This window comes from Bombina bombina, chromosome 3 (assembly GCF_027579735.1).
Source record: "Bombina bombina isolate aBomBom1 chromosome 3, aBomBom1.pri, whole genome shotgun sequence".
NCBI lineage: Eukaryota > Metazoa > Chordata > Amphibia > Anura > Bombinatoridae > Bombina > Bombina bombina.
This window is the reverse complement of record NC_069501.1, coordinates 1,268,172,867-1,268,308,021: the sequence shown is the minus strand read 5'-3', so window position 1 is coordinate 1,268,308,021 and position 135,155 is coordinate 1,268,172,867. Positions and strand designations below refer to the sequence as shown.

The following is a 135,155-nucleotide window of genomic DNA, read 5'->3' as shown; positions in this document are numbered from 1 at the left end:
TTTTGTATATGTCTAGGGTGGTTACATATTCCTGTGCACCCTTCCCTTGTTTTCAGTTTGTTTGGATTTGAAAGCTTGCATTGTGTGGCTGTTTTAGGGTCCCAGGTGTTGGAAAGGACCTTGACGAGGTACCTGGGCTTGTCCCATTTGGCCAGATGCGGTAACTAACCTTTCCATTTTCGCTTTTAAATCTTAGCTGAGAGCTTGTAAGTGAGTGCTGGGTTTTCTCTGTGTGTTGTATTAATTTGTTTTGTAATTTTCCCTATGGTACTTGCACCCAGACCTGTCTGGGGTTAACTGCTTGTGGCTCTGGGGACAGCACAGCTTCCTGTGAGTGCCAGTGGCACCCAGGGCTGAGCATGTTGCAGGGTCATGGGATGTGTACCCGGTCCGGTATGAGAGTGCAGTTCCCTTCCGTGTTTTATATATATATATATATATATTAGTAGCAGGTGTCCCAGCACTCCAGCCTAGGCAATGCATCAACCACCTGGGTGCAATCCTCAAAGATCATATGCAGATATGTTTGGAAGTGAAGGGCACTCTCAGTTTTTTTTGAAGAAACACAAAATGTTTTTAATTAGAACCACAACAAGTCATCAAGGACAAAGTTGATATTTCGGCTCACATCAGAGTCTTCTTCAAGACAAAGAAAATCTCAAGTCGGCATGTAGCCGTGCTCCCCAAGTCGGCTACGTGCCGACTTGAGATTTCTTTGTCTTAAAGAAGGCTCTGATGTGTGCCGAAACGTCGACTTTGTCCTTGATGACTTGTTGTGGTTCTAAATAAAAACATTTTGTGTTTCTTCAAAAAAAAAAAAATGAGAGTGCCCTTCACTTCCAAATATATATATATATATATATATATATATATATATATATATATATATATATATATATTGTACATACACTAATCCTCTGAAGAAGGCTAAAATAAGCTGTAAAAAGGCGTGAGGAGTAATCCAGTGAGGTTTTACATGCCACCTGGCCTATCACTGATCCCTCACATACATTTGCACACCAGGCTGTTTTTAATATTTGGATAAACTGCTTGACTGGTTTCACAAGATGTGTTATTGTCACCTCATATGTTAATTAAGGTTTGAAAGTGTAAGCGAGTTTTACCAATGTGGTTTTAATAATAAAAATTGAGTTATTTTTTCCAAGCGCTGTTGAACTATCCTGTGTGTATTTATTTTTTTCTCCCCATACCTATCCTTTGGAGCTGAATGACGTGGGGAGAGAGAGGGGAGTGGATCTGCACCAGGGAGCGTTCAGATAGCGGAACACAATCCAGCTGGGGAGCTCACTGTTCATCTATTCATGCAGCACTTACCTCATTTGATTGAGGCATATTTCTGTAAGTAGGGATTGTACTTATTATCACTGGTTTTGAGCACACCAACTGGTCTGGATATTGGAAAAAAGTTTTCTCTTCACCTGGAAACCTTAGGATTGATCACTTTGGCTCCTATTCACTTATTTGAGTGGAAATTTTTATCATCATCTGCATTTATTTTCCTCCTTGAACTGATATTTATGACATCACTATATTTGCACTGTATATATTCGGACTGTTAATGAATTGTAGCTTTATAAGAGGGGATTAATTCACTATAACCCCCACTTGAATACATTGCATGTTATTCTATGACATTTTTATGTTCTTCTAATATAGAAGTTTTTACATTTTAGTGATCATTATTGCATGGTATATACAGTAAAGTGTTCACAGACTTGTATTAAACTGGTACATTCATTGTCTGCTGAATCATATACTTCTAAATTACTAATGTATTTATTTTTATTTCATTGATACCATTCACTCATTTGATATTCATTTTTCTTGATCTGTATATATATTATCCCTCAGTTTTAGACTTTGAAGTAGTCCTAATCCTTTCCTGCGCCTACTGCCATCTTTGTACCCATTTTTTTTTTTTTTTTTTAAATCAAAGTTTTTTATTAAAGGTATTTAGAAATACATCAAACTTGTCATGTTAACAGAAATAACCATTTCAATATTACATAATCAATCCTTTGTACAGAATGACTGATAAAAAAATGCTTAGGAAATCTCTAGGATCACCCAAATATAAAGATGGCACTCCAGGAAATAACCCTAAAATTAGTTAGCTGATCTTTCATATAACGATCATAGTAAAAGGAGAACCTTATGACAGTCTTTCTTAGTGAAAGTGTGGCATTCTAAATAGATACCTTATTTTTTATTATACTCAATGAGATAGCTATGGTACCTCTTTGTCAAAATACAATGCCTAATAAGATGATATTTTCAAGTGACATATTTTAGTCTAATGACGTGTAGTAAGAGAAGCACATTTCTATGAAAACAAGCAGCGGGTTAATACCGCTGAATAGTTCACAAAACTATCGCCTAGATTTAGAGTTTGGCGTTAGCCGTCAAAACCAGCGTTAGAGGCTCCTAACGCTGGTTTTGGGCTACCGCTGGTATTTAGAGTCATGTAGGTAAGGGTCTAACGCTCACTTTCCAGCCGCGACTTTTCCATACCGCAGATCCCCCTACGCCATTTGCGTATCCTATCTTTTCAATGGGATCTTTCTAACGCTGGTATTTAGAGTCTTGGCTGAAGTGAGCATTAGAAATCTAACGACAAAACTCCAGCCGCAGAGAAAAGCCAGGAGTTAAGAGCTTTCTGGGCTAACGCCGGTTCATAAAGCTCTTAACTACTGTGCTCTAAAGCAGTGATTTTTAACCTTTTTTTGCCGTGGCACACTTTTTTACATTAAAAAATCCTGTGGCACACCACCATCCCAAAATTTTAAAAAAATCACACATTGTAGCCTAATACAGCATATATATATATACACATACACACAAACACACACATACTGTATGTATTGTGCTGTTATGCCATGCCTCCTACAAACTACCCCTGCACTGGGAGTAAAAAACAAGTTTAAAAAATATGTCACACTATTGTCAGTCTTCCGTGGCACACCTGAGGATCTCTCATGGCACACTGGTTGAAAAACACTGCACTAAAGTACACTAACACCCATAAACTACCTATGTACCCCTAAACCGAGGTCCCCCCACATCCCCGCCACTTTATTAAAATTTTTTAACCCCTAATCTGCCGACCGCCGCCACCTACGTTATCCCTATGTACCCCTAATCTGCTGCCCCTAACACCGCCGACCCCTATATTATATTTATTAACCCCTAATCTGCCGCCCCCAACATCGCTGCTACCTTACCTACAATTATTAACCCCCAATCTGCCGACCGGACCTAACCCCTACTATAATAAAGTTATTAACCCCTAATCTGCCTCACTAACCCTATAATAAATAGTATTAACCCCTAATCTGCCCTCCCTAACATCACCGACACCTATCTTCAAGTATTAACCCCTAATCAGCCGACCGGACCTCACCGCTACTCTATTAAATTTATTAACCCCTAAAGCTAAGTCTAACCCTAACACTAACACCCCCCTAAGTTAAATATAATTTTTTATCTTACGAAATAAATTAACTCTTATTAAATAAATTAATCCTAATTCAAGATAAATACTTACCTAATATAGCTACAATATAAATTATAATTATATTGTAGCTATTTTAGGATTAATATTTATTTTACAGGAAACTTTGTATTTATTTTAACCAGGTACAATAGCTATTAAATAGTTAATAACTATTTAATAGCTACCTAGTTAAAATAATTACAAAATTACCTGTAAAATAAATCCTAACCTAAGTTACAATTAAACCTAACACTACACTATCAATAAATAAATTAAATAAAATACCTACAATTACTTACAATTAAACCTAACACTACACTATCAATAAATTAATTACATAAAATACCTACAAATAAATACAATTAAATAAACTAACTAAAGTACAAAAAATAAAAAAAGAACTAAGTTACAAAAAATAAAAAAATTATTTACAAACATTAGAAAAAGATTACAACAATTTTAAGCTAATTACACCTACTCTAAGCCCCCTAATAAAATAGCAAAGCCCCCCAAAATAAAAAAAATGCCCTACCCTATTCTAAAATTAAAATAGAAAAGCTCTTTTACCTTACCAGCCCTTAAAAGGGCCTTTTGTGGGGCATGCCCCAAAGAAAACAGCTCTTTTGCCTGTAAAAAATAACATACAATACCCCCCCCAACATAACAACCCACCACCCACATACCCCTAATATAACCCAAACCCCCCTTAAATAAACCTAACACTAAGCCCCTGAAGATCATCCTACCTTATCTTCACCACGCCGGGTATCACCGATCGGTCCAGGCTCCGAAGTCATCATCCAAGCCCAAGCAGGGGCTGAAGAGGTCCATGATCCGGCTGAAGTCTTGGCCCAAGCGGGAGCTGAAGAGGTCCATGATCCGGCTGAATTCGTCTATCAAGCGGCATCTTCAATCTTCTTTCTTCCGGATTCATCTTCATCCCAGCGATGCGGAACATCCTTCTTCACCGACGACTTCCCAATGAATGCCCGTTCTTTTAAGGGACGTCATCCAAGATGGCGTCCCTCGAATTCCGATTGGCTGATAGGATTCTATCAGCCAATCGGAATTAAGGTAGGAAAATTCTGATTGGCTGATTGAATCAGCCAATCAGATTCAAGTTCAATCCGATTGGCTGATTGGATCAGCCAATCAGATTGAGCTCGCATTCTATTGGCTGATCTATTTTAATTTTATAATAGGGTAGGGCATTTTTTTATTTTGGGGGGCTTTGTTTTTTTATTAAGGGGCTTAGAGTAGGTGTAATTAGCTTAAAATTGTTGTAATCTTTTTCTAATGTTTGTAAATTATTTTTTGTAACTTAGTTCTTTTTTATTTTTTGTACTTTAGTTAGTTTATTTAATTGTATTTATTTGTAGGTATTTTATGTAATTAATTTATTGATAGTGTAGTCTTAGGTTTAATTGTAGACAATTGTAGGTATTTTATGTAATTAATTTATTGATAGTGTAGTGTTAGGTTTAATTGTAACTTAGGTTAGGATTTATTTTACAGGAATAATTTATTTAATAAGAGTTAATTTATTTTGTTAGATTTAAATTATATTTAACTTAGGGGGGTGTTAGTGTTAGGGTTAGACTTAGCTTTAGGGGTAAATACATTTATTAGAGTAGCAGTGAGGTCCAGTCCGCAGATTAGGGGTTAATACTTGAAGTTAGGTGTCAGCGATGTTAGGGAGGGCAGATTAGGGGTTAATACTATTTATTATAGGGTTATTGAGGCGGGAGTGAGGCGGATTAGTGGTTAATACATTTATTATAGTAGCGGTGAGGTCCGGTCGGCAGATTAGGGGTTAATTATTGTAGGTAGATGGCGGCGACGTTGTGGGGGGCAGATTAGGGGTTAATAAATATAATATAGGGGTCGGTGGTGTTATGGGCAGCAGATTAGGGGTACATAGGGATAATGTAGGTTGCGGCGGTGTAGGGAGCGGCAGATTAGGGGTTAAAAAAAATATGCAGGTGTCAGCGATAGCGGGGGCGGCAGATTAGGGGTTAATAAGTGTAAGGTTAGGGGTGTTTAGACTCGGGGTACATGTTAGGGTGTTAGGTGCAGACTTAGAGAGTGTTTCCCCATAGGAAACAATGGGGCTGCGTTAGGAGCTGAACGCTGCTTTTTTGCAGGTGTTAGGTTTTTTTTCATCCCAAACTGCCCCATTGTTTCCTATGGGGGAATCGTGCACGAGCACGTTTTTGAAGCTGGCCGCGTCCGTAAGTACCGCTGGTATTGAGAGTTGCAGTGGCGGTAAATTATGCTTTACGCTCCTTTTTTGGAGCCTAACGCAGCCATTCTGTGAACTCTAAATACCAGCGGTATTTAAAAGGTGAGGGGGAAAAAAAAGCCAGCGTTAGCTACGCTGGTCGTTACCGACAAAACTCTAAATCTAGCCGTTTGTGAATATAGGAGTAAATACTAGTAATTCTAAGAACCTTCTAGATGTCGCTGAATGGTGAAAATATAATGAGAAAAGGCTCAGCTACTGGTACTGCTGATATTAGTATTGAGGAATGGTATTATTCTCATAATATACAAGCGTGGAAATGTAAAATGAGAATATTGGAAGGGAGGAGTATAAAACTAAAGTGTTTAACCTACAAAGTGTAAGTTACAATTATTATGTTGACAATGTTAGAGAATGAATTGAACAGTATCAGGCATCTCACTTGAAATAGTTAAATTAGTTACTATATCTAAAGATTGACTGAACCTGGGCTAAGAAATCTAAATATTATATAAAGTTGGATAATATCCACCATATACCACTCACTGTTAAATCAAGCTAGGAAGCAACCGATATGCATTATTATAGGTAAAGCCGCCTGGCTTGTACTGTTGTAAGCTATCGGAGACTCAAAATGGAAAAAGGCATCTTTCAAGTGAGGGTCACAACTCAGAATATGAAAACTATAATGCACATCATGTCCCAACAAAACTACTAAAAAACCACAGGCAATTAATACAATGCTTTAGGGATAATATATATATATATATAGGTTTCAAGAGTAGGTTCTGACTCAGTTATATAATGTATAGTAATTTGCTAGTTTCAATATCCTAACCATAAGGAAAAAGTCCCAGTCTATGCTTACTATGATAAATCTCTAAACTGTGTAAATTAAAAAGTCAAATGGTATCGTTGCACCAAGCTAATTACACAATAAAAAGCAAAAATAAAAAAAGAGATAACCAGTTAGGCCACATCAGATGAGGTAATACATACAAACTTAAGACCAACTTGAGTGCATCAGGCATTATTAATGAATATAACTTGTCTTTGTCTCTGTAATGTGAGCAAAAGGTGTCTCTTGAAAACTTGGACCTAATATGTTCATCATAGTGTAGTCCTGAATGTTACTACCGACGTTAGCCCTCTCTTAGCCGATTCCAGCACGATTCATAACTGTTAGAACCTGGAGTGTCTTAAAGTCCTTCCTTAACTGTGATATAGCCAACTCCTCCAGCCAGGTAGTTGTATCTCTCCATGAAACCAGAAGACGACCCTGTCTTGGCACCGACCAAACAAAACCTCCAAATGAATAAGTGCTAAATTCATAATCCCGCACCCAGCAGCAGGAGCCGGCCGCACTCCCACAACCAGAAGCTGCATGTAAAAAGACATCCACTGATCCTACCCTGAGATTTTCTCCCAAAACTGAGGTAGGTAGATTGATTCGAGCTGTACCTTCTGTAATGTCGTCTCTCAATCTCTGACTTTCGGCTGTCGATACAAAGCACGAGGTTGTAGAATGTGGTGCCAGGATCTGACTTGTAAGCGGAGAGTTTGATGATGGCGTATCAGCCTACTGCTGTTTCAAATTGTTATCTCTGACTGCCGTGCGGCCATATTTAATAATGGTCATGAGGGGGGGGATGAAAGATAATTTAGTATGGCCTCCGTCTGTGATCTCTGACAGCCTGTTTTTTAGGGCTCGATTCGGAGCAAGCGACATAAAGTTAGTTCGGATCAGCTAGTTAGATGTTCATACCTATGATACGCTTGTCCTTCACTTTTACAGACTGACTAGAGCAAAAATAACTGGTCATTAGCCGGTTGATTAGTTGGAGCCTCGGGATCTGCGACCGACCATGGCCGCTTCTTGGACACACACACCCCATTTTTTTTTTTTATTCTTATTATTGACAGTGGACTTGCAGGGGTGGGGGCTAGTACACTGTTTGGTTTTGGGCAGCATCTCAGGATTCTTTAAGGTCTAATATTGGATTTTAGGGGTATTCTACCACGGCGCTGTGTTTCTGTTCTCTTTTTACATATATATATATATCAATCAATCGTTATAGCAATGTCTGCATTTCCTCTTGATTAACAGCAGATTAACAGTGCACATTGCAGGGTGTCAGTTCTTGGGAGCAATATCAGATCACGACTATTACTTTCTGACCAGGACGTTTTGAAAAGGTGAGTCCCAGGAGTGTTTTTTGGCCTAAACTATGTCTGTGCAGCAGAGACATCAAATATTATAAAACAGCCTGGTTTCATGATGCCAACCTCATGCTCTACAAGGGGGTATACGTGTTTTTTTTTAATCTAAAGCTGCCTCACTTAAGGGATAATCACTGCTGCATGCTTGTCTGTGTGTCTGGAAGGAAAGAGGGAATAATTAACTGATCATTATGTTTGTGAGAATAATGTATATGGAAAACCTAAGCTAAAATGAGGGGGTGTACGGGGTTCCTCCCTAGCACTAAACCTATGTACACTCCTGAGTCATTTCCTCCCTAAAGAGAAGGGCAGTGAGTCAGCCTCTGAGCACTTCTACTTATTCAGTCTGTGGGATGGTGGTGTCTGCTGCGGCTCACTGATCGGACGTCTGGTGTAAGTTGTATTGTGTTTACTGATAACTTATAATGTGTACGGTTATTTTTCTGACCTGCTGAAGCCATAAGATAGCATTGTAATTTGTGAACAGACTTTTAAATGAACTGTTATAGTGAGGCTTTGAATGTATTTTAGTCAGGTTTGCAGCATTTTTTTTAACTAGCTTTTTTCTTCAGATTGTTTTTTGGGTGCAGCCAATACATTTTCATTTCAGATGATGTTGTTGCAACGAATATTCAGGGAAATTCCTTTCCCCTAATATTTTATTTAGGAAGAAACGAAAACTGAATATTCATTAAAAAGTTCACCTGTTGCTTTTATACTTACTTTTTGTGCGCTGGAGAGCACGCTAACGCGATCCCCAGCCAAGCTAACAGCAGGCTTAAAGGGACATTCCAGTGAAAATTGGACTCCACATGGATGCATTTCACTCTTGAACAGAAGCATTTTTGTAATATACATGCATTAGCGAAAATGCTTCTAAGAAAATGTATAGCTGTTTCAAAGTTGTATTTAAATATGCACCGTGCACAATATTTTAAACATATATAACTTTCTCAGAGAACCTAAAGTGATTGTACCATGTGGTAATTACTCAATTGCTGACATGATGCAAGCCCCACTGGTGCTCTGAGCAGCTGCATTATTTAACATGCTGGTGCACTGAGAATATCTAGCTGTGTCACATGCACAAACAGAGTAAAATGTTTGCACTTAAACAGAGAAATATTTTATTAGAAGCATTTTTGCTAATACATGTATATTACAAATATGTTTTTATGCAAAGATGCTATTAATCTTTGTGCATTTACATTTTGACCGGAATGTCCCTTTAACTTTCTTGGCTCCCAGGACCTGCACTAACTCCTGTTAATACGGTCGGCACTTTTGCAAGAAGAGGATTGAGTTTAGCGTGTTATCCAGCACACAAACGCCCTTAAACAGGTGAATGAATACTGAGGAATTTGTTTTCTTTCATTTTCGATTAACAAAACAAATATCTGATTTTCGTTAGGAATGTGCGTTTGTACACAAACTAATGCATATCTCTATTTAGTGCTAAATATGATTTCAGGTGTAGAAATAAAGTATATTATGGTGAAATAACAACTTAAAGTTCTCAGTAAGTTCTTCAGAACAGTCACATTTTTGTCGTTTTAACGTCACCTGCATTGTAGTCATTTCATTCAGATCAGTTCCAGTAGAGGTCTTACAATAGTGAGACTGGAGCTGGATTTGGTTTACATAAAAAGTAAAAAAAAAAAAAAGAATGATGTTTAGTAATTATTGTACCAGCAAAACTGGGGGGAAAGTATCAATGTTAAATAAAATATTTATATGCCACTTGGAGTTAAAGGGACAGTCTACACCTTAGTTATCTTAAAGTCTTACCTTAGATTAAGCTACAAATAGCCTCATGCACCCTTTCTATATCATGCAGCAGGAACAGTAAAAAAGTTATTTTAAAATTAATGTTTCTGGCCACTTTGAAATGGTTTCCAAACTCTGCCCACATCATGACCTGGACTCCCTATGGCATCCAATCGCAAAAAGCTCACTAATTGGATTCAACAGACTGTTAATGTTATTCAACAGAGTGCCTAGATGCAGTCCAGATCGTGATGTCATCAGGGGGTGGAGCTTGGCAGCCATTTCAAAGACGCCAGAAACAATATTAATTTTAAATTAACTTTTTTACTATTCCTGTTGCATGATATAGAAATTGTGCAAGAGGCTGTTTGCAACTTAATCTAAGGTAAGACTTTATAATGACTAAGGAGTAGACTGTCCCTTTAATGGAATTCAAATTAAAATTGCTGGCTGTACATATATGCCTTTTGTCATTGGCTCACTACACTCCCAGCATTGTTATTCTAGAGGGGGGTTAAACCCACAGTTTATTGCAATAATTTATAAAAGGGAAGAAAACAGAGGTACCACCAAAACAAGTAGCAATATAAATGAGACAAATGGTGCTATTGAGACCCCCTATGGAAGATTTGCATTAGTGCATTTCTTTCATTTTTTTCTTCTTAAAGGGACATGAAACCCAAAAAAATTATTTTGTGATTCAGATAGAGAATACAATTTTAAAAAACTTTCGAATTTACTTCTATGATCTAATTTGTTTCATTCTCTTGGTATGCTTTGTTGAAGGAGCAGCAATGCACTTCTGGTTTCTAACGGAACACACGGGTGAGCCAATGACAATCAGTGCATGCAGTCACCAATTAGCAGCTAGAACCTAGGTTCTCTGCTGCTCCTGAACTTGCTTGGATAAACCTTTCAGCAAAGGATAAGTAATTAAGCAAATTAAATAATAAAAGTAAATTGGAAAGTTGTTTAAAATTAAATGCTCCGTCTAAATCATGAAAGAAAAAATTTGGGTTTCATGTCCCTTTAATATTGCAATATTTATATACTCTTGCACATTACCGCATTTTCAGCTAGATTACGAGTTCAGCGTTAGCTTTAAAAAGCAGCGTTAAGGGGTCCTAACGCTGCTTTTTAACACCCGCTGGTATTACAAGTTTGGCAGGTACAGGTGTACCGCTCACTTTTTTTCCGCGACTTTTCCATACCGCAAATCCCCTTACGTCAATTGCGTATCCTATCTTTTTAATGGGATTTGCCTAATGCCGGTATTACGAGTCTTGGAGAAAGTGAGCGGTACAGCCTCTACCTCCAAGACTCCTACCGCATATAAAAGTCAGTAGTTAAGAGTTTTATGGGCTAACGCCGGAACATAAAGCTCTTAACTAAAGGGCTACAAAATACACTAACACCCATAAACTACCTATGAACCCCTAAACCGAGGCCCCCCCACATCGCAAACACTATAATAAAATTATTTAACCCCTAATCTGCCGACCGGACATCGCCGCCACCTACATTATACCTATGAACCCCTAATCTGCTGACCCTAACATCGCCAACACCTACATTATATTTATTAACCCCTAATCTGCCACCCCCCAACTTCGCCGTCACCTAACTACAATTATTACGCCGTCACCTAACTAAACTTATTAACCCCTAATCTGCCGACCAGACATCGCGGCCACTATAATAAATGTATTAACCCCTAAACCGCCGCACTCACGCCTCGCAAACACTAGTTACATTTTATTAACCCCTAATCTGCCCCCCCAATGTCGCCGACACCTACCTACAATTATTAACCCCTAATCTGCCGCCCACAACGTCGCCGCTACTATATTAAATGTATTAACCCCTAAACCTAAGTCTAACCCTAACACCCCCCTAACTTAAATCTATTTTTAATAAATCTAAATAAAATTACTACAATTCACTAAATTATTCCTATTTAAAAGTAAATACTTACCTATAAAATAAACCCTAATATAGCTACAATATAAATAATAATTACATTGTAGCTATTTTAGGATTTATATTTATTTTACAGGCAACTTTGTATTTATTTTAACCAGGTACAATAGCTATTAAATAGTTAATAACTATTTAATAGCTACCTAGTTAAAATAATTACAAAATTACCTGTAAAATAAATCCTAACCTAAGTTACAAAAACACCTAACACTACACTATCAATAAATTAATTAAATTAATTAATTACAATTAGCTAAAATAAAATACAATTAAATAAACTAAACTATAGTACAAAAACAAACAAACACTAAATTACAAAAAACTAAAAATTATTACAAGAAGTTTAATCTAATTACACCTAATCCCCCTAATACAATAAAAAAGCCCCCCAAAATAATAAAATTCCCTATCCTAAACTAAATTACAAATATCCCCTAAAAGGGCCTTTTGCGGGGCATTGCCCCAAAGTAATCAGCTCTTTTACCAGCCCTTAAAAGGGACTTTTGCGGGGCATTGCCCCAAACTAATCAGCTCTTTTACCTGTAAAAAAAGAAATACAATACCCCCCAACATTACAACCCACCACCCACACAAAAAACCTTACACTACCCCATTGAAGATCACCCTACCTTGAGCCGCATTCAGCCAGCCGGGCACCGATGGGGCAGAAGAGGACATTCGGACTGGCACAAGTCTTCATCCGATCCAGCCAGAAGTCTTCATCGAATCCGGGCAGAAGAGGTCCTCCAAGCGGCAGAAGTCTTCATCCAAGCGGCATCTTCTATTTTCAATCAATCAGAACGGAGCGGGTCCATCTTCAATCCAGCCGACGCAGAGCCATCCTCATCTTCCGATGTCCTAACACTGAATGAAGGTTCCTTTAAATGATGTCATCCAAGATGGCGTCCCTCAAATTCCGATTGGCTGATAGGATTCTATCAGCCAATCGGAATTAAGGTAGGAAAAATCTGATTGGTTGATTTAATCAGCCAATCGGATCCGATTGGCTGATTGGATCAGCCAATAAAATTGACCTCGCATTCTATTGGCTGATCCAATCAGCCAATCGGATTGAACTTCAATCCGATTGGCTGATTAAATCAACCTATCGGATTTTTCCTACCTTAATTCCGATTGGCTGATAGAATCCTATCAGCCAATCGGAATTCAAGGGATGCCATCTTGGATGATGTAATTTAAAGGAACCTTCATTCAGTGTTAGGACATCGGAAGAAGAGGATGGCTCCGCGTTGGCTGGATTGAAGATGGACCCGCTCCGATTGATTGAAGATAGAAGATGCCGCTTGGATGAAGACTTCTGCCGCTTGGAGGACCTCTTCTGCCCGGATTCGATGAAGACTTCTGGCCAGATCGGATGAAGACTTGTGCTGGTCTGGATGTCCTCTTCTGCCCCATCGGTGCCCGGCTGACGGCTCAAGGTAGGGTGATCTTCAATGGGGTAGTGTTAGTTTTTTTTAAGGGAGGATCGGGTGGGTTTTAGATTTGGGGTGTGTGGGTGGTGGGTTGTAATGTTGGGGGGTATTGTATTTCTTTTTTTTACAGGTATTTAATAGCTATTGTACCTAGTTAAAATAAATACAAAGTTGCCTGTAAAATAAATATAAATCCTAAAATAGCTACAATGTAATTATTAATTATATTGTGGCTATCTTATGGTTTATTTTATAGGTAAGTATTTATTTTTAAATAGGAATAATTTATTTAATTATAGCAATTTTATTTAGATTTATTAAAAATAGATGTAAGTTAGGGGGGTGTTAGGGGTAGGGTTAGACTTAGGTTTAGAGGTTAATACATTTAATATAGTAGCGGCGATGTTGGGGGCGGCAGATTAGGGGTTAATAATTGTAGTTAGGTGACGGCGAAGTTGGGGGGCGGCAGATTAGGGGTTAATAAATATAATGTAGGTGTCGGTGATGTTAGGGGCAGCAGATTAGGGGTTCATAGGTATAATGTAGGTGGCGGCGGTGTCCGGAGCGGCAGATTAGGGGTTAATAATATAATGCAGGTGGCGAGGATGTCGGGGAAGGCAGATTAGGGGTTAATAAGTGTATGGTTAGGGGTGTTTAGACTCGGGGTTCATGTTAGGGTGTTAGATGTAGACTTAGAAAGTGTTTTCTCATAGGAAACAATGGGGCTGCGATAGGAGCTGAACGCTGCTTTTTTGCAGGTGTTAGGTTTTTTTCCAGCCAGCTCAGCCCCATTGTATCCTATGGGGAAATCGTGCACTAGCACGTTTTTTCAGTTTACCGCTACCGTAAGAAACGCTGGTATTACAGGTAGAAGTGGCGCTAAATTTGCTCAACGCTCACTTTTCTGAGGCTAACGCAGCCATTCAGAAAACTTGTAATACCAGCATTGTTTAAAGTGAGCGCTGGAAAAAAAAGGAGCGTTAGCAACGCTAATCTTTACCGACAAAACTCGTAATCTAGCCGTTTCTTTTTTAGACTTTTATTTCCCTTTAGCACAAAATCAATATCCCCAATAATTTCAGGTTATTATCTATATGCAGAAATTTAAATTTTGAACACAGTTTTTATATTTTGTATTTTATTACTGAGATCTGTTGTTGAAGTATAAACCAAAGTTTCACTTTATGGTCTTGTTGCAGATATTAATACCATCTAATTTTTTTTTTAAGCTGTATAAAACCTTTTTATTGAAAATGAATGTCGTGATGAAGATCGTTTCCATTGCCTGCTTCTTCCTGTTGCACGTACACGCTCAGGTAATCACAATCTGTATCAGCAATCACAATCTGTGTCAGTAATCACAATCAGTTCAGACTGCTACTGACCTCCAAGATTTCTTTAAACGACTGACACTATCCTATGGGCGACTATGAAAGCGTTCCTTAGAGGGACCTTCTTAAAAAGGGCAGCACAATTTAGACAAGAGAGGGGGGCAACCCTGGCACAGCTCTTTGGGGAACTCAGACCCCTCGAACAGCAGAATAAGTTACATCCTCACCCCGTACTAGCACTGCATATAGGGCAGATCCGTGCTGAAATCACAGTGAAAGAGACAGAGTATAAGAATCTCTACTAAAATTCCGGAAACAGTTTTATTATCAGGGCAATAGGGCATACAGACTACTGGCCACTAAGTTGAGGGCCAGAACAAAGTCCACGCAAATCCAAAAAATCTTTCATTCAGACAATGGCCTCTAGTTATCAATGTCTGTCGGACCTGATCCGACAGTGCGGATCAGGTCCGACAGACATCACTGAATAACATAGTGTAGTGTTAGGTGTATTTGTAACTTAGGTTAGGTTTTATTTTACAGGTAATTTTGTAATTATTTTAACTAGGTAGCTATTAAATAGTTATTAACTATTTAATAGCTATTGTACCTAGTTAAATTAAATACAAAGTTGCCTGTAAAATAAAAATAAATACTAAAATTGCTACAGTATAATTATTAGTTATATTGTAGCTATTTTAGGGTTTATTTTACAGGTAAGTATTTAGTTTTAAATAGGAATAATTTAGTTAATAATTGTAATATGTATTTAGATTTATTTAAATAATATTTAAGTTAGGGGGGTGTTAGTGTTAGACTTAGGTTTAGGGGTTAATAAGTTTAATATAGGTGGCGGTGGGTTCCGGGAGTGGCAGTTTAGGGGTTAAACATTTAATTTAGTTGCGGCGGGGTCCGGGAGCGGCGGTTTAGGGGTTAAACAATATATTTAGTTTCGGCAGGGTCCGGGATCCGCAGGATAGGGGTTAATAACTTTATGTAGGTGGCGGCGGTATAGGGGGCGGCAGATTAGGGGTTTATAGGTATATTGTAGGTGGCGGCGGGGTCCGGGGGCGGTGGTTTAGAGGTTAATAACTATTATATAGGTGGCGGCGGTGTAGGGGGGGCAGATTAGGGGTGTTTAGACTCAGGGTACATGTTAGGGTGTTAGGTGCAGACATCTCCCATAGAAATCAATGGGATATCAGGCAGCAGCGAACATGAGCTTTTGCTGCTGTCAGACTCCCATTGATTCCTATGGGATCCGCCGCCTCCAGGGCGGCAGATATAAAACCAGGTACGCTGGGCCGGAATAGTGCCGAGCGTACCTGCTAGTTATTTGATAACTAGCAAAAGTAGTCAGATTGTGCCGAACTTGCGTTCGGCACATCTGGAGTAACGTAAGAATCGATCTGTGTTGGACTGAGACCGGCGGATCGTAGCTTACGTCCCTAGATTCTACTTTTGCCGGTCTCTAGCCTTTGATTACTATGGCGATTCAGCCTCGCCACAAATACGCTGCGGAATTCCAGCGTATTTGCGGTTGATGGCTTGATAACTAGAGGCCATGGTGTTATAAACCAGCATAAATAATGTATAAACATACTGCATGTACAAGAGAGATTCTAAACTGGTGAATGTAATATAAATAACCTTAGATACATCACTAGTTTAGGTATTTCCAGCATTATGAAGAAAGCATAGAATATTTGTTATATTCAACACATATCAGTATGCAATAGGACTTGCTGATGAAATAGATAGCTCAGAACATGCATTACAGAACGAAGTAATAATATGAAAGATCAAAAATATGGTAGAAAACAACTTCACAACATTAATCATACAACTAATTAGTCTTAATTGTGTCTTATGAAAAACCAACATAGTTAGCTGGCGACACAGATGTGATAACACTTGTAGGGCTTTATTTATTGGCAAGGCAGTCATCCAATTCCAACAGCTAAATGATTCCATAAGCCTAAAGGGTTCACCATCAGCTTGGCCATCTTCATAATTTTGCTTAGGAGAATGTCTTGAGAGCTCACTCTGTGGTAACAATGGGGCCCCTTACCCAGAATGATACCTTTGGTAGGCTTTTGTAGTATGACATACTGACTCTTGAAATAGTGGCTAGCTGTCTGTAGTGCCCCTCCACCTTGGGTATACAAGCTTTTCGCTGCCTTATGTAGTGTGCCATTATCTTGACAAGTCATCTTCCGATCATCCACTGAATCTGCTTCTTGTCTCTGGGGGCCGGCCGCAACCCCCCGGTTGACATTGACATTGACTTGCGGATGAAAGGGATCCTCCCCGGCACTTAAGTTAGAGATGCATGTGGCTGTTATAGTGGTCTGATCGGATAGTAACGCTGGAGGCAAGCTTCGATCTGATGATATATTGACAGTCTCCATTGCTTGCACCGATGAATTATGCTGTGTTGTAGTAGCTCTTACGATGTGGGACAAGTTTTCAAAACAACTTTCCATTTTCAGCTCAAACTCCTTTAAACTTGTAAGGATAGTAAGGTATACTTCCTCCTTGTTCACAGCCATTCCAGTGCTGTATACCCTGGTTCACCGGGGGGGGGGGGGGGGGGGTGTTAATACTCTGAAGAGTAGGCCACCATTCAGAGTTATAACGGTCCGGATCTGGACTAAACAGTCATAAATACAGCAAAAATAATATATCGATATTCCATATGAGATGCTTAAGTGGAATGTCAGCTTGGTTATATGAGATGCTGTTGATATCTTTGTTCCAGCCTCAGATAGTGCGACTTAGCAGGATCACAGCCCGGGCATGGCCCCCCCCCTGCCTTTTTTATTTTAATAAGGTATTAGATTAGGAATACAAATAACCAAACAAAGGAATTTCATTAAGTGCTTCTGGATAGTGCTCTAGTTGTAATCCTGGAGCTAAAGTATAATAAAAGGAACCAGTGCAGGGTGCTGTTGCTCACATCAGGCATCAGTGTGCAGTCCAACAATGATAAAAGGAACAGCAGCAAAATAATGTAAAACATAGCTTTTATTCCTACAAAAACATAAAAACAAAGCTGTCACAAATCAAGGGTCCTCTGGCTGGCTTGCTTACGTGTTTCGGCATGGAGCCGTAGTCATAGCTGTAGAAAGCCAGTCACAGGTGAAGCATAAATACACATTTACATGAATTGTCATTGGCTTAAAACAAAATTGCCAATTAAAAAAATCACTCCCAGAGTTTTACGAACCTTGGTAAACTGAAGTTAACCTGTTCATGAAAAATTACGAAGATGTTATTATATATAATATTGCAGTTAGCAAATAAGTACATAACACCCCAAGTAATGATGTTTTCATTTAGGGAAGGGGAAAACACTCATGTCCAAAAAGCGGCTCAAATTGGGGTGTAGTTACTATTAAACCATCTATTGACTGCAAAATATATATATATATATATATATATATATATATATATATATAAAACATAAAACTAGCAATAGGTCCAGCACAAGTCAACAGTTCATATATAAATAGCAAAGTGCACGGCAGCCAGAGGGTCCTGCTCACCTCCAATATGTAAATCCAAAGGAAAAAGACAAATGGCTCAAGCACTGTTTCATAAAAGTGGAAAAACCTTTATTGAGGTGTCATCATGAAAAGACAGCAACATTTTGGGTAACGCAGACCCTTAATCATGCGCATGGATATTTTCAAATTGAATAATTTTGCAGATCAGCCACACATTGTCCAATAAGTAACACTTTATATGTTTGGGACTTGTCCATTAAAAACCCATACTCTGCAGTAAAAATTGACCTTAAATTTTTCCTTGTATTAATAGTAAAATATTTATACATGGCAATATAGGCATTTGTAATTAAATCATTTATATATATTGCACTGTTATCAAATATATATATATGTTTTACATAAACCACTTAAACATAAGCAAAGGTCAGCAAACGTGATAAATGGAGGAAGATAACAAGCCCTAGGCCTCCAAATTAGGGTATAAATTTCCGGGAGGAAGAACATACCAGTAGCACTGATACGCTGTGAAGAAGCCGCACCGGAAGTCCCTAGCGTCGAAACACGTGTTGCGTGTTTGTACGTGTCTTGGGAAGGGCCGCCCGAGTAAACGGAGGAGGTTGCTGCTCTACACGTGGCCTGGTAATTACTACAGCAGACCAATAGAGGATTGGGACAGTCCGTCAGCATCTGGATTTCGGAGGAGTTCGTTACACACGGTGGAGTGGTGAGACTTCCAAGAAAAGGCCCCTTAGATGAGAGTATATCTCTCTGTAGGACATCGCCTAATACTGTTGATCCGCCGCTCCTAGTGTGCAAAGTAATACTATCTCCTCAATAGGATATACTACTATTGTCAAGAACCCAAACAACTGCTGACATATTCTGCATATGCATTACTTCATGCTGCTGAGCGCTAACATTGAATACGCTTTATTGCTGTTGCTGCTGTATGTTTGGTGATCACAACTGGCATATTATTATATCTTTGAGCATTAACACTGCATGGATAACACTGCTGGATTGCATCTATCTTCAATGCCTGCTTAATAACTGTTGCTATTGTGTGTTGTGTGACCACTATCTGCATTATCATAAACTGCTGAGCATTAACATTGCATGGACATAACTGCTGCTGGATCGCATTCATTCTTTATGCCTGCTTTATCTATGTGAATTTCTACAGTTTTGTTTGCTTGAATGGCACCCTACCATTTGTTACTACAATTCATTGTTTCATTCTATGCATTGACCATCTGACATAACACAGCTAATATTTACTATATCCTAACATTGCTGAAGGGCTGACCTTATCTTAATGATTCATTATTGCTATATTATGCAGTCTTTTTTTCATGAGTTTAATATGTAATCTTGACTGATTTAGAATTTTTGGTCCGCTGTTGAATTTTATTACCATGGCCATGGTTCATGTTTTTATAAATATTGTGGTTGTTATAGTTATATTTATATAGTCAATAAATGGTTCACTTCATTGTGATTGATATAGTGCATTCTGATTTTTTGGTGTTTGGTTCCTTTTGATTACTGGATGCTCTTAGCCTGATATTATTTTATGGAGTATTATATGAGATGTGCTGGCTAAGGAATCCTTTTTTTCTCTAATACTTTTACCTTTATTCTATTTTTCTTCAGTATATTATTAATATATATATAGTGAAGCAAATCTTAATATTTGAGATAAGTTAAATTATACTGCAAATTAGTGGAAGCAGAGATAGAAACCACATGATAAGATATTGGCATCACAACTGATTACGCAAACAGGTGATATACAGTATTTTACATTATACAAGGAGAGCGGAAACATATATAATGGTTATTGTTAATCTCTAGTGATGTCGCGAATAGTTCGCCGGCGAATAGTTCCCGGCGAACATAGCATGTTCGCGTTCACTGTGGACAGCGAACATATGCGATGTTCTGTCGCCCCCTATTCCTCATCATTGAGTAAACTTTGACCCTGTACCTCACAGTCAGAAGACACATCCCAGCCAATCAGCAGCAGGCCCTCCCTCCCAGACCCTCCCACCTCCTGGACAGCATCCATTTTAGATTCATTCGGAAGCTGCATTCTTAGTGAGAGGAGGGACAGTGTAGCTGCTGCTGATTTAATAGGCAAATTGATAGCTAGGCTAGTGTATTCAGTGTCCACTACAGTTCTGAAGGACTCATCTGATATCTGCTGTAAGGACAGCACCCCAAAAAAGCCCTTTTTAGGGCTAGAATATCAGTCTCCTTTTTTTTTTCTGTGTAATCTAATTGCAGTTGCCTGCCTGCCAGCATGTGTGTCAGGCTCACAGCGTATACTGTGCCCACTTGCCCAGTGCCACCACTCATATCTGGTGTAACAGTAGTGTACATTTAAAAAAAACAACACTTTTTGACTGTGAAATAATAGCAGACAGCTGCCAGTACCCAAAATGGCCACCAATAAGGCAGATGGGGAGGGTTAGAGAGCTGTTTTGGGGGATCAGGGAGGTTGGGGGCTAAGGGGGGATGCTACACCACAGCATATGTAAATATGCTAAAAAAAAAAAAAAAAAAAATAAAGCCCTTTTATTTTAGTACTGGCAGACTTTCTGCCAGTACTTAAGATGGCAGGGACAATCGTGGGGTGGGGGAGGGAAGGGAGCTGTTTGGGAGGGATCAGGGAGTCTGATGTGTCAGGTGGGAAGCTGATCTCTACACTAAAGCTAAAATTAACCCTGCAAGCTCCCTACAAACTACCTAATTAACCCCTTCACTGCTAGCCATAATACACGTGTGATGGGCAGCAGCATTTAGCGGCCTTCTAATTACCAGAAAGCAACGCCAAAGCCATATAAGTCTGCTATTTCTGAACAAAGGGGATCCCAGAAAAGCATTTACAACCATTTGTGCCATAATTGCAGAAGCTGTTGTAAATAATTTCAGTGAGAAACCTAAAATTGCAAAAAAATTTAAGTTTTTTTTTATTTGATCGCATTGGCGGTGAAATGGTGGCATGAAATATTCCAAAATGGGCCTAGATCAATACTTTGCGTTGTCTACTACACTACACTTAAGCTAAAATTAACTCTACAAGCTCCCTACATGCTCCCTAATTAACCCCTTCACTGCTGGGCATAAAACACGTGTGGTGCGCAGTGGCATTTAGCAGCCTTCTAATTACCAAAAAGCAACGCCAAAGCCATATAAGTCTGCTATTTCTGAACAAAGGGGATCCCAGAGAAGCATTTACAACCATTTATGCCATAATTGCATAAGTTGTTTGTAAATAATTTCTGTGAGAAACCTAAAGTTTGTGAAAAAGTGAACAATTTTTTTTTATTTGATCGCATTTGGCGGTGAAATGGTGGCATTAAATATACCAAAATGGGCCTAGATCAATACTTTGGGTTGTCTACTACACTATACTTAAGCTAAAATTAACTCTACAAGCTCCCTACATGCTCCCTAATTAACCCCTTCACTGCTGGGCATAAAACACGTGTGGTGCGCAGTGGCATTTAGCAGCCTTCTAATTACCAAAAAGCAACGCCAAAGCCATATAAGTCTGTTATAATGGCATGTCTGGCACACAGTGTTGGGGCAAGGGTCCATCTGATCACTGATAATTGGTCTGCAAAGCATGGTCAGGGCAGGTATATCACCTACACTGCGCACTGTGAAGCGGGCGTAACCCTTACACTACCTGATCGATACAACATCATACCTGATGTTTTAAAGCACGTTATTCCAAACAATTTAGGAATGTTAGGTGATTTATGCACTTTATGGATTAACTCTGCATCAACTATGCAATTTTCCATGGGAGTTTTGCCATGGATCCCCCTCCGGCATGCCACAGTCCAGGTGTTAGTCCCCTTGAAACAACTTTTCCATCACTATTGTGGCCAGAAAGAGTCCTTGTGGGTTTTAAAATTCGCCTGCCTATTGAAGTCTATGGCGGTTCGCCCGTTCGCGAAAATTTGCGGAAGTTCGCGTTCGCCGTCCGCAAACCCAAATTTTTATGTTCGCGACATCACTATTAATCTCATAATTATATATTTCTAAGACACACACTCCTAGAGAGACCACAGATGAGGTGCTTTGGGGGATTATTTATATACCATAGTTAGTATGATTACAAAAGGGTAGGTAACACATCCAGCTTCAGTGGGGGAACAACTGTGAACAATAATATTATTATAGTGTAAATGTATTACACAGATGTAATGTGTAATCTCTCTTCAGACAGTTTAACTTCTGATTAAAGGGACAGTCTACACCAGAATTATTATTGTTTTAAAAGATAGATAATCCCTTTATTACCCATTCCCCAGTTTTGCATAACCAACACAGTTATATTAATATATGTTTTACCTCTGTGATTACCTTGTATCTGGGCCTCTGCAGACTGCCCCCTTATCTCAGTGCTTTTGACTGGCATGCAGTTTAGCCAATCAGTGCAGACTCCTAAATAACTCCATTGAGCACAATGTTATCTATATGACACACATGAACTAGTACTGTCTAACTGTGAAAAAAACTTTCAAAATGCTCTGCGCTAAGAGGCAGTTTTCAACGGTTTAGAAATCAGTTTGGGCCTACCTAGGTTTAGCTTTTCAAAAATACCACCAAGTGAACAAAGCAAATGTAATGACTAAAGTCAATTGGAAAGTTGTTCAAAATGTCATGCCCTATCTGAATTATGAAAGTTTAATTTTGACTAGACTGTCCCTTTAAATTAAACTCCTAGAACTAGGTCTGGGTTTTGCCCCTACCACACAATTCAAACTATTTCAAACCATGCTTGATATAAACCATTTCATCAGAAATGTGACCCTTAAAAAACATTTTGCCTCCTCCTCAGTCTCATACACAGAGCATTAAGGACACTCCACTACTCATCTACCAGAGTTCCAGACTTTTGAGGAAGTTTGTTATACTGTAACCCTACTAGACATACACTGTGTGCAGAATTATTAGGCAAATGAGTATTTTGACCACATCATCCTTTTTATGCATGTTGTCTTACTCCAAGCTGTATAGGCTCGAAAGCCTGCTACCAATTAAGCATATTAGGTGATGTGCATCTCTGTAATGAGAAGGGGTGTGGTCTAATGACATCAACACCCTATATCAGGTGTGCATAATTATTAGGCAACTTCCTTTCCTTTGGCAAAATGGGTCAAAAGAAGGACTTGACAGGCTCAGAAAAGTCAAAAATAGTGAGATATCTTGCAGTGGGATGCAGCACTCTTAAAATTGCAAAGCTTCTGAAGCGTGATCATCGAACAATCAAGCGTTTCATTCAAAATAGTCAACAGGGTCGCAAGAAGCATGTGGAAAAACCAAGGCGCAAAATAACTGCCCATGAACTGAGAAAAGTCTAGCGTGCAGCTGCCAAGATGCCACTTGCCACCAGTTTGGCCATATTTCAGAGCTGCAACATCACTGGAGTGCCCAAAAGCACAAGGTGTGCAATACTCACACTGAACAAGACACACAAGCTGAAACGTCAAGACTGGGCCAAGAAATATCTCAAGACTGATTTTTCTAAGGTTTTATGGACTGATGAAATGAGAGTGAGTCTTGATGGGCCAGATGGATGGGCCCGTGGCTGGATTGGTAAAGGGCAGAGAGCTCCAGTCCGACTCAGACGCCAGCAAGGTGGAGGTGGAGTACTAGTTTGGGCTGGTATCATCAAAGATGAGCTTGTGGGGCCTTTTCGGGTTGAGGATGGAGTCAAGCTCAACTCCCAGTCCTACTGCCAGTTTCTGGAAGACACCTTCTTCAAGCAGTGGTACAGGAAGAAGTCTGCATCCTTCAAGAAAAACATGATTTTCATGCAGGACAATGCTCCATCACACGCGTCCAAGTACTCCACAGCGTGGCTGGCAAGAAAGGGTATAAAAGAAGAAAATCTAATGACATGGCCTCCTTGTTCACCTGATCTGAACCCCATTGAGAACCTGTGGTCCATCATCAAATGTGAGATTTACAAGGAGGGAAAACAGTACACCTCTCTGAACAGTGTCTGGGAGGCTGTGGTTGCTGCTGCACGCAATGTTGATGGTGAACAGATCAAAACACTGACAGAATCCATGGATGGCAGGCTTTTGAGTGTCCTTGCAAAGAAAGGTGGCTATATTGGTCACTGATTTGTTTTTGTTTTGTTTTTGAATGTCACAAATGTATATTTGTGAATGTTGAGATGTTATATTGGTTTCACTGGTAAAAATAAATAATTGAAATGGGTATATATTTGTTTTTTGTTAAGTTGCCTAATAATTATGCACAGTAATAGTCACCTGCACACACAGATATCCCCCTAAAATAGCTATAACTAAAAACAAACTAAAAACTACTTCCAAAACTATTCAGCTTTGATATTAATGAGTTTTTTGGGTTCATTGAGAACATGGTTGTTGTTCAATAATAAAATTAATCCTCAAAAATACAACTTGCCTAATAATTCTGCACTCCCTGTAGCTCTGGAAACAGACTACACACAGGATCAGCTGAATAGTGGGGTGTCCTTTAAAGAGAAATCTAAATTCTACAAACAAGAAAAAGGCTGCAAAGCAGGTCCAAAATGGCGCTTAATCATAGACTCAGTAACAATGCAAAACATTCATCTTTAAATAGGGCTATAATTGCCCTCACATTTGCCAGTACATTACATCATTAAAGATACAAACAAACCAATTAAACAAAAAGTGATACATGTAATTAACAGTTATCATATACCAGTTTATCACATTACCTGAAGCTAAAAAGTATGTTGGAGATAATAACCCAAGATTATATTAAACTTAACAATATTGTGCATACTGCAGTAAATGTGGTTCCTGCTGGTATGGAATTTGAAGGAAAAACCTGAACCCTAACTTTAGCTATACAAATGTACCTAAATTATATGTTAATATTAACATTGGTATCAGAGTATCCCACATCAGATATTGAGATTAAAGGAGTAATTAAAGATATAGCTCTCCATACTAAATTAGAACACCTATCATAATGCTCTATTATACACTACGTGTGACATTTATGCACCATATATTGCTGCAATAAGATAAAGGTGGTCTATCATTATAGCACTTCAAAAAAGTTAGTGTGAACACACATACCCCTACAAAGTGATTAATAATGAACAAAGTTAGAGCTCATACTCCCAACTCACATTGTCATAATTGGTTGTAACAAGATTTCATACAAAATAGCTGATATCCCATTCTTTATTAAGGCCTAGTGGGACTCTAGTTTTTAATTTATAGATCCAATTAAGTTCTTTTTTTATCTAAGATCTTAGACTTGTTACCCCATCTGACTGGCATCCTAGCCAGATCTCTGGCTTTAACAGAGAAATTACCAACATTGGTTAAATGCACACTGTTGAAGTGTTGCTCTACAGTGGAGTCTTTATTATAATTTTTGACATCATTAAAATGTTCACGTGCTCTCGTGCCCATTTGCCTCATGGTTTTACCAACATATTGGCAGTGGCAAATCAAACACTCCAACAGATACACCACGGATGTGGTTCTACAATTTGCATAGAAGTCTATACTGTATAGACAATTGTCTACTGTTGACTTAAAATCACCACTAGTGTCTAGCATGCCACACGTAAAGCATCCCCTGCCTCCACACTTAAATTTGCCCTTTGCATTTAGCCAGCTCATACTTGGTGATAATTTAGTAGCTAAAGTAACAGGTTTTTTAGAGACAAACTTGCATGACCCTATAGTATCTTTTAATATATCATCGCTAGATAATATAGACAAATTATTTTTCATTATTTGTACAATTTCATTGAACTATTTAGTATACTCAGTGGTGAATAGTAAATATCCATTTAAAAAGCTCCTTTCTAGCTTCAGCGTCATATAATGAACTGGATAGCACTGCATTGTCTATGTCCATGTCTGTCATACTTAAAGGGACACTGAACAAAAAAATGTTCTTTCGTGATTCAGATAGAGCATGCAGTTTTAAACAACTTTCTAATTTACTCCTATTATCAATTTTTCTTCGTTCTCTAGCTTTCTTTATTTGAAAAACAGGCATCTAAGCTATTTTTTTGGTTCAGGACCATAGAAAGCACTTTTTTATTGGTAGGTGAATTTACCCACTAATCAGCAAGAACAACACAGTGTGTTCACCAAAAATGGGCCGGCATCTAAACTTACATTCTTGCATTTCAAATAAAGATACCAAGAGAATGAAAAGAATTTGATAATATGAGTAAATTAGAAAGTGGCTTAAAATTGCATGCTCTATCTGAATCACAAAAGAAAAAATTTGGGTTCAGTGTCCCTTTAATGGGGATAGGACCCGTACCTGCTACAATTAGTGGTTTTAAGTTGCGTGATTCTTGCGTGAACCACAATAATATAAACAGATGGGCTGCGTGATTTAAATAACAGCAACACTTTGTGGACAAGCTACAATTTAGAACAAACAGTCCCCAAGTGACAATGATCAGTGTCTCTTAACACATTACGGTAATTTACTGCAGACGTTCCTTTCTATAACCAAAAAGGATCCTCATGTTACTTCATTGAGACAATCCGATAAATGATGCAAATCCCTCAGGTAGGAATATAGACCCTTGACCAATGGCTGAAGAATATCATCCATCAATTCGAACATCAGCTCTAAAAGGGAGTCAATGCCCAAAACAATGGGCCTACCGAGGGATTCAAAGGGTCCTTGTGGATCTTGGGCAAATAATGAAAGAGGGGCACCACAGGGTGGTCAGGGACCAGATTTCATGTGTCTTCTTCACTGAATACACCCAATCCAACCCCCTCATCCAATATGCTCATCAACTCTTTCTTAAAGGTATTTGTGGGATTCCTTGCCATGTTTGTAAACATTTGAATCCTGTAGTTGACGTTGTGCCTCTGCAAAATAATCAATATTATTCATCACTATGATATTGCCTCCCTTATCTGAGTTCCTAATTACAATATCGTTATTATTCTGTAACAGATTCAACGCCAAACTCTCTGAGGGGGTCAAATTTGATGCATGTTTTTTAGAGTTTTTCACACTAATCCTCTCAGCCAACTGTATTATCTGTCTCTCAACATTTTTCTGGAAAGATTCAATGCTTGCCCTCTCAGCTGAATGGGATAACATTCTGATTTACTCCTTTTCGGTTTCTGAGGTCTAGTGTTCTGTGATAAAGAATCGCTACTTACATTCAATTCTACTAAAGTATTCAATGTACAAGCATCCTCAAATGATACACAATCACTATCTCCCTTGGTGAACAAATGTACATTACTTTCCTCCAACTGAGGGTCTGGATTGAGACTAAAAAATCTCTTTAAGGTTAGTTTCCTAACAAATCTATTTACATCCAGTAATGTAGTAAATGGTGAAAAATTCCTGGAAGGGGCAAATCCTAAGCCTTTACTCAATACCTTGGTCTGATCAACACTCAATACATAAGAAGAACTAGTAATGACACTGAGATCTAATGTCCCATTGCTGCTTAGGTCTTCTTTTTTCTTGTGTTTTTCCTTTTGGATCTCCTAATTCTCCTAAAGGGATCTTCTGTTCCCTTCTTGCAACCTTTGGGCATACCACTGGTTCCTTACCCTCAGTATCCTCTGCTGACGTCATCTGCAGAGACTGGGAACAAGAAGAAGAGACAGAAGAGACAGAGGAGGTGGGGGAGAGAGAAGAGGCTTCTGATGATTTTAGAGATTCTTGATCAGTGGTCTCTGCTTCCGTAGATGAGAACACCACTTTCTTGTTCTTTTTGTTCTTACAATTTTTCAGAATGGGTTTGGGAAAAGAGTCAGCCCCCTTATCTACTTCATTCACATCTTTCTTGTTGTTGGATTTTTTTCTTCTATGAAATTTGTAGCCTTTATTCCCTTGTTGGAAACTGCGCCAGGTATACACTCTGTTGAACTCATTATCCATCCTATCCCGGCTAAATGTAATTCCTTTTCTTTCTGCTAAGATGTTATCCAACTTGTCAATGTGTTCCTGCATAGTTTTCTTATGCTCTAGGAATTACTCATGTTCTTCAAACTTCTTTAACTCCAATTCAATTTCACTGATGCTGTCTTTCAAATTAATTCTCTGCATGTGCTTACATTTAATCAATATGCTCATGAGCTTTATAGAGCACTCAGTTAAAACCTCATTCCACTCTGAGATTATATCATTGTCATCCATCTCAAAGGTCAGAAATTTGTTTAATCTGAAATGCGGTGTTGCACAATGATGACATCATCAGTATACAGCCGTCACGTAGCCTCAGAGTAGATGCAAGGTGCAAAGCCAAAGGAAGTGGAAACAAAATGCTCAATGCGATACAAACAAGAAAAAGGTTGCACAGCAGGTACAACATTTATTGTGAAAATAAAACCTTGAAAGACATGGACAGGTAGATAGTCTGATGCTTTTTCTATGATTAAGCGCCCCCTAGTGGCGCTTAATCATAGACTCAGTTACAATGCAAAACATTAATCTTTAAATAGGGCTATAATTGCCTTCACATTTGCCAGTACATTACATCATTAAAGATACAAACAAACCAATTTAAAAACAAAAAGTGATGCATGTAATTAACAGTTATCCTTTACCAGTTCATCACATTACCTGAAGCTAAAAAGTATATTGGCGATAGTAAACCGAGATTAACTTTAAACAATATTGTGCATACTGCAGTAAATCTTGTTCCTGCTGGTATGGAATTTGAAGGAAATACCTGAACCCTAACTTTAGCTATACAAATCTAAATTCTACCCAATTCACAGCAGGGGTCTCATTATAGATACTTTCTATAAATGTGTTGAGACTGACCTTCAAACTTTGAAGGACACTCCTGTACCCAGAGTGAATAATCTCTCTCTTAAATAAAAAGAGGCTTTGAATTCTTTGAAGCAAAATTGTAATATAGTCATACGCCCTGCCGACAAGGGGGTAGTATTGTGGTAATGAATAGGGCCGACTATGTGACTGAGGCCTTACGACAGGTCACTGACACACATGACTATCAGGCCCTGGATACAAACCCCACTGTCAGATTTAAAACTGCACTCACACTTATTTTGGACGATGGGCTAGAATATGGATTTATTGAAAAACAGACAGCCTTATATCTAGATGTCAAATTCCCTAAGCTACCAATGTCCCACCTGTTTCCTAAAGTCCACAAGTCCCTCACACGACCTATTGGGAGTAGCATAGACTCACTTCTAGAAAGGCTCTCTCAGTGGCTTGATGCCATTCTTCAACACATAGTCATTTCACTACCATCTTACACAAGGGACTCTAAACATATTTTAAACCTTGTAAATAATTTGCAATGGGAAGAGTCTTTTACTTGGGTGATGGTAGACGTTGTCTAACTTTACTCCTCCATTCCACATACTAAGGGTATAGAGGCTGTTGCATACTTTCTTAGCACATATACCAACTATACATCTGATTTTCAAGTATATATCATTAGAGTGCTTACTTTTCTTTTGACACAAAACTTTTTTCAGTTTGAGGGTAATTACTATCTCCAGAGATGTGCCACAGCCATGGGGGCGAAATTCACCCCATCGTATGCTAATCTCTATCTTGGCAGATGGTAACTGGCCCACATCTTTGGAGATAGCAATCCCTTTAGGTCCTATGTCCACTTTTATAAGCGGTATATAGATGACCTACTGTTCGTTTGGTTGGATCCTCAAGATATGATTTCCCCATTCATTGAATAGGTTAATGATAATAATGTGGAGCTCAGGTTTACCTTTTCTACTGACCCTTGTAACATTAATTACCTGGACCTTTGTTTGTCCAGTAATAAGGAAGGTTATGTGGATACCAAGGTCTACAGCAAGCCTATCTCCGGAAACACCTTACTGCACACTTCCAGCTGCCATCCTATGAATGTTTCTTATGCAGTAGCCAAGGGGAAATTTACCCGGCTTAAAAGAAACTGCAGTAGACAGCAGGACTACATGCAGGAGGCTAGATCCCTTGAGAGGAGACTCACACAAAGAAACTATGCCCATACGCATATTCAATAAGCCAAAAAGCAAGTATCTCTACTACTAAGGGAAACCCTTTTACTGGACAAACCCAAAAATAGGGGTAGCAAATTTAAGGGTGTACATTTTGTCACCACGTACAGTGCACAATATTCCAAAATTTGTGGAATAATTAAAAAGCATTTTCCACTTTTAGCTGCAGATGACAAATTGACTGATTTGGTTCGGGAAGGAGCGAGGTGCTCATACAAAAAGTGTGCAACTTTGGCATCTATCTTATCTCTCAAACAGCTAAAACAGGACATTGGTCCTCAAAGCTCTTGGCTTAGGCATCTAGGCATGTTCCGATGTGGACACAGAAAGTGTAAACCCTGTGAATATGTGCAGACATCTGACACTTTTTCATTGGCAGCTAGTGGACAAACATATCCCATAAAGGCATGTCTCAATTGTACTAGCACGTATGTGATCTATCTCATTACCTGCACAGTCTGTAATATTCAGTATGTTGGGCTCACATCCAGAAACATCAACTCACGGATTAGAGAACACATATCCACTTTATCTAGAGGGAGATCTACTACCCCCCTAGTACAACATTTCGCCACTAAACACAATAGTGAACTTAATTCTTTTAGATGGGCAGCCATCAAAAGGTTATGGTACCCAAGAGAGGAGCGGATCTTGAGACCCTGTTAGCCAAACGTGAGGTATTCTGGATCTTCACTTTGAGAACAGAATACCTCAGGGTTTAAACTCCAAATATGATCTCATTAATTTTTGGGAATAACATCCATTACCTTCACATTCTTATACTATACATGTAATATATGTAGCTTAACATCTTCCATAATTTGGCCCAATGACTATATAGTAATTGTTCATTAGTCTAAACTGCTCTCTCTTGATTGTTCACGGTACATGATATTATAATGTATTTGCATTTACATTATTCTATCTGCTTGTATGAACATCAGCTTTATCCTATGTGCACATTTTCAGAACTCTTAATAGATATATGTAAAGTGTACCCAATGTTTTCAGCACACAGTGCAATTTATTCATTGTGCGCATCTTATGTTATGTGTGTTTTTTGAACTTTGAAAATGTGTTGATGACACTTTATTATTTTTATCCTAGCGTTATCCCTTTGCTTAGCCACTTTTTCAAATGTCAAATCATTTCTCTTCTATTGTTCTCAATCTCCAGCAGTGCATGGGGTTAATGTTTGCTTTATCTAGTGTTTGAGGGCGTTACATTTCATTAAGCGATTTAACCAATTAGAATGTAAGATACCCCCTTGTTATACACCTTGTAAGGTGTAGCACCTTCGGTTATGATTACGGCTTAGCGACAAAACATGACAACCATTTGGTGCTACGCCCTCTCACGCACCCTGTATCTGTGACTGTTCCAGATATTTTTTATATTTGTGATGCTGAATAAAGAAATATTTTTTACTCCAGTGAGACTTTTTCTACATTTTTTCATATGTGTAATGAACTGTCATATTATCTTTTATGGAACAAAAGCTATGTGTTACATTAGATTAGGAAGATCTTTTTTTATTTTGGATAATTTTGTTTGTTATTTTCTGTAATGTTAGCTTTTGTTATTTTCTGTAATTTTACAGTTTGTTATTTTCTGTAATGTTAGATTTTGTTATTTTGTTTAATTTTAGAGTTTGTTTTTAACTTTTTAATTTAAAGTTAGGGGGTGTTAGGTTTAGGGGTTAATAGTTTAATATATTTTGTCGTGATGTGGAGGGATGGTGGTTTAGGGGTTAATATGTTAATTTTAGTAGTAGCGATGTGGGGGGTCGGCGGTTTAGGAGTTAATAGTTTAATTTATTTTATCATGATGTGGGGGGACAGTGCTTAAGGGGTTAATATGTTGATTCGGTGTTAGCGATGTGGGGGATTGGGAATTAGGGGTTAATAGGTTGATTAGGCGATGCGGGATGGTGGATTATGGGTTAATACTTTAATTTAGGTAGTCCTGATGTGGTTGGCGGTTTAGGGGTTAATAGGTTTATTATAGTACTTAAAATGTTGGGGGATGGGGGTTTATGGGTTAATAGTGTAGCTTATTGGTGTTAGTGTACTTTGTAACATATTTTTTATGAGTTTTGTAACGCTAGCTTTTTAGCCTCACCGCAAAACTTGTAATACCGGCGCTATAGAAGTCCCATGAAAAAACATAATTTTTATGAGTGTGGGACTGACGTTGTGTTACAAGCTAAAAGGATTGCGGTACAGCTATACTGACAAGACTTGTAATGGCTGCAGTGCTGTTTTAACGCTGAAATGACAATTTTTTCAGGGTTAAAAGACAAACGCACAACTCGTAATCTACCTGAAAGTTATTAACCTCTAAACCCCCATCCCCCACAATGCAATCTAGCTATTTAAACTATTAACCTCTAATCCGCCATTAAACCACATCCCAATTAACCTAATACATCTATTAACCTCTAAATTGCCAAACCCCCACAACGCAATTAAGCTAATTAAGCTATTAACTCCTAAACTACCAACCCCCCACAACGCAAAATAACAAATTAAATTATTTAGCCCCCTAACCTAACACCACCTAAATTAACAAATACTAAATTACAATTAAAATAAAAAAGTCTAACATTACTTTAAAAATAAATAAATATAAGTTTAAATTAATCTAAAATTACAAAAAATAAAAAAAATCTAACATTACATAAAATAATAAACCCAATTATCCAAAATAAAAAATTAAACCTAATCCCTATGAAAATAAAAAGCCCCCCAAAATAAAAACACCCCCTAATCTAATCTAAACTATCAATAGCCCTTAAAAGGGCCTTTTGTAGGGCATTGCCCTAAGTTAAACAGCTCTTTTACTTTAAAAATACTAAGTCCCCCCTCTAGTAGTAAAAACCCCACCCACCAAACCCCCCAAAATAAAAAAAACCTAACACTAAAAAATCTACTACCCATTGCCCCTAAAGGCTCGCCAGATACACCAGTTTCATAACCGCTGCTTCATAACCTGTCCGCCTGCTCTGAGAAGGAGGACAGACATCGCCGCAATTGAATCCGTTCAAGTACGATTGGGTTGATTGACACCCCCCTGCTAGCGGCCGCAAATAGTGCTGAATACGGAGAGCGTATTGCTCTCTGCATTCAGCAAGGTCTGTCGGACCTGATCCGCACTGTCGGTCCGACAGACCTTTGTTAAATAGGGGCCTTAGAGTTAGTTGTTTTGTTTTTTCATTTATTTTTTTATAGATTAGGGATTTTGGGCACTGAAAAAGAGCTGAATGCCCTTTTAAGGGCTATGCTTAGGATTTTTTGGTGTTAGGTTCTTTTTTTATTTTGGAGGATTTGGTGGGTGGGAGGTTTTACTGTTAGAAGGGGGGACTTAGTATTTTTTAAGGTAAAAGAGCTGTTTAACTTTTTAAGGGCTATTGATAGTTTAGTTTATAGTAGGGGATGTTTTTATTTTGGGGGGCTTTTTTATTTTCATAGGATTAATTTTTTTATTTTGGATAATTTGGTTTATTTTTTCTGTAATTTTAGCCTTTTTTATTTTTTTGTAATTTTAGATGTAATTGTAATGTTAGGATTTTTGTTTTTATTGTAATTTAGGATTTTTTAAATTAATGTAATGGGGTTAATTAGGGGATGTTAGGTTTGGGGGCTTAGTGATTAGTTATTTGCGTATATGGCAGATTAGGGGTTAATGGTTTTAATAGTTTGCATTGTGGGCAAGATGGATTAGGGGTTAATATATTTTATAGCAAGTTTGCATTGTGGGGGCATTGAGGATTAGGGGTTAATAGTTTTAATAGATAGTTTGCGTTGTGGGACATGGCGGTTTAGAGGTTAATTTATTATAAGTTGCGATGTGGGGGGGATGGTGGATAGAGGGGTTTTGACGTGCCGAGCTAGATTTCAATGAAAAATAAGGTCTCATAAAGCACCTTTTTCCTATTTTACACCTAGTTGAGCTGGGTGTAATTTTTGTTAATGTATCGGCAGCCTCCAACAGTGTATTAATGGTTTGTGCGGGCATTGGAAACCATGTATAATTTAAAGATTAGCGGCTTCTGAAACGTTGTACGGGACAAAATAATGTTTTCGGCAACGATAGTCCGGGTGCCTAAATTAAGTTATAACAAGCCGTTAGAAGCAGTCGGTGAACGCTATTGCATCTGACAGCTTATTTAACGGTTTGCAATGTACTACTGAGCGAGGGCTGCTTATTGGTGGCTGCACATACTGTATATGCATCAGGCCAGCTCACCTGAGGTGTGCAGCAAGTAATGCACTACTACTCTTTCAACAAAGATACCAAACAAATGTGATAATGGAATGGAAGAAATTGGAAATGTGTTTAAAATGATCTGCGCTACCTGAATCATATAAGGAAAATAGAAGGATCTTACCAGCCCAGAGACTTTTTTAGAATCGGGCCCTTAGTGAGCAATCTGTATGATGTAGGGATGAAATGTGCACAAACATTTACTTCCTGCTTCAAATTCTTTTTAAATAGTGTTAACTTTACCTTTTTCCCCTGTTTAAATATACATCAGAATTTACCGAAGTTACGAAAGCGGAAGAACTACAAACTGTGAATAAACATTGTTTCCTTTAATAACAAGTTATAGTTTAATATAATGCCAGTAAGAAAACAAACAATTATTATATTACAGGATAAACACAGATTATTTTGTGGTTTCACATCTTGTAATTTCATTGGTTTGAGGAACTAAATATTTTGTAATTAAACACATATTGAAATCATTTCGAAATTGGCACAACATGATTATTTATCATAATAATTCTTCCCAAAAGCTGAGCTATTAGACTTATTATTTTTCTCTGTAAGATCCTGGTGTTTGTTTTTGCTTAGTTCAACTTGTCCTGTGCCTAGGGCAGTGAGCTGGGTTAGGTGTGTAGCAAATGTTTAAGGGGTACTTCTATGTCACAGTGGCTTCCCACATTATTTATTAATAATGTGGAAAATAATGGTCCCTAGTTGTCTATTGGGGGTGCATAACCTCTACATGTGTTTCTGGTCTCTGGCTGTGAGAAATTGTGTAAGGTAAATGTGACCGGACCTGGGAGCTGGTACCCTGAATTGAGGTCCAGAGCAGTCCCGCTGTGCTGCACAACCTTCTCCAAGTGGCGACAGAGACCTTTAGGGACCAGTGTTCATGCTTTTGGAAGAGCTACTCAGGTATTCATAGTAATAACTTTCTACAGTAAAAGAAGCCCCCCCCCCCCCCCCGCTTACAAACACCAGACAAGGTTCAGTGCGTTAGAGAGCAACTCATTTTAATGGTCAAGACACATGGTTTTTATATAGTACAAGGTGTAAAATGTAAACATGCACACATAAAGCCTCCTGCTCTCCCGTCTTGGGTCCAGATCCCACCGGGAGATAAGCTTTCTCAGGCATAACAATTAGCCCCCCATTTTATGAATGGTAACTTTAACGGTGAAGCACTGGCATCTAGATGAAGCACACCAAGTGTTTGGTATCAATGTAAACCTTGTTCAGGCGCACATTATGTGAAAGTTCTGTCCATTTCGGTCAGATGGTGTGGGAGCAACAAGTCTTTTTGTGTTTACCTATGGCTCAGAAGGTAGCGTAGCCAGGATGGGTAAGGATTATTGTGGGTACAATAAAACAGGCTAAAAAAATGCTCTGAAAATGGTGCTTTTGTGAGGTGATGGGGAACAGAGCTTAATAGAGCAGAGGAAAAAAATAAATAAATGGGACTTGTGGCTAGGAACTATGTTTTTAACCCCTAAGAAGCTGGGCTGTAGATTAAGCAACAGGCTTTGTATCGCAGTAAATATGAGCTAAGATGGGGCAGAGGGTTCATGGGCAGCAGAGTTTCCCTGTGTCTAGAGCAGCTAAAAACTGATAACTTGATTTTTAACAGATATAGTGCTTTTTTTTTTAAATTTACTTACGAAAACGATATATATATATATATATATATATATCAACTAGCTATTTACTCACAGAACTGAGACATTATTGTAAAACAACCAAAAAAAACTAAAACCTGTACCCTTTTTAGGCATGGTAGCAAAGAGAAAGACACTGTAGGTTTATTGTACAAGAAAAAGGGTTGGATTCTGGTAACAGAATGCAGTAATACCCATACTAGGGCTGGTAAATGGAGTGCACACTCTAGGACAGAGGACAGGAGTGCCCACTTGATGGTTAAGGACTGAAGCAGGATATTGGTGCTTGTCAGATAACTTCTGCAGGGCTTTTGTACTGGTGCTGGATACTGGTGCTTGTCAGATGCCCTTTGCAGGGCTTAGGCACTGGAGCTGTATACTGGTGCTTGTCAGATACCCTCTGCAGGGCGTGGGTACTGGAACTGGAAATTGGTGCTTGTCAGGTGCCCTCTGCAGGGCGTGGGTACTGGAGCTGGATACTGGTGCTTGTCAGGTGCCCTCTGCAGGGCGTGGGTACTGGAGCTTGATACTGGTGCTTGTCAGGCACCCTCTGCAGGGCTTGGGTACTGGACCTGGATATTGGTGCTTGTCAGACACCCTCTGCAGGGCTTGAGTACTGGAGCTAGATACTGGTGCTTGTCAGTCACCCTCTGCAGGGCTTGGGTACTGGAGCTGGATACTGGTGCTTGTCAGACGCTCTCTGCAGGGCTTATGTACTGGAGCTGGATACTGGAGCTTGTCAGGTGCCCTTTGCAGGGCTTAGGCACTGGAGCTGTATACCGGTGCTTGTCAGACACCCTCTGCAGGGCGTGGGTACTGGAGCTGGAAATTGGTGCTTGTCAGGTGCCCTCTGCAGGGCGTGGGTACTGGAGCTGGATACTGGTGCTTGTCAGGTGCCCTCTGCAGGGCGTGGGTACTAGAGCTTGATACTGGTGCTTGTCAGGCACCCTCTGCAGGGCTTAGGTACTGGAGCTAGATACTGGTGCTTGTCAGACACCCTCTGCAGGGCTTAGGTACTGGAGCTGGATACTGGTGCTTGTCAGACACCCTCTGCAGGGCTTAGGTACTGGAGCTGGATACTGGTGCTTGTCAGACACCCTCTGCAGGGCTTGGGTACTGGAGTTGGATACTGGTGCTTGTCAGACACCTTCTGCAGGGCTTGGGTACTGGAGTTGGATACTGGTGCTTGTCAGATGCCCTCTGCAGGGCTTAGGTACTGAAGCTGGATACTGGTGCTTGTCAGACTCCCTCTGCAGGGCATGGGTACTGGAGTTGGATACTGGTGCTTGTCAGATGCCCTCTACAGGGCGTGGGTACTGGAACTTGATACTGGTGCTTGTGAGGTGCCCTCTGCAGGGCTTAGGTACTGGAGCTGGATACTGGTGCTTGGCAGACACCCTCTGCAGGGCTTAGGTACTGGAGCTGGATACTGGTGCTTGGCAGATACCTTCTGGAGGGCTTTTGTACTGGTTCTGGATACTGGTGTTTGTCAGACGCCCTCTGCAGGGCTTGGGTACTGGAGCTGGATACTGGTGCTTGTCAGACACCCTCTGCAGGGCGTGGGTACTGGAGCTGGATACTGGTGCTTGTCAGGTGCCCTCTACAGGGCCTAGGTACTGGAGCTGGATACTGGTGCTTGTCAGACACCCTCTGCAAGGTATGGGTACTGGAGCTTGATACTGGTGCTTGTCAGGCACCCTCTGCAGGGCTTGGGTACTGGACCTGGATATTGGTGCTTGTCAGACACCCTCTGCAGGGCTTGAGTACTGGAGCTAGATACTGGTGCTTGTCAGTCACCCTCTGCAGGGCTTGGGTACTGGAGCTGGATACTGGTGCTTGTCAGACGCTCTCTGCAGGGCTTATGTACTGGAGCTGGATACTGGAGCTTGTCAAGTGCCCTTTGCAGGGCTTAGGCACTGGAGCTGTATACCGGTGCTTGTCAGACACCCTCTGCAGGGCGTGGGTACTGGAGCTGGAAATTGGTGCTTGTCAGGTGCCCTCTGCAGGGCGTGGGTACTGGAGCTGGATACTGGTGCTTGTCAGGTGCCCTCTGCAGGGCGTGGGTACTGGAGCTTGATACTGGTGCTTGTCAGGCACCCTCTGCAGGGCTTAGGTACTGGAGCTAGATACTGGTGCTTGTCAGACACCCTCTGCAGGGCTTAGGTACTGGAGCTGGATACTGGTGCTTGTCAGACACCCTCTGCAGGGCTTAGGTACTGGAGCTGGATACTGGTGCTTGTCAGACACCCTCTGCAGGGCTTGGGTACTGGAGTTGGATACTGGTGCTTGTCAGACACCTTCTGCAGGGCTTGGGTACTGGAGTTGGATACTGGTGCTTGTCAGATGCCCTCTGCAGGGCTTAGGTACTGAAGCTGGATACTGGTGCTTGTCAGACTCCCTCTGCAGGGCATGGGTACTGGAGTTGGATACTGGTGCTTGTCAGATGCCCTCTACAGGGCGTGGGTACTGGAACTTGATACTGGTGCTTGTGAGGTGCCCTCTGCAGGGCTTAGGTACTGGAGCTGGATACTGGTGCTTGGCAGACACCCTCTGCAGGGCTTAGGTACTGGAGCTGGATACTGGTGCTTGGCAGATACCTTCTGGAGGGCTTTTGTACTGGTTCTGGATACTGGTGTTTGTCAGACGCCCTCTGCAGGGCTTGGGTACTGGAGCTGGATACTGGTGCTTGTCAGACACCCTCTGCAGGGCGTGGGTACTGGAGCTGGATACTGGTGCTTGTCAGGTGCCCTCTACAGGGCCTAGGTACTGGAGCTGGATACTGGTGCTTGTCAGACACCCTCTGCAAGGTATGGGTACTGGAGCTGGATATTGGTGCTTGTCAGGTGCCCTCTGCAGGGCGTGGGTACTGGAGCTGGATACTGGTGCTTGTCAGGTGCCCTCTGCAGGGTGTGGGTACTGGAGCTGGATACTGGTGCTTGTCAGGTGCCCTCTGCAGGGCTTGGGTACTGGAGCTGGATTTTGTTGCTTGTCAGGTGCCCTCTGCAGGGCTTAGGTACTGGAGCTGGATACTGGTGCTTGTCAGACACCCTCTGCAGGGCTTGGGTACTGGTGCTTGTCAGGTGCCTTCTGCAGGGCGTGGGTACTGGAGCTGGATACTGGTGCTTGTCAGGTTCCCTCTGCAGGGCATGGGTACTGGAGCTGGATACTGGTTCTTGTCAGACACCCTCTGCAGGGCGTGGGTACTGGCGATGGATACTGGTGCTTGTCAGACACCCTCTGCAGGGCGTGGGTACTGGCGATGGATACTGGTGCTTGTCAGACACCCTCTGCAGGGCGTGGGTACTGGAGATGGATACTGGTGCTTGTCAGGTGCCCTCTGCAGGGCATGGGTACTGGAGCTGGATACTGGTGCTTGTCAGGCACCCTCTGCAGGGCTTAGGTACTGGAGCTGGATACTGGTGCTTGTCAGACACCCTCTGCAGGGCTTAGGTACTGGAGCTGTATACTGGTGCTTGTCAGGTGCCCTCTGAAGGGCTTAGGTACTGGAGCTGGATACTGGTGCTTGTCAGATTCCCTCTGCAGGGCTTAGGTACTGGAGCTGGATACTGGTGCTTGTCAGACTCCCTCTGCAGGGCTTAGGTACTGGAGCTGGATACTGGTGCTTGTCAGACACCCTCTGCAGGGCTTAGGTACTGGAGCTGGATACTGGTGCTTGTCAGACTCCCTCTGCAGGGCTTAGGTACTGGAGCTGGATACTGGTGCTTGTCAGACTCCCTCTGCAGGGCATGGGTACTGGAGTTGGATACTGGTGCTTGTCAGATGCCCTCTGCAGGGCGTGGGTACTGGAACTTGATACTGGTGTTTGGCAGACACCCTCTGAAGGGCTTGGGTACTGGAGCTGGATACTGGTGCTTGTCAGACACCCTCTGCAGGGCTTAGGTACTGGAGCTGGATACTGGTGCTTGTCAGACACCCTCTGCAGGGCTTAGGTACTGGAACTGGATACTGGTGCTTGTCAGGTGCCCTCTGCAGGGCTTGGGTACTGGAGCTGGATACTGGTGCTTGGCAGATACCTTCTGGAGGGCTTTTGTACTGGTTCTGGATACTGGTGTTTGACAGACGCCCTCTGCAGGGATTTGGTACTGGAGCTGGATACTGGTGTTTGTCAGACACCCTCTGCAGGGCTTGGGTACTGGAGCTGGATACTGGTGCTTGTCAGACACCCTCTGCAGGGCGTGGGTACTGGAGCTTGATACTGGTGCTTGTCAGGTGCCCTCTACAGGGCCTAGGTACTGGAGCTGGATACTGGTGCTTGTCAGACACCCTCTGCAAGGCGTGGGTACTGGAGCTGGATATTGGTGCTTGTCAGGTGCCCTCTGCAGGGCGTGGGTACTGGAGCTGGATACTGGTGCTTGTCAGGTGCCCTCTGCAGGGTGTGGGTACTGGAGCTGGATACTGGTGCTTGTCAGGTGCCCTCTGCAGGGCTTGGGTACTGGAGCTGGATTTTGTTGCTTGTCAGGTGCCCTCTGCAGGGCTTAGGTACTGGAACTGGATACTGGTGCTTGTCAGACACCCTCTGCAGGGCTTGGGTACTGGTGCTTGTCAGGTGCCTTCTGCAGGGCGTGGGTACTGGAGCTGGATACTGGTGCTTGTCAGGTTCCCTCTGCAGGGCATGGGTACTGGAGCTGGATACTGGTGCTTGGCTGACACCCTCTTTGTTGCTTGGGTACTGGAGCTGGATACTGGTTCTTGTCAGACACCCTCTGCAGGGCGTGGGTACTGGCGATGGATACTGGTGCTTGTCAGACACCCTCTGCAGGGCGTGAGTACTGGAGCTGGATACTGGTGCTTGTCAGACACCCTCTGCAGGGCGTGGGTACTGGAGATGGATACTGGTGCTTGTCAGGTGCCCTCTGCATGGTGTGGGTACTGGAGCTGGATACTTGTGCTTGTCAGGTGCCCTCTGCAGGGCATGGGTACTGGAGCTGGATACTGGTGCTTGACAGACACCCTTTGCGTTTTTTTTAGTACTGGAGCTTGGTACCGTGCTTGGCAGACACCCTCTGCATTGCTTGGGTACTGGAGCTGGATACCTTGCTTGGCAGATGCCCTCTGCAAGACTTGGGTGCTGAAGCAGGGGACCACTGAGAAAAGAAGTTATACTGGATACACTGGTAGCTGTGACAGGCTGGTAACAAGAGAATAGTCTGAAGGCAATCAGAAGGTCAGATACCGGTGAGCAGTTCAATAAGTCACCAAACACAGGGAGAATCCAGAAGAGTAGTCAGAATACAAGCAAAGTTCATTATATAAAAGAAACCATCAAATTATTTGTCTAACACAGGGGAGATCCAATAGAAAGGTCTCGAGACAAGCCAGCAACGGGAGCCAGAAGATCTATCAGAACAACTTGGATACAGGCAAAGGTCAGAGACACAAACAGAGTCAATTAAGAACTATGTCAGGACAGGGAGTGGCCTGTGAGACACATTTTTATAGAACTGCTGACTGTGTAACTACCTGCAGCTGTACATCACCATTCTGAAATTCCTGGCAGTGAAGGTATTAAGCAGTTAGCTGTTAAAGGGATGGTCTACACCAGATTTTTTATTGTTTAAAAAGATAGATAATCCCTTTATTACCCATTCCCTAGTTTTGCATAATCAACACAGTTATATAAATACACCTTTTACCTCTGTGATTACCTTGCATCTAAGCATGGGCTTAGGTACTGGAGTTGGATACTGGTGCTTGTCAGATGCCCTCTGCAGGGCGTGGGTACTGGAACTTGATACTGGTGCTTGTCAGACACCCTCTGCAGGGCTTAGGTACTGGAGCTGGATACTGGTGTTTGTCAGGTGCCCTCTGCAGGGCTTAGGTACTGGAGCTGGATACTGGTGCTTGTCAGACTCCCTCTGCAGGGCGTGGGTACTGGAGTTGGATACTGGTGTTTGGCAGACGCCCTCTGAAGGGCTTGGGTACTGGAGCTGGATACTGGTGCTTGTCAGACACCCTCTGCAGGGCTTAGGTACTGGAACTGGATACTGGTGCTTGTCAGGTGCCCTCTGCAGGGCTTAGGTACTGGAGCTGGATACTGGTGCTTGGCAGACTCCCTCTGCAGGGCGTGGGTACTGGAGTTGGATACTGGTGCTTGTCAGATGCCCTCTACAGGGCGTGGGTACTGGAACTTGATACTGGTGTTTGGCAGACACCCTCTGAAGGGCTTGGGTAATGGAGATAGATACTGGTGCTTGTCAGACACCCTCTGCAGGGCTTAGGTACTGGAACTGGATACTGGTGCTTGTCAGATGCCCTCTGCAGGGCTTAGGTACTGGAGCTGGATACTGGTGCTTGGCAGACACCCTCTGCAGGGCTTAGGTACTGGAGCTGGATACTGGTGCTTGGCAGACACCCTCTGCAGGGCTTAGGTACTGGAGCTGGATACTGGTGCTTGGCAGACACCCTCTGCAGCGCTTAGGTTCTGGAGCTGGATACTGGTGCTTGGCAGACACCCTCTGCAGGGCTTATGTACTGGAGCTGGATACTGGTGCTTGTCAGACACCCTCTGCAGGGCTTAGGTACTGGAGCTGGATACTGGTGCTTGTCAGGTGCCCTCTGCAGGGCTTAGGTACTGGAGAGGGATACTGGTGCTTGTCAGACTCCCTCTGAAGGGCTTAGGTACTGGAGCTGGATACTGGTGCTTGGCAGACACCCTCTGAAGGGCTTAGGTACTGGAGCTGGATACTGGTGCTTGTCAGACACCCTATGCAGGGCGTGGGTACTGGAGTTGGATACTGGTGCTTGGCAGACACCCTCTGCAGGGCTTAGGTACTGGAGCTGGATACTGGTGCTTGTCAGACACCCTATGCAGGGCGTGGGTACTGGAGTTGGATACTGGTGCTTGTCAGATGCCCTCTGAAGGGCTTAGGTACTGGAGCTGGATACTGGTGCTTGTCAGACACCCTATGCAGGGCGTGGGTACTGGAGTTGGATACTGGTGCTTGTCAGACACCCTATGCAGGGCGTGGGTACTGGAGTTGGATACTGGTGCTTGTCAGATGCCCTCTGCAGGGTGTGGGTACTGGAACTTGATACTGGTGTTTGGCAGACGCTCTCTGAAGGGCTTGGGTACTGGAGCTGGATACTGGTGCTTGTCAGACACCCTCTGCAGGGCTTAGGTACTAGAACTGGACACTAATGCTTGTCAGACACCCTCTGCAGGGCTTAGGTACTGGAACTGGATACTGGTGCTTGTCAGGTGCCCTCTGCAGGGCTTAGGTACTGGAGCTGAATACTGGTGCTTGGTAGACACCCTCTGCAGGGCTTAGGTACTGGAGCTGGATACTGGTGCTTGTCAGGTGCCCTCTGCAGGGCTTAGGTACTGGAGCTGGATACTGGTGCTTGGCAGATACCTTCTGCAGGGCTTTTGTACTGGTTCTGGATACTGGTGTTTGTCAGACGCCCCCTGCAGGGATTTGGTATTGGAGCTGGATACTGGTGTTTTTCAGACACCCTCTGCAGGGCTTGGGTACTGGAGCTGTATACTGGTGCTTGTCAGACACCCTCTGCAGGGCGTGGGTACTGGAGCTTGATACTGGTACTTGTCAGGTGCCCTCTGCAGGGCTTAGGTACTGGAGCTGGATACTGGTGCTTGGCAGATACCTTCTGCAGGGCTTTTGCACTGGTGCTGGATACTGGTGCTTGTCAGACGCTCTCTGCAGGGCTTAGGTACTGGAGCTGGATACTGGTGCTTGTCAGGTGCCCTTTGCAGGGCTTAGGTACTGGAGCTGGATACTGGTGCTTGTCAGACACCCTCTGCAGGGCGTGGGTACTGGAGCTGGATATTGGTGCTTGTCAGGTGCCCTCTGCAGGGCGTGGGTACTGGAGTTGGGTACTGGTGCTTGTCCGGTACCCTCTGCAGGGCTTAGGTACTGGAGCTGGAAACTGGTGCTTGTCAGGTGCCCTCTGCAGTGCTTAGGTACTGGAGCTGGATACTGGTGCTTGTCAGTCTCCCTCTGCATGGCGTGGGTACTGGAGCTGGATACTGGTGCTTGTCAGACTCCCTCTGCAGGGCTTAGGTACTGGAGTTGGATACTGGTGCTTGTCAGATACCCTCTGCAGGACGTGGGTACTGGAACTTGATACTGATGTTTGGCAGACGCCCTCTGCAGGGCTTGGGTACTGGAGCTGGATACTGGTGCTTGTCAGACACCCTCTGCAGGGCTTAGGTACTGGAGCTGGATAATGGTGCTTGTCAGACACCCTCTGCAGGGCTTAGGTACTGGAGTTGGATACTGGTGCTTAGCAGACACCCTCTGCAGGGCTTAGGTACTGGAGCTAAATACTGGTGCTTGTCAGACTCCCTCTGCAGGGCGTGGGTACTGGAGTTGGATACTGGTGCTTGTCAGATGCCCTCTGCAGGGCGTGGGTACTGGAACTTGATACTTGTGTTTGGCAGACACCCTCTGCAGGGCTTAGGTACTGGAACTGGATACTGGTGTTGTCAGATGCCCTCTGCAGAGCTTAGGTACTGGAGCTGGATACTGGTGCTTGGCAGACGCCCTCTGCAGGGATTTAGTACTGGAGCTGGATACTGGTGTTTGTCAGACACCCTCTGCAGGGCTTGGGTACTGGAGCTGGATACTGGTGCTTGTCAGACACCCTCTGCAGGGCGTGGGTACTGGAGCTTGATACTGGTGCTTGTCAGGTGCCCTCTGCAGGGCTTAGGTACTGGAGCTGGATTCTGGTTCTTGGCAGATACCTTCTGCAGGGCTTTTGTACTGGTGCTGGATACTGGTGCTTGTCATGTGCCCTTTGCAGGGCTTAGGTGCTGGATACTGGTGCTTGTCAGACACCCTCTGCAACGCGTGCAGGGCTTAGGTACTGGAGTTGGATACTGGTGCTTAGCAGACACCCTCTGCAGGGCTTAGGTACTGGAGCTAAATACTGGTGCTTGTCAGACTCCCTCTGCAGGGCGTGGGTACTGGAGTTGGATACTGGTGCTTGTCAGATGCCCTCTGCAGGGCGTGGGTACTGGAACTTGATACTTGTGTTTGGCAGACACCCTCTGAAGGGCTTGGGTACTGGAGCTGGATACTGGTGCTTGTCAAACACCCTCTGCAGGGCGTAGGTACTGGAACTGGATACTGGTGTTGTCAGATGCCCTCTGCAGAGCTTAGGTACTGGAGCTGGATACTGGTGCTTGGCAGACACCCTCTGCAGGGTTTAGGTACTGGAGCTGGATACTGGTGCTTGGCAGACGCCCTCTGCAGGGATTTAGTACTGGAGCTGGATACTGGTGTTTGTCAGACACCCCCTGCAGGGATTTGGTACTGGAGCTGGATACTGGTGTTTGTCAGGTACTGGAGCTGGATACTGGTTCTTGGCAGACGCCCTCTGCAGGGATTTGGTACTGGAGCTGGATACTGGTGTTTGTCAGACGCCCCCTGCAGGGATTTGGTACTGGAGCTGGATACTGGTGTTTGTCAGACACCCTCTGCAGGACTTGGGTACTGGAGCTGGATACTGGTGCTTGTCAGACACCCTCTGCAGGGCGTGGGTACTGGAGCTTGATACTGGTGCTTGTCAGACACCCTCTGCAGGACTTGGGTACTGGAGCTGGATACTGGTGCTTGTCAGACACCCTCTGCAGGGCGTGGGTACTGGAGCTTGATACTGGTGCTTGTCAGACACCCTCTGCAGGGCTTAGGTACTGGAGCTGGATACTGGTGCTTGTCATGTGCCCTTTGCAGGGCTTAGGTGCTGGATACTGGTGCTTGTCAGACACCCTCTGCAAGGCGTGGGTACTGGAGCTGGATACTGGTGCTTGTCAGGTGCCCTCTGCAGGGCGTGGGTACTGGAGCTGGATACTGGTGCTTGTCAGACGCCCCCTGCAGGGATTTGGTACTGGAGCTGGATACTGGTGTTTGTCAGACACCCTCTGCAGGACTTGGGTACTGGAGCTGGATACTGGTGCTTGTCAGACACCCTCTGCAGGGCGTGGGTACTGGAGCTTGATACTGGTGCTTGTCAGACACCCTCTGCAGGACTTGGGTACTGGAGCTGGATACTGGTGCTTGTCAGACACCCTCTGCAGGGCGTGGGTACTGGAGCTTGATACTGGTGCTTGTCAGACACCCTCTGCAGGGCTTAGGTACTGGAGCTGGATACTGGTGCTTGTCATGTGCCCTTTGCAGGGCTTAGGTGCTGGATACTGGTGCTTGTCAGACACCCTCTGCAAGGCGTGGGTACTGGAGCTGGATACTGGTGCTTGTCAGGTGCCCTCTGCAGGGCGTGGGTACTGGAGCTGGATACTGGTGCTTGTCAGGTGCCCTCTGCAGGGCTTAGGTACTGGAGCTGGATACTGGTGCTTGTCAGGTGCCCTCTGCAGGGCTTAGGTACTGGAGCTGGATACTGGTGCTTGGCTGACACCTTCTTTGTTGCTTGGGTACTGGAGCTGGATACTGGTTCTTGTCAGACACCCTCTGCAGGGCGTGTGTACTGGAGATGGATACTGGTGCTTTTCAGGTGCCCTCTGCATGGCGTGGGTACTGGAGCTGGATACTGGTGCTTGTCAGACACCCTCTGCAGGGCGTGGGTACTGGAGATGGATACTGGTGCTTGTCAGGTGCCCTCTGCATGGCGTGGGTACTGGAGCTGGATACTGTTGCTTGTCAGACACCCTCTGCAGGGCGTGGGTACTGGAGCTGGATACTGGTGCTTGTCAGACACCCTCTGCAGGGCGTGGGTACTGGAGATGGACACTGGTGCTTGTCAGGTGCCCTCTGCAGGGCTTAGGTACTGGAGCTGGATACTGGTGCTTGGCAGATGCCCTCTGCAGGGATTTGGTACTGGAGCTGGATACTGGTGTTTTTCAGACGCCCCCTGCAGGGATTTGGTACTGGAGCTGGATACTGGTGTTTGTCAGACACCCTCTGCAGGGCTTGGGTACTGGAGCTGGATACTGGTGCTTGTCAGACACCCTCTGCAGGGTGTGGGTACTGGAGCTGGATACTGGTGCTTGTCAGGTGCCCTCTGCAGGGCGTGGGTACTGGAGCTTGATACTGGTGCTTGTCAGGTGCCCTCTGCAGGGCTTAGGTACTGGAGCTGGATTCTGGTTCTTGGCAGACGCCCTCTGCAGGGATTTGGTACTGGAGCTGGATACTGGTGTTTGTCAGACGCCCCCTGCAGGGATTTGGTACTGGAGCTGGATACTGGTGTTTGTCAGACACCCTCTGCAGGACTTGGGTACTGGAGCTGGATACTGGTGCTTGTCAGACACCCTCTGCAGGGCGTGGGTACTGGAGCTTGATACTGGTGCTTGTCAGACACCCTCTGCAGGACTTGGGTACTGGAGCTGGATACTGGTGCTTGTCAGACACCCTCTGCAGGGCGTGGGTACTGGAGCTTGATACTGGTGCTTGTCAGACACCCTCTGCAGGGCTTAGGTACTGGAGCTGGATACTGGTGCTTGTCATGTGCCCTTTGCAGGGCTTAGGTGCTGGATACTGGTGCTTGTCAGACACCCTCTGCAAGGCGTGGGTACTGGAGCTGGATACTGGTGCTTGTCAGGTGCCCTCTGCAGGGCGTGGGTACTGGAGCTGGATACTGGTGCTTGTCAGGTGCCCTCTGCAGGGCTTAGGTACTGGAGCTGGATACTGGTGCTTGTCAGGTGCCCTCTGCAGGGCTTAGGTACTGGAGCTGGATACTGGTGCTTGGCTGACACCTTCTTTGTTGCTTGGGTACTGGAGCTGGATACTGGTTCTTGTCAGACACCCTCTGCAGGGCGTGTGTACTGGAGATGGATACTGGTGCTTTTCAGGTGCCCTCTGCATGGCGTGGGTACTGGAGCTGGATACTGGTGCTTGTCAGACACCCTCTGCAGGGCGTGGGTACTGGAGATGGATACTGGTGCTTGTCAGGTGCCCTCTGCATGGCGTGGGTACTGGAGCTGGATACTGGTGCTTGTCAGACACCCTCTGCAGGGCGTGGGTACTGGAGCTGGATACTGGTGCTTGTCAGACACCCTCTGCAGGGCGTGGGTACTGGAGATGGACACTGGTGCTTGTCAGGTGCCCTCTGCAGGGCTTAGGTACTGGAGCTGGATACTGGTGCTTGGCAGATGCCCTCTGCAGGGATTTGGTACTGGAGCTGGATACTGGTGTTTTTCAGACGCCCCCTGCAGGGATTTGGTACTGGAGCTGGATACTGGTGTTTGTCAGACACCCTCTGCAGGGCTTGGGTACTGGAGCTGGATACTGGTGCTTGTCAGACACCCTCTGCAGGGTGTGGGTACTGGAGCTGGATACTGGTGCTTGTCAGGTGCCCTCTGCAGGGCGTGGGTACTGGAGCTTGATACTGGTGCTTGTCAGGTGCCCTCTGCAGGGCTTAGGTACTGGAGCTGGATTCTGGTTCTTGGCAGATACCTTCTGCAGGGCTTTTGTACTGGTGCTGGATACTGGTGCTTGTCATGTGCCCTTTGCAGGGCTTAGGTGCTGGATACTGGTGCTTGTCAGACACCCTCTGCAAGGCGTGGGTACTGGAGCTGGATACTGGTGCTTGTCAGGTGCCCTCTGCAGGGCGTGGGTACTGGAGCTGGATACTGGTGCTTGTCAGGTGCCCTCTGCAGGGCTTAGGTACTGGAGCTGGATACTGGTGCTTGTCAGGTGCCCTCTGCAGGGCTTAGGTACTGGAGCTGGATACTGGTGCTTGTCAGGTGCCCTCTGAAGGCTTAGGTACTTGAGCTGGATACTGGAGCTTGATAGATGCCCTCTGCAGGGCATGGGTACTGGAACTTGATACTGGTGCTTGGCAGACACCCTCTGCAGGGCTTGGGTACTGGAGCTGGATACTGGTGCTTGTCAGGTGCCCTCTGCAATGCGTGGGTACTGGAGCTGGATACTGGTGATTGTCAGGTGCCCTCTGCAGGGCTTAGGTACTGGAACTGGATACTGGTGCTTGTCAGACACCCTCTGCAGGGCTTAGGTACTGGTGCTTGTCAGGTGCTCTCTGCAGGGCGTGGGTACTGGAGCTGGATACTGGTGCTTGTCAGGTGCCCTCTGCAGGGCATGGGTACTGGAGATGGATACTGGTGCTTCTAACAAGTAATTGTAAATAGATTTACAAATAGGAATAGGTAACTTAAATCTGTGAGGAGAAATTCCACCGACTGAGCCCTTTCTAAGTCAGAGCTAAATTTGTTTTTAATTAGAAAAAATGTTTTTCTGGTCCATTCATACACTAAACTTTATTAAGAAAATATATTTAACCACACATACATTTAGCAAGAGCTACGATTTAAAAACACTGCACCTAAGTTGAGCTAGGATTATTAAATTATTCTGAAATCAGCATCAAAGGTATCTGCAGCAAAATAATAAATATAGGCTAAGCCCTTACAATCCGAGGGCTATTTTAAGTTTAAGTTTTACCGAGTTTATAAAGCTGCAATTAACCAGACCAACAAAGGTGAGCAAATTAAAAAAGGGAAAGACAAAGCTTATCCCAGAGGACCCCTGACGTACGTTTCACAAAAAACGCTTCCTCAGAGGGGTCCCACCCCTCTGAGGAAGCGTTTTTTGTGAAACGTACGTCAGGGGTCCTCTGGGATAAGCTTTGTCTTTCCCTTTTTTAATTTGCTCACCTTTGTTGGTCTGGTTAATTGCAGCTTTATAAACTCGGTAAAACTTAAACTTAAAATAGCCCTCGGATTGTAAGGGCTTAGCCTATATTTATTATTTTGCTGCAGATACCTTTGATGCTGATTTCAGAATAATTTAATAATCCTAGCTCAACTTAGGTGCAGTGTTTTTAAATCGTAGCTCTTGCTAAATGTATGTGTGGTTAAATATATTTTCTTAATAAAGTTTAGTGTATGAATGGACCAGAAAAACATTTTTTCTAATTAAAAACAAATTTAGCTCTGACTTAGAAAGGGCTCAGTCGGTGGAATTTCTCCTCACAGATTTAAGTTACCTATTCCTATTTGTAAATCTATTTACAATTACTTGTTAGTTGTACTTTGCTTTTAACTATAAATCTGTGGCAGGAGGTATTAGTGGTTAGGAGATTACTTAAACTCAAATTGGGCTATTTGCCTTTAACCACTAACCTCTTGTATATAGTATACTTTGCCCTACCCCCACCTATTCTTACTTTAAATGGATACTGGTGCTTGGCTGACACCTTCTTTGTTGCTTGGGTACTGGAGCTGGATACTGGTTCTTGTCAGACACCCTCTGCAGGGCGTGGGTACTGGAGATGGATACTGGTGCTTGTCAGGTGCACTCTGCATGGCGTGGGTACTGGAGCTGGATACTGGTGCTTGTCAGACACCCTCTGCAGGGCGTGGGTACTGGAGATGGATACTGGTGCTTGTCAGGTGCCCTCTGCATGGTGTGGGTAGGGGACCACTGAGAAAAGAAGTTATACTGGATACACTGGTAGCTGTGACAGGCTGGTAACAAGAGAATAGTCTGAAGGCAATCAGAAGGTCAGATACCGGTGAGCAGTTCAATAAGTCACCAAACACAGGGAGAATCCAGAAGAGTAGTCAGAATACAAGCAAAGTTCATTATATAAAAGAAACCATCAAATTATTTGTCTAACATAGGGGAGATCCAATAGAAAGGTCACGAGACAAGCCAGCAACGGGAGCCAGAAAATCTATCAGAACAACTTGGATACAGGCAAAGGTCAGAGACACAAACAGGGTCAATTAAGAACAATGTCAGGACAGGGAGTGGCCTGTGAGACAAATTTTTATAGTACTGTGACTGTGTAACTACCTGCAGCTGTACGCCAGCTTTCTGAAATTCCTGGCAGTGAAGGTATTAAGCAGTTAGCTGTTAAAGGGACGGTCTACACCAGAATTTTTATTGTTTAAAAAGATAGATAATCCCTTTATTACCCATTCCCTAGTTTTGCATAATCAACACAGTTATATAAATACACTTTTTACCTCTGTGATTACCTTGCATCTAAGCATCTGCAAACTGTCCCCTTATTACAGTTCTTTTGACAGACATCCATTTTAGCCAATCAGAGCTGGTTTACTGGATCTCCATGTGCACAGTGTTATCTATATGACACACATGAACTAGCACCCTCTAGTGTTGAAAAACTGTCAAACTGCCCTGAGAGAAGAGGGGGCCTTCAATGGATTAGAAATTGGCATATGCACCTCCTAGGTTTAGCTTTCAACTAAGAACACCAAGAGAACAAAGCAAAATTGGTGATAAAAGTAAATTGGAAAATTGTTTAATATTTTATTCTCTATCTGAATCATGAAAGTTTATTCTGTCCCTTTAAGGCTAATATTTGCTGTAGTGTAGGGATTACCCTCCCACCTGACATAACCCACCTCCCTGATCCCCCACAAACAGAGGAAATGTATTAAATAAACAGACCAAGTTTCTTTGCTCTATATGATCTGCTTAAAGGGACACTCAAGTCAAAATAAACTTTTATGATTCAGATAGAGCAGCAGTTTTATGACATTTTCCAATTTACTTCCATTATCAAATTTTTCACAGTCTTTTTATATGCACACTTTCTGGGGAACAAGATCTCACAGAGCATGTGCACAAGCTCAAAGGGTATATGTATACAAGTCTGTGATTTGCTGATGTCCGTCACATGATACAGTGGGCCGGAAAATGGGAGAAAAAATAAAGTTGTCAGAAAAAAATCTACTGCTTTTTTGAAATTCAGAGTAGGGGGTAAATCATTGTCTTTTTATGGTGCACTTGTAAAATCTACAATTCTACTGCATTGAGTGGTCCTTTGGACCAAGTTTGTAGGGCAGTAGATGAATTGGCAAAGTTGCTGAACTGCATACATTTTCTGGACACTGGCAGTTTTCAGACATCTTGGTAGTGGAATGGCTCAGACCACTTTTTCAAAACTACTAAGCAATGTATTGTAGTACCTGGTAGAGGACGTTCATGAAGTACTAAGCAATGTATTGTAGCACCTGGTAGAGTAAGTTCATGAAGTACTAAGCAATGTATTGTAGTACCTGGTAGAGTACGTTCATGAAGTACTAAGCAATGTATTGTAGTACCTGGTAGAGTATGTTCATGAAGTACTAAGCAATGTATTGTAGTACCTGGTAGAGTACGTTCATGAAGTACTAAGCAATGTATTGTAGTACCTGGTAGAGTACGTTCATGAAGTACTAAGCAATGTATTGTAGTACCTGGTAGAGTACGTTCATGAAGTACTAAGCAATGTATTGTAGTACCTGGTAGAGTACGTTCATGAAGTACTAAGCAATGTATTGTAGTACCTGGTAGAGGACGTTCATGAAGTACTAAGCAATGTATTGTAGTACCTGGTAGAGGACGTTCATGAAGTACTAAGCAATGTATTGTAGTACCTGGTAGAGGACGTTCATGAAGTACTAAGCAATGTATTGTAGTACCTGGTAGAGTACGTTCATGAAGTACTAAGCAATGTATTGTAGTACTTGGTAGAGTACGTTCATGAAGTACTAAGCAATGTATTGTAGTACCTGGTAGAGGACGTTCATGAAGTACTAAGCAATGTATTGTAGTACCTGGTAGAGGACGTTCATGAAGTACTAAGCAATGTATTGTAGTACCTGGTAGAGGACGTTCATGAAGTACTAAGCAATGTATTGTAGTACCTGGTAGAGGACGTTCATGAAGTACTAAGCAATGTATTGTAGTACCTGGTAGAGTACGTTCATGAAGTACTAAGCAATGTATTGTAGTACCTGGTAGAGGACGTTCATGAAGTACTAAGCAATGTATTGTAGTACCTGGTAGAGTACGTTCATGAAGTACTAAGCAATGTATTGTAGTACCTGGTATAGTACGTTCATGAAGTACTAAGCAATGTATTGTAGTACCTGGTAGAGGACGTTCATGAAGTACTAAGCAATGTATTGTAGTACCTGGTAGAGTACGTTCATGAAGTACTAAGCAATGTATTGTAGTACCTGGTAGAGTACGTTCATGAAGTACTAAGCAATGTATTGTAGTACCTGGTAGAGGACGTTCATGAAGTACTAAGCAATGTATTGTAGTACCTGGTAGAGTACGTTCATGAAGTACTAAGCAATGTATTGTAGTACCTGGTAGAGGACGTTCATGAAGTACTAAGCAATGTATTGTAGTACCTGGTAGAGTACGTTCATGAAGTACTAAGCAATGTATTGTAGTACCTGGTAGAGTACGTTCATGAAGTACTAAGCAATGTATTGTAGTACCTGGTAGAGGACGTTCATGAAGTACTAATCAATTTATTGTAGTACCTGGTAGAGGACGTTCATGAAGTACTAAGCAATGTATTGTAGTACCTGGTAGAGGACGTTCATGAAGTACTAAGCAATGTATTGTAGTACCTGGTAGAGTACGTTCATGAAGTACTAAGCAATGTATTGTAGTACCTGGTAGAGTACGTTCATGTTTTTTTTTTATTCCTTGTAACTCTGAAAGAAGCATAGGCACCCCATGGGAAAGAGATGTTCTAGGGCAGCAATCTCTCCCACTCTATCAATATGCAAGTCATTTGTGATTATTTCATGTGCACATAAAGTGTATTTGCAACGTTACCTGGAAGTAATTATAAAGCAAATATCCTGAATGATTATTTGACAGATTTGAGGCAGACATATTTCCTCAAAGATGCCTGTTGGGTTGTACATACTGTATATCATAGTTCTTACCCATTTCATTCACCATACTGCACCTTTTAATTACCTGGTTCCTGGGCTAGTTGCTTTGAAGCTTGTTAACATAATTTAATTTTATACAACAAAGGTTACATTTTCTCTTTAATGTAATTGCCTGTTCTCACACAGAATGTGAAACACTATAAAATGCTTAGGGCTCGATGATTGAAAGCTCTCTGGGCTGGCGAGATTATTAAAGAATGCTCGCCAGTCCTTCTGTTTCCCTGGTAAAATGATCTATATCCAAAGGGGCGTATACTGCATTTTCATATGAAATGTGCACAACAAAATTCGCATTTTAAACATTATACAAAACAAATATTTGAACCATTCACACAAAAATAAGCTGGGAAAAATTATATTGTTAAGGTGCATCAAAAATCGTAACACAATTCTTCACCAAAAATCGTATGTTAACAAAAAAGTTAAATTAGTATGTAATTTAAACAGGAATAAATCTAATTAAATATGCACAGCGTAAATCGTAATTGTAGTACACTGGATGTGCAAAAATCACACAGAAATTGTAATTTATAAATACAAAATGCACAGCGTAATTGTTGTTTTTTCGTAAAATGGGCTGAACATGGGCGTTCCATGATATGACAATGTCTCACTAATCCCAGCGTAATTCTATAAAGATTTTCGCACTGCAGATATCACATTTTTTTCTCGCCAACTAAAAGGTGGCGAGCTTTTCTCAAAACAATACGAACACTTATAACCCCAATAGAAAAACAAATTCATATTAAAATGTAGGAGAATGTATAAGCAGAAAGCAGCGTAATGTGAGTTATATTGGCTGCAGGATTTTAATTTTAAAGTGCTCCCCCTGCTCCTTGATAACTTGGCACTAAGGAGCAAAGTTTCCCTAACCAGCGAGCTCCAATACTTTTAATAGGAGCCATCTCGCAACTCGCAGGGACTGCCCCTTTTTTACGATCATTGCACCGGGGCAGCCCTGCGAGTGTCAGCGAGAAAAAGAAGGTTTGAGCTGGCGAATAATAAATCATTGAGCCCTTAGTGTTCTGCATAATTTGCTATATAGGGGATAACTAGGATCTATAAATCCACTGTTTAAATCCAACACTATATCATATATTAAGAAATACATAACAAACATGTAATGAACACAATTTGTTAAAAATAAATAAATGTAAAAGCACAAAACTGAAGATATGAAAATACTTTTTTTTGCCATATTATGTGCATTTTAGAATACATTTCACTTTGTAGCTAAAACAATATTAAAAGCAAATTTATATTTTAGAATAGTCACAATAATTTTGCGGCGTTCGTTTTCATAATTATTTACATATACCTAGATTACGAGTTTTGCGCTATAGAGGGTGCAAAACAAACGCTACAAAAGTTGCATTATTTCACCCTCCATAGCGCTGCCTTTACAAGTTTCTGAAAAGCCTCCTTGTGCGTGCAATTTGGTGGCAATAAGTTCCATACCGCACAAAATCCAAGGGATGAGTATACATTCGTGCACGCTTTCCCCATAGACATCAATGGGGAGAAGATGTTAGAAAAAAACTAACACCTGAAGTGCGAAATAGTGATCGCCGTAACGCAACCCCATTGATGTCTATGGGGAAAAAAAGTAAAATTTTAAACCTAACACCCTAACATAAACCCCTAGTCTAAACACCCCTAATCCACCATCCCCAACATCTAAATAAAGTTATTAACCCCTAATCTGCAGCTCTCGACATGACTGCCACTATAAAAAGCTTTTAGCCACTATTTCACCGCTCCCCGACATCGCCGCCACTAATAAAAGTTATTCACCCCTAAACCTCTGGCCAACCACATCACCGCCACTAAATAAACCTGTTAACCCTTAAACCGTCAGCCCACACATCACAAAAAACTAAATTAAACTATTAACCCCTAGACCTAACAACCCCCTAACTTTATATTAAAATTACAATATCCCTATCTTAAAATAAATAAAAACTTACCTGTGAAATAAAAAAAAACAAAGTTTAAACTGACAATTAACCTAACATAACTATTATACTAAACTATTATACTAAAATTAAAATAACTACCAATATAATACCATATATTGACAAAATTGATTATGGTCATTTTAAACTAACACTCTGCTGGAATGAAAACACACTTTCGCCTTTATTCCAGCTATTTGTGAAAAAAAACCTAAAGAAATAAAATATTAAATAACAAATAATAAAAAATACTAATAAGAATTCATCACAATAATTATTACACAACTCCTCACTGTACTACCCGCACATTCCCCCCCCCATCAATGAGTCTTCATTCCAGCAGGGTGTTATTTTAAAATGACCATAATCAATTTAGTCAATATATGGTAAAAAACAGAACGACATTTTAAAAAAATACACACACATATGTTTGAATTATTTAGATCACATTAGCATTTTCAACCATCTATAAAATCAGCAGGAATTGGACACAAAACTGACAGACGTCTGAATGGAAGTTAAGTGTTATCATAAATTTCATTAGCTAGGGACAAAAACGTAGGCATCTATTTATCAAGCTGTCAACCACAAATACGTTGGAATTACGCAGCGTATTTGTGGCGAGCCTGATTCGCCTTAGTTATCAAACCCTACAGACTGGCAAAAGTAGACTTTAGTGACGTAACATATGATACGCCGGACTCATTCCGACACAGATCGATGCTTATGTCACTCCAGATGTTCCGAATGCAAGTTTGGCACAATCTGACTACTTTTGTTAGTTATCAAATAACTACCAGGTACGCTCACCACTATTCCGGCCCAGCGTACCTGGTTTTCAATCTGCCGCTCTGGAGGCCGCGGATACCATAGGAATCAATGGGAGTCTGAAAGCAGCGAAAGCTTATGTTTTCTGCTGCCCGATATCCCATTGATTCCTATGGTAATGTCTACACCTAACACCCTAATATGTACCCAGAGTCTAAACACCCCTAATCTGCCCCCCCTACACCGCCGCCACCTACATTATATTTATTAACCCCCTAATCTGCCCCCACTACACCGCCGCCACTATATTAAATGTATTAACCCCTAAACCTAAGTCTAACACTAACCCTAACACCCCCTAACCTAAATATAATTTAAATAAATCAAAATAAATTATTCCTATTTAAAACTAAATACTTACCTATAAAATAAACCCAAAGATAGCTACAATATATTTAATAGTTACATTGTAGCTATCTTAGGATTTATTTTTATTTTACAGGCAACTTTGTATTTATTTTAACTAGCTACAATAGTTATTAAATGGTTATTAACTATTTAATAACTACCTAGTTAAAATAAATACAAAAGTACCTGTAAAATAAAACCTAACCTAAGTTACAATTACACCTAACACTACACTATAATTAAATTAATTACCTACATTAACTACAATTAACTACAATTAAATAAAATTAAATACAATTATCTAAAGTTAAAAACAAACAAACACTAAATTACAGAAAATAATAAAATAATTACAAGATTTTTAAACTAATTACAGCTAATCTAATCCCCCCAACAAAATAAAAAAGCCCCCCAAAATAAAAAAAAGCCCTACCCTACACTAAATTACAAATAGCCCTTAAAAGGGCTTTTTGCTGGGTATTGCCCCAAAGTTATCAGCTCTATTACCTGACAAAAAAAGTACAATACCCCCCAACATTAAAATCCACCACCCACACACCCAACCCTGCTCTAAAACCCACCCAATCCCCCCTTAAAAAAAACTAACACTAACCCCTTGAAGATCACCTTACCTTGAGACGTCTTCACCCAACCGGGCCGAAGTCCTCAACGAAGCCGGGCGAAGTGGTCCTCCAGACGGGCAGAAGTCTTCATCCAAGCCGGGCAGAAGAGGTCCTCCAGACGGGCATAAGTCTTCATCCAGATGGCATCTTCTATCTCCATCCATCTGACACGGAGCGGCTTCATCTTCAAGACATCCGACGCGTAGCATCCTCTTCCATCGACGTCGACTGTAGAATGAAGGTTCCTTTAAATGACGTCATCTAAGATGGCGTCCCTTCAATTCCGATTGGGTGATAGAATTCCGCCAATCGGAATTAAGGTAGGAAAAATCCTATTGGTTGATGCAATCAGCCAATAGGATTGAAGTTCAATCCTATTGGCTGATCCAATCAGCCAATAGGATTGAGCTCATATTTATTAGAGTTGTGGTGGGCTCCAGGAGCGGCGGTATAGGGGTAAAACAGTATAGTATAGTGTGGGTGCTTAGTGACAGGGTACCAATAAAGCTGTGAAAATGTTGATGCTTTGATAAATAGATGCCTTAGTGACACTGCACTCTAAGGCCTATATTTATCAACATCTGGCGAACCTGATCCGCCAGTGTGGATCAGGTCCGCCAGACCTTGCTGAATACGGAGAGCAATACGCTCTCCGTATTCAGCATTGCACCAGCAGCTCACAAGAGCTGCTGGTGCAACGCCGCCCCCTGCAGACCTGCGGCCAATCGTCCGCCAGCAGGGGGTGTCAATCATCCCGATCGTACTCGATCGGATTGAATTCCGGCGATGTCTGCTCAGAGCAGGCGGACAGGTTATGGAGCATCGGTCTTTGTGACCGCTGCTTCATAACTGCTGTTTCTGTCGAGCCTGCAGGCTCCCCAGAAACACGAGGCATCAAGCTCCGTTCGGAGCTTGATAGATAGGCCCTTAAGCCTTTTTTAAAAAACACAGTTAAAAAATACAGTACAAATTATTAAAAGTAAAAATTATCATCTAGATTACGAGTTTTGCGGTAAACTGAAAAAGCAGCATTAGCCGGGTCTAACGGTGCTTTTTCACTACCGCTGATATTACGAGTCTTGCAGGTTTAGGATCCCTGCACACTTCTTTGGCCTTACCGCAAAATGACTTAAACTTTGTAAACCCTTTTTTCTAGGGGACTTCCATAGCACTGGTATTACAAGTCTGTCCTGGGAGGCCAAAAAGTGAGTGGTAGACCCTCTCCTGTCAAGAGTCCTAACGCATTTAAAAGTCAGTAGTTATGAGTTTTACACTACCACGCTGTAGCATAAAACTCATAAATAAAGTGCTAAAAAGTACACTAACACCCATAAACTACCTATTAACCCCTAAACCGAGGCCCTCCCGCATCGCAAACACTATAATAAAATTATTAACCCCTAATTTGCCGCTCCGGACATCGCCGCTACAAGAATAAACATATTAACCCCTAAACCGCCGCACTCCCGCCTCACAAACACTAGTTAAATATTATTAACCCCTAATCTGCTGCCCCCAACATCGCCGACACCTACATTATTTTTATTAACCCCTAATCTGCTGCCCCCAACGTCACCGCAACTATTCTAAATGTATTAACCCCTAAACCTAAGTCTAACCCTAACCCTAACACCCCCTAACTTAAATATAATTACCATAAATCTAAATAAAAATTAATATTACCTAAATAATTCCTATTTAAAACTAAATACTTACCTATAAAATAAACCCTAAGCTAGCTACAATATAACTAATAGTTACATTGTATCTAGCTTAGGGTTTATTTTTATTTTACAGGCAAGTTTGTATTTATTTTATTTAGGTAGAATAGTTATTAAATAGATATTAACTATTTAATAACTACCTAGCTAAAATAAATAAAAATTGACCTGTAAAATAAAACCTAACCTAAGTTACACTAACACCTAACACTACACTACAATTAAATAAATTAACTAAATTAAAAACAACTAAATAAATTAAATTATCTAAATCACAAAAAAACCCCACTAAATTACTGAAAATAAAAAACAAATTACAGATATTTAAACTAATTACACCTAATCTAATAGCCCTATAAAAAAGCCCCCCAAAAATAAAAAATAAACCCTAGCCTAAATTAAACTATCAATAGCCCTTAAAAGGGCCTTTTACAGGGGAATCGCCCCAAAGAAATCAGCTCTTTTACCTGTAAAAAGAAAATACAAACAACCCCCCCCCAACAGTAAAACCCACCACCCACACAACCAACCCCCCAAATAAAATACTAACTAAAAAAAACTAAGCTCCCCATTGCCCTGAAAAGGGCATTTGGATGAGCATTCACCCTTAAAAGGGCAGTTAGCTCTTTTGTGGCCCAAAAGCCCTAACCTAAAAATAAAACCCACCCAAAACACCCTTAAAAAACCTAACACTAACCCCCTGAAGATCAACTTACAGTTCTGAAGACCGGACATCCATCCTCAAGGAAGGGGCAGAAGTCTTCATCCAACCGGGCCGAAGTTCTCAATGAAGCCAGGAGAAGTCTTCATCCAAGCCGGGTGAAGTGGTCCTACAGGCGGGCAGAAGTCTTCATCCAGACGACATCTTCTATCTTCATCCATCCGACGCGGAGTGGTTCCATCTTCAAGAATTCTATCAGCCAATCGGAATTAAGGTAGAAAAAATTCTATTGGCTGCTCCAATCAGCCAATAGGATTGAGCTTGCATTCTATTGGCTGTTCTAATCAGCCAATAGAATGTGAGCTCAATCCTATTGGCTGATTGGAGCAGACAATAGGATTGAAGTTCATTGCGCTGTATGTAAGTGAGCGGTGAGAGAAAACTGCTTGCAAAGCCTCTAGCGCAGGGATAGGCAAGGTGTCCGTACACGGACACTGGTGTCCATGACTAGCCCTTGCAGTGTCCGCCACAACCTTAGTATATCTTTTCTTTCTGATTAAATAATAGGAATAAAGAAAAATATGTAGTGTGAATAAAGTTAGTGGCTTGTCAAGAGACTGCTAGTGATATTGGGTGATAAGTTATGGAATAAATAAAGCCTGAGTGAAATACTGGATGTGTGTCTGTATAATAACACCCAGTAGTGACACTGGCACATGGGTATAGCCAGAGGAGGGCCGGTTATAGAATCAGTAGTTTCTGCATCAGTATAATAACACCCAGCACTAATTAATGACATAGTAGTGACACTGGCACATGGGTATAGCAAGAGGAAGGCTGGTTATAGGATAAGTGGTATATGCATCAGTATAATAACACCCAGCGCTATATAATGACACAGTAGTGACACTGGCACATGGGTATAGCAAGAGGAAGGCTGGTTATAGGATCAGTGGTATCTGCATCAGAATAATAACACCCAGCGCTATATAATGACACAGTAGTGACACTGGCACATGGATATAGCCAGAGGAGGGCTGGTTATAGGATCAGTGGTATCTGCATCAGTAGTTTCAGTGGTATCTGCATCAGTATAATAACACCCAGCACTATACAAAGACACAGTAGTGACACTGGCTCATGGGTATAGCCAGAGGAGGGCTGGTTATAGGATCAGTGGTATTTGCATCTGTATAATAACACCAAGCACTATACAAAGACACAGTAGTGACACTGGCTCATGGGTATAGCCAGAGGAGGTCTGGCTATAGGATCAGTGGTATCTGTATCAGTATAATAACACTAAGCACTATATAATGACACAGTAGTGACACTGGCTCATGGGTATAGCCAGAGGAGGGCTGGTTATAGGATCAGTGGTATTTGCATCTGTATAATAACACCAAGCACTATACAATGACACAGTAGTGACACTGGCTCATGGGTATAGCCAGAGGAGGTCTGGCTATAGGATCAGTGGTATCTGTATCAGTATAATAACACTAAGCACTATATAATGACAAAGTAGTTACACTGGCTTGTGGGTATAGCCAGAGGAGGGCTGGTTATAGGATCAGTGGTATCTGCATCAGTATAATGACTCTGAGCGCTATATAATGACACAGTAGTGACACTGGCACATGGGTATAGCCAGAGGAAGGCTGGTTATAGGATCAGTGGTATCTGCATCAGTATAATAACACCAAGCACTATACAAAGACACAGTAGTGACACTGGCTCATGGGTATAGCCAGAGGAGGGCTGGTTATAGGATCAGTGGTATCTGCATCAGTATAATAACACCCAGCACTAAATAATGACACAGTAGTGACACTGGCACATGGGTATAGCAAGAAGAAGGCTGGTTATAGGATCAGTGGTATCTGCATCAGTATAATAACACCCAGCACTATAAAATAATGTTTTTAATTTCAAAATGTGCCTTGGTGTCCTTCACTAAGGTCTGTGCTTTGGAAAAGGTCCTCCATAGCCTTTGTCTGTGCCTATCCCTGCTCTAGCGCAAAACTCATAATCTAACAAATGAGGGATTACTTTATTTTATTTCTTTCTTTTATTTAATGGATTGTATTTCTTTATGCACAAAAAGCAACGTATAAATTATCAAAACTATGTTCTCACTCTATACTTCTTTAACTGAGTTGTTCAACCTTTTTACACATTTTTTCAAAAAACGTCATTAAACACATAGAGGCCTATCTATCAAGCCATCAACTTTCTTGCAATCGACGGCACCAATATGCTCGTCTAACATCACGGTCGCGGACCTGAATACGATCTCCATATTTATTAAAAAAAGCCGGCAAAAAGCTGCGCACCAAGTACGGGACGATGAGCAGCGGACTGTTGTTAACTAGCAGTCATCGATCTCGCTGCTATTTGGCTTTTTACCAACTTTATTTATAACCTGTCACTAAAAACAGCCACTATACTAAAATGTTTAACCCCTATCCAGCCGCTCCCGGACCCCACCCCAACTAAATAAAAGTATTATCCCCTATCCCACTGCTCCTGGACCCCACCGCAACTAAATGAAAGTATTAACCCCTATCCCGCTGCTCCCGGACCCCACCGCAACTAAATAAAAGTATTAACCCCCATTCTGCCGCTCCTGGACCCCACAGCAACTAAATAAATGTATTAACCCCTAAACCCCTGACCTCCCACATAACTACCACTTACTAAACATATTAACCCCTAAACCGCCAGCCCCCACATCGCCATAAACTAAATTAAGCTATTAACCTCTAAACCTAACAACCGCTAACTTTACATTAAAATTACAACATCCGTATCTTATAATACATTTAAACTCTATTGGCTGATTGGATCAGCCAATAGGATTAAACTTGAATCCTATTGGCTGATTGTATCAGCCAATAGGATTTTTTCTACCTTTATTCCGATTGGCTGATAGAATTCTATCAGCCAATCGGAATCTAAGGGACACCATCTTGAAGGATCCATCCAGCCCGCAAGAAGTCTTCATCCAGGCGGCCTCTTCCATCTTCATCCATCCAGCGAGGAGCAGGTCCATCCTGAAAACATACAGCGCAGAGCAGGTCCATCCTGAAGACATCTGACGAGGAGCTTCTCTTCAATGTGGTCTCCGCCATAAATTGGATCTTGAATGCAAGTGATGTCATCCAAGATGGCGTCCCTTGCATTCCTATTGGCTGTTCTAATCAGCCAATAGGATTTGAGCAGCTCTCATCCTATTGGCTGTTCCAATCAGCCAATAGAATTGAGCTCTCATCCTATTGGCTGATTGGAACAGCCAATAGGATTTTAGCGGCTCTAATCCTGGGGAGTGTTTGTATTTTTTCTTACAGGTAAAAGAGCTGATTTCTTTGGGGCAATGCCCTGCAAAAGGCCCTTTTAAGGACCATTGGTAGTTTATTCTAGGCTAGGTTTTTTTTATTTTGGTGGGCTTTTTTATTTTGATAGTGCTATTAGATTAGGTATTATTCTTTTTTATTTTTGATACTGTGTTTTTTATTTTTTGCAAATTAGTGTTTTTTATTTTTGGTAACTAGCGGCTAGATTTAGAGTTTTGTCGGTAACGACCCGCGTAGCTAACGCTGGCTTTTTTCTGGCCGCACCTTTAAAATAACTCTGGTATTGAGAGTCCACAGAATGGCTGCGTTAGGCTCCAAAAAAGGAGCGTAGAGCATATTTAACGCAACTTCAACTCTCGATACCAGAGTTGCTTACGGACGCGGCCAGCCTAAAAAACGTGCTCGTGCACGATTCCCCCATAGAAAACAATGGGGCTGTTTGAGCTGAAAAAAAACCTAACACCTGCAAAAAAGCTGCGTTCAGCTCCTAACGCAGCCCCATTGTTGTCTATGGGGAAACACTTCCTACGTCTGCACCTAACACTCTAACATGTACCCCGAGTCTAAAAACCCCTAACCTTACACTTATTAACCCCTAATCTGCTGTCCCCACTATCGCTGACCCCTGCATATTATTATTAACCCCTAATCTGCCGCTCCGTAAACCGCCGCTACTTACATTATCCCTATCTACCCCTAATCTGCTGCCCCTAACACCGCCGACCCCTATATTATATTTATTAACCCCTAATCTGCCCCCCACAACGTCGCCTCCACCTGCCTACACTTATTAACCCCTAATCTGCCGAGCGGACCGCACCGCTATTATAATAAAGTTATTAACCCCTAATCCGCCTCACTAACCCTATAATAAATAGTATTAACCCCTAATCTGCCCTCCCTAACATCGCCGACACCTAACTTCAAACATTAACCCCTTATCTGCCGACTGGAGCTCACCGCTATTCAAATAAATGTATTAACCCCTAAAGCTAATTCTAACCCTAACACTAACACCACCCTAAGTTAAATATAATTTAAATCTAACGAAATAAATTAACTCTTATTAAATAAATTATTCCTATTTAAAGCTAAATACTTACCTGTAAAATAAATCCTAATATAGCTACAATATAAATTATAATTATATTATAGCTATTTTAGGATTTATATTTATTTTACAGGTAACTTTGTATTTATTTTAACCAGGTACAATAGCTATTAAATAGTTAAGAACTATTTAATAGCTAAAATATTTAAAATAATTACAAATTTACCTGTAAAATAAATCCTAACCTAAGTTACAATTAAACCTAACACTACACTATCAATAAATAAATAAAATAAAATACCTACAATTACACCTAACACTACACTATCAATAAATGAATTAAATACAATATCTACAAATAAATACAATTAAATAAACTAACTAAAGTACAAAAAATAAAAAAGAACTGTTACAAAAAATAAAAAAATATTTACAAACATAAGAAAAATATTACAACAATTTTAAACTAATTACACCTGCCCCCTAATAAAATAACAAAGCCCCCCAAAATAAAAAATGCCCTACCCTATTCTAAATTACAAAAGTTCAAAGCTCTTTTACCTTACCAGCCCTGAACAGGGCCCTTTGCGGGGCATGCCCCAAGAAATTCAGCTCGTTTTCCTGTAAAAAACACATACAATACCCCCCCCCAACATTACAACCCACCACCCACATACCCCTAATCTAACCCAAAACCCCCTTAAATAAACCTAACACTAAGCCCCTGAAGATCTTCCTACCTTGTCTTCACCTCACCGGGTATCACACCGATACGTCCTGGCTCCGATATCTTCATCCAACCCAAGCGGGGGCTAGACATCTATCATCTGACGGCTGAAGAAGTCCAGATGAGGGTCCAAAGTCTTCATCCTATCCGGGAAGAAGAGTAGATCCGGACTAGCAACCACCTTCTTCCAAGCGGCATCTTCTATCTTCATTCGATGAGGACCGGCTCCATCGTGAAGACATCCAGCGCGGACCCATTTTCTTCCGACGACGACTTCCCGACGAATGACGGTTCCTTTAAGGGACGTCATCCAAGATGGCGTCCCTCGAATTCCGATTGGCTGATAGGATTCTATCAGCCAATTGGAATTAAGGTAGGAAAATTCTAATTGGCTGATGGAATCAGCCAATCAGAATCAAGTTCAATCCGATTGGCTGATCCGATCAGCCAATCAGATTGAGCTCGCATTCTTTTGGCTGTTCCGATCAGCCAATAGAATGCAAGCTCAATCTGATTGGCTGATCGGATCGGCCAATCGGATTGAACTTGATTCTGATTGGCTGATTCCATCAGCCAATCAGAATTTTCCTACCTTAATTCCGATTGGCTGATAGAATCCTATCAGCCAATCGGAATTCGAGGGACGCCATCTTGGATGACGTCCCTTAAAGGAACCGTCATTCGTCGGGATGTCGTCGTCGGAAGAAGATGGGTCCGCGCTGGATGTCTTCACGATGGAGCCGGTCCTCATCGGATGAAGATAGAAGATGCTGCTTGGAAGAAGATGGTTGCCGGTCCGGATCTACTCTTCTTCCCGAATAGGATGAAGACTTTGGACCCTCTTCTGGACTTCTTCAGCCGTCGGATGATGGATGTCTAGCCCCCGCTTGGGTTGGATGAAGATATCGGAGCCAGGACGGATCGGTGTGATACCCGGTGAGGTGAAGACAAGGTAGGAAGATCATCAGGGGCTTAGTGTTAGGTTTATTTAAGGGGGGTTTGGGTTAGATTAGGGGTATATGGGTGGTGGGTTGTAATGTTGGGGGGGGTATTGTATGTGTTTTTTTACAGGAAAAAGAGCTGAATTTCTTGGGGCATGCCCCGCAAAGGGCCCTGTTCAGGGCTGGTAAGGTAAAAGAGCTTTGAACTTTTGTAATTTAGAATAGGGTAGGGCATTTTTTATTTTGGGGGGCTTTGTTATTTTTTTAGGGGGCTTAGAGTAGGTGTAATTAGTTTAAAATTGTTGTAATATTTTTCTTATGTTTGTAAATATTTTTTTATTTTTTGTAACTTAGTTCTTTTTTATTTTTTGTACTTTAGTTAGTTTATTTAATTGTATTTATTTGTAGATATTGTATTTAATTCATTTATTGATAGTGTAGTTTTAGGTGTAATTGTAGATAATTGTAGGTATTTTATTTAATTAATTTATTGCTAGTGTAGTGTTAGGTTTAATTGTAAGTAATTGTAGGTATTTTATTTAATTTATTTATTGATAGTGTAGTGTTAGGTTTAATTGTAACTTAGGTTAGGATTTATTTTACAGGTAAATTTGTAATTATTTTAGCTATTAAATAGTTCTTAACTATTTAATAGCTATTGTACCTGGTTAAAATAAATACAACGTTACCTGTAAAATAAATATAAATCCTAAAATAGCTATAATATAATTATAATTTATATTGTAGCTATATTAGGATTTATTTTACAGGTAAGTATTTAGCTTTAAATAGGAATAATTTATTTAATAAGAGTTAATTAATTTCGTTAGATTTAAATTATATTTAAGTTAGGGGGGTGTTAGTGTTAGGGTTAGACTTAGCTTTAGGGGTTAATACATTTATTAGAATAGCGGTGAGCTCCAGTCGGCAGATTAGGGGTTAATGTTTGAAGTTAGGTGTCGGCGATGTTAGGGAGGGCAGATTAGGGGTTAATACTATTTATTATAGGGTTAGTGAGGCGGATTAGGGGTTAATAACTTTATTATAATAGCGGTGCGGTCCGCTCTGCAGATTAGGGGTTAATTATTGTAGGTAGCTGGCGGCGACGTTGTGGGGGGCAGGTTAGGGGTTAATAAATATAATATAGGGGTCGGCGGTGTTAGGGGCAGCAGATTAGGGGTACATAAGTATAACGTAGGTGGCGGTCGGCAGATTAGGGGTTAAAAAAATTTAATCGAGTGGCGGCGATGTAGGGGGACCTCGGTTTAGGGGTGCATAGGTAGTTTATGGGTGTTAGTGTACTTTAGAGCACAGTAGTTAAGAGCTTTATAAACCGGCGTTAGCCCAGAAAGCTCTTAACTACTGACTTTTTTCTGCAGCTGGAGTTTTGTCGTTAGAATTCTAACGCTCACTTCAGACACAACTCTAAATACCGGAGTTAGAAAGATCCCATTGAAAAGATAGGATACGCAATTGACGTAAGGGGATCTGTGGTATGGAAAAGTCGCGGCTGAAAAGTGAGCGTTAGACCCTTTCCTGACTGACTCCAAATACCGGCTGTAGCCTAAAACCAGCGTTAGGAGCCTCTAACACTGGTTTTCACGGCTACCGCCAAACTCTAAATCTAGGCCTTAGCGTTTATTTTTATTTGTAATTTAGTAATTTTTAATTGTAGATTTAAATAATTTGAGTAGGGTTAGGTTTTTAAATATGTAATATAGTTAATTTAATTGGTAGTTTAATGTAATTTTAGTATAATAGTTAGGGTAGGTTAATTAATAGTTTGATATAGTTTAATGTAATTTTAGTATAATAGTTAGGGTAGGTTCATTAATAGTTTAATATAGTTTAATTTAATTCTACAGGTAAGTTTAAATTTATTATAAGATAGGGATGTTGTAATTTTAATGTAAAGTTAGCAGGTTGTTAGGTTAAGGGGTTAATAGCTTAATTTAGTTTATGGTGATGTGGGGGGCTGGTGCTTTAGGGATTAATAGGTTTAGTAAGTGGTAGTGATGTGGGAGGCCAGGGGTTTAGGGGATAATATATTTATTTAGTTGTGGTGGGGTCCGGGAGCAGCGGGATAGAGGTTAATAACATTATATAGGTGGCGGCAGTGTCAGGGCAGCAGGTTAGGGGTGTTTAGACTCAGGGCTTATGCTAGGGTGTTAGGTGTAAACGTAACTGGTTTTCTACCATAGAAATCAATGGGATATCTGGCAGCATTGAACATGAGCTTTCGCTGCTTTCAGACTACCATTGATTCCTATGGCATCCGCGGTCTCCAGGGTGGGGGATTGAAAACCAGGAACGCTGGGCCGGAATAGCCACGAGAGTACCGGTTAACTGTTTGATAACTTTGAAAAAGTGTCAAATAGTGCGGAATGTGTATTCGGAACATCTGTAATGACATAAGCATCGATCTGTGTCGGATTGAGACCGGAGGATCGTATGTTACATCACAGATTTCAACTTTTGCTTGTCTGTAGGCTTTGATAACTAGGTAGAATCAAGCCTGCCACAATTACGCTGCGGAATTTCAGCTTATTTGTGGTTGATGGCTTGATAATTATCCCTCTTAGGATAGAGTTTAACAAATAAGGGATTACTTTATTTTATTTTATTTCTTTTACAGACATCCAAACCTGCAAAAACTCATTTCAGGGAGGTGACTACATGTATATGTATGTGGTGTGTGTATCTGTTGTGTGTCTGCATGTATGTGTATATGGTATGTGTATGTTGTGTCTGCATGTATGTGTATGGTGTGTATGTTATGTGTCTGTATGTATGTATGTGTATGGTGTGTATGTTGTGTGTCTGTATGTGTATATGGTGTGTGTATGTTGTGGGTCTGCATGTATGTATGTATGTGTATGTGGTGTGTGTATGTTGTGTGTCTGCATGTATGTGTATATGGTATGTGTATGTTGTGTCTGCATGTATGTGTATGGTGTGTATGTTATGTGTATGTATGTGTATGGTGTGTATGTTGTGTGTCTGTATGTGTATATGGTGTGTGTATGTTGTGGGTCTGCATGTATGTATGTGTATGTGGTGTGTGTATGTATGTTATGTGTCTGCATGTATGTGTTGTATGTCTACATGTATATGTATGTGTATGTGTTGTGTCTGCATGTGTGTGTATGTTGTGTGTCTGCATGTGTGTGTCTGTATGTATGTGTATGGTGTTTATGTTGTGTGTCTTAATGTGTATGTGGTGTGTGTATGTTGTGGGTCTGCATGTATGTATGTGTATGTGGTGTGTGTATGTTGTGGGTCTGCATGTGTGTATGTGGTGTGTCTATGTATGTTGTGGCTCTGCATGTATGCATGTGTATGTGGTGTGTGTATGTTGTGTGTCTGCATATATGTATGTGTATGTGGTGTGTGTATGTTGTGGGTCTGCATGTATGTATGTGTATGTGGTGTGTGTGTGTATGTTGCGCGTCTGCATGTATGTGTATGTGTTGTGTGTCTGCATGTATGTGTTGTATGTCTACATGTATATGTATGTGGTATGTGTTGTGTCTGCATGTGTGTGTGTACGTATGTATGTGTATGGTGTGTATGTTGTATGTCTGTATGCGTATGTGGTGTGTGTATGCTGTAGGTCTGCATGTATGTATGTGTATGTGGTGTGTGTATGTATGTTGTGTGTTTTTGTATGTATGCATGTGTATGTGGTTTGTGTATGCTGTGTGTCTGCATGTATGCATGTGTATGTGGTGTGTGTATGTTGTGTGTCTGCATGTATTTATGCGTATGTGGTGTGTGTATGTATGTTGTGTGTGCATGTGTATGTGGTGTGTGTATGTTGTGTGTCTGCATGTATGCATGTGTATGTGGTGTGTGTATGTTGTGTGTCTGCATGTATGCATGTGTATGTGGTGTGTGTATGTTTTGGGTCTGCATGCATGTATGCGTATGTGTATGTATGTTGTGTGTCTGCATGTACATGTATGTGTTGTGTGTCTACATGTATATGTATGTGGTATGTATGTATGTGTTGTGTGTCTGCATGTATGTGGTGTATGTCTACATGTATGTGTATGTGTTGTGTGTCTGCATGCATGTGTATGTGTTATGTGTCTGCATGTATGTGTATGTGTTGTATGTCTACATGTATGTGTATGTGTTGTATGTCTACATGTATGTGTATGTGTTATGTGTCTGCATATATGTGTATGTGTTGTATGTCTGCATATATGTGTATGTGTTGTATGTCTACATGCATGTGTATGTGTTGTATGTCTACATGTATATGTATGTGGTATGTGTATGTTTTGTGTCTGCATGTGTGTGTATGTTGTGTGTCTGCATGTATAAGTGTATGCTGTGTAGTATGTGTTGCTGAGTGTGTGCATGTTTACTTGTATGCTCTGCAGTATTTGTGTATGCTGTGTGATAGACTGTACATGTGTGCATATGTTGTTTAGTATGTGTGTGTTGCTGTGTGTGCATGTTTATTTGTATGCTCTGCAGTATGTGTGTATGCTGTGTGTGAGATTGTACATGTGGGTATATGCTGTTTAGTATGTGTGTGTTGCTGTGTGTGTGCACATGTTTATTTGTATGCTCTGCAGTATGAGTGTATGCTGTGTGTGAGATTGTACATGTGGGTATATGCTGTTTAGTATGTGTGTGTTGCTGTGTGTGTGCATGTTTATTTGTATGCTCTGCAATATGAGTGTATGCTGTGTGTGAGACTGTACATGTGGGTATATGCTGTTTAGTATGTGTGTGTTGCTGTGTGTGTGCATGTTTATTTCTATGCTCTGCAGTATGTGTGTATGCTGTGTGTGAGACTGTACATGTGTGTATATGCTGTTTAGTATGTGTGTGTTGCTGTGTGTGTGCACATGTTTATTTGTATGCTCTGCAGTATGTGTGTATGCTGTGTGTGAGATTGTACATGTGGGTATATGCTGTTTAGTATGTGTGTGTTGCTGTGTGCACATGTTTATTTCTATGCTCTGCAGTATGTGTGTATGCTGTGTGTGAGATTGTACATGTGGGTATATGCTGTTTAGTATGTGTGTGTTGCTGTGTGCACATGTTTATTTGTATTCTCTGCAGTATGCGTGTATGCTGTGTGTGAGACTGTACATGTGGGTATATGCTGTTTAGTATGTGTGTGTTGCTGTGTGTGTGCATGTTTATTTGTATGCTCTGCAGTATGTGTGTATGCTGTGTGTGAGACTGTACATGTGGGTATATGCTGTTTAGTATGTGTGTGTTGCTGTGTGTGCATATGTTTATTTGTATGCTCTGCAGTATGTGTGTATGCTGTGTGTGAGACTGTACATGTGGGTATATGCTGTTTAGTATGTGTGTGTGTTGCTGTGTGTGTGCATGTTTATTTGTATGCTCTGCAGTATGAGTGTATGCTGTGTGTGAGATTGTACATGTGGGTATATGCTGTTTAGTATGTGTGTGTTGCTGTGTGCACATGTTTATTTGTATGCTCTGCAGTATGTGTGTGTCAAGATTTGGGGACAGACATTAGTGAGTATTAAATGGCTAACGGCTAGATTTGGAGTTTTGTCGGTAACGACCCGAAAAACTAACGCCGGCTTTTTTCTGGCCGCACCATAAAAATAACTCTGGTATTGAGAGTCCACAAAAAGGCTGCATTAGGCTCCAAAAAAGGAGCGTAGAGCATTTTTAACGCAGCTTCAACTCTCGATACCAGAGTTGCCTACGCAAGCGGCCAGTCTCAAAAACGTGCTCGTGCACGATTCCCCCATAGGAAACAATGGGGCTGTTTGAGCTGAAAAAAAACCTAACACCTGCAAAAAAGCCGCGTTCAGCTCTTAATGCAGCCCCATTGTTTGCTATGGGGAAACACTTCTACGTCTGCACCTAACACCCTAACATGTACCCCGAGTCTAAACACCCCTAGCCTTACACTTATTAACCCCTAATTTGCCGCCCCAGCTATCGCTGACCCCTGCATATTATTATTAACCCCTAATCTGCCGCTCCGTAAACCGCCGCTACTTACATTATCCCTATGTACCCCTAATCTGCTGCCCTAACATCGCCGACCCCTATATTATATTTATTAACCCCTAATCTGCCCCCCACAACGTCGCCTCCACCTGCCTACACTTATTAACCCCTAATCTGCCGACCGGACCGCACCGCTACTATAATAAAGTTATTAACCCCTAATCCGCCTCACTAACCCTATAATAAATAGTATTAACCCCTAATCTGCCCTCCCTAACATCGCCAACACCTAACTTCAATTATTAACCCCTAATCTGCCGACCCAATCTTGCCGCTATTCTAATAAATGTATTAACCCCTAAAGCTAAGTCTAACCCTAACACTAACACCCCCCTAAATTAAATATAATTTAAATCTAACGAAATTAATTATCTCTTATTAAATAAATTATTCCTATTTAAAGATAAATACTTACCTGTAAAATAAATCCTAATATAGCTACAATATAAATTATAATTATATTATAGCTATTTTAGGATTAATATTTATTTTACAGGTAACTTTGTATTTATTTTAACCAGGTACAATAGCTATTAAATAGTTAAGAACTATTTAATAGCTAAAATAGTTAAAATAATTACAAATTTACCTGTAAAAGAAATCCTAACCTAAGTTACAATTAAACCTAACACTATACTATCAATAAATTAATTAAATAAACTACCTACAATTACCTACAATTAACCTAACACTACACTATCAATAAATTAATTAAATACAATTCCTACAAATAAATACAATTAAATAAACTAGCTAAAGTACAAAAAATAAAAAAATATTTACAAACATAAGAAAAATATTACAACAATTTTAAACTAATTACACCTACTCTAAGCCCCCTAATAAAATAACAAAGCCCCCCAAAATAAAAAAATGCCCTACCCTATTCTAAATAACTAAAGTTCAAAGCTCTTTTACCTTACCAGCCCTGAACAGGGCCCTTTGCGGGGCATGCCCCAAGAAGTTCAGCTCTTTTGCCTTTAAAAGAAAAAATACAATACCCAAGCCCCCCAACATTACAACCCACCACCCACATACCCCTAATCTAACCCAAACCCCCCTTAAATAAACCTAACACTAAGCCCCTGAAGATCTTCCTACCTTATCTTCACCTCACCGGGTTCAACGATCTGTCCAGAAGAGCTCCTCCGATGTCCTGATCCAAGCCCAAGCGGGGGGCTGAAGAGGTCCATGATCCGGATGAAATCTTCATCCAAGCGGGAGCTGAAGAGGTCCATGATCCGGATGAAGTCTTCTATCAATGGCATCTTCAATCTTCTTTCTTCCGGATCCATCTTGCAGACCTCCGACGCGAAACATCCTGCTGGCCCGACGGACTAACGACGAATGACGGTTCCTTTAAGGGACGTCATCCAAGATGGCGTCCCTCGAATTCCGATTGGCTGATAGGATTCTATCAGCCAATCGGAATTAAGGTAGGAATATTCTGATTGGCTGATGGAATCAGCCAATCAGATTCAAGTTCAATCTGATTGGCTGATTCAATCAGCCAATCAGATTGAGCTTGCAATCTATTGGCTGTTCCGATCAGCCAATAGAATGCGAGCTCAATCTGATTGGCTGATTGGATCAGCCAATCGGATTGAACTTGATTCTGATTGGCTGATTCCATCAGCCAATCAGAATATTCCTACCTTAATTCCGATTGGCTGATAGAATCCTATCATCCAATCGGAATTCGAGGGACGCCATCTTGGATGACGTCCCTTAAAGGAACCGTCATTCGTCGTTAGTCCGTCGGGCCAGCAGGATGTTCCGCGTCGGAGGTCTGCAAGATGGATCCGGAAGAAAGAAGATTGAAGATGCCGTTGATAGAAGACTTCATCCGGATCATGGACCTCTTCAGCTCCCGCTTGCATGAAGACTTCATCCGGATCATGGACCTCTTCAGCCCCCTGCTTGGGCTTGGATCAGGACATCGGAGGAGCTCTTCTGGATAGATCGTTGAACCCGGTGAGGTGAAGATAAGGTAGGAAGATCTTCAGGGGCTTAGTGTTAGGTTTATTTAAGGGGGGTTTGGGTTAGATTAGGGGTATGTGGGTGGTGGGTTGTAATGTTGGGGGGCTTGGGTATTGTATTTTTTCTTTTACAGGCAAAAGAGCTGAACTTCTTGGGGCATGCCCCGCAAAGGGCCCTGTTCAGGGCTGGTAAGGTAAAAGAGCTTTGAACTTTAGTTATTTAGAATAGGGTAGGGCATTTTTTTATTTTGGGGGGCTTTGTTATTTTATTAGGGGGCTTAGAGTAGGTGTAATTAGTTTAAAATTGTTGTAATATTTTTCTTATGTTTGTAAATATTTTTTTATTTTTTGTAACTTAGTTCTTTTTTATTTTTTGTACTTTAGCAAGTTTATTTAATTGTATTTATTTGTAGGAATTGTATTTAATTAATTTATTGATAGTGTAGTGTTAGGTTAATTGTAGGTAATTGTAGGTAGTTTATTTAATTAATTTATTGATAGTATAGTGTTAGGTTTAATTGTAACTTAGGTTAGGATTTATTTTACAGGTAAATTTGTAATTATTTTAACTATTTTAGCTATTAATTAGTTCTTAACTATTTAATAGCTATTGTACCTGGTTAAAATAAATACAAAGTTACCTGTAAAATAAATATTAATCCTAAAATAGCTATAATATAATTATAATTTATATTGTAGCTATATTAGGATTTATTTTACAGGTAAGTATTTAGCTTTAAATAGGAATAATTTATTTAATAAGAGATAATTAATTTCGTTAGATTTAAATTATATTTAACTTAGGGGGGTGTTAGTGTTAGGGTTAGACTTAGCTTTAGGGGTTAATACATTTATTAGAATAGCGGCGAGATTGGGTCGGCAGATTAGGGGTTAATAATTGAAGTTAGGTGTCGGCGATGTTAGGGAGGGCAGATTAGGGGTTAATACTATTTATTATAGGGTTAGTGAGGCGGATTAGGGGTTAATAACTTTATTATAGTAGCGCTCAGGTCCGCTCGGCAGATTAGGGGTTAATAAGTGTAGGCAGGTGGAGGCGACGTTGTGGGGGGCAGATTAGGGGTTAATAAATATAATACAGGGGTCGGCGGTGTTAGGGGCAGCAGATTAGGGGTACATAAGGATAACGCAGGTGGCGGCGCTTTGCGGTTGGCAGATTAGGGGTTAATAAGTGTAGGTAGGAGGAGGCGAAGTTGAGGGGGGCAGATTAGGGGTTAATAAATATAATACAGGGGTCGGCGGTGTTAGGGGCAGCAGATTAGGGGTACATAAGGATAACGTAGGTGGTGGTCGGCAGATTAGGGGTTAAAAATTTTTATTAGAGTGTCAGCGATGTGGGGGGACCTCGGTTTAGGGGTACATAGGTAGTTTATGGGTGTTAGTGTACTTTAGAGTACAGTAGTTAAGAGCTTTATAAACCGGCGTTAGCCCAGAAAGCTCTTAACTACTGACTTTTTTCCTGCGGCTGGAGTTTTGTCGTTAGATGTCTAACGCTCACTTCAGAAACGACTCGAAATACCGGAGTTAGAAAGATCCCATTGAAAAGATAGGATACGCAATTTACGTAAGGGGATCTGCGGTTTGGAAAAGTCGCGGCTGAAAAGTGAGCGTTAGACCCTATTTTTAGCGACTCCAAATACCGGCGGTAGCCTAAAACCAGCGTTAGGAGCCTCTAACGCTGGTTTTCACGGCTAACACCAAACTCCAAATCTAGGTCTAAGAGTTTTGAAATATATATTTATTACACAGTATTTACAGAATTGTTTTATATTTAGATGATATGCTTTTTTATTACATTGGTCTCTTGGTTTTGTTTTTAAGCCACTTCCCATCCCTGCTGCCGCTCACCATATAAAACTTTTGCTGGGGGATGGTCCCTCTTTCAAATTTGGAAATGTTGGGAGGTTTGTAGTATTTGTGTTTTATTTTATTAAAATCAGTGGGAGCTTTTTGATTACTGATGAATGCTTTGAGGGTTCTATAATGTCCCAGCAACTAAAGGCATCATGGTATTTGGAGTTTCAGGGAGAATGCACTCCATTTGCTGGCATCAGGGAGCCGCTATTACAATCAGGGAACTTCAGGGAGAGTTGGGATGTCTGCTTTTATTTAAAGAAAGGTATTTCTTTATGCATAAAAAGCAAAGTATAAATAATAAATGCACAGAAAGACAAATAATAGCCTTTCTCTTAAACAAATTGTTTCTTTCAAACTAACTGTTATTTTCTGATATAAAGGATGCAAATGATTACTGCAAGTATTGACTAATTAATCAATTAAGCAAAACAGGTATAAAATGCTTGAGAAAGGCTGACCATTACAGCCATCACCTGTTCTCCAGGTAGCATATAGAAGAGCCATAGAGCAGTTCAGCAGCATCTGAGGCAACTACTCCTACAAGAAGGCGGAGCACAAAAAGCCAAAAGCAGAAACACGCTGTAACAAAATGCTCCAAGACCGGCGTGTTAAAAAACGGGAAGACAAACACTGTATACTATCCTCTAATTGCAGGTAGTGATAAAGCCCTACAAGGAACCCCGCACACTATAGATAAAACTGATTGCGGACACATTGATAATTCCCGCAAAAGAAGAAGAAAAAAACAGCCATCCTTTGAAAATCTCCATCTGGAGTACAGATCATCTGCCATGGATACGGAATACGGAAACATCCGTGCACAGGGTGGATTTGAAACCCGCAAGCCATAAATACCATTAAGAAGGTAAAGCGTTCTACCTTAAGCACAGATCCCACAAATGGATACAACTTACGGAAGGACAACATCGGGCTAAGGGTGGATTTAAAACCTGTAAACCTGCAAGATTACTCATAGGATCCCAGGACGTTTCTACACTACCATCGACCTACCAAATGGGTAAAAAGGTCAGATAGGTATACCATACTAACTTTTTGCTGTTAATACCATTTATGACTTTTTATTTGGGAAAGGACACTTACTTTATGATTGCTGTTGATCTTTTGATCCTTAAGCCCAAATCTGATTTTATATTGTAACTATTTGTTATTAACGCATATAGGTTGGCCAACCAACTGTATTTAAAAAAAAATAATTATGTTATATGGTTTACATCACATACATATTTGTGTAACATCATAACTCTCTTTTTTCATTAAAACTCTTTTAACACATTGAGTGTATTTAATTTAGTCTGCAAAAGACAGTTAGAAACACGTCACTACTACTAAGAGTTTATACAAGTAATAAAATTTACTGTTTTAATAAGAAATGTATTTGTAACAGACTCTCAGTATATGGCCGGATTATAATACAATATATTTAATAATTATTCTTTAAAATAAACCCCCAATAAAATGCATATACCAAACAATACAATTAATGTAAATTCCTAAATTCTTTTTATTAGTTAAAATTTATAGACACATTGAATTATATTTATATAAAACCATATATGAACAAACTATACACGTTTAAACTATTATAATATGCTATGCAAAGATCATAAAAGTTACCTTATTCACAATTGAATTGCATTAATGCAATGAGACACCAAGATATGAGCCACTAACATCCAGACAACTATACTTTAACTATTTAGCCCACAAATGATTCTATACATTCTAATTAAAACACCAGAAGTTATATATATTCCAAATGTAAACAGTCAATTTATATGCCAATTTATCCAAGCTGAAATGAATTCTTAATTATCTACAATTATGATAAATTCTAAAATATATTTATATATTTGCAAAGATAAATTACTTAGCATACAAAAGGCAAGCTTAAAACTATACAGGACCATGAATTTAAGCTAGAATGCAAAATACCCTTTTTAAATCTACTGACTGCAATTTGATTGTAGTAATAATGAATGTATTTGCTTTAAAATATCAACTTATAGAATTCATACATTACCAATATGAGCCAATTTAGGATTTCAATCTTTTCCAATTATTTTCAGATAACCTTATATGAAGAAAAGTTATGGCATAGATCAAGAAGTTAGTCATAGCTTTTTGCTTAAGTTGATTGTGTCCCAAGTATGGCAGCAGTTTGTCAATCAGACCAGTTTCAGCAGACAAAAGATTCAATACCCCCTCTTTTGCATTAAGCTTTTCTTATATATAATCATTTGTGATCTGTTTTTGGTTACGCCCACGGAGCTTGTCCCTCTCATTGGCCCTTTGGATGTTTAGCATTGATTGGTTATCATGTGTTCTAATAGACAATTTATTTGGCTATCATACCAGTTCTAATTCCCTAGGGGGCAGCAGACAACCAGAAATATAGTCCCACCATCCATTTTGCTACAATTTAATACATCCGTATAAAGTGATTATTTAAACTACTTTACTTCCTTGTATTAATCATTTACAATATTGATTATAGATGGGGTAATAAAATGTCATTTTTCTGATTACTCCAATACCAAATGCAGTATGTTTCTAGTGATCATATCAATAAACAATTACTATCAATCATTTGCCCTCCACAGAATCACATCATTCAACATTCTGGCATTGCATCTCAATAGAAATGCAAAGTATTTCATATTTCTAATGAATTTTGAATGCATGGCAATACCAGATGCAGATCTGATTTAAAAAGAGTTTTAATTATTTTGAGACATTTTGAATCCTTAAGACATTCTATGCTTTTTTTTATATATATATTCAGACACATGATCATATTTAATGTGTCTGAATATATATGTTCATTTGAGTAATTCCTTATATTCATATAAAAACACAGCAGATTACACATTTTTATAATGTATTTAAAATGATACAGGCTGTATTTTAAAATGACCCAAGAGTTACAATGCAAGACATGTGTCTCTGTCAGCCAGTACATATGTTGATTCAATACAACAGGGACAATTTAACACATAGTCATTTCTTCAGCAATAAATCTTCTCCACGAATCTCATTAGGCCTAAAAGAAAAATCCCAGATGTCACGTCTCTATTAACTCTGGGGTTCCTGTGACCTAGATAATAAGACAGATGCTCTCTCTTTGAAATAACTTAAATGCTATCTTAATCAGGATAAGCGTATCTTATGTCTGATCTAAGATCTGGAATACACAGAATATACATGACCATTTTTTTGAAGTAATTTGCCTTTCTTTGAAATGACTGTCTGAATTTAACTAGACCAAATGTCTTCCCTTTGTCCTCACCTGGATGCATTGTAATTTTGCATATTGAGTGGGGGAGGAATTGTGACCAGTCAGGCATCTAATGTCTTATAGGCAGTTTCACAAAGCAAATAAAAAAAATGAGTTCTTGGTCTTATCATAAATCTATGTGTAGATAAAAATACATACATATATACATTATTTAATAATACTCAGATATCCTGACAAGACAATTATTTTCCTATCTCCATTGGGTATTAGCTATTTTAGCGCTCTTTTGTCTAAAACTCTTTCACCCAACGCAAGAATTTGAACCTTACTGCACAACCTGTAATACCGGCGTTATGGAAATCCTACGCAAAAACATAATTTTTTTGAGTGCGAGATTGATGTTGCGTTACAGGCTAAAATGCTCATGGTATAGCTATACCAACATGACTCGTAATAGCTGTGTTACTGTTTCTACTCTGAAATTGCTATTTTTCAGCGTTAAAACCGTAACTCAAAACTCGTAATCTAGGCAATATTTAATTCTGTCTAAAAATGAATGTTTATTCTAAAATATTGTAATATTTTACATAAACCTTATGAATTAAAAAGTTTAATTATGTAATTGATTCATTATTTAATTATGATATTAAATTTGTTAAGTTTAGATAAAACACAAGTGATAGCACAAGGTTCATTATCTTGCGCTCAATTCCACACTAAGGTATAGCTTACAATCTACTTTAACAAGTGGAGGGTAACAAGGGATAACCAGAGAATGTTAATGTGGCTGACATTTTATTTTTGTGTGCCCTATACTTGTAATGGACAGCACAAGGGTGGCTTTTAGCACTCATATTACAAGCCATTGAGTGAACTAAACTATTAAAGCAAAATAAAACACATATAAATTATATATAAGTAAATAAAGTATTTCAGTAATATTTATAGTTATTACGTTTATAATGAAGGTTTATTAAAAATAAAGTTTTAACACTGATTTAAATGGATATGCTATATTACTGGTGTGAGACTGGAAGGACTCAAAGGTGTTTATGTGTGTTTGTGTGTGTGCGTGTGTGAAACATAGAAACGTATATATAGACGGCAGATAAGAGCCATAGGCCCAGCAAGTCTGCCCAATATTTCCTAAAAGTATAAACTTACCTAGTTGGTAGGATAGCCGTATGCTTGTCCCAGGCATTAATCCGTATATAGAATAGCCTTATGCTTATCCCAGACAGTGTTTGTCATTACTACCTCTTGTGTAAGTTTATTCCATGAATCAATCACCCTTTCTGTGAAGAAGCTCCAACATATTACTCTTTAGCTTGAGATCATGACCCCTTGTTCTTAAATTTTCCTTTTTATGTAAAATACAGCCTCAGCTTTACTAAGCCCTTTAATATACTTGAAAGCTGCTATCATATCACCTATTTGCCTTCTCTCCTCTAAGCTATACATATTTAGGTAATTGAGCCAATCCTGGTACGCTTTATTTTTTAGACCATGTACCATTTTGGTAGCCTCCTTTGCACAGATTCAAAGTTTGTTTATAGCCTTCAGTAGATATGGCCTCCAGAACTGCACACAATACTCAAGATGAGGCCTAACTAATGATCTGTAAAGTGGCATAAGAACCTTACTATTTCTGCTGCAAATACCTCAATCAATACATCCAATAATTCTGCTGGCTCTACTCACTGCAGTACTACATTGTTAATTAAATTTTAAATAATAATTGTAATAGTCAGTAAAGTGTCATTAAGTCTGCAATTAACGTTTCTATTTTTCTTCCCTAAATGCATAATTTGCACTTCTTATTTTGTATACCCCCCTGGAACATCTATTCTATTACACATTTTTATATAATCTGCAAACAGATATAATTTCCCTTGTAGCCCTTTGCTGATATCTTTGATAAATATGTTAAACTAAAACAGGCCCCAGAACTGCCCACTGAGGAACACCACTAGTAACTGCCCCCTCTGTTGAATGTACTCCATTTTCTAAGACACAATCGCCTAGCTTACGAGTTTGGTGTTAGCCTTAAAAAGCAGTGTTGAGAGGTCCCAACGCTGCTTTTTTTCTAACGCTGGTATTACGAGTCTGGCAGGTACAGGTGTACCGCTCACTTTTCTTCCGCGACTCGAGGCTACCGCAAATCCCCTTAGGTCAATTGCGTATCCTATCTTTTTAATGGGACTTGCCTAATGCTGGTATTACGAGTCTTGGAAGAAGTGAGCGGTACACCCTCTCCTGTCCAGACTCCTACTGCATTTAAAAGTCCGTAGTTAAGAGTCTTATGGGCTAACGCCGGAACATAAAGCTCTTAACTAAAGTGCTAACAAGTACACTAACACCCATAAACTACCTTTTAACCCCGAAACTGAGGCCCTCCCCCACATCGCAAACACTAAAATAAATATTTTTAACCCCTAATCTGCCGATCGGACATCGCCGCCACCTACATTATACCTATGAACCCCTAATCTGCTGCCCCTAACATCGCTGACACCTACATTATATTTATTAACCCCTAATCTGCAGCCCCCAACATCGCTGCCACCTACCTACAATTATTAACCCCTAATCTGCCGACCGGACATCGCCGCCACTTTAATAAATGTATTAACCCCTAAACCTAAGTCTAACCCCCCCTAACTTAAATATAATTTAAATTTAATGAAATAAATTTAACATAATTAAATAAATTATTCCTATTTAAAACTAAATACTTACCTACTAATAGTTACATTGTAGCTAGCTTATGATTTATTTTTATTTTACAGGCAACTTTGTATTTATTTTAACTAGGTACAATAGTTATTACATAGTTATTAACTATTTAATTACTACCTAGCTAAAATAAGTACAAAATAACCTGTAAAATAAATCCTAACCTAAGTTACAATTACACCTAACACTACACTATCATTAAACTAATTACCTAAACTAGCTACAATTAATTACAATTAAATTAAATAAACTAAATTAAGAAAAAAAAACACTAAATTACAGGGAAAAAAAAAGAATTACAAGAATTTTAAACTAATTACACCTAATCTAATCCCCCTAAAAAAATAAAAAAAGCCCCCCAAAATAATAAAATTTCCCTACCCTATACTAAATTACAAATAGCCCTTAAAATGGCCTTTTGCGGGGCATTGCCCCAAAGTAATCAGCTCTTTTACCTGTAAAAAAAAAAATACAATACCCCCCCATTAAAACCCACCACCCACACACCCCTACTCTAAAACCCACCCAATCCCCCCTTAAAAAAACCTAACATTAACACCCTGAAGATCACCCTACCTTGAGCCGTCTTCACCCAGCTGGGCACAAGTGGTCCTCCATATGGCAGAAGTCTTCATCCGATCGGGGCAGAAGAGGTCCTCCAGACGGCAGAAGGCTTCATCCAGACGGCATCTTCTATCTTCATCCTTCCGGAGCTTAGCAGGTCCATCTTCAATCCAGCCGACGTGGAGCATCCTCTTCAAACGAAGTCCTAACGAAGAATGAAGGTTCCTTTAAATGACGTCATCCAAGATGGCGTCCCTTGAATTCCGATTGGCCAATGAGAATTAAGGTAGGAAAAATCCTATTGGCTTATTCAATCAGCCAATAGGATTGACCTCACATTCTATTGGCTGATTGGAACAGCCAATAGAATGCAAGCTCAATCCTATTGGCTGATTGGATCAGCCAATCGGATTGCACTTCAATCCGATTGGCTGATAACATCAGCCAATAGGATTTTTCCTACCTTAATTCCGATTGGCTGATAGAATTCTATAAGCCAATCAGAATTCAAGGGACGCCATCATGGATGACGTCATTTAAAGGAACCTTCATTCTTCGTTAGGACTTCGTTTGAAGAGGATGCTCCGCATCGGCTGGATTGTAGATGGACCCGCTCCGCTCTGGAAGGATGAAGATAGAAGATGCCGTCTGGATGAAGCCTTCTGCCGTCTGGAGGACCTCTTCTGCCCCGATCGGATGAAGACTTCTGCCGTATGGAGGACTACTTGTGCCCAGCTGGGTGAAGACGGCTTAAGGTAGGGTGATCTTCAGGGGGTTAGTGTTAGGTTTTTTAAGGGGGGATTGGGTGGGTTTTAGAGTAGGGGTGTGTGGGTGGTGGGTTTTAATGTTGGGGGGTATTGCATTTTTTTTATAGGTAAAAGAGCTGATTACTTTGGGGCAATGCCCTGCAAAAGGCCCTTTTAAGGGCTATTTGTATTTTAGTATAGGGTAGGGAAATTTTATTATTTTGGGGGGCTTTTTTTATTTTATTAGGGGGGATTTGATTAGGTGTAATTAGTTTAAAATTCTTGTAATTCTTTTTTTTTCCTGTAATTTAGTTTTTGTTTTTTTTCGTAATTTAGTTTATTTAATTTAATTGTAATTAATTATAGGAAGTTTAGGTAATTAGTTTAATGATAGTGTAAAGTTAGGTGTAATTGTAACATAGGTTAGGGTTTATTTTACAGGTAATTTTGTACTTATTTTAGCTAGGTAGTTATTAAATAGTTAATAACTATTTAATAACTATTGTACCTAGTTAAAATAAATACAAAGTTGCTTGCAAAATAAATATAAATCCTAAGGTAGCTACAATGCAACTATTAGTTATATTGTAGCTAGCTTAGGGTTTATTTTATCGGTAAGTATTTAGTTTTAAATAGGATTAATTTATTTAATTATGATAAATGTATTTTGTTTAATTTAAATTATATTTAAGTTAGGAGGGTGTTAGGGTTAGACTTAGGTTTAGGGGTTAATAAATGTAATATAGTAGCGGCGACGTTGGGGTCGGAAGATTAGGGGTTAATACATTTAATATAGTTGCGGCGACATGGGGGGGCAGATTAGGGGTTAATAACTATAATGTAGGTGTCGGCGATGTTGGGGGCAGTAGATTAGGGGTTCATAAGTATAATGTAGGTGGCGACATAATAGGGGTTAATAATATAATGTAAGTGTCAGCAATAGCGGGGGCGGCAGATTAGGGGTTAATAAGTGTAATATTAGGGGTGTTTAGACTCGGGGTTCATGTTAGGGTGTTAGGTGTAGACATAGATTTATTTTCCCCATAGGAAACAATGGGGCTGCGTTAGGAGCTGGACGCTGTTTTTTTTGCAGGTGTTAGTTTTTTTTTTTAGCCAGCTCAGCCCCATTGTTTCCTATGGGGAATTTGTGCACGAGCACGTTTAGCCAGCTTACCGCTACCATAAGCAACGCTGGTATTGAGGTGAGATGTGGAGCAAAATTTTGCTCTACGCTCACCTTTTTGTGGCTAACGCCAGGTTTAAAAAAACCTGTAATACCAGCGTTGTCTTAAAGTAGCATTAGAAAAAAAAGGCTCGTTAGCAACGCAAGCCTTACCGACAAAAACTCGTAATCTCGCCGTTTGTTTTCTGTCCTTAAGCCAGCATTCTACTCAGTTCACAATTTTTGAGTCTAGACCAAGGAGATACAGTTTGTTAATTAGTTTGCTGTGTGGGATGGTGTCAAATGCTTTGCTAAAATCTAGATTTGCTACTGCTCCACCCTGGTCTAATACATTTGTTACATAATCAAAGAAGCCAATTAGATTAGTCTGACATGATCTTCCTGAAGTAAAACCATGTTGATTTTGGTCCTCTAAATTGTTTGTCTTTATGTAAGTCATAATTATTTATTGTAAGAAATTTTCCATTCATTTTCCTACTACTGAATTTAAACTAATTGGCCTGTGGTTACCAGATTCTTCCCTACTGCCCTTTTTATGAAGAAGTACTACATTCACTATTCTCCAATCTTCTGGAACAGCTCCTGTTAATAGTGACTGATTAAACAGATCAGCTAATGGGGCAGTTAGCACTGATCAAAGTTCTTTGTAAATATTTGTATATTTGTATAGATATGTGTGTGTTTATATATTTGTAAATGTGTGTATATGAATGAATATGTGTACAAATGTATGTATGTGTATATGGGACACATGTGTGTATGTTTGTGTGTGTGTGTATATGAATGTATACATGTGTACACATGTGTATATGTGGTACAAATGTATGTATGTGCACATATGTATATGTATGTGCACATATGTATATGTATGTGTGTATATTTAAGAATCCATGTGTATGTGGGTACACATATGTTAGTATGTGTGTGCACATATGTATGTGTACACATGGATGTGTGTGCACATGTGTATGTGTGTATGTATGCATGTGTGTACATTTGTGTGTGTGTACATATGTAGGTGTGTGTGTTTGTGCATATGACTGTATGTGTATGCATGGGTACATATGTATGTATGTATGTGAGTGTGTACATATGTACATATACATACAAATGTACACACACACATACATATGTCTACATGATTGTGTATGCATGTGTACATATCTATGTTTGTGTATGTATGTAGGTATGTGCAAAGTGTTTTAAAGTTAAATTTCTACACAAAATCCACAGTATAAAACTAAGTTAAGATCTCCAAAACCTGAGCATAGGTTTAGTGCAACTTCAGTTTAGTGATCGTGTGATAGGCGACATTAGTTTTTCAGTGCTAGTATATAAAGAATTTTGCCAACACATGCTATCCGACACCCAGATGTGCACACTAGACTATCATTTAAGCAATAAAATATTACTTTTAACTTGTTATAGGAGCATAAAATGTGCTATTGATTTGCCTTGAGCGATGTTAATGCACAAAAGTGGTAATTTTTTATGATTTGCTTGTGTTGTGATTTGCCCTATGTGTTTGTGTTCAGTGAATAAAGCTATTATGTAGCATGTTGCATGGTCATGATATTAGATAATATTATGTAGTTCTGTGTTAACAATCTAACCTTCCTGATGAGAGTGTAAGAAATATTTTTTATATAAAAGTATTGTTAAACCAGAAGAAAGATATCATTAAATAGAGTAGCATTTATTTTACACTATACATTTTCATATTTGATTAAATCCATTTTAAGTCTACTGTCCCTTTTGCCATATATTTGTGTGTGTGATATGTATGTCATAGTGCTATATGCTAATGAGGGCACATTATGTTCTTCTGCCCTTTGTGTTACTTTAAAAACATTAAGAGACATGTAAATAAAAATAAAATTGTAATGATTCTGATTCTGTATTCTGATTTTGTTTTTTTCTTTGAATTTTTCTAGGAGGAATTTGATTATTTTGGCACTGCATATAGAGCATTCGATGACCAGTATATTGGTTGCCGAGATGAAATGGACCGCAAAATGCAGAAAGACAACATGATAGAAATGGAAAAAATAAAAAATAAAGATTTCAAAATTGCATGGGAAGAAGCTGAATACATGTGGAAAAATGTGAAGAAAGATCAGGTTATTTCAGTTCTTCCAAGAGGATTCCATGATCTTCATGGGACGGCCATAGTAGCTTACACAGGTTTTATTGGTGATGATTTTAATAATGCTTTGAAATTAGCTGGCGAATCCCGTGATTATTACATAAAGAACTTCCATTATAAATCCTTACATTTCTACTTGACAGTTGGGATGGAGCTTTTATCGAATAGGTGTAAGACATTTAATGAGACTGTTTACAAAATAATAGATGAGTTTCCATCTTACGTCACATACCCTATAAAGTTTGGACACTTTTTGTCGACAACATATAAACTATATGGCAATTATTCATTTCTTACTATCATTACTCAATGTGGTGTTAAAATAGACAAATTCTCACAGTATCCAGAAGAAATGGAAGTTCTGGTTCCAGGGTATGAGATGTTCGAAATATCAGATTATGCAGAAGAATACCAAAGGATTGTACTGACCAGCATCCAAAAAAGCTGTAGCAATTATAATTGTGCATATATTGGAGGTAGGCTATTTTTATCTTGATATGGTGCACAATTGTTAACAATGATATTAACCTCTTGGGTGCCAAAGAGACTGGAAGAAAACCTTATTGCTAGAGGTGTCGGGTATGAGACCCAGATCAAACACTCACAATTGTGTAATATAAAGATTTTCATAAATAGGTTAATAGATAATGAGGCAGATAATTAGATTAAGAGATAATTCCTTAATTTAACTTTATTCCCTTACCCCTAACTCGAAACATTTTACCAATTCTTTATCCTAATATAAACACCAATTTATAAATTTATCTCAATTCCTAACATTAACATTAAGCCATGAATTTAACTCTTACTCTAACCATAGCCCTAACCTTATTAAACATAATCCTTACACTAACCATAATACTGATCCTAATCCTAGCTCTAACCCTGATTTGTAAATGTAGGCCTTGTGCTAACCTTGAACTTAAAGCGACATGAAACACAAATTTTGGTTTGCTTTTAACAAATGTATGATTTCAACAAAGGACACCAAGATACTTAAACTAAATAGCTAATAGAAGTAAAGTTGTTTAAAATTGTATGATCTATCTGAATCGAGAAAGAAAAATGTGGTGTTTCATGTCACTTTAATTCTACCACTAACCATTGTCTTTAACATAACCCTAGCACTAACCATGATCCTGAACCTAGTCCTAGCACTAACCCTGATTCTAAACCTAATTCTAGCACTAACCATGATCCTGAACCTAATGCTAGCACTAACCATGATCCTGAACCTAGTCCTAGCACTAACCCTGATTCTAAACCTAATTCTAGCACTAACCATGATCCTGAACCTAATGCTAGCACTAACCATGATCCTGAATCTAGTCCTAGCAATAACCCTAATCCAGAACCTAGTCCTAGCACCAACCGTGATCCTCAACCTAGTCCTAGCACTAACCCTAATCCTAGCACTAACCATGATCCTGAACCTAGTCCTAGCGCTAACCCTGATCCTAAGCCTAATTCTAGCACCAACCCCGATCCTAAATCTAGTCTTAGCACCAACCGTGATCCTGAACCTAGTCCTAGCAGTAATCATGATATTGGACCTAGTCCATTCACTAACAATTATCCTGAACCTATTCCTAGCAATAAGCCTGATCCTAAACCTAGTCCTAGCACCAAACATGATCCTGAACCTAGCCCTATCACCAACTCTGATCCTGAACATAGTCCTAGCACTAACCCTGATACTAAACCTAGTCCTAGCACTAACCGTGATTCTGAACTTAGTCCTAGCACCAATCGTGATCCTGAACATAGTCCTAGCACAAACTCTGATCCTGAATCTGATCCTAGCACCAACCGTGATCCTGAACCTAGTCCTAGCACTAACCATGATCCTGAACCCAATTCTAGCACTAACCATATCCTGAATCTAGTCCTAACACTAACACTGATCCTGAACCTAATTCTATCACTAACCCTGAGCCTGAACCTAATGCTAGCAGCAACTGTAATCCTGAACCTAGTCCTAGCACTAACCCTGATCCTGAACCTAGTCTTAGCACTAACCGTGACCCTGAATCTAGTCCTTACACCAACCATGATCTTAAATCTAGTCCGAGCAGTAACCCTGATCCTAAACCTAGTCCTAGCACTAACCGTGATCCTGAATTTAGTCCTAGCACCAACCATGATCCTGAACCTAGTCCTAGGACTAACCCTGATTCTGAATCTAGTCCTAGCAGTAACCATGATCCTGAACCTAATTCTAGCACTAACTCTGATCCTGAACCTAATCCTAAAACCAACTGTAATCCTGAACCTAGCTCTAGCACTAACCGTGATCCTAAACCTAGTCCTAGCACTAACCGTGATCCTTAACCTTGTCCGAGCAGTTACCCTGATCCTAAATTTAGTGCTAGCACTAACCCTGATCCTGATTCTAATCCTAGCAATAACCCTGCTTCTAATCCCAACACTAACCCTGATCCTGATTCTAATCCTAGCACTAACCCTAATTCTGATTCTAATCGTAGCACTAACACTGATCCTGAGTCTAATCCTAGCACTAAGCATGATCCTGATTCTACTCCTAGCACTAACCCTAATTCTGAGTCTAATCCTAGCATTTACCCTAATCCTGATTCTAATCCTAGCACTAACCATGATCCTGATTCTAATCCTAGTACTAATGCTAATCCTGATTCTAATTCTAGCATTTACCCTAATCCTGATTCTAATCCTATCACTAACCCTAATCCTGATTCTTATCCTATCACATTCACTAACCCTAATCCTGATTCTAATCATAGCATTTACTCTAATCCTGATTCTATTCCTAGCAATAACCATGATCCTGATTCTTATCCTATCACTAACCCTAATCCTGATTCTTATCCTATCACTAACCCTAATCATGATTCTAATCCTAGCATTTACCCTAATCCTGATTCTATTCCTAGCACTAACCATGATCCTGATTCTAATCCTAGCACTAACCCTAATCCTGATGCAAATCCTAGAACTAACCCTAATCCTGATTCTAATCCTAGCACTAACCATGATCCTGATTCTAATCCTAGCACTAATCACGATCCTGATACTAATCCTAGCACTAACCCTAACCATGATCCTGATACTAATCCTAGCACTAATCCTGATTCTAATCCTAGCATTTGCCCTAATCCTGATTCTAATCCTAGCACTAACCATGATCCTGATTCTAATCCTAGCAATAAGCATGATCCTGATTCTAATCCTAGCGCTAACCCTAAACCTGAATCTAATCCTAGAATTGACCCAAATCCTGATTCTATTACTAGAGCTAACCATGATTCTGATTCTAATACTAGCACTAACCTTAATTCTGATTCTAATCCTAGCATTAACCATGGTCCTGATTTTAATCCTAGCAATAACCATGATCCTTATTCTAATCCTAGCACTAACCCTAAACCTGATTTTAATCCTAGCATTTACCATAATCCTGATTCTAATCCTAGCAGTAACCATGATCCTGATTCTTATCCTAGCACTAACCATTATCCTAAAGCTAATTATATTACTAACCCACGGCTAGATTACGAGTTTTGTCGGTAAAGCTGTGCGGTGCTAGCGAGCAGTTTATGCTCACCGCTCACCTACAAACAGCGCTGGTATTATGGGTTTTTACAAACCTGGCGTTAGTCGCAGAAAAGTGAGCGGAGAACAAAATTTAGCTCCACATCTCACCTCAATACCAGCGCTGCTTACGTTAGCGGTGAGCTGGCTGAACGTGCTCTTGCACGATTTCCCCATAGGAATCAATGGGGGAGAACAGGCTGAAAAAAACCTGCAAAAAAGCAGCGTTCAGCTCCTAACGCAGCCTCGTTGATTCCTATGGGGAAAGAACATTTATGTCTACACCTAACACCCCAACATGAACCCCAAGTCATTATATTTATTAACCCCTACTCTGCCACCCCCAATTTCGCCGCAACCTACCTACAATTATTAACCCCTAATCTGCCGCCCCAACGTCTCCGCCACTATAATAAAGTTATTAACCCTTAAACCGAAGTCTAACCCTAACCCCCCAACTTAAATATTATTTAAATAAATCTAAATAAAATAACTACAATTAAATAAATTATTCCTATTTAAAACTAAATACTTACCTATAAAATAAACCGTAAGATAGCTACAATATAACTAATAGTTACATTGTAGCTATCTCAGGGTTTATTTTTATTTTACAAGCAAGTTTGTATTAATTTTAACTAGGTACAATAGTCATTAACTAGTTATTAACTATTTAATAGCTACCTAGTTAAAATAAAGAAAATTTACCTGTAAAATAAAACCTAACCTAAGTTACAATTACACCTAACACTACACTATAATTAAATAAATTCCCTAAATTAACTACAATTAAATACAATTAAATACAATTATCTAAATTACGGAAAAAAACACCACTAAATTACATAAAATAATTACAAGTTTTTTTAAACTAATTATACCTAATCTAATCTAAAGCCCCCCAAAATAATAAAAAGCCCTACCCTATACTAAATTACAAATAGCCCTTAAAGGGGCCTCCCAAAGTAATCAGCTCTTTTACCTGAAAAAATAGTACAATACCCCCCAACATTAAAACCCACCACCCACACACCTAACCCTACTCTAAAACCCACCCAATCCCCCCTTAATAAAACCTTACAGTAACCCCTTGAAGATCACCCTACCTTGAGAAGTCTTCACCCAAGAAGTCTTCATCCAAGATGACTTCCCTTCAATTCCGATTGGCTGATAGAATTCTATCAGTCAATCAGAATTAAGGTAGGAAAAATCCTATTGGCTGATGCAATCAGCCAATAGGATTGCACTTCAATCATATTGGCTGATCCAATCAGCCAATAGAATGCAAGCTCAATCCTATTAGGATAAAAGAGCTGATTACTTTGGGGCAATGCCCCGCAATGTCCGGTTCGGCAGATTAGGGGTTAAAATTTTTATTTAAGTGTGGGGGGCCTCGGTTTAGGGGTTAATAGGTAGTTTATGGTTGTTAGGGAACTTTTTAGCACTTTAGTTAAGAGTTTTATACTACGGCGTTAGCCCATAAAACTCTTAACTACTGACTTTCAAATACGGTACCAGGCTTGACAGGAGAGGGTCTACCGCTCACTTTTAGGAAGACTCGTAATACCGGCGTTAGGCAAATCCCATTAAAAAAAAAGAATACGCAATTGACATAAGTGGATTTGCGGTATTTTCGACTCTGGCCGAAAAAGTGAGCAGGACACCTGTACATGCAAGACTCGTAATACCAGCGGGCATTAAAAAGAAGCATTGGGACCTCTTAAGACTCGTAATCTAGCCGCCTGCGTTCTGAACCTGCTCAGATCCGCAGTGGGACTTGCATGAAGTCAGCAATTTAACAAATTGAGTCATTACCAGATGGTACAAGCATTTAAGGCTCTCTGTGCAAGTGTTGTGTTGAAAAGATGGTGCACGGCGCATATATAAATACACTTTTTAAACAGCTATAGCTTTTATTAGAAGCATTATTGCTAATACATGTATATTACAAGATTGCTTCTATTTAAAACTGAAATGCATCCATGTGGATTTCAATTTTGACTGGAATGTCCCTTTAAACAAAACCTGACAGGCTGTCTTTGTATTTGTGTTATTGAAGATATCTATGGATATTTACACTTTACTTTTTAAATGAAGTTTAAACAAATAATACAGTAAGCTATTTACTGACGTACATAAATGTGTGCACCTGATAGAAATTAGACTTGTTAAAACAGAGAAGACAAAGAAAATTGAGTTATTTGACCCTGCTAATCTAACAGTGTTTTTATTATAGACCTAAGGAGTTAAACCTGAGCTGTGGCTGTCAGTTATAGCTACTCTAGGCACAGTTACTAATTAGTAAATAATTATACTTATGCACGTCATTGGTGTGTTTTATTATAGGAGAGAGTCGCAGGAAATGCTACAACTTCGATGGTGACGAAGTTCCTTTAAACCTAGGTATAGTATTTGTATAGAGCTCTAACCATGAGGACTAATGCATGAACATAAAGCGGTTAACCCCTCTTCTGTTATACATTGTTATCAGTATTAATTGTCATGTGGATCCAGCTATTTGCGGTGTCACACTTCTGTGAGAGCTTTGTGTCTCATGTCTGTGTCTATATTATGTTGTTTGAAAACAGCTGTATGAAAACATCTATTCATTATTTCTGTTGTGAGAAGAACTGTTCATGCAATGCCTTCTGTTTACTAGTCTTATACACGAAGACCTGTTTGTGCAATGCCTTCTCTTTACTAGCACTTATACACATAGATCTGTTTGTGCAATGCCTTCTCTTTACTAGCACTTATACACATAGATCTGTTTGTGCAATGCCTTCTCTTTACTAGCACTTATACACATAGATCTGTTTGTGCAATGCCTTTTCTTTACTAGTGCTTATACACATAGATCTGTTTGTGCAATGCCTTCTCTTTATTATCACTTATACACATAGATCTGTTTGTGCAATGCCTTTTCTTTACTAGTGCTTATACAAATAGAACTGTTTGTGCAATGCCTTCTCTTTACTAGCACTTATACACATAGATCTGTTTGTGCAATGCCTTCTCTTTATTAGCGCTTATACACATAGAACTGTTTGTGCAATGCCTTCTCTTTACTAGCACTTATACACATAGATCTGTTTGTGCAATGCCTTCTCTTTATTAGCGCTTATACACATAGATCTGTTTGTGCAATGCCTTCTCTTTACTAGCACTTATACACATAGATCTGTTTGTGCAATGCCTTCTCTTTACTAGCACTTATACACATAGATCTGTTTGTGCAATGCCTTCTCTTTATTATCACTTATACACATAGATCTGTTTGTGCAATGCCTTTTCTTTACTAGCACTTATACACACAGATCTGTTTGTGCAATGCCTTCTCTTTACTAGCACTTATACACATAGATCTGTTTGTGCAATGCCTTCTCTTTACTAGCGCTTATACACACAGACCTGTTTGTGCAATGCCTTCTCTTTACTAGCGCTTATACACACAGACCTGTTTGTGCAATGCCTTCTCTTTGCTAGCGCTTATACACATAGATCTGTTTGTGCCTTCTCTTTACTAGCACTTATACACACAGATCTGTTTGTGCCTTCTCTTTACTAGTGCTTATACACACAGATCTGTTTGTGCCTTCTCTTTACTAGTGCTTATACACACAGATCTGTTAGTGCCTTCTCTTTACCAGCGCTTATTCACACAGATCTGTTTGTACAATGCCTTCTCTTTACCAGCGCTTATTCACACAGATCTGTTTGTGCAATGCCTTCTCTTTACTAGTGCTTATACACAGAGATCTGTTTGTGCAATGCCTTCTCTTTACTAGTGCTTATACACACAGATCTGTTTCTGCAACGCCTTCTCTTTACTAGCGCTTATACACACATATCTGTTTGTGCAATGCCTTCTCTTTACTAGTGCTTGTACACACAGATCTGTTTGTGCATTCTGTTTATTAGCGCTCATGCACACAGATCTGTTTGTGCCTTCTCTTTACTAGCGCTTATACACAGATCTGTTTGTGCCTTCTCTTTACTAGCGTTTATACAAAAAGATCTGTTTGTGCCTTCTCTTTACTAGCGCTTATACACACAGATCTGTTTGTGCCTTCTCTTTACTAGCGCTTATACACACAGATCTGTTTGTGCAATGCCTTCTCTTTACTAGCGCTTATGCACACAGATCTGTTTGTGCTTTCTCTTTACTAGTGCTTATACACAGATCTGTTTGTGCCTTCTCTTTACTAGCGCTTATACAAACAGATCTGTTTGTGCCTTCTCTTTACTAGTGCTTATACACACAGATCTGTTTGTTCCTTCTCTTTACCAGCGCTTATACACACAACTCTGTTTGTTCCTTCTCTTTACCAGTGCTTATACACACAGATCTGTTTGTGCCTTCTCTTTACTAGCGCTTATACACACAGATCTGTTTGTGCCTTCTCTTTACTAGTGCTTATACACACAGATCTGTTTGTGCCTTCTCTTTACTAGTGCTTATACACACAGATCTGTTTGTGCCTTCTGTTTACTAGTGCTTATACACACAGATCTGTTTGTGCCTCCTCTTTACTAGTGCTTATACACACAGATCTGTTTATGCCTTCTCTTTACTAGGGCTTATACACACAGATCTGTTTATGCCTTCTGTTTACTAGCGCTTATACACACAGATCTGTTTATGCCTTCTGTTTACTAGCGCTTATAACACAGATCTGTTTGTGCCTTCTCTTCACTAGCGCTTATATTTATTTAATTTGCAGGCTTTATATGGGGTTGCTGGATAAGGTTGACTTGTGGATCTTTGTGTAGTTTTATATATATATATATATATATATATATATATATATATATATATATATATATATATATATTTATATATATATGCATATAGACACAGTAACACATAAATATATATGTATATACACATATTAACACATAAATATATATATATATATATATACTGTATATATACTGTATATATGCATATACACATAGTAACACATAAATATATATGTATATACACATAATAATACACACACATATATATATATATATATACACATAGTAACACATAAATATATATGTATATACACATAATAACATAGAAATATATATGTATATACACATAGTAACACATAAATATATATTTATATACAAATAATAAAAATAATTATAAGTGAGAAAGGAAACTAAGGACAAGACCTTGTAATATAATATATTACAAGGCTGAACAAATGGTTACCGTACCACCTCTTGCTCAGACGGACCATAGTGAGTTTCAGCCAATCATCCAACTGCAACATCCGTGACGATCCAGTGACGTGTCAGTGACCAATCCCAGACTGAAGCCTGTCAGCCCTGGAGCCCGGGTGGATATAACGGACTGAACCTTGTGCCTGTATCGAGCTGTCACTCTGGTGTATATAGATTCAAAAGAAGGAGTGAGATGTGACAGTTTGAATAAAATCCAATTCTTTATTGTAGATGTATTTTAAAAATACAAGGAAGGAAGCCAAGTACATGGGTGAGCGTAGCACTGTCTGGCTTACGCGTTTCGGCTTACGCCGTAATCATAGCCAATAGTGCTATGGACAGCCATTCTCATTTAAAAACACTAAAAGGCATCCTTATTGGTTGCTGATAATTAGATACGCTGTTCCCAATCAATTAAATGAGTTGTTATGTCAGCAGGTAACACTTACCAAAATAAACAGGATATGATGAAAACAGACAATATAGTGAGCCATAAATGCATAAAAAACATGTCAAAAAGTTGCCATAAAATGAAATGCATTTGAAACATAATGATACATTACTTAAAAGGGGGGATATAAACAAATATATATATATACATAAGGAAAGATGTTTGTAACTTTCAGGAGCTTATAAGTGCTGAACAATTTATGAAAAACTAAAAGCAACCACATTAAATCCTCTCCCAAAATAATTTTATCTACATTGCTTAATAAATAACAATAAACATGTCATACAGTGGCATTTGTTACCAGCATTGCAGTGGATCCTCAGATCGAGCACCGCAAATTTATTCCCAATAATTAATAAGGTCATATTTTGAATTAAGACCTTTAGGAATGCGAGTGCCCAATCTGAAAATCCAATACATCTCCCTTTTCGCCAAGATCTGATCCAAACTACCCCCCCCCTCTTTGGTGCACTTATTTTTTCAATAGCAAACCACCTATAGGAATGCATATTGCTATTATGTTTATCAGCAAAATGCTGTACAAGTGGGGTAGAGGATCTACCTCTAGAAATGGTAGGCAAAGGCTCCCGTATCCGCAAATTGACATCTCTGCTCGTGAGCCCCACATATTGCAAATTGCAAATTGTGCACTTGATTAGGTAGATCACATAAGAAAAAGTGCAATTTAGGCAACACTTTATTTCAAAAGTCTCACCAGTAACAGCAGATCTGAAAGAGTTTGTAACATGTACATAATCGCACGGTTTACAACGACTGTGACCACATCTGAACATTCCAGTGTGGGTTAACCAAGAACTCACAGTAGTAGTAGTAGATTTTAGTTGAGTGGGTGAAAGAATAGAACCCAGGGTATGGTATTTTTTATAAGAACATCTAACTACTTGTGGCAGACAATGTGCTCATTGATACTGTAGGTAAAGGTATTAGATGTTATAGAAAATGCTGTACTCTGGGTTCTATTCTTTCTGGCCTGGCACCGGGCTTACACACTTACCTTTCCCTTGCTACACATCAAGAGTGACGTCATCTTTCATGGCCATTGGACTTCCTACAGTGCGAGAGGAGGTTACGGTCGGGACCCCGCTTTGGAGGCTGGCTGAGCAATTTCTCAGCCCATGTGGAGTGTGGAGGGTCTCGGAACCAGCAAGTATATCTTGCAGCTCCTGGATCTGTGATAAAGGACGAGACAACCCGGCTTCTCAGGTACTGAGTCTATGGACATTTAACTTTGGGATATCTGCAAGGGTGAGTTGTGTTTAGCCCACAACTATACAAGGCTTGTTTCATTTATCTGCATTGCGTTTTGCATAAGAATACTCTTCTTGACTCTTTTTTTCATTTAAGGATATCTGTTGGTGATACCCTGTTTTCTTATTGCTGCAACTTAGCCTGATACACTGTGGGGACTATATCATTAACTAATCATATAATATGGATGCTCCTACTAAACAGTTCTTTTCCCTGATGTCTGCTGATGCACATACTAATCCCACATTGGACTGTGACAAAATGTTTTCAGATGATAAAGGACTTTTATCATTAAGTAATCTCTTTGACTCTATGGAGAATTTACTATTTAAAGAGAACAAAGCTCAATGGGATATTTGGACTTTTGAACGTTATATGTCTGTAAAAATGATCCCTAGGGGATTGAGAATTTACAAATTGCCCATTTTTGAAGTGGATCCTGGGGATCTTGAGTTTGTTAATTCCTGGAATGAAGCTTTGTCATAATGTTCCTCTAACCTTATGCTTTTACTTGTACAGTACAGAACACAGCATTTGAAAGCTATTAAAAAAGAAATAGATATTTTACAATTAGAACTAATCAAATGCAGCCATGACCCAGACTTTGCCAAATTTGACTCCATTCTCCAGGACTCTGTTGCACGTGGCAAGCAACTAATCATGGAGAATAAACACACACAATTTATAAGGGATAAAACTGACTATTTAACTTATTCAGTTTATATCTGGAATAAAAAGAAATGTACGGACTATAGACATAGTCTTCCATTCAACAATAACAGCAACAGAAATAGGAGACGTAATCGCAGATGCAGAAACACACAATCCAAGTCAGTTACTTTTTCTGATAGTGAAACTGATGTGTCATCTGATGATAGATTTTCTAGCACTGAAGATATTAATATCAACATTACACCTAATCTGACAACACAAATTTCCCAGTCAGGAATTTAAAAAGACTCCAATACTAATACGTCCTCTTCTAATGTATCTACAGGCACTAGACCAAAAGAAAGGCTGGACAACAGGGAAGGGAATAGAGGCTCTAAATATATTCCTAGCCAATCTTATAACCCTATTGCAGATTGTAGCTCCAATAGTGGTAACCCTTCCCTATTGGACCAGGTTTTTCCCATGGCCAGGGAGCCTCAGGACGGGGGAGGGGGGAATCAAGGTCAGGATGGTCAGGACAGGTATCAACTAAGGGGCAACCACAACACAACCAAGTACAAGTAAATAATGTTAATAATGTTATTAATCTGCCAACCACTCTCCTTACCAACCTCCAAATTGAAGTCTTAGGCTTTGGCCTGGGTTTTGCTCCAAACAATAATTTCAATGTGTTTCAAACCGTGATTGACATTAACCGTCTTGTTAGAAATATTACCCTGAGGAAACATTTTTCTAGCAATACTGATACCACTCTAGCTCAAACTGATTTTAGCACTATTCTTCCATCTGAATGTCAGGCTTTTGAAGAGAATTGCGATATAATTAGTCTCCATTCCCTAGCATTTGAATCATCAGAGAATGCAGGTACCATTAACAGCGGTCAGAGATTTAAGGATAAATCAAAATTTTATCCGATACAGAGTAGGGGCCAATTATTTAGACTTTTTACAATCGGGTCGAAAAAGACCTTCAAGCTCTCAGAGACAATTCTGGTCCGGTCAAATATAATCTTTCAATTAAACAGAGAACGGCTTTGGAATCTCTGCAAAACAATAACACTACAGTCATCCGTCCTACGGATAAGGGCGGGGCTATAGTAGTTATGGATCGGACAGACTATGTATCTGAGGCTTTGCGCCAGCTTTAAAATACTCATGACTATCAAATATTGGATAATAATCCCACCTCACAATACAAGAGAGAACTTGCAGACATTCTTGATGATGGTTTGGAGCATGGACAAATAGATGAACACACAGTTCAGTACTTAGATGTAAAATACCCTAAGATACCCATGTTCCACCACTTCCCAAAAGTCCACAAGTTAGTAACTAATGTTCAAGGTAGACCTATTGTGAGTGGAGTGGACTCACTATTAGAGAGACTGTCTCAATGGCTTGACTCCTTGTTGCAACCTACTGTTGCCACGTTAGTCTCATACACCAGGGATACAAAACATATTCTCAATTTAATTAAGAAAGTTACCTGGGAACCAACATACACTTGGGTCACCATTGACACAGTATCTTTATATTCTTCTATCCCTCATGACAAGGGAATTGAAGCTATCAGATTTTTTTCTTGCTTCTTACACTGAGTTACAGAGATTTATCCTTAGAGTTCTGAATCTCTTACTTACCCACAACTTTTTCCATTTTGAGGGTACTTACTATCTCCAAAGATGTGGGACAGCTATGGCGGCTAAATTTGCCCCCTCCTATGCCAATTTGTATCTTGGCTGGTGGGAGCTTACCCACATCATTGGAGATACTAATCCCCATAGGTCTTATATACAATTTTACAAGCATTATATTGATGACCTCTTGTTCATCTGCTCTGGGCCCTCTCACGATATTGACTATTTTGTCAAATGGCTCAATCAAAATGATGTAAGTTTAAAATTTACTTTTGAACATAATCCCAGCAACTGAATTCCACAGCACCAATGATGAGAAGAAAATCTTTAGACTTTAAAGCATTTATTGATCCTTTTTAGCTTTCATAAAGCATAGGCACACAGCAGCAAACGCAACGTTTCAGGCTATCAACCCTTACTCATGCTAATACAGAACACCTGTATGCTGCTCCTTAAATACCATACGATTTAACCATTACCTCACCTTAGTACAAAAACATCCATTTTTAAAAACCACAGTATACCACCACCTAGTGGTCAAAAACATTTTCTATTCATATATAGACAACAATTGTATCATTAAAAACAAACTGCTGTTACTTGTATCTTTTATATTCTTATCATATGATTGATAAATTCATTTATGCTGTATGTAGCTTATACACAGAGAACTATATATTACCTGCCATTTAATATCATTTACAAAAATACTGTCATATCTATTTCCCAATTAATACCTTTAGGCACTAAGGTCTCTAATTTATGTATCCAAAAGGACTCCTTTCTCTTCAATTGCAGCTCCCTGTTCCCTCCTCTCCTAAGGGGTTCTACGCTATCTATGACTTGCCACCTCAATTGTGATATACTGTGGCCTGCTTCAAGGAAATGACAGGCCACTGGGGCTTTCATATCCCCACATCTTATATTTGATCTATGTTGGCTAAGTCGGTCACGTATTTTCCTGACTGTCTCACCTAAATAGATTTTTGAGCATGGACATTTTATTAAATATAGAACATGTGTGGATTCGCATGTATAAAATCCATTAATCTTAAACTTTTTGCCTGTCTGGGGGTGAACAAATTCCTTGCTTTTAATCACTGAATTACAACTAGCACAATTAAGGCATGGATATGTACCATATGACTTAGAAGACATATATGTTTGTAATTTACCTTTAACTGATCCTATGTCATTTTTAACTATCAGATCTTTGATATTAGGGACTCTCCTATATGCCATAAGGGGATATTTTTGAAATTTGTTAATGCCCTTATTACATTTTTTAAAATATGCCAATGTTTCTTAAGGCATTGAGCTATTTCTGTACTGTATGGATTATACTGTGTAACACACACCAGTCTATCTTGTTGGTCCTTAGGTTTATAAATTTTACCACAACTATCAATGGCCTTATGTCTCTCTGAATCAACTAGTCTAGGTGGATAACCCCTTTGGATAAACCTCTCTGTCCTTTCTTCAAGTCTTACGTTCTTTTTAGAACTCTCACTCACTATTCTGTGGACTCTCATCATTTGGCTTTTTGGTAGAGAATTTTTAAGGGACTCATGATGGAAACTGTCGTATTTTAACAGGGAATTTCTGTCAGTGCTCTTTCTATATATATCAATGTTCAAACTGCCCGTAATTAAATCCTTATGTACTTCAGTATCCAGGAATGCTATATTGGTTTCACTAAAGTTCAAAGTGAATTTTAGACCCTGTACTGCACCATTAAGTTGGTTGACAAATGCCAATAGGGATCCAATGTCACCCCACCACACGCCAAACACGTCATCTATAAAGCGCCACCAGGCTGCTCCATATTCTACAAATAACGCATTTTCATAGACAAATTTGCCCTCAAAGCAGCTCGTGAAGAGGTTGGCGTATGATGGGGCGACATTGGACCCCATGGCTGTCCCTTTAAGTTGTAAATACCATGTATCACCAAACAGAAAATAATTGCAGTACAACACCAGTCTCAGTATATATTCAATACATTTTAAGTGTACAGTACTATATACTTTGGTTTTAGTCATAGTAGCCATTGCTGCTCCTATGCCACTTTCATGCTTTATGGATGTGTATAAACTACTGACATCAAGTGAAAATAGAATATATTTAGTGTTATCCAGTGGTAGATTTTTGAGCTTCATAATGAAGTCACTGGTATCCTTAATATATGAGGTTGCTTTCATTACCTCAGGCTGAAAGATTTTATCTAAATATATGGCTATATTACTGAAAACTGATTCAGTACCCGTAACTATAGGACGGCCCGGTGGTCTATGGGGGTCCTTATGTATTTTTGGTACAGTATATATAATAGGAGTTTTGGGCCATTCAATGTACAAATATTGTGCCAATTTTTTGTCAATGGTACCTCTAGTGAGAGCTTTGTCAATTATACCCTTAATTTCTTTCTGTATATTAGTTAAAGGGTTATGTGGGAGGACCAAGTATGTGTCTTTATTGTTTAACTGACCATTCATTTCATCAATGTAATAATCCTTATCTAAGACAATAATGGCTCCCCCTTGTCAGCTCCCCTCACCACAATATCCTTTTTACATAGTGTGGAGACAGCATGACTTTGTGCCTTGGTAACATTGTGCTTAAATTTCCAAGATTTCTTTTTAACCTTAAGTTTTAGTTGTTCCAAATCATTGTTAACCAATTTCATATATGTCTCTACACTATTGTTATTATATGGTGGTATAAAATTGCTTGTTTTATACAGACCTACTGCTTTTAACGTCACTGTATCGTTACCTGCATTTGTATTAATAACAAGTGAACACTGGCTTAATATCTACCAAATGACAATGGTCTTAGTAGTATTTGTATTTCTATGTCTATGTTTATATAAAGAAATGTATAGAAAAAACGTTTTTTAGTTTTTAAAGAATTTTCATAGAATAATATCTTAAAATTATTAAGTTCTAATTCAAAAATAAAAATAAAAAATAATAATAAAAAAATATACAAAGATTATTGGTTAAAAATAATATTCTTTTATTAGAATCAATATAAAACAGTCAGTCGAAATTGCTTAATCTTAAAGTGGTTATGTGAGAAAGTTGGTACCAACCAATTGTATTGAGGTGTAGCTACAATTAGTATATGATATATGTGTATAAAATTAGCAGGTCCAGTTTATACCTTGGTAGGTATTTAAAAATACTTTTTGTAAAAGATTTGGCTTTTCGCTCATAAAATGCACCAAAGGTAGAAAATAAGGTATAATTGGTAGAAATACAGTTGTTTAGAGATCGTTGTTGAAGACAACTATTGACACCTGGTTCAACAATAGGTGTTTATTTTCAGCCTTTTTGAAATAAGCCTTTTTGTGATATGACCAAAAGATTTAGGCTAGGTGTTTGAGCCGTTTTCTGTATGTCACAGTAATTATATCACAATAGTTATTGAACACTTAGTTTGTCTTTTGCGATATTATTAATCAACAGACTTTGAATAAGGTACTTTATTTGCAGTTCCAAGTCATATAAGAAGGTTCTTGCGTGTCCAAATGAGGTATAGATGAGAAACTTTCTTTGTCCTTTCAAAGTTTCTAGGAGCGCTTGTTGCAGCGTGTATGTCTCCTGTGAAAGTTGCCTCTGTCACTTCCGTGTCCGGTCTTGACACGCCCATCAAATGCGAGATTGACAGATAGGTAAAGAGCAAGGTTTCTCCAGTGCAGTGTAAGCAGTCTGTATCCAAGGTGATCAGTAAGCAGTCTGTATCCAAAGCAACGCGTTTCTGCTCCAAAGAGCCTTTCTCAAGCTTCTGTCAGACCTGCTTAGAATCCTATCTTTTATACCTTTGTTCCTGATTGAGTAAATTGTTTAATTGTTTTATTGAAGCATTGTCAAAGCCAATATAATTTCTGTGTGTGGTTTTCAATATGCTTAATAGCCGCTATAGAGTATTCATGTATTCTTATTAGAAAAAAATAATAAAATAAATAAACAACTAAATAAATAATTTTAGTAAAAAACTGGAATAGTTCTCTTTTTTTCCTTTGTTGAAAAGATATTTTTTATATTTATATTGGTACTATACTGTGTGTGGTTTCAATATGTTTAAAAGCCACTTTAGATTGAGTAAATAATTATAGTGAAAACTGGAATAGAATCGGTTGGCTTAGATCTATTTTTTCCTTTGTTGAAAAAATATTTTTACATTTTTATATTTCTATTGGTTCTTTCCAATGTATTTCCAAGTTATTACTGTACATTAAAAAGACTGTACATATCTATATATGACCTGCATCATATGAAAAATAAAACTTAAATTTTTTTTGTTAAGATAGAAAAATTATCAGATTTATTTATATACTTTAAAAAAGTTTTTTTCTTTGGTAATAAAGGACTAAATAATATATACATATATATAAAGCTGGACATTCTAAGTTTTATAGAGCAAACCAATGTGTAATAGATGGGTGAAACAGTCTCAATATAGAGATTGTAGGTATTTATGATTTCTTGTAGTATTGTGTTATGATCTATGTGAAAAAACTTCTCAGTTCAATTTCTAAATTGAGACCTTGTGGGTGAAGAGTGTCTAAATTGTAAATCCATTTGCTTTCTAGCTGCAATAATCTTTTTTGATTATCTCCCCCTCTCGTTTGTTTTTGTAATTTGGCTATGCCCATATAGTTAACAAAATTTTAGATTACCATTATTACAGGCTTTAAAATGCTTAGGGACGGGTAGGTCCTTATTTCTATCCTCGTCCATATTTTTGATGGATAAAATATGCTCTCGTATTCTTTCACGTAGGGGGCGTTCTGATTCGCCTACGTATTGCATTCCACATTTACACTGAATCATGTAGACAATATTTTTATCTGTGCATCTTATACATTCTTGGATTTTAAATTCCGTTTTAATAATATGTGATGTGACTGTTTTAGAATTAATGTCCATAATGCTGTTTTCACTCCTTTAAGTGAGTGCAGGTCTGTCTTGCAGTAAAATATATAACAGTTCACATCTGACAGACAGCACACACCTGGTGCACATAGTAGAGCGCCACGGCAAACACCTCTCTGTAAAACAACAGCAACTGAATTCCACAGCACCAATGATGAGGAGAAAATCTTTAGACTTTAAAGCATTTATTGATCCTTTTTAGCTTTCATAGAGCATAGGCACACAGCAGCAAACGCAATGCTTCGGGCTATCAACCCTTACTCATGCCAATACAGAACACCTGTATGCTGCTCCTTAAATACCATACGATTTAACCATTACCTCACCTTAGTACAAAAGCATCCATTTTTAAAAACCACAGTATACCACCACCTAGTGGTCAAAAACATTTTCTATTCATATATAGATAACAATTGTATCATTAAAAACAAACTGCTGTTACTTGTATATTTTATATTCTTATCATATGATAAATTCATTTATGCTGTATGTAGCTTATACACAGAGAACTATATACAGCATAAATTAATTTATCATATGATAAGAATATAAAAGATACAAGTAACAGCAGTTTGTTTTAAATGATACAATTGTTATTTATATATGAATAGAAAATGTTTTTGACCACTAGGTGGTGGTATACTGTGGTTTTTAAAAATGGATGTTTTTGTACTAAGGTGAGGTAATGGTTAAATTGTATGGTATTTAAGGAGCAGCATGCAGGTGTTCTGTAATAGCATGAGTAAGGGTTGATAGCCCGAAGTGTTGCGTTTGCTGCTGTGTGCCTATGCTCTATGAAAGCTAAAAAGGATCAATAAATGCTTTAAAGTCTAAAGATTTTCTTCTCATCATTGGCGCTGTGGAATTCAGTTGCTGTGGTTTTACAGAGAGGTGTTTGCAGTGGCGCTCTACTACGTGCACCAGGTGTGTGCTGTCTGTCAGATGTGACTTGTACATAATCCCAGTAGTATTAACTCCTTGGATCTTCATTTGGTGGGCAACGATAATAGCAATATTGACAGTCTGGTATATTGCAAACCAATATCTGGCAACTCCCTTCTTCATGCACATAGTTGTCATCCCAAAAATACCTCGTATGCAGTGGCCAAAGGCCAGTTCACTAGATTGAAAAGAAACTGCAGTAGGGAAGAGGACTATGTGCGTGAGGCTGCCAATCTAGAACAGAGACTCAGAGAGAGGAAATATACCTCTAGTCATATCAATGAAGCAAAATATAAAGTCAAGTTGATCCCTAGAGATGAGTTGTTACAAGATAAGAAGATCAAAAGTGATACATTCAATGGAGTCAATTTTGTCACCACTTACAGTGCACAATACCCCCAAATATGTAGCATTGTTAAGAAACATTTTCCGCTCTTAGTAGCAGATGATAATCTAAGAGACACAGTACAAAAGGGTATACGGTGTTCCTACAGGAAATGCCGCACTCTTGGATCTTTACTCTCATCTACACAGTTAGGAACATTGGATACCACAAGAAGCTTTTGGCTGACACACAAAGGCATGTACAGATGCGGCCACAGAAAATGTAAGCCATGCGAATTCGTTCAGATTACAAATACATTACTTCTGCAGTAAGTGGCTTGACCTACGACATAAAAACTTGTCTTAATTGCACTAGCACATACGTGATTATCTTATCACCTGTGTCAAGTGTAATCTGCAGTACGTGGGGCTCACCTCCAGGGATGTTAATTCTCGCATAAAGGAACATATTTCTACCATTACTAGGGGCAGGTCCAATACTCCTTTAGTTCAGCATTTCGCTACCCTTCATGATTCCAAACTTAATACCTTTAAATGGGTAGCTATTGAAGTGTCTCTGTACCCAAAACAGGAGGGGACATTGATGCTTTACTAGCCAAAAGAGAGGTGGTCTGGATCTTTCAGTTGAAGACCAGAACCCCTCTAGGCTTAAATTCTAGAAATGACCTAATTCATTTTTGGGAATAATTTCCCCCCTCCATCTAGCTTAGTACAGGGAGTGCAGAATTATTAGGCAAATGAGTATTTTGACCACATCATCCTCTTTATGCATGTTGTCTTACTCCAAGCTGTATAGGCTCAAAAGCCTACTACCAATTAAGCATATTAGGTGATGTGCATCTCTGTAATGAGAAGGGGTGTGGTCTAATGACATCAACACCCTATATCAGGTGTGCATAATTATTAGGCAACTTCCTTTCCTTTGGCAAAATGGGTCAAAAGAAGGACTTGACAGGCTCAGAAAAGTCAAAAATAGTGAGATATCTTGCAGAGGGATGCAGCACTCTTAAAATTGCAAAGCTTCTGAAGTGTGATCATCGAACAATCAAGCGTTTCATTCAAAATAGTCAACAGGGTCGCAAGAAGCGTCAAGCGTGCAGCTGCCAAGATGCCACTTGCCACCAGTTTGGCCATATTTCAGAGCTGCAACATCACTGGAGTGCCCAAAAGCACAATGTGTGCAATACTCAGAGACATGGCCAAGGTAAGAAAGGCTGAAAGACGACCACCACTGAACAAGACACACAAGCTGAAACGTCAAGACTGGGCCAAGAAATATCTCAAGACTGATTTTTCTAAGGTTTTATGGACTGATGAAATGAGAGTGAGTCTTGATGGGCCAGATGGATGGGCCCGTGGCTGGATTGGTAAAGGGCAGAGAGCTCCAGTCCGACTCAGACGCCAGCAAGGTGGAGGTGGAGTACTGGTTTGGGCTGGTATCATCAAAGATGAGCTTGTGGGGCCTTTTCGGGTTGAGGATGGAGTCAAGCTCAACTCCCAGTCCTACTGCCAGTTTCTGGAAGACACCTTCTTCAAGCAGTGGTACAGGAAGAAGTCTGCATCCTTCAAGAAAAACATGATTTTCATGCAGGACAATGCTCCATCACACGCGTCCAAGTACTCCACAGCGTGGCTGGCAAGAAAGGGTATAAAAGAAGAAAATCTAATGACATGGCCTCCTTGTTCACCTGATCTGAACCCCATTGAGAACCTGTGGTTCATCATCAAATGTAAGATTTACAAGGAGGGAAAACAGTACACCTCTCTGAACAGTGTCTGGGAGGCTGTGGTTGCTGCTGCACACAATGTTGATGGAGAACAGATCAAAACACTGCAAGTATCCCCGCTTGCCCCCAGAAATTCTTAATATGCAATGTTACCTATGCACAAGAGAATTGTGGGTAAGATATGCAAATTCTCAGTTTTTTTGCTTCAAAATACTGTTTTAACACAGCGATCCTTTTAAACAGGAATATGACAGCAAACCAGAAATCACTCACTATACAAGCCTGTTTCGTTCTTTTTAGAACTCATCAGTAGGAGATAGATTTCTGATTGCTGCATTGGAAAAGCTATTTTCATGGTTAAACCAAAATTCATTAAAATTATGGGGGGGGGGGGGAGATAAAAAACTGAAATTAAAATCCTCCATGTCTCAAAATTAAATCAATGTAAATATTTGCATTGGAAATTAGTACATCTAAGCAAGTATCCCCGCTTGCCCCCATAAATTCTTAATATGCAATGTTTCCAATGCACAAGAGAATTGTGGGTAAGATATGCAAATTAGGTATGCAAATTCTCAGTTTTTTTGCTTCAAAATACTGTTTTAACACAGCGATCCTTTTAAACAGGAATATGACAGCAAACCAGAAATCACTCACTAGACAGCCTGTTTCGTTCTTTTTAGAACTCATCAGTAGGAGATAGATTTCTGATTGCTGCATTGGAAAAGCTATTTTCATGGTTAAACCTAAATTCATTAAAATTATGGGGGGGGGGGGAGATAAAAAACTGAAATTAAAATCCTCCATGTCTCAAAATTAAATCAATGTAAATATTTGCATAGGAAATTAGTACATCTAAGCAAGTATCCCCGCTTGCCCCCAGAAATTCTTAATATGCAATGTTTCCAATGCACAAGAGAATTGTGGGTAAGATATGCAAATTAGGTATGCAAATTCTCATTTTTTTTGCTGTCATATTCCTGTTTAAAAGGATCGCTGTGTTAAAACAGTATTTTGAAGCAAAAAAACGTAGAATTTGCATGTCTTACCCACAATTCTCTTGTGCATTGGAAACATTGCATATTAAGAATTTCTGGGGGCAAGCGGGGATACTTGCTTAGATGTACTAATTTCCTATGCAAATATTTACATTGATTTATATACACATAGTAACACATAAATATATATGTAAATACACATACTAACACATAAATATATATGTATATACACATAATAACACATAAATATATATATCTGTATATACACATAGTAACACATAAATATATCTGTATATACACATAGTAACATATATATATATACACATACTAACACATAACTATATCTGTATATACACATAATCACACATAAATATATCTGTATATACACATAGTAACACATAAATATATATGTATATACACATAGTAACACATAAATATATATGTATATACAAATAATAACACATAAATATATATGTATATACACATAGTATGTATATATATATATATACATACACCCCTATACTCACACACATTTTCAACCTCTTCCTCAGCAACGGTATATTTCCCTCATCTCTGAAACATGCACTGGTCACACCTATCCTCAAAAAACCTTCCCTTGATCCTACCTCCCTATCCAACTACCGCCCTTTTTCCCTCCTCCCTCTTGCCTCAAAGCTTCTCGAAAAACTATTATATCACGCCTATCCCACTTCATTACATTAAACTCCCTCCTTGAACCACTGCAATCAGGATTTCGTCCCCATCACTCCTCAGAGACAGCAATTGTTAAGGTTACCAACAACCTACTTACAGCAAAATCAAAAGTCCACTTCTCTCTGCTTATCCTCCTTGATCTGTCCGCAGCCTTTGACACTGTTGACCACCCTATTTTGTTCCATACCCTCCAATCCTTCCGCATCTGTGACACAGCCCTCTCGTGGCTCTTTTCCTATCTGCCAAACCGTACCTTTAGTGTAGCCTTCTCTGGGGCCTCCTCTGCCCCATCACCACTTTCTGTCAGTGTACCTCAAGGCTCTGTCCTCAGTACCCTTCTCTTCTCAATCTACACGTCATCACTAGGTTCCCTAATAAAGGTTTCCCATGGTTCCCAATATCATTTGTATGCCGATGACGCCCAAATCTACTCCTCTGCACCAGACCTATCTCCTTCCTTGCTAACCTGTGTCACTAACTGTCTTTCTCACATCTCTTCCTGGATGTCCTCTCACTACCTCAAGCTAAATCTCTCCAAAACTGAGCTCCTTATTTTCCCCCCTTCTTCCAAAACCTCCAGCCCCAATCTCTCAATAATTGTCAACAACTCCATCATTACCCCTACCCCGCACGCCCGATGTCTCGGGGTCACATTTGACTAAGATCTTTCTTTAATTCCTCACATTCAGTCCTTGGCTAAAGCCTGCCGCTTCCACCTCAAAAACATCTCTAAAATTAGACACTTCCTTGCACAAGACACAAATAAGGTTTTAATCCACTCTCTCATCCTTACCCGCCTCGATTACTGCAACTCTGTCCTCTCTGGTCTCCCCACCTGCCACCTAGCTCCTTTACAATCCATAATGAATGCCTCTGCCAGGATCATCGTCCTTACACATCGCTCTTCATCTGCTGCACCTCTCTGCCAATCCCTTCACTGGCTCCCTCTTGCCTCTAGGATCAAACAAAAAATTCTCATTCTGACATACAAAGCCCTCAACTGCACTGCTCCCCCCTATATCTCAGACCTTGTCTCCAGATACTCTCCCTCCCGTCCCCTTCGCTCTGCTCATGACCTCCTACTCTCCTCCTCTCTGGTTACCTCATCACACTCCCGTTTACAGGACTTCTCCAGACTGGCTCCCATCTTGTGGAACTCTCTGCCTCGCTCCACAAGACTCTCTTCTAGTTTTAAAAGCTTCAAGTGCTCCCTAAAGACTCTACTGTTCAGGGATGCATACAACCTACGCTGACCTTTCTTTATACCAGTTCCTCTCCTCCACTGCAATCCCCTGAACCCCCTTAGCATGTAAGCCTAAGAGTCCAGCTGTTTGTAGATCACCTTCTTAAGAGCTGACTACAACAGTGCAACTCTTGGCAGGGCCCTCTACCCATTTGATCCCTATAATTGTTTTGTTGTACTCCCCCTTTGTTTACAGCGCTGCGGAATCTGTTGGCGCTCTACAAATAACCGATAATAATAATACTAACACAAATATATATGTATATAAGCCTTTTAACACATACATATGTATATACACATAGCAACACATACATATATATGTATATACAAATAATAACACATAAATATATATGTATATACACATAGTAACACATAAATATATATGTATATACACATAACACATAATTATATATGTATATACACATAGCAGCACATACATATATATATATGTATATACAAATAATAACACATACATATATATATGTATATACAAATAATAACACATAAATATATCTGTATATACACATAGTAACAGATAAACATATATATGTATATACACATAGTAACACATAAACATATATATATATATATATATACACATAGTAACACATAAATATATATATGTATATACACATAGTAGCACATAACTATATATGTATATACACATAATAACACATAAATATATATATGTATATACACATACTAACACATACATATATATATGTATATACACACAGTAACACATAAATATATATGTATATACACACAGTAACACATAACTATATATGTATATACACACAGTAACACATAAATATATATATGTATATACACATAGTAACACATAAATATATATGTATATACACATACTAACACATAAATATATATGTATATACACATATCAACAAATACATATATATGTATATACAAATAATAACACATAAATATATATGTATATACACATAGAAACACATAAATATATATGTATATACACATAGTAACACATAAATATATATGTATCTACACATAGTAACACATAAATATATATGTAAATACACATAGTAACACATAAATATATATGTATATACACATAGTAACACATAAATATATATGTATATACACATAATAACACATAAATATATATGTATATACACATAATAAAACATAAATATATATGTATATACACATAGTAACACATAAATATATATGTATATACACATAGTAACACATAAATATATATGTATATACACATAGTAACACATAAATATATATGTATATACACATAGTAACACATAAATATATATGTATATACACATAATAGCACATAAATATATATGTATATACACATAGTAACACATAAATATATATGTATATACACATAGTAAAACATAAATATATATGTATATACACATAGTAACACATAAATATATCTGTATATACACATAGTAACACATAAATATATATGTATATACACATAGTAACACATAAATATATATGTATATACACATAATAACACATAAATATATATGTATATACACATAATAACACATAAATATAGATGTATATACACATATTAACACATAAATATATATGTATATACTCATAGTAACACATAAATATATATGTATATACACATAATAACACATAAATATATATGTATATACACATAATAACGCATAAAATATATGTATATACACATAATAACACATAAATATATATGTATATACACATAATAACAGATAAATATATATGTATATACACATAATAACACATAAATATATATGTATATACACATAATAACACATAAATATATATGTATATACACATAATAACACATAAATATATATGTATATACGCATAATAACACATAAATATATATGTATATACACATAGTAACACATAAATATATATGTATATACACATAGTAACACATAAATATATATTTATATACACATAGTAACACATAAATATATATGTATATACACATAGTAACACATAAATATATATGTATATACACATAGTAACACATAAATATATATGTATATACACATATTAACACATAAATATATATGTATATACACATAGTAACACATAAATATATCTGTATATACACATAGTAACACATAAATATATATGTATATACACATAGTAACACATAAATATATATGTATATACACATACTAACACATAAATATATATGTATATACACATAGTAACACATAAATATATATTTATATACACATAGTAACACATAAATATATATGTTTATACAAATAGTAACACATAAATATATATGTATATACACATACTAACACATAAATATATATGTATATACACATAGTAACACATACATATATATGTATATACACATAATAACACATAAATATATATGTATATACACATAGTAACACATAAATATATATGTATATACACATAGTAACACATAAATATATATGTATATACACATAATAACTCATAAATATATATGTATATACACATAATAACACATAAATATATATGTATATACACATAGTAACACATAAATATATATGTATATACACATAATAACACATAAATATATATGTATATACACATACTAACACATAAATATATATGTATATACACATACTAACACATAAATATATATGTATATACACATAGTAACACATAAATATATATGTATATACACATAGTAACACATAAATATATATGTATACACATAGTAACACATAAATATATCTGTATATACACATAATAACACATAAATATATATGTATATACACATAGTAACACATAAATATATATTTATATACACATAGTAACACATAAATATATATGTATATACACATAGTAACACATAAATATATATGTATATACACATAGTAACACATAAATATATATGTATATACACATAGTAACACATAAATATATATTTATATACACATAGTAACACATAAATATATATGTTTATACAAATAGTAACACATAAATATATATGTATATACACATACTAACACATAAATATATATGTATATACACATAGTAACACATACATATATATGTATATACACATAATAACACATACATATATATGTATATACACATAGTAACACATAAATATATATGTATATACACATAGTAACACATAAATATATATGTATATACACATAATAACTCATAAATATATCTGTATATACACATAATAACACATAAATATATATGTATATACACATAGTAACACATAAATATATATGTATATACACATAATAACACATAAATATATATGTATATACACATACTAACACATAGATATATATGTATATACACATAATAACACATAAATATATATGTATATACACATAGAAACACATAAATATATATGTATATACACATAGTAACACATAAATATATATGTATATACACATAGTAACACATAAATATATATGTATACACATAGTAACACATAAATATATCTGTATATACACATAATAACACATAAATATATATGTATATACACACAGTAACACATAAATATATCTGTATATACACATAATAACACATAAATATATATGTATATACACACAGTAACACATAAATATATCTGTATATACACATAGTAACACATAAATATATCTGTATATACACATAGTAACACATCAATATATATGTATATACACATACTAACACATAAATATATCTGTATATACACATAGTAACACATAAATATATATGTATATACACATAGTAACACATCAATATATATGTATATACACATACTAACATAAATATATATGTATATACACATAATAACACATAAATATATATGTATATACACATAGTAACACATAAATATATATGTATATACACATAGTAACACATAAATATATATGTATATACACATAATAACACATAAATATATATGTATATACACATAGTAACACATAAATATATATGTATATACACACAGTAACACATAAATATATATGTATATACACACAGTAACACATAAATATATCTGTATATACACATAGTAACACATAAATATATATGTATATACACATACTAATACATAAATATATCTGTATATACACATAATAACACATAAATATATATGTATATACACATAGGAACACATAAATATATCTGTATATACACATACTAACACAAAAATATATATGAATATACACATACTACCACATAAATATATATGTATATAAGCATACTAACACATAAATATATATGTATATACACATAGTAACACATAAATATATATGTATATACACATAGTAACACATAAATATATATGTATATACACATACTAACACATAACTATATCTGTATATAAGCATACTAACACATAAATATATATGTATATACACATAGTAACACATAAATATATATGTATATACACATAGTAACACATAAATATATATGTATATACACATACTAACACATAACTATATCTGTATATACACATAATAACACATAAATATATCTGTATATACACACAGTAACACATAAATATATCTGTATATACACATACTAACACATAAATATATCTGTATATACACATAATAACACATAAATATATATGTATATACACATAGTAACACATAAATATATCTGTATATACACATACTAACACATAAATATATATGAATATACACATAGTAACACATCAATATATATGTATATACACATACTAACACATAAATATATATGTATATAAGCATACTAACACATAAATATATATGTATATACACATAGTAACACATAAATATATATGTATATACACATAGTAACACATAAATATATATGTATATACACATACTAACACATAACTATATCTGTATATAAGCATACTAACACATAAATATATATATATATACACATAGTAACACATAAATATATATGTATATACACATAGTAACACATAAATATATATGTATATACACATACTAACACATAACTATATCTGTATATACACATAATAACACATAAATATATATGTATATACAACATAGTAACACATAAATATATCTGTATATACACATACTAACACATAAATATATATGTATATACACACAGTAACACATAAATATATCTGTATATACACATAATAACACATAAATATATATGTATATACACATAATAACACATAAATATATATGTATATACAACATAGTAACACATAAATATATATGTATATACTCATAGTAACACATAAATATATCTGTATATACACATAATAACACATAAATATATATGTATATACACATATTAACACATAAATATATATGTATATACACATAATAACACATAAATATATATGTATATACACATAGTAACACATATATATATATATATATATGTATATACACATAATAACACATAAATATATATGTATATACACATACTAACACATAAATATATATGTATATACAACATAGTAACACATAAATATATCTGTATATACACATACTAACACATAAATATATATGAATATACACATAGTAACACATAAATATATATGTATATACACATACTAACACATAAATATATATATGTATATACAACATAGTAACACATAAATATATATGTATATACACATACTAACACATAAATATATATGAATATACACATAGTAACACATAAATATATCTGTATATACACATAATAACACATAAATATATATGTATATACACATATTAACACATAAATATATATGTATATACACATACTAACACATAAATATATATGTATATACAACATAGTAACACATAAATATATCTGTATATACACATACTAACACATAAATATATATGTATATACACATAGTAACTTCATGAGAGCAAATAGTAAAATGTAGGTTTTTAATGTGCCTCTTGTGTATATATTTATTTTTTCAGAGAATTTTGCGGACTGGAACTCAGCAAGTGGGAGAGGAATTGCAAGTTCAGCCAGAGGAGGAGGAATCACAAGATTGGCAAATATCGTCCCTCTTGCCTTATTGATTTCCGTTGCTTTTCAAATCATCTGCATTATGTAACAAATTATTTTACTATTATTTTAGTTATGAATACCAAGAGGCTCATTCTCTAAAGCTCTCTCTGCACAGAGAAGAAAAAAATTGTCTCAGAGCTAAAAGTCACAGAAATCCCTACATGTGTATGTGAAAGGGACAGATAAATTACAATACTCAATCCTAATGAAATCAGAAAGTAAAAGCAGTTATTAAAGTACTCATTAAAATTCAGATTGATAATATGCAGGACATTTGTATGCAGCAAAGAATGATTAAAAGGACATTGAACCCAATTTTGTTCTTTCATGATTCAGTTAGAGCAGTAATTGTAAGCAACTTTCAAATTTACTCAATTTGATTTCATTTTCTTGCTATCTTTATTTGAAAAAGCAGGTTCAACACCTGGGTAGCACTTGCTGATAGGTGGTTAAATGTAGCCATCAATCAGCAAGCGCTATCCAGGGTGCTGAAACAAAAATAGGCCGGCTCCTAAGCTTTCATTCCTGCTTTTCAAATAAAGATACCACGAGAATGAAGAAACATCGATAATAGGAGTTAATTAGAAAGTTTCTTAAAATTGTACGCTCTATCTGAATCCCGAAAAAGGATAAAACTGGGTTTAGTGTCCCTTTAATACATTAAAATTCTTATGATAAAAAACTGATGTACAATGCAGTTTCAGAATGCAAATTTGAAATGTTACTAAAATGTACGAAATGTAAAGGGACAGTCCACTCCTGAATTGTTATTGTTTAAAAAGACAGATTATCCCTTTTATTACCCATTTCTACCAACACTGTTACCTTAAAGGGACAGTAAAGTCAAAATTAAACTTGAATCGGGTAGAGCAGCAATTTTAAACAACTTTCCAATTCACTTCTATTTAAAATTTGCTTTATTCTCTTTTATTTAAGAGTAAAACTGGGCAGGCTCATAAGAGCTCAGGAGTGTGCACGTGTCTTGTATAACAAAACTACAAACACTGCTGCCCTAGAGTACTATAGTGCACGTTTGATGATAAAAGTAGATTGGAAAATGACATGTCCTATCTGAATCATGAAAGTTTAGTTTTGACAAGACTGTCCCTTTAAGGTTTATAACTTTATTGTTCAAATGTAAAATAAGTTTTGCAGCCTTCGCTACTGAGCTAAACTGGGGTGTTCCTTAGTGGTACCTGAAGTTCTCTCAAAGATATTCTCTAACGGCTAGATTACGAGTTTTGACGGTAAAAATTTGCGTTGCTAACGAACATTTTTTTTCCAGCGCTCACTTTAAACAACGCTGGTATTACAAGTTTTCTGAATGGCTGCGTTAGCCTCAGAAAAGTGAGAGTTGAGCAAATTTAGCTCCACTTCTACCTGTAATACCAGCGTTGCTTACGGTAGCGTTAAGCTGGCTAAAACGTGCTTGTGCACGATCTCCCCATAGGAAACAATGGGGCTGAGACGGCTGAAAAAAACCAAACACCTGCAAAAAAGCAGCGTTCAGCTCCTAACACAGCCCCATTGATTCCTATGAGAAAATACATTTTATGTCTACACCTAACATGAACCCCGAGTCTAAACACCCCTAACCTTACACTTATTAACCCCTAATCTGCCGCCCCCGACATCCTCGCCACCTGCATTATATTATTAACCCCTAATCTGCCGCTTCGGACACCACCGCCACCTATATTATACCTATGAACCCCTAATCTGCTGCCCCCAACATCACCGACATCTACATTATATTTATTAACCACTAATCTGCCGCCCCCAATGTCACCGCCACCTAACTACAATTATTAACCCCTAATCTGCCGCCACTATAATAAATGTATTAACCCCTAAACCGCCGCACTCCTGCCTCGCAAACACTATAAAATTTGTTATTAACCCTAACATCGCCGCCACTTACCTACAATTATTAACCATTAATCTGCCGCCCCCAACGTCGCCGCTGCTATATTAAATGTATTAACCCCTAAACCTAAGTCTAACCCTAACCCTAACACCCCCTAACTTAAATCTATTTTTAATAAATCTAAATAAAATTACTATAATTAAATAAATTATTCATATTTAAAACTAAATACTTACCTATAAAATAAACCCTAAGCTAGCTACAATATAACTAATAGTTACATTGTAGCTATTTTAGGATTTATTTTTATTTTACAGGCAACTTTGTATTTATTTAAACTAGGTACAATAGTTATTAAATAGTTATTAACTATTTAATAGCTAACTAGCTAAAATAAGTACAAATTTACCTGTAAAATAAACCCTAACCTAAGTTATAATTACACCTAACACTACACTATCATTAAATTAATTACATAAAATACCTACAATTAAATACAATTACATTAAATAAACTAAATTACGAAAAAAAAACACTCAATTACAGAAAATAAAAAAGAAATGACAATATTTTAAACTAATTACACCTAATCTAATCCCCCTAATAAAATAAAAAAGCTCCCCAAAATAATAAAATTCCCTACCCTAAATTACAAATAGCCCTTAAAAGGGCCTTTTGCAGGGCATTGCCCCAAAGTAATCAGCTCTTTTACCAGCCCTTAAAAGGGCTTTTTGCGGGGCATTTCCCCAAAGTAATCAGCTCTTTTACCTGTAAAAAAAAACCAAATACAATACCCCCCAACATTACAACCCACCACCCACACACCCCTACTCTAAAACCCACCCGATCCCCCCTTAAAACCTAACACTACCCCATTGAAGATCACCCTACCTTGAGCTGTCTTCACCCAGCCGGGCACCAGTGGTCATTCGATGGGGCAGAAGAGGACATCAAGACCGGTAGAAGTCTTCATCCTATCCGGGCAGAAGAGGACATCCGGACCGGCAGACATCTTCATCCAAGCGGCATCTTCTATCTTCATCCATCTGATGAGGAACGGCTCCATCTTGAAGACCTCCGGCGCGGAACATCCTTCTAGGCCGATGACTACCCGACGAATGGCTGGTTCTTTAAATGATGTCATCCAAGATGGCGTCCCTCGAATTCCGATTGGCTGACAGGATTCTATCAGCCAATCGGAATTAAGGTAGGAAAAATCCGATTGGTGGATTTAATCAGCCAATCAGATTGAAGTTCAATCTGATTGGCTGATTGGATCAGACAATAGAAATGACCTCACATTCTATTGGCTGATCCAATCAGCCAATCGGATTGAACTTAAATCTGATTGGCTGATTAAATCAACCAATCAGATTTTTCCTACCTTAATTCCGATTGGCTGATAGAATCTTATCAGCCAATCGGAATTCGAGGGACGCCATCTTGGATGACGTCATTTAAAGGACCAGCCATTCTGCAGGTCCGGATGTCCTCTTCTGCCCGGATAGGATGAAGACTTCTGCCGGTCCGGATGTCCTCTTCTGCCCCATCGAATGACCACTGGTGCCCAGCTGGGTGAAGACGGCTCAAGGTAGGGTGATCTTCAATGGGGTAGTGTTCGTTTTTTTAAGGGGGGATCAGGTGGGTTTTAGAGTAGGGGTGTGTGGGTTGTAATGTTGGGGGTATTGTATTTCTTTTTTTACAGGTAAAAGAGCTGATTACTTTGGGGCAATGCCCTGCATAAAGCCCTTTTAAGGGCTGGTAAAAGAGCTGATTACTTTGGGGCAATGCCCCGCAACATTACATCTTCTTCCAAGACTTGTAATACCAGCGTTAGGAAAATCCCATTAAAAATATAGGATACGCAATTGATGTATGGGGATTTGCGGTATGGAAAAGTTGTGGAAGAAAAGTGAGCGGTACACCTGTATCTGTCAAACTTGTAATACCAGCGGGCGTTAAAAAGCAGTGTTAGGACCCCTTAACGCTGCTTTTTAAGGCTAACGCCAAACTAGTAATCTAGCCGTAAGTGTTTTACCTCTGATCATTGCCCTGTTTTACACACTCTGCATATTGCACTGATAGATAAAGAAGTCCTCTAAAAACACCACAATCTGCTTGGCAATTGCTTGCCTGCTCTGATGCGCAGGACAAGCCATTCTCGTCATGTAGGGGTTTGCCTATCAGAAGTTGTTTTTATGTTTTCAGTGAGCCCCATATCCCCCATCCCTCCTCCAGACTAGCTGCTATATTCAGAAACTCTCTGCCTTGCTCCACAAGACTCCCCCCTAGTTTTGAAAGCTTCAAGCACTCCCTAAATAATCTGCTGTTCAGGGATGCATACAACCTACACTAACCTTTCCTAACCCCAGTTCTTCTCCTCCATTGCTATCCGCCATGAACCCCCTTAGCATAAAAGCCTATGAGACCAACTTTTTGTAGATCACCTTAAAAAAACTGACTACAACAGTGTGACTCTCAGCAGGGCCCTATACCCATTTGATCCCTGTAATTGCTACCTTGTATACCGCAGGGGAATCTGTTGTTGCTCTACAAATAACTAATAATAATAATTAAAAATAATCAGATGGAAGCATTAACACAATGTTAACAAACTCTTACATGAAAAAAAGATGAACTGTACAAAATATTACAATGGAAACCTAGTACTAAAATGGAGCCATAAACTACTTTTAGCTGCCATCATCTTTGGTAGCTTACGACTCCATTTTTAAAGATTCAATGGAAATGAGCCCCATTTTGGTGAGAATTTGAGAATTAGGGGTCTATTTATCATAGCGTTAATTAAAAAAAAGCTTGAATTGTGCATCGTATTTGTCGCGAGATTGATTCGCCATAGTTATCAAAGCGTCAAGATTGGCAAATGTTGAACTTTGTGATGTAAAATACGATCCCGCAATCTCAATCTGACTCAGATAGATGCTTGCGTCATTACAGATTTTTCGAATTCAGATTCGACTCCATTTGAACCTTTTCCAAAATTTTCAAACATTTAACAGGTACGCTCGCGTATATTCCGATGCAGCGTACCTAATTTTCAATCCACCACCCTTCATGTCACGGATGCCATAGAAGTCAATAGGAGTCTGAAAACACAGAAAGCTTATGTCCGATGCTGCAAGAGAATGCAGTATATTACATAATAAAAGTAAATTAGAAACGTTATTAAAATTGTATACCCTTTCTAAATCAAACAATATTATTGCTCCACATTTGGTGCACTAGTAGATATAGGGATTAAAAGGAAAGATACATTACTACTTATGGATTATATTACAACTTTGTCTCTCATTACAAAGCAAGGGGACAATATTATTTCTACAAAATTGTTGAAAATTTTTTGCCCCAAACTTGCCACACTAATAGATATAGAGATAAAAATTAAAAACACAACATAATATAGCTAACTTCCTTTTTATTTTTTGTGAAAAATCTATGTGCACCATGTTTAAGCCATGTAATACAAGTCACACTTTCCACTTTGCACCAATTTTGACGTAACACTTTTTGCACCAATTATGATGCAAACTCCTAAATAGCCCACACACTAGTGAATTTTTCAACCATTTTTGATTGGAATATGCCTAATCACATGATTTATGACATCAGCCAATCTGATTCAAATATACATTTTAATTTATCAAAAACGAATCAAAATGCTCGATACTTATGTCATTGATCACTCATTAGAACTTATGCTATTTGTTACATTGTGTATTATACTTTGAAAGTATGTATATGTGAATTTAGAATTAAAGATAAACATTGATGCTGACATTACATTAGGACACACAGTGTAATATTTTAGACAATGATTTTAAAATTCTAATTGATGTTTGATTTAATATAATCTTAAACTGATAGCTCAAAGGGATAGTCCACCTAACATTAAACTGTCATGATTCAGATACAGCATACATTAAAATCACCTCTTTACAGTCATGCTATTTTCAGTGTATTTCTTCCTTCTCTTGAATTTCTTTTTCAGTAAGAAATGTCATCTTATATGCCATCCCATTTTACAACACCTGTGAAGGGGTGGTTTTTAAAACTAGATTGCAATCAGGAGGGGTTACACAGGTACAGAGAGAAAACTGGCTTAGCTTTTAAAATATCCATTTATTGCAAATAAATACATATGATACTCTGATTACATGTTATATTCGCAATTATTCCTGCTTAGAATAATAATACATTTACACTGTATACATATAGTGGTATAAATAAACATAGCAATATGAAAGACAACATTGTTTAGAACTAAAAAGGAATTTAGGGACATGTAAATATGTTTGAAAAAGATTTCTCACATAACACACACACACACACACACACATATATATATATATATATATATATATATATATATATATATATATATATATATATATATGTATAAATGTACAGCAAAGTGCACTCCAGATCCTGCATGTATGCGCCTTGGGTGCTAGAGCCAAAATATTAATACATCAAAAACAAGCAGCACTCCAAAGGTCTTATATCCATATGTCACCTTTATTTACGTGAACGTTTTCGGGCTACAAAGAACCCGTCCTCAGACTTACAAGGCTATGTAAACTTTAAGTTTACATAGCCTTGTAAGTCTGAGGACGGGTTCTTTGTAGCCCGAAAACGTTCACGTAAATAAAGGTGACATATGGATATAAGACCTTTGGAGTGCTGCTTGTTTTTGATGTATATATATATATATATATATATATATATATTTTATGTGCAAAGATATATGTACAGATTCTAGCATTAATAATCATTTATAAAACAAAAACATGAGATAAAAGCATATCATGACTTCTAGAAATACAAATACACATTAATTTATGTGAAAGTATCATATAACAGATTATTTTGTATAACAAATCAATATAAAATAACTTTCTATGAGATATTGTTTGTTGAGGTATAAATCAATCTATTTCTTGGACATTAACAGTTAAAAAATAAAAGATTAGCTTTAGAGAAATGTGCTTGTTCATGGACAGTAATGAAATGGTATAAATAAAGTTGGGAAAAATCTGAATAACCGCATCATCAATGACTGTTAGTTAACAACAGTCCGATGCTCTTTGCACCATACTTGACGCACGTGGTTTTGGTGACTTTTTTGATAAATAAGGGGATCGTATTTAGATCCGCGGCAGCGATGTCTGGCGAGCGTATTGACGCCAGCGAATGCACTGTGATTGACGCTTTGATAAACTGACCCCTTAGGCCCTAATTCATAGGCTTTGCTGTGATAGAGGTTTTGCGTACACTTCCTTACATATGTATTTTATTTTCTGTGTCATTAATCATCTTATGCTTAAAAATATTTAGCTTATTATATATTGGGGCCTATTTATCATATGTCTGTCGGACCTGATCTGACAGTGTGGATCAGGTCCACAGACCTTGCTGAATACGGCGAGCAATACGCTCTCCGTATTCAGCATTCCACCAGCAGCTCACAAGAGCTGCTTGTGCAACGCCGCCCCCTGCAGACTCGCGGCCAGCAGGGAGGTGTCAATCGGGTTGTATTGTGGCAATTCCTCTCCACCTCATCAGAGTCAGAAGACTCGCCAGAAACACGGGCCTCATTATGTTATTATTATATGGCTTATAAATACCTACTGAAATTGTGCTTTGTAAAGATTTTAATGGCTATGTTAAACTGATTAGAACTGATATATGTATTTCAATAAACAATTATTTCTAATAAATATGCTGTTATAAGAAGATAAAAGTATGGTTTGCTTAGCTTTTATATATCATCATTGTTAATTGACTATAGGCTAACAGCTCTAAAATCAAACTAATTTTTGATACTTATAGTACTAATAATATACTTATTTTATATTATATTATATATTCAGGATTAAGCATCATGTTACACATCATCTGCATTTTTAAAAGCATTTAAACCAGAGATCAAAATTTCCGCTCGCCCTGAGCGAGTAGATGTTGAACTAGGGCGTAGATTAGAGACGAAGATAGATGCTGTTTTTACACTTTACCAAATGACCATTAATTGTATTAAAATGACTTCATTTGTTATGGTTTAAAATAAATAAAATATGAAACATTTCTGCACAGTAAGTTGTCTCACTATTGCTATACAAAGACGGGGTGGGGTAGTGGGCGTAGTGTGGCGGGTAATAGGTATGGTGTTACATTTTGGCCTGGCTAGTAGCTTAGGACATGACATTTTGTACCCTGTGTAAATTGTTATTATGTTAGTAAATTTTGCATTGTTTTGCACCCAGGGACAAACCCTTTGAGAAGCCCCTTAAATATATTTGTGCATCTTTTTGCTGCAGCTCATTAAGGACAGATACAAATCTACTTCTGCACTGAATAAACAATTCTCATAGAGCATATCGAGGGCGGTGTTTCTGAATTCAAAGGTATTCGCTGCATCTTCTCTAGAAGCAGCAGGAAAACATAATTTTTAGTTTAATTACAGGAAAAGAGGGCAAAATATTTGATTTTTTTTCCATATCAAAAGCGGGTTATAGCGGATGTTTGTGCGTGTTGTTTTTTTGCTCGTATTACAACTTAAAAGTAAACGCAATTGCTTGAGCGCAATTGAAGTTAACACGCGTTGGGTTAGCGTACCCTTAGAGCTCTGGTTAACTGTTTCGCATAACAAAACGGTTTCACAAACCACAGCAAAAATACATTACAAAGTACAGTTACACTCATATTAACACTGTCTAATAAATATACATTACACAGTACAGTTACACTCATATTAACACTGTCTAATAAATATACATTACATTGTACAGTTACACTCATATTAACACTGTCTAATAAATATACATTAGACAGTACATTTACACTCATATTAACACTGTCTAATAAATATACATTACACAGTACAGTTACACACATAATAACACTGTCTAATAAATATACATTACATAGTACAGTTAAACTCATAATAACACTGTCTAATAAATATACATTACACAGTACAGTTACACTCATATAAACACTGTCTAATAAATACACATAACACAGTACAGTTACACTCATATTAACACTGTCTAATAAATATACATTACACAGTACAGTTACACACATAATAACACTGTCTAATAAATATACATTACACAGTACAGTTACACTCATATTATCACTGTCTAATAAATATACATTAGACAGTACAGTTACACTCATATTAACACTGTCTAATAAATATACATTACACAGTACAGTTGCACTCATATTAACACTGTCTAATAAATATACATTACACAGTACAGTTACACTCATATTAACACTGTCTAATAAATATACATTACACAGTACAGTTACACTCATATTAACACTGTCTAATAAATATACATTACACAGTACAGTTACACTCATATTAACACTGTCTAATAAATATACATTACAAAGTACAGTTACACTCATATTAACACTGTCTAATAAATATACATTACACAGTACAGTTACACTCATATAAACACTGTCTAATAAATACACATAACACAGTACAGTTACACTCATATTAACACTGTCTAATAAATATACATTACACAGTACAGTTACACTCATTTTAACACTGTCTAATAAATATACATTAAACAGTACAGTTACACTCATATTAACAATGTCTAATAAATATACATTACACAGTACAGTTACACTCATATTAACAATGTCTAATAAATATACATTACATTGTACAGTTACACACATAATAACACTGTCTAATAAATATACATTACATAGTACAGTTACACTCATATTAACACTGTCTAATAAATATACATTACACAGTACAGTTACACTCATATTAACACTGTCTAATAAATATACATTACATATTACAGTTACACTCATATTAACACTGTCTAATAAATATACATTATATAGTACAGTTACACTCATAATAACACTGTCTAATAAATATACATTACACAGTACAGTTACACTCATATTAACACTGTCTAATAAATATACATTACACAGTACAGTTACACTCATATTAACACTAATAAATATACATTACATAGTACAGTTACACACATTATAACACTGTCTAATAAATATACATTACACAGTACGGTTACACACATATTAACACTGTCTAATAAATATACATTACACAGTACAGTTACATTCATATTTACACTGTCTAATAAATATACATTACATAGTACAGTTACACTCATATTAACACTGTCTAATAAATATACATTACATAGTACAGTAACACTCATATTAACACTGTCAAATAAATATACATTACATAGTACAGTTACACTCATATTAACACTGTCTAATAAATATACATTACATAGTACAGTTACACACATAATAACACTGTCTAATAAATATACATTACACAATACAGTTACACACATATTAACACTGTATAATAAATATACATTACACAGTACAGTTACAATCATATTAACACTGTCTAATAAATATACATTACATAGTACAGTAACACTCATAATAACACTGTCTAATAAATATACATTACACAGTACAGTTACACTCATATTAACACTGTCTAATAAATATACATTACATAGTACAGTTACAATCATATTAACACTGTCTAATAAATATACATTACACAGTACAGTTACACTCATATTAACACTGTCTAATAAATATACATTACACAGTACAGTTACACTCATATTAACACTGTCTAATAAATATACATTACATAGTACAGCTACACTCATATTAACACTGTCTAATAAATATACATTACATAGTACAGTAACACTCATAATAACACTGTCTAATAAATATACATTACACAGTACAGTTACACTCATATTAACACTGTCTAATAAATATACATTACACAGTACAGTTACACACATATTAACACTGTCTAATAAATATACATTACACAGTACAGTTAAACTCATAATAACACTGTATAACAAATATACATTACACAGTACATTTACACTCATATTAACACTGTCTAATAAATATACATTACATAGTACAGTTTCATCATAATAACACTGTCTAATAAATATACATTACACAATACAGTTACACTCATATTAACACTGTCTAATAAATATACATTACACAGTACAGTTACACTCATATTAACACTGTCTAATAAATATACATTACACAATACAGTTACACTCATATTAACACTGTCTAATAAATATACATTACACAGTACAGTTACACTCATATTAACACTGTCTAATAAATATACATTACTCAGTACAGTTACACTCATGTTAACACTCTAATAAATATACATTACTCAGTACAGTTACACTCATGTTAACACTCTAATAAATATACATTACATAGTACAGTTACACTCATATTAACACTGTCTAATAAATATACATTACACAATACAGTTACACTCATATTAACACTCTAATAAATATACATTACACAGTACAGTTACACTCATATTAACACTGTCTAATAGATATACATTACACAGTACAGTTACTCTCATATTAACACTGTCTAATAAATATACTTTACATAGTACAGTTACACTCATATTAACACTGTCTTATAAATATGCATTACACAGTACTTTTACACTCATATTAACACTGTCTTATAAATATACATTACACAGTACATTTACACTCATATTAACCCTGTCTTATAAATATACATTACATAGTACAGTTTCATCATAATAACACTGTCTAATAAATATACATTACACAATACAGTTACACTCATATTAACACTGTCTAATAAATATACATTACACAGTACAGTTACACTCATATTAACACTGTCTAATAAATATACATTACACAATACAGTTACACTCATATTAACACTGTCTAATAAATATACATTAAACAGTACAGTTACACTCATATTAACACTGTCTAATAAATATACATTACTCAGTACAGTTACACTCATGTTAACACTCTAATAAATATACATTACACAGTACAGTTACACTCATAATAACACTGTCTAATAAATATACATTACATAGTACAGTTACACTCATATTAACACTGTCAAATAAATATACATTACACAATACAGTTACACTCATATTAACACTCTAATAAATATACATTACACAGTACAGTTACAGTCATATTAACACTGTCTAATAGATATACATTACACAGTACAGTTACACTCATATTAACACTGTCTAATAAATATACATTACATAGTACAGTTACACTCATATCAACGCTGTCTTATAAATATGCATTACACAGTACTTTTACACTCATATTAACACTGTCTTATAAATATACATTACACAGTACATTTACACTCATATTAACACTGTCTTATAAATATACATTACATAGTACAGTTACACTCATATTAACACTGTCTAATAAATAAACATTACACAGTACAGTTACACTCATATTAACACTGTCTAATAAATGTACATTACACAGTATAGTTACACTTGTATTAACACTGTCTAATAAATACATTACAAAGTACAGTTACAATCATATTAACACTGTCTAATAAATACATTACAAAGTACAGTTACAATCATATTAACACTGTCTAATAAATATACATTACACAGTACAGTTGCACTCATATTAACACTGTCTAATAAATATACATTGCACATTACAGTTACACTCATATTAACACTGTCTAATAAATATACATTACACAGTACAGTTACTCTCATATTAACACTGTCTAATAAATATACATTACATAGTACAGTTACACTCATATTAACACTGTCTTATAAATATGCATTACACAGTACTTTTACACTCATATTAACACTGTCTTATAAATATACATTACACAGTACATTTACACTCATATTAACACTGTCTTATAAATATACATTACATAGTACAGTTTCATCATAATAACACTGTCTAATAAATATACATTACACAATACAGTTACACTCATATTAACACTGTCTAATAAATATACATTACACAGTACAGTTACACTCATATTAACACTGTCTAATAAATATACATTACAAAATACAGTTATAGCGGATGTTTGTGCGTGTTGTTTTTTTGCTCGTATTACAACTTAAAAGTAAACGCAATTGCTTGAGCGCAATTGAAGTTAACACGCGTTGGGTTAGCGTACCCTCAGAGCTCTGGTTAACTGTTTCGCATAACAAAACGGTTTCACAAACCACAGCAAAAATACATTACAAAGTACAGTTACACTCATATTAACACTGTCTAATAAATATACATTACACAGTACAGTTACACTCATATTAACACTGTCTAATAAATATACATTACATTGTACAGTTACACTCATATTAACACTGTCTAATAAATATACATTAGACAGTACATTTACACTCATATTAACACTGTCTAATAAATATACATTACACAGTACAGTTACACACATAATAACACTGTCTAATAAATATACATTACATAGTACAGTTAAACTCATAATAACACTGTCTAATAAATATACATTACACAGTACAGTTACACTCATATAAACACTGTCTAATAAATACACATAACACAGTACAGTTACACTCATATTAACACTGTCTAATAAATATACATTACACAGTACAGTTACACACATAATAACACTGTCTAATAAATATACATTACACAGTACAGTTACACTCATATTATCACTGTCTAATAAATATACATTAGACAGTACAGTTACACTCATATTAACACTGTCTAATAAATATACATTACACAGTACAGTTGCACTCATATTAACACTGTCTAATAAATATACATTACACAGTACAGTTACACTCATATTAACACTGTCTAATAAATATACATTACACAGTACAGTTACACTCATATTAACACTGTCTAATAAATATACATTACACAGTACAGTTACACTCATATTAACACTGTCTAATAAATATACATTACAAAGTACAGTTACACTCATATTAACACTGTCTAATAAATATACATTACACAGTACAGTTACACTCATATTAACACTGTCTAATAAATATACATTACATAGTACAGTTACAATCATATTAACACTGTCTAATAAATATACATTACACAGTACATTTACACTCATATTAACACTGTCTAATAAATATACATTACATAGTACAGTTTCATCATAATAACACTGTCTAATAAATATACATTACACAATACAGTTACACTCATATTAACACTGTCTAATAAATATACATTACACAGTACAGTTACACTCATATTAACACTGTCTAATAAATATACATTACACAATACAGTTACACTCATATTAACACTGTCTAATAAATATACATTACTCAGTACAGTTACACTCATATTAACACTGTCTAATAAATATACATTACACAATACAGTTACACTCATATTAACACTGTCTAATAAATATACATTACACAGTACAGTTACACTCATATTAACACTGTCTAATAAATATACATTACACAGTACAGTTACACTCATATTAACACTGTCTAATAAATATACATTACTCAGTACAGTTACACTCATGTTAACACTCTAATAAATATACATTACTCAGTACAGTTACACTCATGTTAACACTCTAATAAATATACATTACATAGTACAGTTACACTCATATTAACACTGTCTAATAAATATACATTACACAATACAGTTACACTCATATTAACACTCTAATAAATATACATTACACAGTACAGTTACACTCATATTAACACTGTCTAATAGATATACATTACACAGTACAGTTACTCTCATATTAACACTGTCTAATAAATATACTTTACATAGTACAGTTACACTCATATTAACACTGTCTTATAAATATGCATTACACAGTACTTTTACACTCATATTAACACTGTCTTATAAATATACATTACACAGTACATTTACACTCATATTAACCCTGTCTTATAAATATACATTACATAGTACAGTTTCATCATAATAACACTGTCTAATAAATATACATTACACAATACAGTTACACTCATATTAACACTGTCTAATAAATATACATTACACAGTACAGTTACACTCATATTAACACTGTCTAATAAATATACATTACACAGTACAGTTACACTCATATTAACACTGTCTAATAAATATACATTAAACAGTACAGTTACACTCATATTAACACTGTCTAATAAATATACATTACTCAGTACAGTTACACTCATGTTAACACTCTAATAAATATACATTACACAGTACAGTTACACTCATAATAACACTGTCTAATAAATATACATTACATAGTACAGTTACACTCATATTAACACTGTCAAATAAATATACATTACACAATACAGTTACACTCATATTAACACTCTAATAAATATACATTACACAGTACAGTTACAGTCATATTAACACTGTCTAATAGATATACATTACACAGTACAGTTACACTCATATTAACACTGTCTAATAAATATACATTACATAGTACAGTTACACTCATATCAACGCTGTCTTATAAATATGCATTACACAGTACTTTTACACTCATATTAACACTGTCTTATAAATATACATTACACAGTACATTTACACTCATATTAACACTGTCTTATAAATATACATTACATAGTACAGTTACACTCATATTAACACTGTCTAATAAATAAACATTACACAGTACAGTTACACTCATATTAACACTGTCTAATAAATGTACATTACACAGTATAGTTACACTTGTATTAACACTGTCTAATAAATACATTACAAAGTACAGTTACAATCATATTAACACTGTCTAATAAATACATTACAAAGTACAGTTACAATCATATTAACACTGTCTAATAAATATACATTACACAGTACAGTTGCACTCATATTAACACTGTCTAATAAATATACATTGCACATTACAGTTACACTCATATTAACACTGTCTAATAAATATACATTACACAGTACAGTTACTCTCATATTAACACTGTCTAATAAATATACATTACATAGTACAGTTACACTCATATTAACACTGTCTTATAAATATGCATTACACAGTACTTTTACACTCATATTAACACTGTCTTATAAATATACATTACACAGTACATTTACACTCATATTAACACTGTCTTATAAATATACATTACATAGTACAGTTTCATCATAATAACACTGTCTAATAAATATACATTACACAATACAGTTACACTCATATTAACACTGTCTAATAAATATACATTACACAGTACAGTTACACTCATATTAACACTGTCTAATAAATATACATTACAAAATACAGTTATAGCGGATGTTTGTGCGTGTTGTTTTTTTGCTCGTATTACAACTTAAAAGTAAACGCAATTGCTTGAGCGCAATTGAAGTTAACACGCGTTGGGTTAGCGTACCCTCAGAGCTCTGGTTAACTGTTTCGCATAACAAAACGGTTTCACAAACCACAGCAAAAATACATTACAAAGTACAGTTACACTCATATTAACACTGTCTAATAAATATACATTACACAGTACAGTTACACTCATATTAACACTGTCTAATAAATATACATTACATTGTACAGTTACACTCATATTAACACTGTCTAATAAATATACATTAGACAGTACATTTACACTCATATTAACACTGTCTAATAAATATACATTACACAGTACAGTTACACACATAATAACACTGTCTAATAAATATACATTACATAGTACAGTTAAACTCATAATAACACTGTCTAATAAATATACATTACACAGTACAGTTACACTCATATTAACACTGTCTAATAAATACACATAACACAGTACAGTTACACTCATATTAACACTGTCTAATAAATATACATTACACAGTACAGTTACACACATAATAACACTGTCTAATAAATATACATTACACAGTACAGTTACACTCATATTATCACTGTCTAATAAATATACATTAGACAGTACAGTTACACTCATATTAACACTGTCTAATAAATATACATTACACAGTACAGTTGCACTCATATTAACACTGTCTAATAAATATACATTACACAGTACAGTTACACTCATATTAACACTGTCTAATAAATATACATTACACAGTACAGTTACACTCATATTAACACTGTCTAATAAATATACATTACACAGTACAGTTACACTCATATTAACACTGTCTAATAAATATACATTACAAAGTACAGTTACACTCATATTAACACTGTCTAATAAATATACATTACACAGTACAGTTACACTCATATAAACACTGTCTAATAAATACACATAACACAGTACAGTTACACTCATATTAACACTGTCTAATAAATATACATTACACAGTACAGTTACACTCATTTTAACACTGTCTAATAAATATACATTAAACAGTACAGTTACACTCATATTAACAATGTCTAATAAATATACATTACACAGTACAGTTACACTCATATTAACAATGTCTAATAAATATACATTACATTGTACAGTTACACACATAATAACACTGTCTAATAAATATACATTACATAGTACAGTTACACTCATATTAACACTGTCTAATAAATATACATTACACAGTACTGTTACACTCATATTAACACTGTCTAATAAATATACATTACATATTACAGTTACACTCATATTAACACTGTCTAATAAATATACATTATATAGTACAGTTACACTCATAATAACACTGTCTAATAAATATACATTACACAGTACAGTTACACTCATATTAACACTGTCTAATAAATATACATTACACAGTACAGTTACACTCATATTAACACTAATAAATATACATTACATAGTACAGTTACACACATTATAACACTGTCTAATAAATATACATTACACAGTACGGTTACACACATATTAACACTGTCTAATAAATATACATTACACAGTACAGTTACATTCATATTTACACTGTCTAATAAATATACATTACATAGTACAGTTACACTCATATTAACACTGTCTAATAAATATACATTACATAGTACAGTAACACTCATATTAACACTGTCAAATAAATATACATTACATAGTACAGTTACACTCATATTAACACTGTCTAATAAATATACATTACATAGTACAGTTACACACATAATAACACTGTCTAATAAATATACATTACACAGTACAGTTACATACATATTAACACTGTATAATAAATATACATTACACAGTACAGTTACAATCATATTAACACTGTCTAATAAATATACATTACATAGTACAGTAACACTCATAATAACACTGTCTAATAAATATACATTACACAGTACAGTTACACTCATATTAACACTGTCTAATAAATATACATTACATCTAATAAATGTACATTACACAGTATAGTTACACTTGTATTAACACTGTCTAATAAATACATTACAAAGTACAGTTACAATCATATTAACACTGTCTAATAAATACATTACAAAGTACAGTTACAATCATATTAACACTGTCTAATAAATATACATTACACAGTACATTTACACTCATATTAACACTGTCTAATAAATATACATTACACATTACAGTTACACTCATATTAACACTGTCTAATAAATATACATTACACAGTACAGTTACACTCATATTAACACTGTCTAATAAATATACATTAAACAGTACAGTTACACTCATATTAATATTGTCTAATAAATATACATTACACAGTACAGTTACACTCATATTAACAATGTCTAATAAATATACATTACATTGTACAGTTACACACATAATAACACTGTCTAATAAATATACATTACACAGTACAGTTACACTCATATTAACACTGTCTAATAAATATACATTACACAGTTCAGTTACACTCATTTTAACACTGTCTAATAAATATACATTACACAGTACAGTTACACTCATATTAACACTGTCTAATAAATATACATTACATAGTACAGTTACACACATAATAACACTGTCTAATAAATATACATTACACAGTACAGTTACACACATATTAACACTGTCTAATAAATATACATTACATATTACAGTTACACTCATATTAACACTGTCTAATAAATATACATTACATATTACAGTTACACTTATAATAACACTGTCTAATAAATATACATTACACAGTACAGTTACACTCATATTAACACTGTCTAATAAATATACATTACACAGTACAGTTACACTCATATTAACACTAATAAATATACATTACATAGTACAGTTACACACATAATAACACTGTCTAATAAATATACATTACACAGTACAGTTACACTCATATTAACA

At 37.8% G+C, this 135,155-nt stretch overlaps 1 protein-coding gene across 1 annotated transcript; it reads left to right on the top strand.

Annotated features, from left to right (window-relative positions):
- Nucleotides 1-14,397: 14,397 nt before the first annotated feature.
- Nucleotides 14,398-86,821, top strand: LOC128652726 (T-cell ecto-ADP-ribosyltransferase 2-like). Its single transcript, XM_053705658.1, has 2 exons — nucleotides 14,398-14,472; nucleotides 86,114-86,821. The coding sequence occupies exons 1-2, from the start codon at nucleotides 14,410-14,412 to the stop codon at nucleotides 86,819-86,821; spliced, it is 771 nt and encodes a 256-aa protein (XP_053561633.1). The 5' UTR covers nucleotides 14,398-14,409.
- The last annotated feature ends 48,334 nt before the right edge of the window (nucleotides 86,822-135,155 follow it).

Coding starts and splice junctions, on each gene's coding strand:
- LOC128652726 (XM_053705658.1), top strand. CDS start 14,410: ATGAATGTCGTGATGAAGATCGTTTCCATTGCCTGCTTCTTCCTGTTG. Junction 14,473..86,113: donor TGTTGCACGTACACGCTCAG/GTAATCACAATC, acceptor GAATTTTTCTAG/GAGGAATTTGATTATTTTGG.